At 48.7% G+C, this 144,179-nt stretch overlaps 1 protein-coding gene across 2 annotated transcripts; it reads right to left on the bottom strand.

The window, feature by feature from the left end:
* Positions 1–68,526: 68,526 nt before the first annotated feature.
* Positions 68,527–137,278, bottom strand: DHX58 (DExH-box helicase 58). 2 transcript variants are annotated; one of them, XM_075347626.1, is made up of 13 exons: positions 137,207–137,278; positions 111,839–112,006; positions 109,792–109,996; positions 107,305–107,495; positions 107,102–107,218; positions 106,227–106,353; positions 105,046–105,237; positions 94,353–94,609; positions 93,042–93,191; positions 92,781–92,942; positions 92,513–92,700; positions 86,810–86,903; positions 68,527–71,444 (listed from the first exon to the last, which is right to left on the bottom strand). In XM_075347626.1, exons 2-13 carry the CDS (start codon positions 112,004–112,006, stop codon positions 71,253–71,255), a joined length of 2,043 nt encoding a protein of 680 aa, XP_075203741.1. In that variant the 5' UTR covers positions 137,207–137,278; the 3' UTR covers positions 68,527–71,252. The 2 variants fall into 2 exon arrangements, with proteins under 2 accessions (XP_075203741.1, XP_075203742.1); XM_075347627.1 differs by having other exon boundaries at positions 137,180–137,272.
* Between the last annotated feature and the right edge of the window lie 6,901 nt (positions 137,279–144,179).

The following is a 144,179-nucleotide window of genomic DNA, read 5'->3' as shown; positions in this document are numbered from 1 at the left end:
TTAACTCTGAAGGCGTCTCCCTCATTAACCTGTAATCAATGAAGTAGTTAAAAGGTCTGGGGTTGATTACAGGTGTGTGGTTTTGCATTTGGAAGCTGTTGCTGTGACCAGACAACATGCGGTCTAAGGAACTCTCAATTGAGGTGAAGCAGAACATCCTGAGGCTGAAAAAAAGGAAAAAATCCATCAGAGAGATAGCAGACATGCTTGGAGTAGCAAAATCAACAGTCGGGTACATTCTGAGAAAAAAGGAATTGACTGGTGAGCTTGGGAACTCAAAAAGGCCTGGGCGTCCACGGATGACAACAGTCGTGGATGATCGCCGCATACTTTCTTTGGTGAAGAAGAACCTGTTCACAACATCAACTGAAGTCCAGAACACTCTCAGTGAAGTAGGTGTATCTGTCTCTAAGTCAACTGTAAAGAGAAGACTCTATGAAAGTAAATACAAAGGGTTCACATCTAGATGCAAACCATTCATCAATTCCAAAAAAAGACAGGCCAGAGTTAAATTTGCTGAAAAACACCTCATGAAGCCAGCTCAGTTCTGGAAAAGTATTCTATGGACAGATGAGACAAAGATCAACCTGTACCAGAATGATGGGAAGAAAAAAGTTTGGAGAAGAAAGGGAACGGCACATGATCCAAGGCACACCACATCCTCTGTAAAACATGGTGGAGGCAACGTGATGGCATGGGCATGCATGGCTTTTCAATGGCACTGGGTCACTTGTGTTTATTGATGACATAACAGCAGACAAGAGTAGCCGGATGAATTCTGAAGTGTACCGGGATATACTTTCAGCCCAGATTCAGCCAAATGCCGCAAAGTTGATCGGACGGCGCTTCATAGTACAGATGGACAATGACCCCAAGCATACAGCCAAAGCTACCCAGGAGTTCATGAGTGCTAAAAAGTGGAACATTCTGCAATGGGAGAGTCAATCACCAGATCTTAACCCAATTGAGCATGCATTTCACTTGCTCAAATCCAGACTTAAGACGGAAAGACCCACAAACAAGCAAGACCTGAAATCTGCGGCTGTAAAGGCCTGGCAAAGCATTAAGAAGGAGGAAACCCAGCGTTTGGTGATGTGCATGGGTTCCAGACTTAAGGCAGTGATTGCCTCCAAAGGATTCGCAACAAAATATTGAAAATAAAAATATTTTGTTTGGGTTTGGTTTATTTGTCCAATTACTTTTGACCTCCTAAAATGTGGAGTGTTTGTAAAGAAATGTGTACAATTCCTACAATTTCTATCAGATATTTTTGTTCAAACCTTCAAATTAAACGTTACAATCTGCACTTGAATTCTGTTGTAGAGGTTTCATTTCAAATCCAATGTGGTGGCATGCAGAGCCCAACTCGCGAAAATTGTGTCACTGTCCAAATATTTCTGGACCTAACTGTAAATGCTCTTATAGGTGTAATGTGTCACAAATGCCCCAATACCTTTGTCCACAGAGAGCATAAAGACAAATATTGTGAATCAAAGGAAGTCTGCAGAGCATTGGCCCAATATCCTGAGCAGACACCATCAGTGGTCTAATACTTCATCTTCTACACAGAGCTAACGTGGCTGTAAATGATAGATACTCTTCAGGAACACTTTAATTTGTTATTCATTCAGACTGGAGAGTCTTATTACAGCAGTGTGAATAGATTATGATTGCAAATCAAGGAGATGATCCAGTGTCTACAAGGAGTCAGTCTGTACCTTGTCTGGTGATAACTGTAAGGTACAAAGCGTAGTGCATCAAGAGAACTGTAGACAGATATTGTGACAGTAACATATACAGCACTGTGCAAAGGTTTCAGGCCAGTATGCAAAGAATTCTGTGAAGTAACGTTTTCAAGAATAGAAGTGTTAATAGTTTATTTCTATAACTTAACAAAATACCTAGTGAATGAACAAAAGAAAAATCTAAATCAAATCAATATTTAGTGTGACCATCTTTTGCCTTCAAAATCGCATTGATTTTTCTAGATACACTTGAACAAAGTTTGAAGGAACTTGGCAGGTTAGTTTTTCCAAACATCTTGGAGAACTAACTGGAGATCTTCTGTTAGTGCAGGCTTGTGTAAATCCTCCTGTCTCTTTATGTAATCTCAGGCTGACTTGGTAATGTTGAGAGAAGGGCTCTGTGGGGATTATATCAGCTCTTGCATGACTCCTTGTTCTTCTTTATGATAAAGATAGTTCTTAATGAAATTGATTGCATGTTTTGGATTGTTGTCCTACTGCAGAGTAAATTTGGAGCCAATCAGATACCTCCTTTATTGATTTACAAGTATCTGACTGTATTTCTCAGCACTGAGTATGAAGCGAGATGCAGGATGGTAGTTCTGGACGAGTTCTGCGTCCCAGCACACTATATGAAATTGAGTCATGGCGGGATGTGTGGACTTGTGTCATAGAGGTGATACGTCTTTGCAAGCCGCATGTGTCGCGGGTGGAGGGGACGCGCTCGCCACGCTCGGGTCCGGGGCTTCTGCTGCTGCTGCTCGGTGGCTCGAGCGGTGGACCGGACCCGGGGACTCGAGCAGCGCTCCTCACCCGTGAGTAAAATGGGGATGGTTTGTTTAGGGAGATAGTTCGTGACGCCACCCACGGGTCGTGGTGATTATTAGCACCACCGCTGCTGGTGACGGGGATCCCGGGAAGGATGGTAGGAAGCAGCTAGGATGTTGTCCTCTCCGTGGGTAGGGGTTGGTGATCCCGGGGCCCGGTGGTGTAACGGGGAGGCTAGATGGCTGGGGTGCAGGGTTGTAGGGGCAGCGCGGCGCGGTGCCGGATGGCACTGGTGTACTCACTCAGGTAGTCAATGACAGAGTCTCTGGTAAACCAAACGGCTGGATGGACGGGTCCCGCAGCCGGCCGCAGTGTCTTTCCCCTGACCCCGGGTTGGTATTGTGAGTCCTTTCCTGCACCTTCTTGTACGCTCCTCCTGTGCTCCGGTTTCCAGCTTGCTCCCCGGTTCGGTACCGGACGGGCCATCACCCTGTCCCGGCTACCTACGGTTCCACCAAGACTGTCTTCCCGGCTCCTGCAGACGGCCACTACCGTCTGACTGACTGGCTACATGAGGGCCCTAGGCTCCAACCTAGGCAGTCTGCGTCTGCCTCTCTGCACACCTCCTCTCTCTTCCTCTGCCTGGACTTGTCTGAACTTGTTTTCTGCCTCAGGCCAGCTAGACTCCTCGGTAGGTGTGCCCATCTCCCTGACTCCGCCCACCTGGTGTGTCTGTCTGAACCCGAGGGAAGAAATCAGGTCTCACTGGGGATGACTGCTGTGTACTGCTGGGGGTGGTGGTGTGTGTGTGTTGTTACCTGTGACCCCTGGCTAGTCCAGGGCGTCACACATGATGCCCTTGAGTTCGTGTGGCCAGGACCAGGTGTTAACCAGTTCATTGATAGAAACCACCAATTCTTAAAAAATGTTGTTTTACTCAATAGCAGTGTGATTACATTTATGTATATAAGATTGTGGGACATGTCTTGACATTGATGTCTTTCATTAATACAGAGCATCTCTACACACAGTTTCTTTACTTCTTCCATGTCTTCTATTTCAACCTCCACTTATCTCACTTGTTCTATCGCAACCGAGCACAGGACAGTCCATCCAACCTAGTACACAGTACAGTTCATAAAAGTCATATTCTCCTCCTGCGGTTCCATGTTTTCTCCCTCTTAAAAGGGAACCAATGACCAGGATTTTCGTATATAACCTAAAGCCAGTGCTATGGCTAGTTTCACACTTGCGTTGGACGGGATCCGTAGCATTGCGTTGTGTGACGGATGCAACGGATGCGTTGCATATAGTGGCACAACAGATGCTACGGATCGTACAAAATAACACAATCCGTTATAGGTTTTTTTTCCTTGACTTTATACATCTGGGCATGCACAGTTGTGTAAAGACGGATGCGTTAACGGAATCCGTCAAATGACGGATTCTAACGGAATCCGCCACCATAGGCGTCCATTATAAAAACAACGGACGCCGACGGAATCCTGCAGGTTGCGTTTTTTTGAAGTGCAGAAAAATGCTACATGCAGCGTTTCATCCGCCCGACGGTCACTGACGGTCAGCGTCAAAACAACTGATGCGCCGCGAGGCAGATGCAATGCAAGACCATCCGTTGCTATCCGTAGCTAATAGAAGTCTATGAGGCATATAACGGTTTCCTGCAATGGTTACCGTAATTCCTCAAGGCTGCGGATAGCAACGGAAGCCGTCCAACGCAAGTGTGAAAGTAGCCTATACTGGCACTATCAGCGAAAGGGGAGCCAGCACGATCTGAGAGTAGCATGCATCATGTAAAAAGTGCAAATTCACAGCTTTATTCCAACTGTACTTTAATACAAAATGAGATTTTTAGCAAATACTTGATCAATTCTTTGAGCCACCTCTGCCACTTCACGGCAAATCTCAATAGGGTGGTCCTACTCTATGTTATGTATTTCACATGCCATGCGGCCTCCTAGATAAATAAATTAAAAGCAGAAACATATTGAAGCACACATACCTGTAACCTATATATAACCGCTTCCATGTCGCAAAAAGAGGCAACTGCGGATAAAAGGCAGCCCAGGTCCCAGTGTACGCAGCAGACACCACACACGCCAGGACAATATCAGAACTGACCTTCACAGTGCCAGAGCAGCAACCATAAATCAAGGCGGATCAGATCCAAGTATAGTGCTTCATTAGCATTGTCTGTGGAAAAAGGGTGAGGTAACTGAATGTAAACAGTCAGCAACAGGAGGAATATATTGCAAACCAAGTCAGGCGTGCATGGCAGGGTGATGGTCAGGCACCAGACCAATGGGTCTGATCCGCCTTAATTTATGATTGCTGGTCTGGCACTGTGAAGGTCAGTTCTGATATTGTCCTGGCGTGTGTGGTGTCTGCTGTGCACATGGGGACCTGGACTGCCTTTTATGCACGGTTGCCTTTTTTTGCGACATGGAATCGGCTATATATAGGTTACAGGTATGTGTGCTTCAATATAGTTCTGCTTTTAATTTATTCATCTAGGAGGCCGCATGGCACATAAAATACATAATATAGAGTAGGACCACCCCATTGAGATTTGCTGAGAAATAGCAGGGGTTGCTCAAAGAATTGATCAATTATTTGCTAAAAATCTCATTTTGTATTATAGTACAGATGGAATAAATCCGTGAATTTGCACTTTTTATATGATGCATGCCACTCTCAGATTGTGGTGGTGTGGCGCCCTGGACAAGCCAGGACGTCACAGGTACAGCAACAACACACCCCATACCCCAGTTAGGAACACCAGAGTCACACACAAATCCTTGTTGCCTCCCTCCAGGGGCTGATGTCCACACCAGGTGGGGTGGAGCCAGGCAGTTGGCCCCACCCACCGAGGAGTTCACAGTCCTGGAGGCGGGAAAAGAGAAGGGTTGGAGTAGTCGTTGTTGGAGAGTGAGGAAGTGGTAGTGGAGCAGACTGGCCATGTCCGGGTACGTGGCCCGGGCACAGAAACAGCAAGGTTGGCAGACGGTGGTGACCGTCTGCAGGTGAGGCCGATTGACGCACAACCGTAAGGACCGGGGATGGGTGGTGGCCCGCCAGTACCGGACCGGGGAGCGAAGAGACGTCAGCACAATTCGGCAGGGCCTACGGACCCCGACCAGGCTTGGAGTCGCCGTTAAACCGGTCAAATCCGTCAGCGACGGGAACCTCCGGGGTTTCCAAGCAGCAAAGACCCGACTGAAGGCAACCGCTCAACCGTGAAGGGAAATACAGCTACCGCCACAGCTAGAGTTCCCAGGGCCAGAGCCTGCGGGCAAAAGGGGCTCCTCTGGCAAATACACCGCTGGGGAGCGGGTTACCGGTGGGAAGCCATCGGAGCCAAAAACACACCGCAGGTGCAGGGAGAGACAGTCACCGCCAACCTACCAGGAGTGACCATCGCAGCCGTCTGTGGGACCCGTCCATCCAGCCGTTTGTTTTACCAGAGACTCCGTATACGTTATTGGTGAGTACCACCGTGCCGTCTGGCACCGCGCTGCCCCACGACCCTGCACCTCCCCAACTCCTGCCATCCACCCCTCCAGTCGCTATCACCGGGCCCCGGGACCACCAAACCCCCTACCCACGGAGGGGAGAGAAACATCGCAGCTGCTCCCTGTCATCGCTCCCGGGATCCCTGTCCAGAGCAGCGGTGGTGTCCCATCATCACCACAAACCGTGGGTGGCGTCACGGACTACATCCGCAAACCAAACCACCCCCTTTCACTCACCGGCGAGGAGCGCCGCTCGAGTCCCCGGATCCGGCCCACCGCTCGAGACACCGAGCAGCAGCAGCGCCGGACCCGAGCATGGTGAGCGCAGCGCCCTCCCCGCCCACGACAACTTGGCGTCGCGAACAGGATCGTACCGCTCTGCCGTCTGGTAGAGGTGCGCCTTGTGTCCCGCCGGAGGTGTCTGGCCGAAAAATTTCAGAAGCCGCCATCTTGGGCGCGAAAAGTTCCCCGCTCGACCGTCTTCCCGAGCAGTGGAGGCGCGAAAGCCGAAGCTCCGCCCCTGAAGAGGAGGTGCCGGAAAGAAACCAAGGGGGGACAGAAACAAGATGTCTGCGCCCGACGGAGCCACTGGAGGAGCGGTGGATGTGGCCGCAAAAGTGCCGGTAGATGGAAATGGGCCCGGCCGTGCTCTGGCCGCAGCTGCGGAAGGGGCTGCGGCCCCCGCCCTTGCTCAGGTGATTCCGTTCTCCTTGCCCTATGTGCCCGGAGCTACCTGGCTGCCGCAGTACGACGGGAAACCTGACACTTTGCAGGTCTTCCGGAAGAAGCTTAGCCCGCTCCTAGAACTGTACCCCCTGACTGATAAGCAGCATGCAGCAGTAGTGCTGGGGCGGCTAACCGGCACGGCTGAGCAGGAGACGGAGACCTGGGCCGAGGGGGGACCGATCCTCCATGGCCACTATCTTCGAAAAGCTACAGATTGCCTTTGAGACTCGCACCGGAGCTGAGCTGCGAATGCAGTTTTACCAGTGCCGACAGCGGCCTACCGACAGTATTAGAGACTATGCCTTGCGTCTGCAAACTGCTCTCCGTACGCTGAAGTGGGTGGATACCATCAATGATGCTGACAGTAACAAAATGCTGGTGGAGCAGTTCGTGCAGGGGATGAGATCCCCAGAGGACCGCAAACAGCTTCGGCTGTGGGCCTTAGAGTACCCTGATGTGGACTTTGCCGTGTTGAAAGAACGAGCCATTAAAGCTCTGCAGCTCCTGGCGTCCGATGTCCCTGGAGCGGCCCCGTGGCCAGCTGAGATGGCTCCCATCGTGTTAGCCCCTTCTCCCCCAGCTCCTGCAGCGCCTGCAACTTCCGGCGGAATGATGGAGGAACTGGCTGCCCAAGTTCGTCGCATGGATGGAGACCTCGCCAAAATCCTCGCCGCACTTCAGCCTCCAACGAGACCCAGGCCCCTGGGGGTGTACAGCTTGCCGACTGCCCAGAGGACGTCCCCTGGATGCAGCGGAGGAGGGCTAATGATCCACGGTATGGACCTCCGATCTGTTACAGGTGTAGCAAGCCCGGCCACTACTCCCGACGGTGTTCGTTAAACGAGCAACCCCTGGGGCCAAGGGCCAATCCTCAGGAGTAGAACCCAGTGGCCCCCCCGACTGGGGGGACCGGTTCATCGGGGCCCGCCCCATCATCCCTCTGGCTGTGGACGGCGTCCCGCTGATGGCGCTCCTGGACACTGGATCTCAGGTAACCACGATGCCATATACACTGTATCACCGGTATTGGGGGGATGATGAACTTCCCCCTCCAGACGGCAGCATGACATTGATAGCCGCTGATGGCCTCCCCTTGACCCAAGTGGGGTAAAAAAGAGTGGCTATGACTGTGGGGCGGACCGAGCTGCAGCACCAAGGAATGATCGAGATAATGACCCCAGCGATCATAACCCGAAGGTAGTGCTAGGAACGAATGTAATGGAGCATTGCATGAGTGAGGTGCTGACCCTACTACATCAGATGGCCGCCACCGCAGCAGGAGGCCGACAGAGGGCTGTGCAGCGCGAGATTTGGGCCTTGATGTATCGGCAGCAAGTAAACTCTGCGGGAGGAGAGATTGGGGGAGTGAGAGTGATGGATGTGGCCCCTTTAATTGTGCCTCCCCGGAGCGAGATGATGATTTGGTGTAGGGCAGCGGTAGGTCCCCAGGGGCGTGATTACCCAGCCATGGTAGAGCCCATGCTCTCCGAACATTGGCCCACTGTAATGGCCGCCCGGGGAGTGGTAGACGTTAAGAAGGGGAGAGTGCCCGTGAGGGTGTTAAACTGTGGGGAGGAAGAGGTTAGGCTTCCCCGGTACGCTACCCTTGCCAAGCTGCTTACCCTGGACCCCCACGCCATCCAAGAGGCTGTGTCCCCGACCTCCCCGCCTGCCGCCAGTCACCACATGTCCCCTGAACGGTTAGATGAGTGGTGTCGAGAGTTACACGTAGGCACTGACGATACCCCCACACATCACAGAGATGGGGTATACCGGGTAGTGCAGGAATATGAGCAAGTTTTCAGAAAACACCCGCTGGATTTTGGGCGGGTTAGAGGGGTCCAACACTACATCCCCACCGGCAAACACCCCCCCATTAAGGAGAGGTATAGACCTATCCCACCCGCACACTATCAATGAGCCGAAGACATGTTGAAGAACATGAAAGAGGCAGGGGTTATTCGGGATAGCTGCAGTCCCTGAGCAGCTCCGCTGGTGCTGGTCAAGAAAAAGGATGGCACCATGAGAATGTGTGTGGATTACCGGAAGATTAACCAGATAACGCATAAAGATGCCTACCCTCTGCCCCGTATTGAAGAATCTCTAGCCGCGCTGAGAACCACTAACTACTTCTCTACCCTTGACCTCACCAGCGGGTATTGGCAGGTGGCCGTGGCACCCGAAGACCGTGAGAAGACCGCCTTCGCTACTCCCATGGGACTCTGCGAGTTCAACAGCATGCCGTTCGGGCTGTGCAACGCCCCTGGAACCTTCCAACGGCTAATGGAATGCTGTCTGGGACATCTGAATTTTGAGACCGTCTTGTTGTACCTGGACGATGTAATCGTGTACTCACAGACGTATGAAGCCCACCTGGAGCACCTAGCTGAGGTGTTCGCGTCCCTTGCCAAGTATGGGATGTAGTTGAAACCCTCCAAGTGTCACCTGTTGAAGCCCCGGGTGCAGTACCTCGGACATGTGGTGGGCGCGGAAGGTGTCGCCCCAGATCCAGAGAAGATCACTGCCATACAAGACTGGCCGAGACCGACCACGGTGAGGGAGGTGAGACAGTTCCTGGGTCTGGTGGGCTACTACCGCCGCTTCATCAAATGGTACACGAAAATGGCTGCCCCCATGCAAGACCTCCTCGTTGGACAAACCAAGGGTGGTGGTAGGCCGTCCTGGAGCCCCGTTGGCGTGGGGGAAAGAGCATGAAGAGTCCTTCCGCCAGCTGAAGACGGCTTTGACCGGCGAAGAAATCCTAGCGTACCCCGACTACAGCCTCCCATTCATCCTCTACACCGATGCCAGCAATGAAGGCTTGGGGGCGGTATTATCCCAGGTCCAAGACGGAAGGGAGAAAGTGATCGCTTATGCTAGCCGAAAACTCCGACCTACGGAAAGGAACCCTGAGAACTACAGCTCTTTCAAGCTCGAGCTCTTAGCACTGGTGTGGGCTATCACCGAGCGGTTCCGCCATTACCTAGCAGCTGCCAAGTTCACCGCTTACAGACAATAACCCATTGACCCATCTGGATACAGCTAAGCTGGGTGCATTGGAGCAGCGATGGGTGGCCAGGCTAGCCAATTACGACTTCACCATCAAATACCAGGCCGGCCGTACAAATGCTAATGCCGATGCACTCTCCCGGATGCCCCACCTGTCGGAAGAGGGGCCGGATGATGATGACCTCGAAGAGATCGAGTTGCCTGCGTTTCACCGGCCACTAGTTGAGAAGTTGCGTGTCCATCAGCAACAGGCGAACCTAGATCTGCTGCCCAGCCAAGGGTGGCAAGAAGCTCAGGACCAGGCACCTGCTGTCCGCTTGGTCAAAACCCTGGTGGAACGGGGCTCTACTGGGATAGACCCTGCCGCTCCTGCCGAGGCCCAACGCCTGTGGCGGGAACGAACCCGGCTGTACCTGCACCAAGGGAAGTTGTACCGGGAGTTAATCAACCCGAAGACCCACGAGAAGGTTCGCCAGCTGGTGATTCCCCAGGCTAACGTGCCCACTGTCTTGCAGGCATACCATGACGGGGCCGGGCACTTTGGATGGAAGAAGCTGGAAATGCTGTTGAGGGAGCGGTTCTATTGGAGTGGAATGCGGGAATCTGTGGAGGCCTGGTGCCGAGAGTGCGGTCCCTGCGCACTGAGAAGAAGGGACGAGGCCAGCCAGAAGGCCCCTCTACGCCCAATCATTACCCATCAACCGCTGGAACTGGTTGCCCTCGACCATGCGAAGCTCACGCCTAGCCGGAGTGGGTATACTTATGCCCTAACCATTGTGGACCACTATTCAAGATTCATGGTGGTTGTTCCAGTTAAGGACCTGACCGGCCGTACCGCCGCTAGAGCATTTCAGGCCCATTTCTGTCGGCCACACGGATACCCAGAGAAGGTGCTCACTGACCGGGGCCCGGCCTTTGAAGCGGAGGTGTTCCAAGAATTCTGCCAGTTATACGGTTGCAAGAAAATTCGGACCACGCCTTACCATGCCCAAACCAATAGCATGTGTGAAAAGATGAACCACTTGGTCCTGGGCCTCCTCAAGACGCTACCGTTGGAAGAGCGGAATCTGTGGCCGGAGAAGCTACCTGACCTGGTCGACATGTACAACAACATCCCTTCCAGCTCTACGAAATGCACACCGGCGTACCTGATGAGAGCTCGGCCCGGTCGACTGCCAGTGGACCTAGAAATGGGTTTGGAGGCCCCAGAAGCACTCCCTTCGACTGCAGGATGGGACGCTCGGCGAAGAGCGCAGTACCGACAGGTCCAGGACTATGTGGAAAAGAACTTGTGTCAGAGTCGGAGGCAGCAGGAGCAGTGCTTCAACAAGAAGGCGCCTGCAGGTCCCTTTCAGCCTGGGGATGTAGTCTTGAAGCGAAAGCGAAGGACCCATAAGCTGGACGATCAGTGGGAGAAGACCCCGTATGTAATACAACCCACCGATTGGGAGAATGGGAAAGCCTACCAGATCAGCCGTGATCAGGGGAAGACTTTGGCCACGGTTTCCCGAGACCACCTGAAGAGGTGCCCACCACCATTGAGGACGGCGACTGAAGCCCCGGCCACCGAACCGGCAGAGGAGAAGGAAAAAGGGGTAATCCACACCATGATGGGCGATTTCCCGGCCGATTGGCCTACACAGAGCGACGCAGTGATTCTTCCAGTATTACTGTTCCTACAACCCGTGGAGGAAAAAGAGATGGAAGTGGCCGTTAGTGACCCAGCGCCCAGGGATGTGCCTGTACCCAGCTCCCCTATGCCTCTGCCTGCCCCACATGATAGCCGGGGGGAGGAACCAGCTGTGTCCTCTGCCTCACTGCCTACCACCACTGACATTGGGCCACGTAGGTCCACACGCCCCAACCTAGGTCGACCCCCGCTTAGGTACAGGGAGACTACCATTTAGGGGTGTGATCTGTTGAATGTATGAATAAGTAACCGAATGATAAGAAAAATAATCAGCCGAACTGTTATCTGATTTGCAACCGTGATTGAAACGGCCGTTGCCGGCAACCAGTCCCCGTTGGGACTTTCTGCACCGTTTGCGTAAGAAACTGCTTACGGACAAGCCCGAGAACTTGCAGGGCAACCACAAACTAGTGGCATGTAAATAAAAATGTTGGCTTATACCGTTATCGCCTCCGGAGAGGCTGATTTGGAGGATGGGTCTGGAGGAAATGGATGGCCCAGGCCCGCCACTACCATAACCGGTGGCGATCCTCCGGGGGTCAGGGGTCCCCCATGGATGTGGGTCCCCTGAAAGAGACCGTACCCGCTCGGGCAATTTGGTTCTGGACTGGGGCAAGGGGTGCTGCCCACTTCTTAGGGGCAGCATCAGGGCCAGGTTGTTTGGGCGGGGGAAGAGCGGAAGCCGTTTGTTTAATAAAATTGACTACCGTTTAGTAACGTTAAAAGTACCGTGCCTCCCGTTATGGGAAGTTTATACAGTAATGCTTGTGTTTAATGTTTTTATATGTTTTTCTACTTCTTTACAGTTAACAAAAATAAAACCGGTGATGGACGGGCAGCCCGCGGACAGTCTGCGTTTTACCAAGGGGGAATGTGGCGCCCTGGACAAGCCAGGACGTCACAGGTACAGCAACAACACACCCCTCACCCCGGTTAGGAACACCAGAGTCACACACAAATCCTTGTTGCCTCCCTCCAGGGGCTGATGTCCACACCAGGTGGGGTGGAGCCAGGCGGTTGGCCCCACCCACCGAGGAGTTCACAGTCCTGGAGGCGGGAAAAGAGAAGGGTTGGAGTAGTCATTGTTGGAGAGTGAAGAAGTGGTAGTGGAGCAGACTGGCCGTGTCCGGGTACGTGGACCGGGCACAGAAACAGCAAGATTGGCAGACGGTGGTGACTGTCTGCAGGTGAGGCCGATTGACGCACAACCGTAAGGACCGGGGACGGGCGGTGGTCCGCCGGTACCGGACCAGGACCGGGCAGCGAAGAGACGCCAGCACCATTCGGCAGGGCCTACGGACCCCGACCAGGCTTGGAGTCGCCGTTAAACCGGTCAAATCCGTCAGCGACGGGAACCTCCGGGGTTTCCCAGCAGCAAAGACCCGACTGAAGGCAACTGCTCAACCGTGAAGGGAAATACAGCTACCGCCACAGCTAGAGTTCCCAGGGCCAGAGCCTGCGGGCAAAAGGGGCTCCTCTGGCAAATACACCGCTGGGGAGCGGGTTACCGGTGGGAAGCCATCGGAGCCAAAAACACACCGCAGGTGCAGGGAGAGACAGTCACCGCCAACCTACCGGGAGTGACCATCGCAGCCGTCTGTGGGACCCGTCCATCCAGCCGTTTGTTTTACCAGAGACTCCGTATACGTTATTGGTGAGTACCACCGTGCCGTCTGGCACCGCGCTGCCCCACGACCCTGCACCTCCCCAACTCCTGCCATCCACCCCTCCAGTCGCTATCACGGGTCCACCAAACCCCCTACCCACGGAGGGGAGAGAAACATCTCAGCTGCTCCCTGTCATCGCTCCCGGGATCCCCGTCCAGAGCAGCGGTGGTGTTCCATTATCACCACAAACCGTGGGTGGCGTCACGGACTACATCCCCAAACCAAACCACCCCCTTTCACTCACGGGCGAGGAGCGCCGCTCGAGTCCCAGGATCCGGCCCACCGCTCGAGTCACCGAGCAGCATACCTTTAGTGGTCAGTTCGGATGTTTAGGTTTAGAAACACAAGAAAGTAAAGTTTATCAATTCATCAGCTTCTTGAGTGACAGCAGCTGAAGATCAGATAATATCTGGGGGGAGGTATTCATAGTTATCCCCTCCCCGTGTTAAAATTAGCATAAGTAGTATACCATTGACTTAATTTTTGACTAGCAAGACTTTTGTGAGGTCATACCCATGTGACCAGAAGGGGCAGTGCCTCAGCCAACAAAGCTGATAACAGGAAGCAACATTTTCCTGTTGGCTGAGGCCCTGCCCCTTCTGGTCAGATGGGTATAACCTCACACAGGTCTTGCAAGTGAAAAAATGTATCTTTTGTATAATACTAATGCTAATTCTAACAGGGGGAGGGGATAACTATGAATACTTCCCCCTGCTATTATCTGATCCTTAGCTGTTGTCACTAAAGAAGCTGGAGATTTTATAAACTTTACTTTCTTGGATTTCAAAACCTAAACATCTGAGCTGACCACTAAAGGTATGTAGAGAATCAGACTGAGTTAGGTTATATACGAAAATCCTGGTGATTGGTTCCATGGGCATAACGACTGCAGTCGCAGGGGTCGCCACTGCGACCAGGCCCGGGGCTTCAAATGGCCCGTTCTGGACCTCAGCACTTGGTTCAGCTGGATGTGAAACCGAATACCACATCCAGCTGAAATGCATTGCAGCTCTGATCCCCGTCTGGACCCTATGCTGCAAACTGCGGCGGAACATGGTCACTGCAGCCGCTCTGGGGATAACACATGTCCCAGATATTTACAAAATGCATATGCACGTCTCTCTCCGCCCATAATCCCGCCCACCTCTTTCCAGTGAAGCCGGTGGAGAGGTGGGCGGGCTTATGGGCAGGGAGAGCAGTAATAGCAGCACAGTGATCACCTGCCCGCGGCTTTGTGTATCTGCTGGGCGATTGTCTGCTGCTATTAAAGAGAGCGATTTCACTACTCTCCTGCCTATGTGGACATCAGTGGATCGCCCACTGGGCCCCTGACAGTCTCTCCTCTAGCATGCTGCTATGTATGTTCCATGTAAGTTCCGCCCCTCACGTCCATCAGAAGAGGGGACAAAGCTGATCGTTGCCTCCTCCTCAGCAAAGCCAGCCCCGCCCACACAAGTAAGCCCCGCCCACCTGCACGGAGCTGCTATGGAGTCTCAGGCCTGTGCAGTGAATGCTGCAGAAATATGAGAGACTTCTGAGTAGATTGTAACCCTCCCTCCTGCATGTCATCGCTCTGTAGTCGGCACTAGCAGGAGGGGAGGCTTCAGAGGACACAATGCGACCTGAAGTGAGTACTGGAGCTCCCTGAATGATGTCTGTAGCCCCACTCCCCTCTTCTAGCCTCCTATTTGCCCCTCACAGCTGCACTTGCGCTGCCCCTGCAGCGGTCGAACCGCTCGGATCCGGGGGTTGCTGCTGTAGCTCGAGGGTCTCCAGACCCGGGGGCTCATGGCCACTTCAAATGAAAAGGGGGTATTTACAGGGGATAAGAGTTTGTGACGAAACCCGTGGTTCGCGGTAAGGCGAATACCGCCACTGCCGATGGGAGTACCCGGGGGAGATGGAGTGGGACAGCCAGATGACGTTCCCTCCACGGGTAGGGGAGGCCACGGGACTCTGAATGATGGAGGTGGTGGGGAGTGTGGTGCAGATTGGAAGCAGGGGAGGGCTGCGTACTCACTCACGTAGTGTTGGCAGTGCTGCGACCGCAAAGCAGACTCTGACACAAAGGTAAACCAAGTCTCTGGGTGCCGCTGCCCTCTTGAGGGAGGCCGTCCGGGTGTCCGTCTGTCTCCTTTGGTACTGCCGGATGGTCCGGAGCTAGCCTCCGTGCACTAATTTTAGAATGCTTTGGTGGCCCATTGGCTTAAAGCTGTCCGGGGTTCGCTCCCTACGTGTTGGTAGTGGAGCTGTGCTCTCAGGGGCTCACGCTTGGAATTTTTGCAGGCTGCATGGATTGGAAAGCCCTATCCCCCTCGTTGTGCTAGTACCCCCGATCTCTGAGCTTTTTGGGTACAGTACGTGAAGACACTATCCTCCACAGGCTAATTGCTGGGTTGCCTGAAGCTACTCCCCGACCTAGGGTCCTGTACCCACCGTGCTTTCGGTCCCAGACCAGTTATCAGGCGTGGGATGCTGTCCGTCCTCCAAGACAGGGTCTAAGGCACCCAGCCTCAATACCCTGCGATCGGGTCTCCGACTCCTCAGGGAAAAGACCACCGTCTGCGACCCAACCAACTACATACAGGGATCCACTACTCCCTCAGCCCCTCACTTCTCGAGGGCTAATACTCTTCTCACTTACTTCCCTCCCACCAGCCTACCTGACCCCTAGGTGGGCGGCCCTATTCCAGCAAAGCAGCCCACTGGTGTGTCTGACAGGGTGTGGTGTGAGGTGGGGTTGGGATTTGGAGGCGGATGGAGGCAGTACCATAGGTTGGGAACCCAGAACCAAGAGAGGTTGAGTCCTGCACCACAGAATAAAGAGGGTGCAGTACCCTGTGACACACTGACTAGTTCAGGGGCGCCACACACTCTCTTGCCCCCTCTCCCACAGATGCACTCTCTTGCTCCAATCCCCACTCCTCTCTTCTCCCTTCACCTATCCTCCTATTTGCCCCTCACAAATGCATTCTCTTGCCCCCTCCCCATTCCCCTCCTCTCTTCCACCTATCCTATTTGCCCTCACAGTTGAACTCTCCTGCCCTCTCCCCCACAGATTCACTCTCCTGCTCCCTCCCCCACAGCTGCACTCTCCTGCCCCTCCCCCACTGTCCTGTAGCTGATGATGCCTCATTGCTGTCCTGTGATGGTGGCCGGGTCTCCTCATCTTCATGGTTTGCTGCCAGACATCCAACTTCTCTTTGTGTATACAGTGTGTTTGAAAATGCAGACATATTCAGTATATAATATAAATATATAGCAAATATAGTGTGCATGTCTGCATTTGTGTGAATAAGTGACTGTGTGCATGCAACATTTTAGTGATAAAATTCAGACATTAAAAAGCATAAATAATACTAAAAGCACCCAAAAAAAACGCTTAAAAATGGCAAAACTCATGTACCATTAAAAAAACAAATGAATATGCAAAATGAATAAATCTATAATGTTATTTTTAGCACAAATATGTACAGAAAAAAAGGTGAATGGGGCAATATACTGTACAAGGATGGGAACATATACGAGGATGGGGGACAAAGATACAAGCATGGGATGGGAAAACCTGGATCCTGAAGGAATAAGGCTCTTTCCCTCGGGACTCAGCTTCTGCATGCTTTGCTATACATTTGTCCCTGAACTCCACTTTCCCATGATCTACTAAACATCTTTCCCTCAACACCCATCTTTCCCATGTTCTATAACACATCTTTCCCTCAGCATGAAGCTTTCCCATGCTCTGCTATACATTTTTCCTTCAGTACCCAGCTTTCCCATGCTCTGCTATCAAGGGCAAGCTGGGTGCTGAGGTAAAGATGTACAGCAGAACATCGGAAAGCTGGGTGCTGAGGGAAAGATGTATAGCAGAACATGGGAAAGCTGGGTGCTGAAGGAAAGAGGGATATCGGGGATTCGGGGGACCGCCGGCCCCAGTCTCTGATTCACATAGATGTGCGTAGGAGGCTGTGCATACAGCTAAAATACATTGCTGCACGGAAACACGTCGGGTCCCTGTACTTTGATATGCCGGCCGTCGATTAAGGTCATGAATATTGCTCCCCACGCACACGATCCTGGCCATGGGAAGCAGAGAATATGCTGATAGCTGACGCTGCTGTATGTGGCCGTGCATGTGTGGCGCCCCTCATGCTTCAGTTGCCACAGGGTACTGCACCTCACTTAAGGTGCAGTATTCATTCTGGGTGCGGAGGAGGTTATTCGCCGGTGCGTGTCACATTTCATACAACATACAGCTTAGTAGCCAACCACTGGGACTGGGGGTGGCCATCAGGGGAACGGCACTTTCCACTCACTGGTCAGCACCTGGGAGTGGAGCTACACTGGGGGGGAAGTAGGAGCAACCTTCACACATAGTCAGTCAAGTCAGGAGCTGGGTCCAGACAACACCACATCTAAGGAGAAGCAAGAGGAGCACGGGGCCCGAGGCTTGGAGCAGAAAGCTCAGCCCGGGCTTTCTACACCTAAAGGGGGTCCAGGGTCCGCGGAGCCGGCAGCAAGCACCCGAGACCCGTTCCACAGTCCAGGATTGGCATGGAGGGATTTCTGTTAGGAGGGACACAACACCGGCGGTGAGCTCTGAACTATCCGTGAATAACTGGAGCCCATCACGGCGGAAACCGGCACTCTAAGGGTGACAACATTCCAGTGAGTTAAAGAACCTTCACCGCAGCCTGTGTCATCCCCATCTTTGCCGGTGCCGTCGTCCCAGCGCTTTGGCGCCATAGACTACTACCACCATCATCCTTCCTGGGGCCAAGCTCTACCTGTGGAGAGCTGCAACATCTGAGCTGCATTACCATCCGCCCCAGAAATGAGAGAGACTTTCCGAAGCGGCGGCTTCCATCATAGCCACGCACCACAGGTGGCATCACTAAAGACAACTACCCCCATCATCTCCAACCCCTTCATCTTTATTGACACCGATGGGGTCACGAAACCGGGCCAGGCCACTTCGATATCCCAAACCAATTCCACCGGCCCAGTAATGAGTAAAATCCAGGCCCCGTTGGCGCGTCACATGACACTGACATCATGTGCTTCGCCGCTTACTTGCTGGTCAGTTCCCAGCATCGCAGGAGGACACTGGGGGAGCGCAGGGTAGGTGAGTACCATGGCCACCAGTCGCACAGGGCCCATTCCAGCAGACAGCAGATGGGGCGCCACAGAGAGCAGCAGTTCACTGTCATTTGCTGCTCCTGTGGTGCACAGGCTCCAGCACAGGGCGCCCTCCCCTCCTCTGTGTCCTGTCTGTTCTGTCCCCACTTAAAGGCGATTGAAGGCGCGTAGTTGTGAGATGTTGTGAGAATCTTACCTTCGTTTTTCCTATAGGTGAGGCAGACTTGACCAGAGCGCTCCAGAGTTAAACATGCACATGCTGAGATGAAACAATGGTGGTTTATTTTCTCCAAAGGTTAGGACATGCAGAGTACAGTAGTCCAAGTACCTGGCATTGTGGTTCTCTTGTGATGCTTGATTCTGAAGCCACTAAGGTCAGAAGACTTTGCTTCTAGCAGCTCCAATAAGGGATGTTTTTCTCACAAACTCTGGCTGGAACTGAATATGCCAGGAAATGATGTAAGAGGAGCAGCATACACTCCAATGGGCTGGACAAAAGAAACAGAGGAGCCGAAAGGTCTGACCAGTAGATGGCAGCAGAGACAAGCATGAAAAACATTAAATAACAGTTTTAACCAAAACAATTAGGAACAGCACACTCCCTGTCTGAAATTCACTTTGGGGATTTCACTATTGAGTCCATAATACAACCTGAAAGGAAAGGCACGTTAAATGCAAAAACAAGCTCAATTGAGTCCAAAAACAAGAAAGATGGCTCAAAGTTTAGGTCTGGTGGCGCTCATCCCGTAGGGACGCTCTCTATGGGCAACAGCAGAACAAGTTCGTGGATTGGCCTTGCAAAGGTCTTCGTCTCACCTTTCCTGATGACCTTTAGCTCCACCTTCCGAACACTGCCATCTTGACTAGGCAGTATCCTAATAATCAGTCCCATAGGCCAGTCAGTCCTTTCTGTGGTCTGGTCTTTCATGTATGCAACCGCTGCTATAGCTTCTGTGGAGGCGTCTGAGAAGATGTGGAGTTCCTTCTTTATGCTAGAGATGAGGGAGATTTTTATATAACATCTTGGGATGTGAATGTTGTTCAACCCAAACAACGACTGTTTCCAAGCTTCCCATTTTTGCTGTTTGTCAGAAGGGAGTGGGGTATCCCAGTCCTTGACGGTTTCAGAGAATCGTCTCAGCAAGGATTTGCCTTGTATAGTGATAGGCGCCACAAATCCCAGCGGGTCGAGTAAGCTGTTCACTATAGAGAGGACACCACGTTTTGTGAATGGCTTGTCTGAGCAACTTACTTGAAATCCGAAGGAGTCGGCTGCAAGATCCCATCTGATGCCCAGGCTCTTCTGCACGGGTGGACTGTCTAGCGCCAAGTCAATGTCCTTGAACCCAGGGGCGTGATCACCCGACTCGAAGGCTCTCATTACGGTCAGGCTATTTGAAGCAATTTTGTGTAACCTGAGTTTTGCCTGGGACAGCATGCCTTGAGTCCTTTTGAGCAAATCAATGGCTTCTTCCTTGGTGGGTAGTGATTTGATCCCATCATCTACATAAAAGTCTTTCTCAAAAAAGTCTCTGGCATCTGTTCCATACTCAGACTCTCCCTCTAATGCGGTTCTCTAGAGGCCATAGTTTGCAACTGCGGGTGAAGGGCTGTTTCCAAATACGTGGACCCTCATACGATATTCCACCATCTCTTTATTGGTGTCATTGTCCTTGTACCACAGAAATCTGAGGAACTTCCGGTGGTCCTCTCTGACTAGGAAACAGTGGAACATCTGTTCAATATCGGCAGTGATGGCGACAAGCTCTTTTCTGAACCTCAGCAATACTCCTACCAAGTTGTTTGTTAGGTTAGGTCCTGTGAGGAGAACATCGTTAAGGGATACGCCTTCATGTTTGGCGCTGGAGTCGAAGACAACCCTGATTTGATTCAGTTTTCGTGGGTGGTATACGCCGAATGAAGGCAGATACCAGCAATCTTCGTTCATCTTCAAGAATGGAGCAGGTTGTGCGTGGTTGTTGCGGAATATTTTGTCCATAAAGGCAACAATATGTTCTCTCATTTCAGGTTTGCTGTTCATAGAACGCTGAAGACAGTTAAATCTGGTCTGAGCTTGATCTCGGTTGTTTGGGAGTTTTACCCTGGTAGATCGGAATGGTAATGGAGAGACCCAGTGGTTGGTTTTGTCTTTAGAAAACTCACAGTCCATTATTCCGATGAATTCTCTGTCCTCTACTGACAAGGCTACTTTATCGTCGTCCTTGGTTGTGAGAAAGACTGATCTTCCCAAGTTGTCGATATGCAGAGAAGAAGCGATGTCAGGTAGCTGTATTGTGTCTGGAGACTTCTCTTTCACTCCATAGTGATGAGGACATGGCTTTAGGCAGGTTGTGCGCCCATCTCCATGCATGTAAGTCTTGAAGGAATCAATTTCTGAATAATCAGCGCACACATTTCCTATGACTACCCATCCCAAGTCCAGTCTCTGGGCGTATGGTGCATAGTCAGGCCCATTACACTGTTGTCGCACCTTGTGTACCCTTAGATTGTCTCTGCCGAGCAGGAATAAAATCTTTGCGTTATTGTCCAAAGGTGGGATAACACTAGCGAGGTGTCTTAGATGTGGTTGATGAAATGCAGCTTCTGGGATAGGAATTTCATTCCTGTGGCTGGGTATTTGGTCACATTCAACGAGCGTTGGTAGAAGTATTTCAGTCTTCCCATTGATAGGAGAAGCAATGAATCCCTGGGCTCTTCTGCCACTAGTCTCTATGCAACCCGAGCAGGTGTTCAAGGTGTAGGTTTCTGATGGTCCATTAATTCCGAAGGCTTCAAAGAATTTGGTTCCAGCTAGGGACCGGTTGCTTTGGTCATCTATGATGGCATACACCTTCATTGCCTTTTCTGGATGTCACTCGGGATAAACCTTGATGAGGCATATTCTGTCACAACATTTCTGCATTTGGCCCTCTCCACATACCTCTGAGCATGAGCAGGAGATGGCTGTGGTATGATTCTTGGACTCCCCGCCATGACTTGGAGTGGGAGCGGTGGTGACTGCAGCCGGTGTGTCTCTAGCTAGCTGGTTTGGGTGCATGGCTGAAACGTGATTTTCGCTATGACACTCCTCACACTTGACGATGGATTTACAGTCCTTGGCCATGTGCTCAAGTGATGCGCAGAATTTGAAACAGATCCCAAGCTCTGTGATGACTTTCTTGCGCTCCTGTAAGGTTTTGGATCTAAACCCTCTGCACTTGTCCAGTGAGTATGGTTTTTTATGGATGGGACATTCTCTATTGAAAGACTTATCTCGTAATGAGATGGTGTACTGTTTATCTGTGGGTGCTGCAGGTGATGGTAGCTCAGTCTTCCTGACACTCACAGTGTTCTTAATGTCTCTACGTTTGTGTATGGCACCTTCATACCTTGATGATGATGTTGTTGCAGCTGCCGAAGTGTTGAACTCTAGGAAGTCAAGGCTGGGGTCGTTCCTCATCTGGGCCTGCTCGTCGATGAACTTGCAGAAGTGAATAAATGGGGGAAAGGTGACGTCATGCACTCTTTTGTACCTTGAGACTGACATTGCCCATTTCTCCTGCAGACTGTATGGCAGCTTCACCACGATTGGGTTCACTCCATGGCCTGTATCCAGGTAGCACAGCCCAGACAGACGAGGATCTCTTTTGGCGAGCTCCAGCTCCATGAGCAGATCACTTAGGTCTTGAAGCTTGTGGACTTCTTTAAGGTTGATCTTTGGGATGTCCTGCAGTCTCTTGAATAGGGCTTTCTCTATTGCTTCTGCGCTGCCAAAGGTGCTGTTACGAACCGGCGGCGCCATAGCCGCAAGCAGCCTGCTGCGGTTCCTGTTGCGCCCAGGCGCCGGCTGCCGTTCTTGGCCGTGCCTCGGGTCGTCCAGTTGGCTGTTCCTTCCACCACGTCTAAGTGTGGAGAGGCGGCTAGTGCGCATGCGTGCGCTGATTTACCCCAGCCAGAGTTTAAGCCCGGTGTTTTGCCTAGTGAGCATGCTCAGCCTGATTGTGTTATGTCTGAGACTAAGTCCTCAGTTCAGGCTACTGAGCATGCCCCCACAATTAACCCTAACAGCCTCTTTGCACAGGTACTTGGACTTCGTGCTGTGTCTAAGTGCTGGGATGTGCCTACTGAGCATGCTCAAACTGATAGTCTGCTTTCTGAGCCTGTTGCTCAGGCTACTGGGCATGCTCAGGCACTTAGTGCACCAGAGGCTAGGTCCGGTAAGGACCTCACTGAGCATGTCCGTGAGGTAGCAGGCCCTGATAGGGCAGAGGGTGTCAGGTGTCCTGATGACGTGGCAACTCTGGACTGGCTCGCAGAGGCCCGCCCCTATGATCTGGCACCTCAGTATTGGTCGTCAGACGATGACTGGTGAAGTGTTTGGGGCGTGGCTGCCATGAGGTCATCAATGACGTGGCGGTTCCGGATAGGTCGCATGTGACGTCACTGATGACATGGCACTCTGCTATTGGACCTTGGTGGTTCCACCCTGGGTTTGGGGCGGACCCAGGTTATAAAAGGGGCTGGAGACAACATGGAGGTGCGCAGTCTTCACTTTTGCTCAGTCAGAGCACACCTCCATGTTAGAGCCTCATTGCGGCATAAGCCTATGTTGGGAAGCGGTAGGTAGGGTTAGGCGAACGGTGCCTGTCACGCCAAGATTCGTGGCTCGGCACATCAGGGTAAGGCGCCGTGCTTCCCTCCTGCCGTTACAGTCTTGCTATAGCAGCCCAGTGGCGTTAACTGGGCTGCGGCTGCTGTGCTTCCTGTCCGATTGTGCCCCCTACGCACACGGACAACGCACCTGCTGCGCTACCTGTTCGATTGTGCCTCCTACGCACACGGACAACGCACCTGCTGCGCCACCTGTCCGATTGTGCCCCCTACGCACACGGACAACGCACCTGCTGCGCCACCTGTCCGGTTGTGCCCCCTACGCGCACGGACAGCATACCCCAGGACCCCTGTGGAGTTAACAGGGTGTTCCTTATTCTCCTCGGCTTCCCGGTCAACGCTACTGGTGTACCCATCTGGCCTGACGTGTCCTACACACACGTGGCCAGTCGAGAGGTGGCCAGAAACTCTAATCAGAGGACCGCTCGGCCTGACGTGTCCTACACACGTGGTCGACAGGGCGCTTTCATGGCGGTCTTCCGGTAAACGCTACCTGGTTACCACCCGGCCTGACGTGTTTCCTGCACACGTGGTTGGTGTAGCGCTAGGTGCACCAAAACGCTAATCGGGTTGTCGTCCGGTCTGACGTGTCCCAACACACGTGACCGGTTCCCAGAGTTCCTGGGTTATCTCAGAGCCATCCAGCTCTATAGTCTCCGCCTAACCCTCAGGTACCAGCAGCTCCTTTGTCATCTGGAGCACGGTGGGCCCCGACTGGCGATTAGGATATATACCCCCTGGTCCTAATCTGCCGGTCCCCCCGTAACAGGTGCGTTCCAGTCTTTGCCATGTGTCACGGGGTGTACAGCAGAGCAAGGAGAGACAACAGGCCGAGGATGATCCAACAGGTTTACTAACAGGAATACAGGAACAGCACACGACAAGTCCAAATAAAACAGATTCGGGGCACCTCCTGATAATCCAAAGTGCCAGATCACGACGTAATAGTCCTTTTCAGAGTCCGAGAAATCCCACACAATCCACTGGACGGCGAGATCTGTCCGCAGAATCAGATCTCGCTCCCTTCCTCTTCAAAACTCAGCTCCCAACTGCACTTAGAAACAGGAGTGTATTGTCTGAGCTTGTGGGCCCGCCCCTCGAGGGTATGGGTCTATGCAATGGTTGGGCCCACTAGAAGATTCTAGAAGGTTGGCTCCGAGATGTCTACAGGTTTGTGTAGTTGGCGTTATCCACTGCTTACGAAACAATGGGAAGTTCCCCTGGCTGTGTGGACAAGAGATAATTGCATTATGGGCCCAGAGACACAGGAGATTGGGGGAAGGTATGGTTACTTACATCCCAAGACATTTCAAAGTGTTCAGTAAGTACAACCAAAGGAAAGTTACATCACATCCTGACATAGTATTACAGCAAATACAGTGAGAAGGTAAAATACATCACATGGCATCATATACAAAAAATATGGGATGGAGAAAAGCACATACATCATGACACCATGTAGCAGCGAGACCTGCTTCTGCTTGTCCCACATAGACGGTTCTGAGGCTCTTGATACGGTTTGTAGAGCCTGGGCCCAACCACTTGATCAGGAGGTCGAGCTCCTGTTCTGCAGTTAAGTTGAGATTGGCGATGGCTGCCTTGAAAGTTGCTTTCCAGGCCCTGTAGCTCTCTGCATGATCATCAAATTTCGTGAGACTAGTGTTGATTAGCTCTCTGCTCACCATGAACCTGGCAAATTCAGACATGTCTGATTTCTCACCACTTGTTGCCACGACGACTCGTGATGCCCCTGGGGCGTATGGGCTGCCTGGCGGGAATGGATGAGATGTTCCCAGGTAGAATGACGTTGCTGCAGGGTTGAGCTGTGGTTTAGCCTCTGTAGATTCTGATGACCGCTGCTTGAGCTGTGGAAGTGGGTCAGGAAACACTTGGTTGCCATCTTGCCGTGGTGACTGTGTTTGAGAGGGCACCTCTTGGTGACTGGTATTAATTTGCTCGGGAGCTTTAGGTGGTACTGGCACTGGTAGAGGTAAGTTGGAGGTTTCGGTGTTGTCGGCTTGGACGGTACTGCAAACCGGGGTTGCTACAGGTAACTGATTCAGTACATAGTCTCCTGTGCGATCAACTGGATTGTCTGCTTCCAGTGGTGGCGAGTGAGCTGGATCAGGACCTTGGATCAATGCTTGCTCAAGTAGTCTCACTTTAGCTAGCGCAACTTCCTCTTCCATCTGTGACCGAAGAATCATTATCCAAGCCTCCGCTTCTGCCCTTTTGGCTTCTGCTTTAGCGGCTTCTGATTTGCATGGGCTTCTGCTTTAGCGGCTTCTGCTCTTGCAAGAGCTTCTGCTTCTGCCTTTTTGGCTTCTGCTTTAGCAGCTTCTGCTTTTGCAAGGGCTTCTGCTTTAGCAGATTCTGCTTTTGCAAGGGCTTCTGCTTTAGCGGTTTCTGCTTTTGCAAAGGCTTCTGCTTCTGCCCTTTTGGCTTCTTCCTCTACTCTTTCTGTGAAGGAACGTCTCACCTTGGATTCCTTTGCTCTTATGCGGGCCTCTAGTATCCTGTCGCTCAGGGCTGAGCTTCTTGAGGATGATGACCCGGATGACCGAGAGGAACGTCTAGATGAGGTTGATCGGTGTGATCTAGTTTCTTCCTGGTGAGAGATATGGTGTTCGGCCTTGTCTATGGCATCTTGTACCTTGGCATCTCTTTCCTTGTCCACCTCTTCTGCCTTGCTCAGGTCTGAAAGAGCTTCATCAATTTTAGAGTCTTTTAGAAAGGTAATGTACCTTGTTGACAGTCTCTTCTATCTTTCATGAGCTGTGCTCAGCCGTTCCAGAGCGGCTTGTAAGCATGCGGCATCACCTGATGAGGATTCAAGTCTTGACATGTAATAGGTGACTCGTTCCCACTGTTCTTCCAGGTGTTCAAATAGCTCATCATTCATAGTGTGATAGTTTTCAGTGGCCTTTATTGTGGGTTTGGAAGAGCGCTTCGGTCGGACAACTTGGTCTGCTGGGAGCGCCTCCTGGGCTTCATAGTGGACAGTATCGGATTGTATTTGCTCTGTTTCAGCAGTGGGAAACTGTCCAAGGTCTTTTTCGGCCATTTTGATTTAAGGTGTACTGTCTCTTTAAGAAACTTGACTTTTGAATAGGGGTCCGAAAATCGTTGTGCAGCTCTGAAAGGGCTCCCTGATGAGATTCCCAATGTGTCTTTAGCAAAACTTGGGGTTCGCGATCTAGTAATATGCAGTAATGAGGTGTAATATACTGCAAGTCTATAGAAGGGGTATGGCAAGAGGGAAACAGCAGGTGCATAAACTGTCCCTTTACAATGCAGGCAGAGGTGATACAGGACATGGCAGATGGGAGAGCTTCCCCTTAGGCTTGTCCAGGCATGAACTGTTGCAGGCAGACTAGTGCACAAGGCTTGTTGCTAGGCAGATTACAAGGGAAGTTACAGGGTTCTTCGGGATCTATAGCCAGGGTATTGAGCTGTTAAGCAGTCTTCTGACTGATTGGGCTCTCAAGGAAGTTTTTTGACTTTGGGCTGTTAAGCAGTCTCCTGACTGTTCTGTCCCCACTTAAAGGCGATTGAAGGCGCGTAGTTGTGAGATGTTGTGAGAATCTTACCTTCATTTTCCTATAGGTGAGGCAGACATGACCAGAGCGCTCCAGAGTTAAACATGCACATGCTGAGATGAAACAATGGTGGTTTATTTTCTCCAAAGGTTAGGACATGCCGAGTACAGTAGTCCAAGTACCTCGCATTGTGGTTCTCTTGTGATGCTTGATTCTGAAGCCACTAAGGTCAGAAGACTTTGCTTCTAGCAGCTCCAATAAGGGATGTTTTTCTCACAAACTCTGGCTGGAACTGAATATGCTAGGAAATTATGTAGGAGGAGCAGCAGACACTCCCATGGGCTGGACAAAAGAAACAGAGGAGCCGAAAGGTCTGACCAGTAGATGGCAGCAGAGACAAGCATGAAAAACATTAAATAACAGTTTTAACCAAAACAATTAGGAACAGCACACTGTCTACTCCCAACTTCACCACGGAGTGAGGGGGGAGGGGCGCCTGCACTGCTGCAGCCGGAGAAGCTGCTTCTAAAGACCCTCTGAACTCCAGGAGGCCAAGAAGGAGGTGAGTATAATGTGAATCATGCATTATGTGCTGGCTGTATATGTTATGTATAAGATATGTTTGTCCTCTATAATGTGCAATATGTAGCTGTCTGTGTACACTGTGTATACTATGTGTCTGTCTGTGTATACTGTCTGTCTGTGTGTGTATACTGTCTGTCTGTCTATACTATGTCTGTCTATACTATCTGTCTGTCTGTGTATACGGTCTGTCTGTGTATACTATCTGTCTGTCTGTGTATACTGTCTGTCTGTGTATATTGTCTGTATGTCTATACTATCTGTCTGCCTATACTATCGGTCTGTCTGTGTATACTGTCTGTGTGTATATTATCTGTCTGTGTATACAGTATGTCTGTGTATACTATCTGTCTTTCTGTGTATACTGTCTGTCTGTCTATACTATCTGTCTGTCTGTGTATACTGCCTGTCTGTCTGTATATCCTATCTATCCATCCATCCTGTCTGTCTGTACATCTATGTATCTATACATCCATCCTATCGATCTATACAAAATTCCATATGCCTCATTATGAAAGTGAACACATAGTACAATTGTTTATTTTTTTTTACTGTGTGTGGCGCGGTGGGGGGCTGCATACCAGGATGACTGGGCTACATATCGTGATGGGGGCTATATACTAGGATGAGGGGCTACAGTCAGGGCCAGAAATATTTGGACAGTGACACAAGTTTTGTTATTTTAGCTGTTTACAAAAACATGTTCAGAAATACAATTATAATATAATATGGTCTGAAAGTGCACACTCCCAACTGCAATATGAGAGTTTTCACATCCAAATCGGAGAAAGGGTTTAGGAATCATAGCTCTGTAATGCATAGCCTCCTCTTTTTCAAGGGACCAAAAGTAATTGGACAAGGGACTCTAAGGGCTGCAATTAACTCTGAAGGCATCTCCATCGTTAACCTGTAATCAATGAAGTAGTTAAAAGGTCTGGGGTTGATTACAGGTGTGTGGTTTTGCATTTGGAAGCTGTTGCTGTGACCAGACAACATGCGGTCTAAGGAACTCTCAATTGAGGTGAAGCAGAACATCCTGAGGCTGAAAAAAAAAGAAAAAATCCATCAGAGAAATAGCAGACATGCTTGGAGTAGCAAAATCAACAGTCGGGTACATTCTGAGAAAAAAGGAATTGACTGGTGAGCTTGGGAACTCAAAAAGGCCTGGGCGTCCACGGATGACAACAGTGGTGGATGATCGCCGCATACTTTCTTTGGTGAAGAAGAACCCGTTCACAACATCAACTGAAGTCCAGAACACTCTCAGTGAAGTAGGTGTATCTGTCTCTAAGTCAACAGTAAAGAGAAGACTCCATGAAAGTAAATACAAAGGGTTCACATCTAGATGCAAACCATTCATCAATTCCAAAAATAGACAGGCCAGAGATAAATTTGCTGAAAAACACCTCATGAAGCCAGCTCAGTTCTGGAAAAGTATTCCATGGACAGATGAGACAAAGATCAACCTGTACCAGAATGATGGGAAGAAAAAAGTTTGGAGAAGAAAGGGAACGGCACATGATCCAAGGCACAACACATCCTCTGTAAAACATGGTGGAGGCAACGTGATGGCATGGGCATGCATGGCTTTCAATGGCACTGGGTCACTTGTGTTTATTGATGACATAACAGCAGACAAGAGTAGCCGGATGAATTCTGAAGTGTACCGGGATATACTTTCAGCCCAGATTCAGCCAAATGCCGTAAAGTTGATCGGACGGCGCTTCATAGTACAAATGGACAATGACCCCAAGCATACAGCCAAAGCTACCCAGGAGTTCATGAGTGCAAAAAAGTGGAACATTCTGCAATGGCCAAGTCAATCACCAGATCTTAACCCAATTGAGCATGCATTTCACTTGCTCAAATCCAGACTTAAGACGGAAAGACCCACAAACAAGCAAGACCTGAAGGCTGCGGCTGTAAAGGCCTGGCAAAGCATTAAGAAGGAGGAAACCCAGCGTTTGGTGATGTCCATGGGTTCCAGACTTAAGGCAGTGATTTCCTCCAAAGGATTCGCAACAAAATATTGAAAATAAAAATATTTTGTTTGGGTTTGGTTTATTTGTCCAATTACTTTTGACCTCCTAAAATGTGGAGTGTTTGTAAAGAAATGTGTACAATTCCTACAATTTCTATCAGATAGTTTTGTTCAAACCTTCAAATTAAACGTTACAATCTGCACTTGAATTCTGTTGTAGAGGTTTCATTTCAAATCCAATGTGGTGGCATGCAGAGCCCAACTCGCGAAAATTGTGTCACTGTCCAAATATTTCTGGACCTAACTGTATATACCAGGATGGGGAGCTATATACCAGGATGGAGGCTATATACCTGGATGAGGGGCTATATACCAGAATGGGGCCATATATACCAAGAGGGACCATATATACCAGAATGGGCAATGATGGGGACATACAGTACAGACCAAAAGCTTGGACACACCTTCTCATCTCTAGAACAACTGTTAAGAGGAGACTTTGTGCAGCAGGCCTTCATGATAAAATAGCTGCTAGGAAACCACTGCTAAGAACAGGCAACAAGCAGAAGAGACTTGTTTGAGCTAAAGAACACAAGGAATGGACATTAGACCAGTGGAAATCTGTGCTTTGGTCTGATGAGTCCAAATTTGAGATCTTTGGATCCAACCACCGTGTCTTTGTAGAAAAGGTGAACGGATGGACTCTACATGGCTGTCTCCCACCGTGAAGCATGGAGGAGGAGGTGTGATGGTGTGGGGGTGCTTTACTGGTGACACTGTTGGGGATTTATTCAAAATTGAAGGCATACTGAACCAGCATGCCTACCACAGCATCTTGCAGCGGCGTGCTATTCCATCCAGTTTGCGGTATTTCCATCCAGGTTAGTTGGACCATCATTTATTTTTCAACAGGACAATAACCCCAAACACACCTCTAGGCTGTGTAAGGGCTGTTTGACTAAGAAGGAGAGTGATGGGGTGCTACGCCAGATGACCTGGTTTCCACAGTCACCAGACCTGAACCCAATCGAGATGGTTTGGAGTGAGCTGGACCGCAGAGTGAAGGCAAAAGGGCCAACAAGTGCTAAGCATCTCTGGGAACTCCTTCAAGACTGTTGGAAAACCATTTCCGGTGACTACCTCTTGATGCTCATCAAGAGAATGCTAAGAGTGTGCAAAGTAGTACTGAAAGCAAAAGGTGGCTACTTTGAAGAACCTAGAATATAAGACATATTTTCAGTTGTTTCACACTTTTTTTTTTAAGTATTTCCGTTTTGTTGCCACTGCCTAAAAACATTGCATGCTGCGTCCTTTCCAGCAGCAGGACACATAAATTTTGCCGGCTCCGTGCACGACAGATGCAACGCAAGGGCATCAGGCACAATCCGGCGCTAATACAATTCAATGAGGAAAAGAACGGATCCAACTTTATCCATTTTTCGCCGGATTGTGCCTGATGGCAAAAAACTGATGTATGAAATCAGCCTTAGGCCTGAAACACACATCCGTGAAACACGTGCGTGTTTGGTCCGTTTCCGTGTATACTGGAGACACGGCCAAACGTGCACCAATGTTATTGTATGATTAAGCTCCACGTCCGTTTTTGATGCATGTCCGTTTGTCCGTGTCCGTGATCCGTACCTGTGTGCGTTTTGCACGGCAGCATGTCCGTTTTCTGCACGCAACACGCAGCACGGACCCAATGAAAGTCAATGGGTCTGTGCGCACGTCCGAGTGACACGGACGCATCTCTGTTTGCTCCCTGTACGTTTTGTGCTTTTTTCATGTGATGTCGGTCTTTTTTCTTTTTCTGTTTTGTTCTCTCCCTCAGTTCGTCGGTCGGTCTCTATGTCTGTCGGTCGGTCTCTCTGTCTTATCTGTCCCTCTAGCTGTCTGTCGGTCAGTCCCCCCCCCTCTCTCATACTTACCGTGGAGCTGACCGGAGCGGCGGTGAGTACCGCGATCAGCTGAGCTGTCACTGAGGTTAACCGCGGCCACCGCTGGATCCAGGTAACCTCAGTGACAGCTCAGCTGATCGCGCTATTGCCTTCATTAGCTGCGTGGAGGTGACAGGAGCGGCGGTGTATTCTGCAGCTCCTGTCACCTGCATGTAGCAGAGCTGGAGGTCCGTGGATTACGCCGGACATGGAGGGCTTTGTCGGGGTTAATAAATTGGTGATGAGGGACTTTGTTAGTGTTTTTTATTTCTAATAAAGGATTTTTCGGGTGTGTGTGTGTTTTTAAACTGTAATTCACAGATTAATCATGGAAGGTATCTCGGGGAGACGCCTGACATGATTAATCTAGGACTTATTGGCAGCTATGGGCTGCCAATAACTCCTTATTACCCCGATTTGCCAACGTACCAGGGCAAATCGGGAAGAGCCGGGTACTGTCCCAGAACTGTGGCATATAATGTATGCGGCAATTCTGGGCGGCTGCTGACTGATATTGTTAGGCTGGGGGGCTCCCCATAACGTGGAGCTCCCCATCCTGAGAATACCAGCCTTCAGCCGTATGGCTTTATCTGGCTGGTATTAAATTTGGGGGGAACCGCACGCCGTTTTTTTTTAATTATTTATTTATTTATTTCTATACTCTATAGTGACACGCCCACCGGCTGCTGTGATTGGGTGCAGTGAGACACCTGTCACTCAGCGTGGGGGCGTGTCTCACTGCAACCAATCATAGGCGCCGGTGGGCGGGGAAAGCAGGGAATACGAGATTGTTTAATGAGCGGCCGGCTTTTTCAAATTAGAAAAAGCCGCTGGAGCAGTGTGAATGCCGTGCAGCGCCGGTGATCGGGGATCGGTGAGTATGAGAGAGGGGGGGACACTTCAGTCACTCGGGGGATTAGCGGTCACCGGTGAATCCTTCACCGGTGACCGCTAATCAGTACACGGCACAGACAGAGCCGCAGCATGACAATGAAGTCGGGTGAAGTTCACCCGAGTTCATTCTCATCCCGCTACTCTGTCTGCCGACATGTAGTAAACGACATTTTGCATCACACACGGATATTCCACACGGACAACACAAACACATGTCAGTTAAGTTTCACACGCGCACACGGACATTTCACACGCACATACGGCTAGCATACGGGATACATACGCAGGCCACACATACCATAAAAACGGACCTAAAAAACGGAAAACGGACCCGAAAAACGGCCCGTTTTACACGGACGTGGTTTTCACGGATGTGTGTTTTAGGCCTTAGCCGGTGAAAAAAACAAATAATTGCGGGAAAAAAATAATGGGGTCATGAGATTGCTTTTTCCCCTCTTGCCTAGTCTCTGTGTGTCGTCCGTATCATCCATTTGGCATGCATTTTGCAGTCTACTTTCACATCAGCGTTTTTTTTTTGCCTGTAGACAAAAAACCGCAAACCGCATATGACCGGATCTTGTGGATTAAATGTGCAACGAATGAAATCGCAATTGTTATTTTACTGGATCCTTCTGCAGTGGGACACAGAAATCATCGGCCGGCACTGGAGTCAGCTGAACTCCTGATCTCACAGCCCACACACGCTGCGATGAATGCAGTGAATGCAGGTCTCCTCCTGCTTCTCTCAAAATGAAAATTATAACAATGAGAGAAGCAGGAGGAGATGTCATCAGCAGATGACCCCCAGTCAGCAAATCACTGGTGAGCGATCACATGACCTCTCATATTGGCAAATTAAATGCTAACAGTGTATATTACACATTTTGGGGGTTTGACCAGTCAACGTGCAGAATGTCAAACCCAGGGGAGATTCCGGTCAGTCTAGGGCAGCAGAGCAGGGAGAAGCCATTGGGCACCAGCCTCCCGGGCACCTCATCCTGACTGCATCATCCTCGGCCAGAGATAAAATGTGTTTTATCTGAAATGTGGAAGCATCAGAGTAAAATATACACGACTGCAATAATGGAGCCGGTGTCTGATTCCTTCCACTCGGGGGTAGTGCAGGAGGAATCCCCTGTCAGATTCCTTACCTGGTAGCAAAATAACAGTGGAGTCTCATATGTTACATGGCGTCACTGCTGTCTGCACATCATATGTAATGGTTCACACGGGGCATATTTTTTTTTTTACCACAAATATGCTGTGTTTTTGTCCCAAGAGTGCACCAAAAACGCACCGCGGCAAAAACGCATAAAAAAACGCAATGTGTTTTTGACACGTTTTTACCACGTTTTGCCCAATGCGTTTTTTAAGTCTAATCTATTGACTGGAAGGGTTCAAAAATGAAAACGCAAAAATAATTGACCTGCTGCATCTTCAAAAACGCAGCCAAGATGCAGCCAACAAAAGATGCCCAGTGTGGACAGCAAAAGAGAAATCCCATAGACTTTGCTGGGAGGAGGAAATGCATGCATTTGGTGCATCTTTGTGACCTCAAAAATGCAACAAAAGATGTCCTGTGTGAACTTAGCCTAAGGGGTACTTTGCACGCTGCGACATCGCAAGCCAATACTGCGATGCCGAGCGCGATAGTCCCCGCCCCCGTCGCAGATGCGATATCCTTGTGATAGCTGCCGTAGCGAACATTATCGCTACGGCAGCTTCACATGGACTCACCTGCCCTGGGACGTCGCTCTGGCCGGCGACCCGCCTCCTTATTAAGGGGGCGGGTCGTACGGCGTCACTGCCACGTCACACGGCAGGCGGCCAATAGGAGCGGAGGGGCGGATATGAGCGGGATGTAAACATCCCGCCCACCTCCTTCCTTCCGCATATCCTATGGGAGCCGCGGTCACGCCGGTAGGAGATGTTCCTCGCTCCTGCGGCTTCACACACAGCGATGTGTGCTGCCGCAGGAGCGAGGAACAACATTGGACCGTCGCGTCAGCGTAATTATGGATTACGCCGACGCTACACCGATGATACGATTACGACGCTTTTGCGCTCGTTAATCGTATCATCTAGGCTTTACACACTACGATGTCGCCTGCGATGCCGGATGTGCGTCACTTTCAATTTGACCCCACCGACATCGCACCTGTGATGTCGTAGTGTGCAAAGTACCCCTTAGTGTCGTTATGAAGGCCATTCTATTAATGTAATGCATTGTCAGCAGCTGAGGTGTATTATGAGGTTCTGCAGCAGCTGACGTGTATTACGCGGTTCTGCAGCAGCTGAGGTGTATTATGAGATTCTGCAGCTGCTGAGGTGTGTATGATGAGGTCCTGCAGCAGCTGAGGTGTGTATGATGAGGTTCTGTAGTAGCTGAGGTGTGTATTGTAGGGTTCTGCAGCAGCTGAGGTGAATTATGAGATTTTGCAGCAGCTGAGATGTGTATAATGAGGTTCTGTAGCATCTGAGGTGTGTATTTTGAGGTTCTACAGCAGCTGAGGTGTGCATTATGAAGTTCTGCAGAATATTACATTATTTGGCGTGGATTTATCTTACCAATTTTCCAACAAAATTATTTGCAGCATTGCCAAATGGGGTGAGCCCAGTCTGGTTAATAAAGGGATTACAGTATATATGTCATAGTTCTTCCATACACTGTGCCCCTCCCTCATGGTGTGTATGTGGTACTGCACCTCAGTCTGTTCAGGTCATTTTAGCTGAGAGGCAGTGACACATATAACCTGAGGACTCTTTATTATGTATAAAGCAGAGAATTTTTCTAATTTCTTACATTCCCTTTTAACATCTGTATTTTGGACTTTTTGGTCCGGCATACACACAGCATCGGCCGCCGACTTCATGGTGCCTTGTCTGGTATCATCTGGTACGTTTATTCTCAGGATCCCACCAATGGGACCACGACCTGCGCCGCTCTAAGTGTATGAGAACTTATATCATCTCTCCACGAAGAGCGGCAGCACCTCATTCTCCAGATACATGTGCGCCGCATTGGGGGGATCCATATGTACCATCCATAATGTAATATCCAGGCATACAGAATTTACGAAATGAGAAGACCCCAATAAGAATAATTTCAGATGTGGTGGAATTAATGTGGATTTGAGAAGCAGATTCTCCAGCACAAATCTGGAGGACTTTATTGAACATTTGAAGAAATCAATTTTCTTAGGATATAAAAAAAATGGCCTCTGGTCCTCATTTGTTTCCTGGAAACTGGGTTTTATGTAAGTCTCTTAGTTAATGTTTCTTATTCAGGCATCGTGCAACAGAGCAAATAAAGAATCTATTTTAAACCTGAAAAAAAAAATTAAAAAAAAAATCAGTAGAGGGGGGCACCAAAGGGCAGTTTTGCACAGGGCACCGTTCAGGCTAAGGCCGGCCCTGTCATCAACCCTGAACTACACAAAAAATCCAATACTACCGTACTGACTTTTTGGTTTCTGAAATGTTGCATCCATAAACTTCAATGTAAATCATGGACAAATTTTGACCCACATGAGATAAATGTTACTTATCAGGCAACCCCTTGAATCACATAAAGTTTCTACTGTAGATACTGTGTACAGTTTTCTACAATGTCACACTAAGGGTTAACAAATCTTTCCATGAATAAAATCTAAATGAGACTCACACCAATTGCATGGAGGGATTTATTCTGTTGGGGATAAACAGAGGCTAGGAGGATAGCCAGTCACTCATTAGGATACATCTGAGCTCTGCTTAATCATACAGTATATGCATTAGATAAAGCTATAGTGATCTGCTCTTATTTACTGTAGATAAATGCAAGCTGCATATACACTTTTCTGCATATTGGTTTGGTATATACAGTATACACGGCTCACAAAATTAAAGGGAACACTCAAATAACACATCCTAGATCAGAATTATTGAAATATTCTCATTGAATACTTTGTTCTGTACAAAGTTGAATGTGCTGACAATAAAATCATTCAAAAATTATCAATGGAAATGTTTTAACCAATGGAGGCCTGGATTTGAAGACACACACAAAATTAAAGTGGAAACAAGTCAAAATGAAAATCAAAACAAGATTAATCAAGTCAAAATGAGGCTCAGTATTATGTGTGGCCTCCACGTGCCTATGTATAACCTCCCTACAATGCCTGGGCATGCTCCTGATGAGGTGGTCTCCTGAGGGATCTCCTCCCAGACCTGAACTAAAGCATCCGCCAACTCCTCGACAGTCTGGGGTGCAACATGACGTTGGTGGATGGAGAGAGACATGATGTGCCAGATGTGCTCAATTGGATTCAGGTCTGGGGAACGGGCGGGCCAGTCCACAACTTCAATGCCTTCATCTTGCAGGAACTGCTGACACACTACAGCCACATGAGGTCTGGCATTGTCCTGCATTAGCAGGAACCCAGGGCCAACCGCACCAGCATAAGGTCTCACAAGGGGTCTGATGATCTCATCTCGGTACCTAATGGCAGTCAGGTTACCTCTGGCGAGCACATGTAGGGCTGTGCGGCTCTCCAAAGAAATGCCACCCCACACCATTACTGACCCACTGCCAAACTGGTCATGCTGAAAGATGTTGCAGGCAGCAGATCGCTTTCCACGGCGTCTCCAGACTCTGTCACGTCTTTCACATGTGCTCAGTTTGAACCAGCTTTCACCTGTGAAGTGCACAGGGCACCATCGGCGAATTTGCCAATCCTGTTGTTCTGTGCCTAATGCCAAGCGTCCTGCACAGTATTGGGTGTGACGCCCTGGCCTATGAGGTCGTCACAGGGTATTGTGCAATCTGCCCTTCCGTGCAATATCCACCTCCTCCTTGGTTACGGGTCCCTAACCATTGGTGTTGCCAAAACCGCTAATCAAAATCTAGGAACACTCTGCACCACACCCACCAGACACACCAGTGGACGGCCTGAGTGGAATAGGGTTGCCCACTTTGGGGGGTTTGTTAAGGGGAGGTCAGGAGTGTCAAGAGTAGGCCAGTGTAGTGTTGGAGGTGAAGGAGAGAGGAGGTCAGAAGCTGGGCTCCTTGGAAGTACTAGGTAGCAGACGTTGGTCTGGGCCTGGTAACAGCTGGACCCCCGGTCGCAGGGGATCGTGACAAGGGGAAAGGTATTGTCATGAAGGACAGCCGGCGAGCTTGTAACATCACCGGACTGGGACCAGGGCACGACGGGATACATGGACCCTAGGTCAGGGAGTAGCTTCAGGTGTGGCGCCCTGTAAAAGCCAGGGGCCACAGAGAACAACACCCACACACCCCACACTCCCGGTCAGGCACACCGAAGTCAGACACAAACCCTTGTTGCCTTCCTCCAGGGGCTGATGATCACACCAGGGGGGTGGGCCAGGCGGATGGTCCCGCCCACCGAGGAGTTCACAGCCCTGGAGGCGGGAAAACCAGGCAGATTAGGTTTTGAGTGGAAAGTGAGAGGAAGGAAAAAGTGGCAGTTAAGCAGCCTGAAGTTGGTCCGGGTGTGTGGCCCGGACGGATCAGCAAGGTTGGCAGACGGTGGTGACCGTCTGCAGGAGTGGCCTATCGGAGACTACCGTAAGGACCATGGACGGGCGGTGGCCCGGCGGTACTGGACCAGTACACAAAGAGAAGTCAGCACCATCTGGCAGGGGCTTACGGACCCCGGCAAGGCTAGGAGTCGCCGTGAATTTGCCGAATTCGTTAGTGAAGGGAACCTCCTGGGTTTCCCAACAGCCAAGTCCCGACAGAAGGCAACAGTCCAACCAAAAGAGGGAGACACCGCCACCGCCAAGGCAACCGTTTCCCAGGGCCAGAGCCTGCGGGCAAAAGGGGCTCCTCCTGCTCATACCCAGGCTGGGGAGCGGGTTACCGGTGGGAACCCATTGGAACCATCTACCGTACATAGGTGCAGGGAAAGGCAGTCATCACCAACCTGCCGGGAGAAACAACACCGCAGCCGTCTGTGGGACCCGTCCATCCAGCCGTGTGTTTTACCGAGAACTGTGTCCTCATCATTGGCTGAGTGAGTACCACCGTGCCGTGCGGCACAGCGCTGCCCCCGCGACCCTGCACTTCTCCAGGCCCCGTAACCCGCCTGCAATCCATCCGTACCCCCATCACCGGGCCCCGGGACAACCAACCCCCTACCCATGGAGGGGAGAACTAACAACAAAGCTGCTCCCTGTCACCGCTCCTGGGATCCCCGTCCAGAGCAGCGGTGGTGTCACCAATATCACCACAACCGTGGGTGGCGTCACGGACAATAACCAAATCCCCCACAATCAAAATCCCTTTTCACTCACGGGCGAGGAACGCCACTCGAGTCCCCGGGATCCGACCTACCGCTCGAGCCACCACCGAGCAGCCGCAGCTGCAGCAGCTGGACCTGAGCAGTGGGAGAGCACAGCGTCCCCTCCTCAGCCCACGACACAGGCAACCGGACAATTTACCCGACGAGAATGGAGCCTTCAAGATCCGCTCTCCACCCACTCTAAAATTGGGGTACTAGCGCAACGAGGGGGATAGGACTTTCCACTAAAATGGTCAAGGAAATCCCAAGTGTGAACCCTGAGAGCAAGCTCCCTCAGTTAGCCACACTGGGGCGCGGGACCCGATTAGTTTCAAGCTATAGGGGCCAACTAAGAAGAGAACAAGGTGCCAAGGGAAAGGTCACAGATCATCAGGCAACACCAGCAGAAACAGGACCCAAACGTGCTCCCCCTCAGCGGCAGTGGTGTCCAGAACTTTGGTTTACTAAGATGTCAGTGTCAGCGTTAATTAGACTGAGTGAGTACGCAAGTGACCCATATCTCCCCAACGGCACCTCCCTGTCACCATTACTGAGTCCCGGGCATCCCCCCTACCCGTGGAGGGGTTAAACACCTGGCTGACCAATCCATCACCACCGGGTACTCCCCAGCTGCAGCGGTGGTACTCCACCTTACCACACACCACGGGTGGCATCACGAACTGTAAGTACACTATCCCCTGTAGATACCCCCTTAATTCGAGTGGCCACAGGACCCCTGGGTCCGGACTCCCCTCGAGCCACCGCGGATCTGGATCCGAGCAGCCCGGCTGCTGACATGGGGGTGGCACATCTCGAAATTCCTGGCGTCGCAAACAGGATACAAGCAGGACCCACTTACCTGGGTGACGTGCACCTTGAAAACTGAAAGCCGCGAGTCAAGATCCCGTTCCCGCCATTTCCGCTATCTTTTCGCGCCAAAAACGCCATTTTCCCTGCGAAAGCGCGCAAAGCAGAAGCCCCGCCCTTCGTTCTGAGTGTGAGGACGAAACTGGAAGTTCCCAGAGGGCCACAGCATCGAGAGGAGTGCTGAGTGAAAACCGAGGTGGCGCGCGAGAATGTCGGCGCCAGATGATGGAAGTGTGGCAGCGCTGCCTCCACCCGACCAGGGTAACGCTGGTGCGGCGGACGCCGCTCCGGCAGCAGGAGCGGTGGCACCAGGACCCGCGGCGGTTGCGCCAATAATGCCGATAACCTTGCCCAACGTGCCGGGCGCCGCCTGGCTTCCACAGTATGATGGCCAACCAGATGCGCTGCAGGGATTCAGGAGGAAGATATGTAACGTTCTCGATATGTATGCCCTGACCGGAAGGCAGCGGGCGTCCGTGGTACTGGGGCAGCTGAGTGGCGCTGCCAAACTGGAAGTGGAGACATGGACTGAGGAGGATCGGGTCTCGGTACCCGCCATCTTTAAGAGATTGGGAGCTGCATTTGAGACCCGCGCTGAGGCTGAGCTGAGGATGAGGTTCTACAGCTGCAAACAACGGCCCCAAGACAGCATTAGGGATTACGCCTTAAAGGGAACCTGTCATCAGAAATTTCGCCCAAAAGCTAAAAGATTCCCCCTCTGCAGCTCCTGGGCTGCATTCTAGGAAGGTCCCTGTTATTATTGTGCCCCATGTGAGACCAAAATAAAGCCTTTATAAAGTTCTACCTTTTTGTATGCAGCTTCTGTAAATGTGTCACGGGGGCGGGCTTTCTGGCGTCCGTTATTCTGCCTCCTGGTCCTGTATGCCGCCCCCATCGCTCCTTTCCATATCTGATGCACCGCCCACTGCTCCAGCCATCCCCGCGCATGCCCAGTGCCAGTCTCACAGGACTGAGCAGTGTGACCGCTGGTGACATGTGCGCAGGCAAGTGATTATGGGCGGGACTGTGACTGTTATCAGCAAGTACCCGCCCATAATCTCGTGAGCGCGCAAACCTCTCCAGCATTCACACTGAGCTCAGTGTAGATGCTAGACTGTATGGGCTGCTTCCAGGGATGACGTCCCTTTGTCATGTGATAGGGGCGTGTTCAAAATACTATCACATGACAAAGGGACGTCATCCCTGGAAGCAGCCCATACAGTCTAGCATCTACACTGAGCTCAGTGTGAATGCTGGAGAGGTTTGCACGCTCACGAGATTATGGGCGGGTACTTGCTGATAACAATCACAGCCCCGCCCATAATCACTTGCCTGCGCACATGTCACCAGCGGTCACACTGCTCAGTCCTGTGAGACTGGCACTGGGCATGCGCGGGGATGGCTGGAGCAGTGGGCGGTGCATCAGATATGGAAAGGAGCGATGGGGGCGGCATACAGGACCAGGAGGCAGAATAACGGACGGCAGAAAGCCCGCCCCCGTGACACATTTACAGAAGCTGCATACAAAAAGGTAGAACTTTATAAAGGCTTTATTTTGGTCTCACATGGGGCACAATAATAACAGGGACCTTCCTAGAATGCAGCCCAGGAGCTGCAGAGGGGGAATCTTTTAGCTTTTGGGCGAAATTTCTGATGACAGGTTCCCTTTAAAGTTACAAGCGGCACTGCGAACCCTGAGACTGACCAACGATATTGGAGAGCCAGAGGGGAACAAGATGCTGGTGGAACAGTTCCTGCAAGGCTTAGGGTCAGTGGAGGACCGCAAGCAGCTCCGGCTGTGGGTCCTGGAACATCCGGCTTTGGACTTTGCTACCCTAAAGGAGCGGGCCATCAAAGCCCTGCAGCCCCCGGAGGGCTCCTGACTGTCCACTCTCGTCTTGGCAAGCTGGTACATCCCCGTTACAGGTGAAGCCCCCTGCCTTAGCACTACCAGAGCCGGCTCCTCTAATGACACCCAGGAGCGGAACAAGTGATTTGTCTGCCCAAGTACAGCAACTGAGTAACGACATCGCAAGGATTCTGGAGGCGATGCAGCTCAAGTCAAAGATCGCACCGTCGAGGGAAATCCAGCTGGCCGACTGCCCGGAAGACGTCCCCTGGATGAGGAAGAGGACCTCGGCGTATAAAGGACGGAACAGTGACCGGTATGGACCACCTGTTTGTTATAAGTGTAACAAGACTGGCCACTACGCACGGAGCTGTCCTTTAAACGGACAACCTCTGGGGCCAAGGGCCAATTTCCAGGATGGGGGACGACCCATCGTTTCCATCACCCTGGAAGGGATCCCGACCTCTACACTCCTTGATACCGGCTCCCAGGTAACAACTATTCCATATGTACTGTATAAAAAGTTTTGGCTTGACGATGAACTTACCCCGCCAGATGACAGCATTACCATCTACACCATCAACGGGCTACCAGTGACTCAAATCGGGTTCAAGGAGGTGACCATTAAAGTGGGCCGGGTAGAATTGATGAGGCAAGGCCTCATAGTGGTACAGAATGACCCTAGTGATAGGAATCCTAAGATTATTTTAGGCACGAATGTCATTGAAAATTGTATGGGGGAAGTATTGATTTTGCTTCAACAGCTGTCTCAGACTACAGGAGCAGGGCAGCAGAGAGTCCTGCAACGTGAGATAGGTGGTGTACGGGTGATGGATGTGGTCCCTCTTATAGTGGCCCCACAAAGTGAAATAATGATATGGTGCAGGGCAGCTGTAGGCTCCCGTGGACAAGATTACCAGGCAGTGGTAGAGCCCCTGCCCTCAGAGCATTGGCCCACCGTGTTTACAGCCAGGGGAGTAATCGACATCCGGAAGGGGAAAGTGCCCGTGCGAGTGTTGAATTGTGGGGAAGAGGAGGTCACACTACCCAGATATGCCACCATAGCCAAGCTGTTCGTAGTCCATGCAGATGAGATCCATTTAGCGGGTTCCTCAAACAAGCCTAGTCAGTGCCCCGGTGACAGCCTCCAGGGACCGGTAGAGAAGTGGTGTCAGGAATTACACATGGGCACCAATTCTACACCTGCACATCATAAACAAGGGGTCTACAGGGTTGTCCAGGAGTATGAGCAGGTCTTTAGTAAACACCCATTGGATTTTGGGCGGATAAAAGGGGTACAACAACACATACCCACTGGCACTCACCCACCTATCAAGGAGAGGTCTAGGCCCATACCACCTGCCCATTACCAATGTGCCAAAGATATGCTCAGAAGCATGAAGGAAGCAGGAGTAATCCGCGACAGTTGCAGCCCCTGGGCCGCCCCACTGGTACTTGTGAGGAAAAAGGATGGCACCATGAGAATGTGTGTAAACTACCGACAAATTAATAAGATCACACAGAAGGACGCCTACCCCTTGCCCCGTATTGAGGAAGCGTTAGCTGCCCTGAAGTCTGCTACTTACTTTTCTACTCTTGATCTCACCAGCGGGTATTGGCAGGTGGCTGTCGCCAAGGAAGACTGGGAGAAAACTGCATTCGCTACCCCGATGGGACTGTGTGAATTCAACAGTACGCCATTCGGGCTGTGCAACGCACCGGGGATGTTCCAGAGGCTGATGGAGTGCTGCTTGGGTCACTGCAACTTCAAAACGGTCTTGCTGTATCTGGATGATGTCATTGTCTACTCCAAGACGTATGAGGCACATCTGGAACACCTGGCAGAGGTGTTTGACGCCCTGTCCAAATACGGGATGAAGCTCAAGCCATCCAAGTGCCACCTGCTGAAGCCGAAGGTACAGTACTTGGGGCATGTGGTTAGTGCCGAAGGTGTGGCACCGGACCCCCAGAAAATCACAGCTATACAGAACTGGCCAAGGCTCACCACTGTCAGGGAAGTGCGGCAGTTCCTGGGCCTGAAGGGATACTACCGAAGGTTCGTCAAGGGGTATACACAGATGGCGGCTCCCTTGCAGGATCTTCTGGTGGGTCAACCTGTGCATGGCAAGTCCTCAGGACCTCCGTTCCGGTGGGGTAAGGAACAAGAAGATTCCTTTGAGCGGATGAAGTCTGTCCTAACGGGGGACGAACTCCTGGAATATCCCGACTACTGTCTCCCGTTTATACTGTATATGGATGCCAGTAACGTGGGGCTTGGAGCAGTCCTGTCCCAGGTGCAGAAGGGCAAGGAGAAGGTGATAGCCTACGCTAGTCGGAAGCTGAGGCCCACAGAGAGGAACCCGGAGAATTATAGCTCTTTCAAGCTAGAGTTCCTGGCACTCATATGAGCCGTGACAGAAAGGTTTAAGCACTACCTTGCTGCTGCCAAGTTTACTGTATACATGGACAATAATCCGTTGATTCATCTGGATACGGCAAAGCTGGGAGCCTTGGAACAGGGCTGGGTCACAAGGTTGGCAGATTACTATTTTGTTATAAAGTACAGGGCTGGTTGCAAGAACACCAACGCTGATGCACTGTCCAGGATGCCCCATCTGTTCGATCATGAGAGGGATGAAGATGACCTGGAAGAGATTGAATTGCCTGCGTTCCATCAACCCACTTCTGTGGAGCGGCCTCGACCATGTACCCATCAGCAAGAAATGACCTGTGACCTATTGCCTCAACATGGCTGGCAGGAAGCCCAGGATAGGGACCCGGCAATCAGATTAGTCAAGGCATTGCTGGCCAGAGCTGACGCACGTCTTAAACCAGGCGCCCCAGAGGAGGCCAGAAAACTGTGGCAAGACCAGAGTCGGCTTTATATTCACCAAGGCAAGATGTGCAAGAGCTTGACCAACCCCAAGACCCATGAGAGGATCTGCCAGATCGTGATACCCCGGGCGTATGTCCCGGTGGTGTTGGAGGTGTACCATGATGGAGCTGGACACTTTGGGTGGAAGAAGCTGGAGATGTTGCTGAGAAGTAGCTTCTACTGGATAGGAATGAGGGATACAATAGAAGCCTGGTGTAGGAATTGCGGCCCTTATGCCTTGAGAAGGCAGGATGGCACCAGTCAGCGAGCACCACTTCAGCCGATTGTCACCAAGCAGCCCCTGGAGATTGTGGAGCAGGGTTAGGTTATAAAAAATAACCCAAGCTCTGAAATCTCATGGAACACTGTCTAATGAATCATCTAAAAATGGAAGTATGGTACACCTGCAAACCTACCAAAATAAGGTCATTAACCTACACTGAGTATGAAAATTAATATAAAACAATAATGAGCAGAATTTAATTTGGCCTGTTGGCTCAGTCCCCCACAACATTCACAGTATGTCCCCTTGGGAGAATTAATTACCATCCCTTCACTAGGTGATTTCACATTGCAACTTACTAATAGCCTGATTAATTTAATAGTGCTATGGTATACTCAGTTTAGGCTGCATTCACAGATCTGTGTGTCCCAGACTCAGGTATCCTGTACTCAAGTTTGGGTAAAGAGGTCCATGGCTAGTCTGTGAATCACGTTTCACGACACACATGGATGTATAAATGCGGCCGTAAACTATGCATTATTGTGTGTTAGTAACAAACTGTGTCTAAGCCTAAAGCGGGCTTACATGCTGCGACATCTCTAGCGATGTCGCGACCAATAGCACCCGTCCACGTCGGTGGCGCATCACGGGGTGATCGCTCTCGTAGCGAACAATATCGCTACTGCAGCGTCACACGCAAATTACCTGTTCACCGACGTTGCTGTAGCCGCCGAACAATCTCTCCTTTAAGGGGGGTGTAATACTAGTGTATGAACTGAGGATTTCGATTGCGTTAGGGCAATGACAACCAGAGACAGGTTCTTGGTGCAAAGACGTTTATAATATGCAACCAACAATATGTACACAGAACAGAGCATAAACACAGTAGAACAAACACAGTAAATACCTGCCAGGTTCGGAGCAAAGGGGAATTCCCGGGGCCGCGCACCGGACTCCCCCAGGGAGACCACCAGGAGCGAACCCCTATACAGGGATTGTCTGGCGATCACCCCAGAAGGCCTAAATGCGCAGCAGCCGGGACACGAAAGGGCAACAGGTATAGTCCAAAAATGTCCGTACGTGATGTGAGTCCTAGGGTGGATATGAAACGGAAGGAACCGGGCAGAAGTGCCGACCAGAGATGGCAGACGGAGTCCGGGCACAGCTTGATGAGACCAGGTGAAGTCCAGAGCCGGTGTCGGGTGTTTCAACAGGATCCAAATAGCAATCAGGAACCAAGAGCAGCAGGGCAGGAGTAGACAGGAAGCAGTATACTCAGGCAACTAGACTAAGCTTAAGGGCGGGCTTTTAAACAGATGAACAGGAAGTAGGGCAACAGAACAGAAAACTCCATGTTAACAAAGGGCAAGATCCTTCAGAAGAAAACTGGAAATCCCAGAACTTTGACAGGGGGGGTTAGTTCGGCGACACAGCGGCGTCACTAAGCGGCCGCCCAATAGAAGCAGAGATGAAGGGGCGGAGATGAGCGGTCGGAACATCCCGCCCACCTCCTTCCTTCCTCATTGCTGGCGGCCACAGATATGATGTTGTTCCTTGTTCCTGCGGTGTCACACATAGCGATGTGTGCTGCCGCAGGCACGACAAACAACCTGCGTTCCAAACGAGGAATGATTTTTTAAAAATGAACGACGTTTACACGACGAATGATTTGACACCTTTTTGCGATCGGTACTGATCGCAAAAAGGTGTCACACACAACGACATTGCTAACGAGGCCGGATGTGCGTCACCAACACCGTGACCCCGACGATATCTGGTTAGCGATATCATTGTGTGTAAATGGGCCTTAAGGTTACGTTTACACAACCATATTTTTGGTCTGAGTGTTGTATGTGTAAAACACTGATCTCACACGGATATACTTGGACCAGTGTTATTCATTTGGGCTGTTCAGGTGACAAGTTTTTCATACGCGCATCAAAGCAAGCACTAATCCTCTGCATTTTAGACAAGATTCGCCCCTTCAAGTCTATAGGTCCAAAAAAAAAACAATCGGATCCCATACCAATCATTCGTATAGCATCCCATTTTTAGAGACACATTGCAATTATTGACAAGGGTAACTGAATTTGGTCTTGAAAATGTTATTAACTTGCTAAATTAAAAACTAATGACATATGATGCAAAACATAGACATATGGATTGCATACTGATGATAAAACAGGTAAAAAACATATTTTTTCCTGAATGAAATCTCAATGATTTATTTATACAATCATAGCCATAGCAGGTCAAAGGATCTTTGGTAAACCCTGTCTATCTTAGCCCATTGACATCATGCTGGAGCATTGTTGGGAAAGAGTGAGTCCGCTCCTTTTGTCTAACCACCTAGATGCCACAGTTATGTTTGTTTGCCACATCTACGGGGTTACAAATTAAATTGCAGAGCCCTGTGACCCCTGCTGTAGAGTTTTTAGATCCGCAGCACCACCCGGTGCCAGTGAATAGTTAAAGCAGTCATTGTAGATAATAGAGATGTTTAGAGATAACAGATGTATAGAAATGGCTGAATTCTATTTTAATTCAATTTTTTTAAAAATTAACAACTAACAAGTTATACAGAGCACTCTACATTGGCAAGCAAAAAAAGTTCAAAAGTATAACAGCAAGATCATATATATACAGAATATAGTAAGATAAGTAAAAGATTTTAGTGGCTTAAGACCTTAATCAAGTGAACGTAATGCACATGAATATATATTTGTGAAAGGGAACTTGTCACCAGGTTTTTCCCTTATGAACTGCTGCTCACCACCGCCGTCAGTGAGTCCTTATATACAGCATTCTAGTATACTGTATATAAGTGCCCAGGACGCTCTGTATAATTTAAAAAAACAACTTTATTATACTTATTTAGGGGATGGTCCGGTCCGATGGGTGCTGCTGTTCTCGGTCCAGCACCACCTCCATCTTGTGCGATCGCCGTCCTCCTGTCCAGCCTCATTTGCATGACGCGTCCTGTGTCATTTACACAGAGGTCTCCATGCGCTCCTGCACATGTGCATGTGGCGCCCTGGACTAGCCAGGTCATCACAGGTACTACAACACGACACCCCCCACCCCGAGATAGGCACATCAGTCAGACACAAAATCCTTGTTGCCTCCCTCCAGGGGCTGATGTCCACACCAAATGGGGTGGAGCCAGGCGGTTGGCCCCACCCACTGAGGAGTTCACGGTCCTGGAGGCGGGAGAAGGAAGGCAGTTGAGTTCAGAACAGTTAGGGAAGTGAAAGAGTGAGGAGTAAAGTAGTAGTAGAGGAGCAAACTGACTGTGTCCGGGTACGTGGCCCGGGCACTTAAAGCAAGGTTGGCAGACGGTGGTGGCCATATGCAGGAGAGGCAGATCAACGCGGAACCGTAGGACCGGGGACGGGCGGTGGCCCGCCGGTACCGAACCGGGGAGCGAAGTGAAGCCAGCACAAACCAGCAGGGCCTGCGGACCCCGACCAGGCTTGGAGTCGCTGTTAAATAGGTCAAATCCGTCAGTGACCGGAACCCCAGGGGTTTCCTAACAGCCAAGACCTGATTGAAGGCAACCGTCCAACCAGCAAAAGGAAATACAGCTACCGCCACAGCTAGAGTTCCAAGGGCCAGAGCCTGCGGGCAAAAGGGCTCCTCCGGCACATTTACACGCTGGGGAGCAGGTTACCGGTGGGAAGCCATTGGGACCGAACATACACAAAGGTGCAGGGAAAGGCAGCCACCACCAACCGTCCAGGAGAAACTACTGCAGCCGGCTGCGGGACCCGTCCATCCAGCCGTTTGGTTTACCAGAGACTTTGCATCCATTTGTGGCTGAGTGAGTACTACCGTGCCATCTGGCACTGCACTGCACAGTCCAAGCGACCCTGCACCTTGCCAACCCTGCCTCCCCGTCACCTCACCGGGCCCCGGGACCACCAACCCCCTACCCACGGAGGGGAGAGAAACATCCCAGCTGCTCCCTGCCATCGCTCCCGGGATCCCCGTCAATAGCAGCGGTGGTGCCCAACCTCACCACAACCCGTGGGTGGCATCACGGACCAAATCCCTAAACCAAACTACCCCCTTTCACTCACGGGCGAGGAGCGCCGCTCAAGTCCCCGGATCCGGCCCACCACTCAAACCACCGAGCAGCAGCAGCGCCGGACCCGAGCGTGGTGAGCGCAGCGTCCCGCCGCCCGTGAAAACTTGGCGTCATGAACAGGATCTTACCGTTCTACCGGCTGGTAGAAGTGCGCCTTGTGTCCCGCCGGCGGTGTCCGGCTAAAAAATTTCAGAATCCGCCATCTTGGGCGCGAAGATTTTCCCGCTCGAGCGTCTCCTCGAGCAGTGGAGGCGCGAAAGCCGAAGCCCCGCCCCTGAAGAGGAGGTGCGGAGAAAGGACCAAGGGGGGGGCGGTAACAAGATGTCTGCGCCTGACGGAGAGATGTCCGTGTCTGGCGGAGGAGCGCTGGCTGCAGGAGCGGCAGTGCTTAGCGGTTGCATGTAATTAGCGCCGCAGAAGTGCAGGGATGCCAGGACTCTGCCGGAACACGTTCCTGGACCCAGCAGCAAGACGTGCCAGGAGCTCCAGGCCACGGTCCACTCCATGATGGCGGAGTGGACGTCGGAGAAGAAGGACCTGGCTGCAACTGTGTGGGCATGCGAAGTGGAGGTGGTTTCCGAGGAGCCGGTAAGCGACCCACGCCCCTATGTCCCTGAGGGAACGGCCGCTGCGTCTGAGGGGCCCGGCCTGCTGCCATTCACTATGCCACCTCCCTCACTGCCCATGCCCGCGGCCACCGCCCTGACCGACCCGTTACCACTGTTACCGGTAGCGGAGCCCGTAGCGTCTGTTGGAGAGGGCCCAGACCTGCGGCCCCCGGGCCTTACCTTTACCACCGCCCTGGCACCCGTCCCGGCTTCCATCCTGGCCGTGACGGAGATGACGACAGATCCGGCAGTCCGCCCAGCCGCAACAGAGGTGATACTCGACCTGACGCCAGCACCGCAAGCCACGCTGACCGCTTCCAGACACCCGGCCTCAGATGAGGCACCGCGGGGACGTAGCTGCCAAGCGGCAGAGCAGGCCACATCACAGTGGGGCCCCTCACTACTGGAGGTGCCGGTCGTAGCCGGCACGGAGGGACTCCGGCTGGGCCCGTCCCCCACACCTGCTGATCAGGAGCGGCGGCCATGGCAGCTGTGCCCTAAGACTGCTGCTTGGAGAAAAAGGATGCGACAGCGGTCCTTCCGTTGCACCGTTGTCCCCGTTGGGACCACCAGTGCCGTTGCCCTGTTGGGGGAGTGGATGATAAGACTAATCAAACCGAGAGAATGACCTGATTGACACCGTGATTGATCTGGCCGTTGCCGGCAAGTAGTCCCCGTAGGGACCCTTTGCTACCGTTGCATGAGGAACTCTTCATGGACATGCCTGAGAACTTGCAGGGCACCCACAAACTGGTGGAAATGTAAATATGTTAGGCATGTTTCCGTTGCCGCCTCCGGAGAGGCTGATTTGGAGGATGGGCCTGGACGAAAGAGATGGCCCAGGCCCGCCACTACCGCAACCTTTGGTGATCCTCCGGGGTCAGGGGTCCCCCATGGACGTGGGGTCCCCTGAAGTGACAGTCGTGTGCGAGACACCGTACCCGTTCCCGCTCGGGCAGCCTGGATCTGGACTGGGGTCAAGGGGTGCTGCCCACTTCTTAGGGGCAGCATCAGGGCGAGGTTGATTGGGTGGGAGAGCGGAAGCCGACCGTTATTAATAAAAATGTGTTTGTAACGTTAAAGTACCGTGCCTCCCGTTAAGGGAAGATTTATAAATATGCTTTTGTTGAATGTTTTCTACCTTTTGCAGTTGAAAAATAAAACCGGTGATGGACGGGCAGCCCGCGGACGGTCTGCATTTAACCAAGCGGGAATGTGGCGCCCTGGACTAGCCAGGTCGTCACAGGTACTACAACACGACACCCCCCACCCCGAGATAGGCACATCAGTCAGACACAAAATCCTTGTTGCCTCCCTCCAGGGGCTGATGTCCACACCAGGTGGGGTGGAGCCAGGCGGTTGACCCCACCCACTGAGGAGTTCACGGTCCTGGAGGCGGGAGAAGGAAGGCAGTTGAGTTCAGAACAGTTAGGGAAGTGGAAGAGTGAGGAGTAAAGTAGTAGTAGAGGAGCAAACTGACTGTGTCCGGGTACGTGGCCCGGGCACTTAGAGCAAGGTTGGCAGACGGTGGTGGCCGTCTGCAGGAGAGGCAGATCAACGCGGAACCGTAGGACCGGGGACGGGCGGTGGCCTGCGGACCCCGACCAGGCTTGGAGTCGCTGTTAAATAAGTCAAATCCCTTCAGTGACCGGAACCCCAGGGGTTTCCTAACAGCCAAGACCCGATTGAAGGCAACCGTCCAACCAGCAAAAGGAAATACAGCTACCGCCACAGCTAGAGTTCCAAGGGCCAGAGCCTGCGGGCAAAAGGGCTCCTCTGGCACATATACACGCTGGGGAGCGGGTTACCGGTGGGAAGCCATCAGGACCGAACATACACAAAGGTGCAGGGAAAGGCAGCCACCACCAACCATCCGGGAGAAACTACAGCAGCTGCGGGACCCGTCCATCCAGCCGTTTGGTTTACCAGAGACTTTGCATCCATTTGTGGCTGAGTGAGTACTACCGTGCCATCCGGCACCGCGCTGTGCAGTCCAAGCGACCCTGCACCTTGCCAACCCTGCCTCCCCGTCACCTCACCGGGCCCCGGGACCACCAACCCCCTACCCACGGAGGGGAGAGAAACATTCCAGCTGCTCCCTGCCATCGCTCCCAGGATCCCCATTAATAGCAGCGGTGGTGCCAAACCTCACCACAACCCGTGGGTGGCATCACGGACCAAATCCCCAAACCAAACTTCCCCCTTTCACTCACGGGCAAGGAGCGCCGCTCGAGTCCCCGGATCCGGCCCACCGCTCGAGCCACCGAGCAGCAGCAGCAGCAGCGCCGGACCCGAGCGTGGTGAGCGCAGCACCCCGCCGCCCGCGACACGCACTTTGATCTGCCCGGCTCAGGGTAGAGCAAAGTACTGTAATGCGCAGATGCAAGGAAAGATCAAAGACCGCTCGCTCATGTGCACTACAGTATTCTGATCTGCCCTCAGCCGGGCGGATCTGAGTGCGCATGCGCAGTAGCGCAATAGTGACTTCTGTGTGAATGACGCAGGACACGTCATGCACACGGGGCTGGGCAGGATAACAGCGATCGCACAAGATGGAGGATGCGCCGGACTTAGAGCAGCGACACCAATCGGACCGGATTGCCTCCTAGGTGAGTATAATAGAGGTGTTTTATTTACATTATACAGAGTGACCTGTGCACTTATACTCCTATACAGTATTCTGGAATGCTGTATTTAAGGGCTCCCTGGTGGTGTTTGTGTAGCGCCCCTGAAGCCATCATGGAGCTACAAGGTACTGCATCCCCACCAGGATGTAGGGCCTTCCCCATAGGGACCCAGAAGACCAGTGCCAGTAACACACAAACACACAAAAATGTCTGGTTTTCCCCAACATACCCCATAGAATGGTACCAGGCTAGGGTTGGACCAATGGATGGCCGCCTAGAGGTGGAGGCAATCCAGTCCACTAGTTGACCAGGTGGGAGGGGCAGACAGTGAACGATGGAGAGTCAGACGGAGATAGTAGTCGAGCAGTGACAGTGTAAGTGAGCAGACGCTCTGACAGGAGTGAACAGTGACCTGGGGGCCCAGGCGTTTAGTTGCCAGTGGAGTACAGTGGAGTACTCCCGGAACTAAGCACCAACGGTGTACAGGACCCTATGTCAGACAGAAGCTCCAGGCAGGCCTGATAACACCTGGATAGTGCGGGGACCATCAAGGACCTCACTGACCTTGAAGTTCGGGACTCAGTAGCAACGGGAGAACCAGGGACAGGACCAGAGACTCCAACCCCACAGGGTTCATGCTACCGTCATATGGACTGCAGTGGAAAACCACCAGGAGGGGACCCTAGCTGCTCTACGCCACAGGGACCCACCAACCAAACGACAGGTGCAGGGGAAGAAGGCACCAGGTTACTAAACTGGCACTGGGACTAAAGGGACCTGAAGGTGAAACCAGCTGGCCTCGGGTGACCAGTTACCACCAGAAAGTGAGTAAAGAACCAGTTGCACTGAAACTCTCTTGTGTGACCTACCTTCTTTTGACACCCGTCACATCACCTACCCTCTGGGGCCTGGCCCTGCTTGCGGAGGGCCTAACATCCAGGCTGCCATTAACACCAGCCTCAGTAGTGAACATTGTGCAGCGGCGGCTCCATTTACATAGCCGCAACACCGCAAGTGGCGTCACATGTGAACATTATTCAAATCCCCTGTAAATACAGTACAGACCAAAAGTTTGGACACACCTTCTCATTCGAAGAGTTTTCTTTATTTTCTTGACTCTGAAAATTGTAGCTTCCCATTGAAGGTATCAAAACTATGAATTAACACATGTAGAATTAAATACTTAACAAAAAAGTGTGAAACAACTGAAAATATGTCTTATATTCTAGGTTCTTCAAAGTAGCCACCTTTTGCTTTCACTACTACTTTGCACACTCTTAGCATTCTCTTGATGAGCATCAAGAGGTAGTCACCGGAAATGGTTTTCCAACAGTCTTGAAAGAGTTCCAAGAGAGGCTTAGCACTTGTTGGCCCTTTTGCCTTCACTCTGCGGTCCAGCTCACCCCAAACCATCTCGATTGGGTTTAGATCTGGTGACTGTGGAGGCCAGGTCATCTGGCATAACACCCCATCACTTTCCTTCTTAGTCAAATAGCCCTTACACAGCCTGGAGGTGTGTTTGGGGTCATTGTCCTGTTGAAAAATAAATGATGGTCCAACAAAAACGCAAACTGGATGGAATAGCATGCCGCTGCAAGATGCTGTGGTAGCCATGTTGGTTGCCTTCAATTTTGAATAAATCCCCAACAGTGTCACCAGCAAAGCACCCCCACACCATCACACCTCCTCCTCCATGCTTCACGGTGGGAACCAGGCATGTAGAGTCCATCCAACAACCAAGACACGGTGGTTGGGTCCAAAGTTCTCAAATTTGGACTCATTAGACCAAAGCACAGATTTCCACTGGTCTAATGTCCATTCCTTTTGTTTTTTAGCCCAAACAAGTCTCTTCTGTTTGTTGTCTGTCCTTAGCAGTGGTTTCCTAGCAGCTATTTTACCATGAAGGCCTGCTGCACAAAGTCTCCTCTTAATAGTTGTTCTAGAGATGTCTGCTGCTAGAACTTTGTGTGGCATTGACCTGGTCTCTAATCTGAGCTGCTGTTAACCTGCGATTTCTGAGGCTGGTGACTCAGATAAACTTATCCTCCACAGCAGAGGTGACTCTTCATCTTCCTTTCCTGGGGCGGTCCTCATGTGAGCCAGTTTCATTGTAGCATTTGATGCTTTTTGGCACTGCACTTGGAGACACTTTCAAGGTTTTCCCAATTTTTCGGACTGACAGACCTTAATTTCTTAAAGTAATGATGGCCACTCGTTTTTCTTTGCTTACCGTAGCTGCTTTTTTCTTACCATAATACAAATTCTAACTGTCTATTTAGTAGGACTATCAGCTGTGTTTCCACCAGACTTTTGCACAACACAACTGATGGTCCCAACCCCATTAATAAGGCACTTATTCAACCTGGCAGGGCACACCTGTGAAGTGCAAACCATTTCTGGTGACTACCTCCTGAAGCTCATCAAGAGAATGCCAAGAGTGTGCAAAGCAGTAATTAAAGCAAAAGGTGGCTACTTTGAAGAACCTAGAATATAAGACACATTTTCAGTTGTTTCCCACTTTTTTGTTAAGTATTTAATTCCACATGTGTTAATTCATAGTTTTGATGCCTTCAATGTGAATCTACAATTTTCAGAGTCATGAAAATAAAGAAAACTCTTTGAATGAGAAGGTGTGTCCAAACTTTTGGTCTGTACTGTATTCCCTCTTTTCAAAAAGCACCCAGGGCACGGAACCGGGCAACGTCCACCAAAGTGATATTCCCCAGTTACACACCGCCCGAGCCCGAGTACCCCATAACCCTGGGCGACACATTTGCAGCTCATAAGATAAAAACCTGGTGACAAGTTCCTTTAAACTGTAGACCAGGTAAGGACAAAATCCTGGACACATTGCTAATAAATGCATATAAGCATATACTGTAAGCTAAACAGCCAGCATATAAATAGAATATGGTAGAAGACACATGGAGGGGTGTTGAGGAGAACTGTAAAGGGTGCTTAACACGCTGCGACATCGCTAGCGATAGCTAGCGATGTCGTGCGCGATAGCACCTGCCCCCGTCGTTCCTGCGACATTTGGTGATCGCTGCCGTAGCGAACATTATCGCTATGGCAGCATCACACGCACATACCTTTTCAGCGACGTCGCTGTGACCGCCGAACAATCCCTCCTTCAAGGGGAAGGTGCGTTCGGGTCATAGCGACGTCACTGCGGCGTCACTAATTGGCCGCTCAATAGCAGAGGAGGGGTGGGGATGAGTGACCGGAACATGCTGCCCACCTCCTTCCTTCCTCATTGCCGGTGGACGCAGGTAAGGAGATGTTCGTCGTTCCTTCGGCGTGACACATAGCGATGTGTGAAGCCTCAGGAACGACGAACAACCAGCGGCATGCACCACCAATGATAATATGAAAAGGGGCGACGTGTCAACGATCAACGATTTTTTACGTTTTTGCGATCGTTGATTGTCGCCCCTTGGTGACACACGCTGCGATGTCGCTAACGGCGCCGGATGTGCGTCACTAAAGACGTGACCCCGACGATATATCGTTAGCGATGTCGCAGCGTGTAAAGCACCCTTTAGAGGCATGAATCCCTGACCACAATGAGGCTTAAAATCTGAAGCTGAAGCCTTAGCTTAGAATATAAATATAAAGAATTCTGAGAAAAATCCAAACCAGTAAATTCCAAAAAACTTGCAAATCAGGATTCTTGTGAAATCAATGAGTAGATAAAAGAAATGACCTACCAGTGTAGACAACAACGTTGACTTATTATGAAATTCCAGGCCTTGAATATTTAATCCATCCAAATCAAAAGACAACAAATGGAGGATCACAGGGTATGTGCCATTCCAGCTAATGGATGATGTGTAAAGAAGGGTACCTTACACAGATGAGAAGGCAGACTGAAGAGAAGCACAATGGGTTGTCTGACTAAGACTATAGGGTACTTTACACGCTGCGATATCGGTACCGATATCGCTAGCGAGCGTACCTGCCCCTGTCGGTTGTGCGACACGGGCACATTGCTGCCTATGGCGCACAACATCGCTAGGACCTGTTACACGAACTTACCTTCCCTGCGACGTCGCTGTGGCCGGCGAACCGCCTCCTTTCTAAGGGGGAGGTGCGTTTGGCGTCACAGCGACGTCACACGGCAGCCGTCCAATAGAAGCGGAGGAGCAGAGATGAGAGGGCGGAACATGCCGCCCACCTCCTTCCTTCCTCATTGCCGGTGGTGCCGGCAGGTAAGGAGATGATCATTGCTCCTGCGGTGTCACACATATCGATGTGTGCTGCCGCAGGAACGACGAACAACATCGTACCTGCAGCAGCAACGATATTAAGGAAATGAACGACGTGTCAACGAGCAACAATTTTTCACGTTTTTGCGCTCGTTGATCGTCGCTCATTGGTGTCACACGCTGTGATGTCGCTAACGGCACCGGATGTGCGTCACTAACGACGTGACCCCGACGATATATTGTTAGCGATGTCGCAGCATGTAAAGCACTCACTAAAGCAGCATGTTAGCACTCACCATGGGCCTGATGAAGGAATATTTATGGTATGAGGAAGTCCCACCAAAGCCTACAGAAATAGGGCATCTCAGTAAGGATCTGGAGCCCTTGGGTAAGTCCTTGGGTTGGTCCATGTAAAATCTGACGGTAGAACAGGACCAGCAGTAGGGTGAAATATAGCTTGATTTTGTTAACAATGAGCAACTAAAATCTGTTTTAAAGTCATGGTTGGTACATGGTTGGTTGCTGATACACTGACTAGGATCATATTAAGGCAGCAAACATAAGATTTTGTGGAAAAAAGTTCTAGTTTTATTGCTATAAAATGGCATTCTAGCAAATCTTTTATTTAGGAAAAATCATTTTTTATAACAATTTTACATTTAATCTGCATAAAAGATTTACTATGCAAATATTGTCTTGATTTATCTAGCATTGAATTAAAATTAAGTAATATTTTCTTCTCCAATCATCATAAAAGCTACATAGTTAGGGCTAAGCTGTTCAGTGGAATGAATGGCTTTATCCGACATCTACTACACCTATGAGTCTCCACACTTCCAACTCTACATAAGAATTAAGTTTATTATGTTTATATCATTGAGCTTCTCACAGTAACCAATTTATCTTCTCTCAAGTTGTTAAAAGGTCATCAGAAAATGTGCAGTTTTTTTGTAAAATGTAGTTAAATTATTATTTTGTTTTATTATTTTACATATTACTAGTGATGAGCGAGTATAATCGTTACTATTCGCTACTTGCACAAATAGTATGGTATTCGAGGTATTTGTTATATTGCGAGTTTTTGTGTACTTGCCTCGCAATATTTGTATGTCCTGCCAAGCCTTTTGGCGCCTGATTTGCAGCCACTAAGCATGCTGGGCTTCTTAACCAACCAATCACAGTAATGCCGCAGCATCTTGGTTGTGGGATTAATGTGATTAACTGGTCGTGCAGCGTCATAGGGTCTATAAAAGCCCTTCCACTGCCATTTTGCGCACATTGCATCCGGAGCCAGCATTGTATGAGTATAGGGATAGAGCGAGCAGCTGCTAGGGAGAGTGTAGGCCTGTTAAGAACACAAAAAGCCCATTTCAGGGCTACCTACAGTGTATAGGTCATTGTAACGTACGGAGGCACAGATTTTTGAGGAGGGACAGAGTTTAAAGCAGTGTGTCACTACCTCCATCATACCATCCAGAATACAATAGCTCTTTTAAGACCTGAAACCACTGAACAAGGTCACAGCAGGGAGGCAGAAATTGTGGCTTAGTCATTAGTTCATCAAACCTGAGGTTAGTAATTGAGAGGAGTCTGTGAGACCCCTTCCTCATTACTAACCCTGTAAGTCAAAAGAAAAAAATGAAAAACACAGAGACAAATCCTTTATTTTATTTTTTTTTAAAAAAACTCCTCTTTCTCCAATTTATTAACCCTCAAAACTCCCTTGCAGGTCCAACAATTCACAGACACGATGTCTCATGATGATCCTGGCTCTGCTGCATCTGAGGTCGCAGTGCGCGTTCACATTAGAAAACGTGACCGAGCACTGCAGCATCAGGGACACACTGATGGAGCTGCAGCTGTGAGTGGTTATGCCACTGAGTTCACCTGACATAACAGCTGGCAGTTCCCATGGCACCCCAGCTATGGCCTCATGTAAAGTCATTGAACTCAATCCACAGAAATATCTGCAACCAATTACTGAACATGTGCACATAGCCTAATCTGGTAATCCAGCCTGAAGTTCAATGACTTCACCTGAGGTGAGGTCACTGAGTTAATGAGTTTACTTCAGGTCAGTTCACCCAGGTCACAGCTGGGGTACTATGGAAACCCAGCTATGACCTGAGGTAAAGTCATAGAACTCAATTATGTATTACCAAATTAGGCGATGTGAGCACATTGATTATTTGGTTAGACATTTCTGCACCAAATCTGCAGCTCCTGGTAAAGAAAAATGCACCGAAACCACAGTAAAATGCATGTAATATTAGTGTAATTTTTTTGCCAGGGGATGCAGATTTGGTGCAGAAATTTCTGCAATCAAATACTGAACGTGTGCACATAGCCTAATTTGGTAATCCAGCATTGTGTTCAATGACTTTACCTAAGGTCACAGCTTGGTTTCCATGGTACCCCAGCTGTGACCTCGGTGAATTGACCTTAGGTGAATTCATTGAACTCAGTGACCTCACCTCAGGTGAAGTCGTTGAACTCCATGCTGGATTACCAGATTAGGCTATGTGCACACGTTCAGTATTCGGTTGCAGACATGTCTGTGGACATCTGGGGGCTGGTATTCTCAGGCTGGGGAGGCCCGTGCTTAAAAAAACAAAACAAATAATGGGCTCATAGACCCCTCCCCATTACTAACCTCGGGCTTGGTTACAGCTGCTATTTTTTGACAATTTACAGCTGTCATTAACTCTTTATCTTACCCCAATTGCTACTGGACTGTGGGAATTAAGATGAGATGGGTAAAGTGCTGGAATTGGCGCCTCTAATGGATGCAACAATTGGAGGACGGCTGTGGGATGCTATTTTTATGCTGGGGGTGCCCAATAACCATGGGCCTCCCCAGCTCGAGAATACCAGCCCCCAGTTGTAAGCTTTATCTTGGCCCTGCAACATTTTTTCCAATAATTTATTTTTACACTCTAATTCTGGGACCCAGACAACTTGTGTGGAGGTAACTAATCATAGACGAGGGCACAAAGGGCGGACGAGAACAGCAGGACTTCAGTCAATCACAAACACTGTGACAGAGGGTGCACAGGTGAAGCAGTGCATATTCATGAACTTTAATGATCAGAACAGGAAGCAGTGTGACAGTCGTGGGGAATCTCAGTAAGTATAATTCTCCTGCTTTAATCCCCATAATACTCTGACATTTTTCCCAGTAACCAGCTGTGAGTCAGAAATGCATCCAGACATCATCTTCATGCTGTTTCTATTCAGTTTCATCACTTTTCCATCCATTGCAGCATTTTTACAGCCCTCTCAGACCTACTTCCAAGCTCCACCAGAAAATTATTTGAGTTTCCTATTGACTTGCATTAGCTTTGTTATTAGGTAAGAATACACGAATAATAGAAATTATTCAGCACAAAGAATCCGAGCCTGAATATTTGACTATTTGCACATCCCTAAAAATTAGCTCTTCCTGCAGGGCGTAGAATATGTGCACAACGCTGAAAAGAATGGATACGGTATATCAATTTCTATTTAAAAAAATGACTTGCTGTTCATATGTTCAGTCTTTGAGTTAGGGGTACTTTACACATTGCGACATCGCTACCGATATATCGTCGGGGTCACGGTTGTTGTGACGCACATGTGGTGCCGGTAGCGACGTCGCAATGTGTAAATCCTAGGAGCGACGATAAACGAGCGGAAAACAGTCAAAAATCGCTATTCTGTGTCACGTTGTTCATTTTCATAATATCGCTCCAGCTGTAGATACGATGTTGTTTGTTGTTCCTGCAGCACCACACATCGCTGTGTGTGAAGCCACAGCAACGACAAACATCTCTTACCTCTCTCCACCGTCAATGCGGAAGGAAGAAGATAGGCGGGATGTTATGTCCCGCTCATCTCCGCCCCTCCGCTTCTATTGGCCGGCTGCTTAGTGACGTCGCGGTGACATCGCGGTGACGCCGAACGCACCTCCCCTTTGAAGGAGGGATTGTTCGGCGGTCACCGCGACATCGCCGACAAGCTTTGTGCGTGTGAAGCTGCCGTAGCGATAATGTTCATTACGGCAGCGATCACCAGATATCGCATGTGCGAAGGGGACGGGTGCTATCACGCTCGACATCGCTAGCCAATGCTAGCGATGTCGCAACGTGGAAAGTGGAAAGTACCCCTTAGTTTTAACAGCTTCAGATTCTTAATATGCCAAAGGAATAAAGGAAATTAACAGCCATTTTTTCAGGCATCTTCCAATCTATACTTTATTATATGTCAGTGGAAAGGCTCAAAAGATACCGTACACGAAAGTTGTCAATATATGAGAGCTTTGCTAACTTTTTGCTTGGAAAAAAAATAGCGGTTACTTCATGGTTGAGAGGAGCGAAATATAACGTCTGAAAAACGCCAGTAAAAAATGACGAAAAATACTTGAAAAATGGTCAAAAATATTAATAGATTGCCCAGGCAATCATCATAAAAACATTAAAAAAGACTCTTTGGGGGAAAAAATGCTGCTGTTTCTTAAAGTGTCATTCTCTTGCAAAACTTTCACTGGTTCGCTGCGCCTGTAAAAAAACATTGTGTACATATACTTTTATGGTATGTTCATACTGAAACTTTTGCTGAGTTTTTGGAGTTTTGAATTTTTGAGGATGATTTTGGAGAGATTCTGCTCCAAAAACTGGGCAAAAATATTCAATGTAAACATACTAAAAGGAAACTTTGGCGTCTTTTGTGTCATTTCTTCAGTTATTTCCTGAGTGTTTCTCTAATGGCTGCCAGCAGTTTATTGGGGGGTTTTCCTATGACATTGTTATCTTCACTCCATTGAATAATGAAGAAACCACGTGAGGTTTTGTTCAAAGCAAAAACGATGTAAAACATTCCAAAAGACTTTTGAGATTTCCCATTGACTTTTTACTAATGGAAAATACCAGAATAATGGAGATGTCACTTCTTTTAGATTTTTTGAAACCAGAAGAAGTTAAAAGACATTCTAAAGCCTCAACATATGTACAGAAAGGCACTTTTACATAGAAATGCATATCTTCATTCTTTTGAGTGTTTTCTGAGAGTTTTCCGGTTTCTGCCTGAAAAAGACATATACACATAGGTTTTCCACACTGAACACAGTTAGTGAGTATTCCCTGCCTTATTGCATATTGATGAAAATTTGACAAGCAAAATGGTGTTGTTATCCAGAATTTAAGAAAAAGAATGAGAAGAGACAAAAAGGACAGATATTAATAATTCTATCTGTGTGAAGCTGTGCATAAGACCATTTTATATACTCAATGGTACAGATGAATTTGATGCAGTCACTTTTTTCTTGACCCTCTTCAGAAATTATGTATATATTGGTGACATAGTGGTTGGTAGTAACTTTGATATAGACCTCTGCAGATTGTGATTTCAGAATGCATTGATAGTTGTAATTAACCTGTGAAATGTCCTATTGGATCAGCTTTGTATACAGGTTGTTGCTCTCGCTCCTCAAACCTCATCTGCTTGCATCAGACTGTATATCAGCGCACGTTTCCGAGAGTAAGTCCCAAATCGTAAAGGTGACCCGGGATTAGCCGTCAGCTCAATTTTGCTGTTCTTGGCAGAGGCGCCTCATAAGCATCTGAAAATAGACTGTGGTAATCTGAAATCGAATGGCACAAAAATCAGCGGTAAAGCTGTGAATTTTTGCCTGGGCCGGAGACAGCTTCTTGATTGCCTTCTCAGCTAAGCTGTCAGCGGGGAAGCCTGGGGGGAGTAGATTTTGTTAGGAGAAGGAGAAGAGAATAACCCTCTCGCTATGAAATGCTGCTTACTGCAAGCTGCCTATATTTCCAACAAACTCCTGCATTAAGTGATCCAAAAACAGAATGACATGGAGCATATCCCAAAGGGACAGACGGCAGCGGTCAAACTCAAAATGGAGTTCACATTGATGATAATATACTTGATATTGCCCTTGCGTTACATTGAAGGGTGGCATGTTCCCAGGAGTTTTGTTAGGTCAGGGCTTACGCTTCCCCAGAAATACTATGTCTACACCCACTAGAGAGTAATTCAGCTTCTTTCCCCCAATAAGCAGTGCTGCTTCTGTTCATTGACTGCAGCAGGAATAGCAGTTTAGCCCTATTAACATGAATGAGCTGTCATAACAGACACAGCTAAAAAACACGAGTCGTGCTGCTTTTGGGGAAAAAACAAAAATCCCTTTATACTTTCACTAGAGGGTGAAATGCTGGAACAAATTGAAAAGGCAGCTAATAATAATAATCGGGTTCTTATTATGGGGGATTTCAACTATCCAGACATACAGTGGGACATAGAATCTTCTGGTTGTGTTAAAAGCTGTAAATTCTTATCTACCATTCAAGACCATTTCCTCTCTCAGATGGTAGATGAACCGACGAGGGGAGATAATTTGCTAGATTTGGTCCTTTCAAATGGACGGATACAATTTCAGATCTACAGGTCCGGGAGCACTTGGTCAGCAGCGATCATAATATGGTAAGCTTCAACGTAATATTCAATAGAACATTTCAAAGGGGAAATGCTAAAACCTGGAATTTTAGGAAAGCTGATTTCAACAAATTAAGGGAAGAGCTTAAATGTGTAGATTGGGACAAAGTCATGGTAACTGGGGATACTGAACATAAATGGGGAAAGTTTAAGGATATATTGCTAGAGTCCTGTAAAAAACGTATACCCTCTGGTAATAAAACGTCCCGGAATAAAAAGAAACCACTATGGATAAATAAGACTGTACAAAGTATAATAAAACAAAAACAAAGGGCGTTTAAAATATTGAAGGCTGAGAATACAGAAATAGCATTGCAGGAGTATAAAGATATCAATAGGCAATGCAAAAAAGAAATCAAACAAGCAAAACTAGCTACTGAAACAAAAATCGCCAATGACATTAAAATAAATCCCAAAATCTTTTATAAATACATTAATGCCAAAAGGAAAACAGAGGATAGTATTGGCCCCTTAAAATATAATAAGTTAGTTATAGAGGACAAACAAAAGACTGAGATATTAAATAGGCATTTCTCATCTGTGTTCACAAAGGAACTGACTGTACCAGGCATCATTCAACAAGTGAAAAATCAAAGTCCCCCACCAGATATAATCAATTTAACGCAAGAAGAAGTACGCCTACGTCTGAGTAAATTAAACATTGACAAATCCCCAGGGCCAGATGGCATTCATCCACGAATATTGAGGGAATTGAGCTCCGTAATTGACAGACCGCTGTATCTCATCTTTTTAGACTCGCTTGTAACAGGGTTGGTGCCTCAGGATTGGAGGATTGCTGATGTGGTACCGATATTTAAGAAAGGTAAGAGGGTAGATCCAGGCAACTACCGTCCAGTAAGCCTGACATCAGTAGTATGCAAAGTTTTTGAGGGCATTTTAAGGGATGACATGCAAAAATATCTTGCAGAAAATAATATAATAACTGACAGACAGCATGGATTCATGAAAGATAAGTCGTGTCTAACCAACCTGTTGGGGTTCTATGAGGGGGTAAGTGCAAACCTGGATATTGGTAATGCAGCTGATATGATTTATTTGGACTTTGCAAAGGCATTTGATACTGTACCACATAATAGGCTTATACTAAAGCTCCAGAAGCAAGGACTGGGGGAAACTATATGCAACTGGGTAAGGAATTGGCTAAAAGATAGGAAACAAAGAGTAGTCATAAATGGAACATTCTCTAAATGGGCCATAGTCAGCAGTGGGGTGCCGTAGGGATCTGTGCTAGGACCAATTCTTTTTAATCTCTTTATTAATGACCTTGTGGATGGGATTGATAGTAAAGTGTCAGTCTTTGCTGATGACACCAAACTATGTAGGATATTAAAAACTGACCTTGATAGTATAATACTACAAAAAGATCTGGATAAGATGTCAGAATGGGCAGATACTTGGCAAATGAGATTTAATGTTGATAAATGTAAAGTAATGCACCTAGGACGGAGTAATCCTATAACTGCGTATACATTAAATGAAAGTAAACTCGGGACTACAGAACAGGAGAAGGACTTGGGTATACTCATTACAAATAAGCTGAGCAGCAGCACTCAATGTCAAGCAGCAGCTGCAAAAGCAAACAAGATTCTAGGGTGTATAAAAAGAGAGATTAGATCCCGTGATCCCAACGTATTGTTACCCCTCTATAAATCACTTGTAAGGCCACATCTGGAATATGGGATTCAGTTTTGGGCTCCACATTTTAAAAAGGACATTCAGAAGTTAGAGTCAGTTCAAAGGCAGGCAACTAGACTACTACAAGGAATGGAAGGCCTCCCATATGATGACAGGTTGAAAAAGTTAGATATGTTTAGCTTAGAAAAAAGACGTCTCAGAGGAGATCTCATTTATATGTATAAATATATGTGTGGTCAATATAAAGAACTGGCACATGAATTATTTCTTCCGAAGACAATACTAAGGACCAGGGGGCACTCACTGCGAGTGGAAGAAAAGCGATTCCGACAGCTAAATAGGAAAGGGTTCTTTACAGTTAGAGCAGTCAGACTGTGGAATACCCTACCACAAGAGGTAGTAATGGCAGATACTATAACAGCTTTCAAAAAAGGGCTGGATGATTTCCTCAGTACACACAACATTGTTGGTTATAAATGACTTTGTGACCAAATGTAGAACTGGTGGAGGAAGGTTGAACTAGATGGACCCAGGTCTTTTTTCAACCTTAGTAACTATGTAACTATGTAACTGGATATGCATTATTTAAAGAAGTTTTCCACTACTAATGTGTTACCCTTTCTTTTGTCCTAACTCTTCCGAACTAACACTTTCCTAATATATTTCTGCTCTCTACTCTGCTCATGTAAGTTAGCCTCTAAGAGGGTTGTAAATACCTTTATTGTTGTTGTAGCTTTGATCCTTCTGGCTGCAGACTGGAATCGGACCAACTGAGCAAGACATGTCACTCGTGGGGCAGAGAAGAGAGTGAACTATGATCTGGGCATTCCCACACTAGTAAAGATGCAGTCCCACCCCCTCCAGTGATGTGCCCTGCTCAGTTGGTCAAATTCCGGTCTGCAGCCAGAAGGATCAAAGCTATAATAACAATAAAGGTATTTAAGAGATCTGATGTTAAGCTGATCTTAGAGATCAGCTCACAGCAACACAGTAGATAGCAGAAGCATATTAGGAAAGTGTAAGTTAGGAAGAGTTGGGACAAAATAAATGGGGTCACATTAGTAGAGAAAACCCTCTTCAATGTCCTCCTTCCCTCTCTTCTGCCGCTATGTGGTAGGCAGTGGTAGGATGACTTTAGCTGTAAATAAAACATAACCTTAAGGCTATGTGCGCACGTTGCGTAAATACATGCAGTTACGCTGCGCTTTGTAGTGCAGCGTAACTGCATGCGTCCTGCGTCCCCTGCACAGACTATGGAGATTGTGCAGGGGCCGTGCGCACGTGACGTCTTGGAGCGCAGCGCTTTGGCTGCTGCCCGAAGCGCTGCGTTCTAAGAAGTGACATGTCAATTCTTCCGTGCGCTTTGCCGGCAGCCCCCGCTCTGTCTATGGCAGGAGCTGCAGGCAGAGCGCATGGAATCGGCTTTTTTTTTTTTTCTCTACGGACATTTTCTGCAGCGATTTGAAGCGCACGTGTGCTCTTCAGATCGCTGCAGAAATTTCTGCAGAGACAGTACGCAACGTGCGCACATAGCCTAAGAGTACTCTCAAACTGGCATATAAAAAAATCGGTCCCATTCTCATCCAGAAAAAAGGGACGAGTGAAGTCATGCGAGTGTGCAATTTTTTTCTTACCTAGCATCTGTATAGCATCCGTATGACATGCGTTTTTTTTTCTCACCAACTGTTATTCTACAGTCATTTACAAGACCATATATAGTGTTCTATGCTACAGAATGGTAAACTATCCGTAAAAAACGGACGTAAGATGGATGCCACACGGACATGCATGTGGCGCCCGATTTTTTTTTTTTTTTTCTTGCACCCATTGACTTGGATTGGATTGATATGTCATGTCCAATAGATGAGTGCAGTCGCAGCATGCTGCAATTTTTTATCAGTCTGATTTGAACTGAGGAAAAACTGTAGATCTGCTCTGCCCCATTGACTAACATTGGTCCGAGTGTGACTTTTTCTCACATTGCACTTGTCTGTTTTATAGGTCAATGTGAGAGTACCCTTGCAGTTGAGCAAAAAGATTTGTGGGAATCTGCTTCTACAGCCATGTTGCTAGTCCGTGGCCGCCAGACCAGAGCCTTGTGTACCTCCTCCTACCTCCCGGCTCCTGTTGTCTCTAGTACACTCAGAACAATGCCATCATTGCAGCGCGACTTACATGTCAGACTATTAAGATAGGGGGTTCACAGGGCTCAGTCCAGCAGCCACGGACCACAGATGTGGCTACTGGACCAATGTAAATGGCACAAGCTGAACTTAATAATTGGCTGCACTACTATAAACATGATGTCAACGCTGCAGCCAAAAAGCAGAGGCTAAGGCACCGCTAGAGACTTGCCGGTCTTCTGAATGATAATTAAAGTGAGGTTTGTTTGGGGGGGGAGGGCTACAACAAAATGAGCTGTCAGGTGAAAGTTTTCTAAAAGGGGAAAACCCCTTACATATATTATATAAGGTCAATACATATTGTGCCTTTACTAACACTGGCGCATCATTATCAGGTATATTCACTTGTGGCTAATGTTACAGAAATGTATATGACTGTCGCATTTATCTGAATGTGTGTAACACGTGTATACACGTAGCAAGAACAACCCTATTAAGATGTATGGCATTGATTTTCAGTTGCAGAATCTTGTGCACATTGGAATCTGTCTACATCAAACAATCTCAGTGACAACATTTTGTATTTTATTACTTTATCGTCACCACATTTACACTTTAGATATACAAGTTTTTATTATCCTTTGCTGCCCCCTAGTGACATATTTTTTTGTATTGCAGTAATTTTCCTAATACTGCACATACATTTGCAGATTTTGAATCAACAGCCTCCTTATGAGATATATGGGGCATTTTGATTTTTAGCCCCTGCAAGACATGAAAAAATGAAACTAATATTTTTAGCCTCTATTGAAAATATGAAATAAAAGATCCTTATTTTAATATTTGAAAGAGGATCTTTCACCAGTTTGAGCTTGTCAGACAGGCCACATCATGGAATAGTGGCTGCAGAGATGAGTAAACATATTTTTTCATATTCCATTTTTCCTCTCCATTGCAGAGATATTAACTTGTAAAGTTTAGATTATAATTTATGATAAACCCAAATGGGCATTAGTAGAGATTCTCTATTATGGGTGTGTACTTTGTCCCCTGCATGAGGTTTACAAATTATAAACATCAGCCATCATTTAGAGAAAAAAAAGAATATGCTCCCAGAAGTAGAGCTGAGCGAACCTGAGGTTCAGTTTTCGAACCGAACACCAACTTATAAAATCAAGGCTCGGGTTCGGATGCTTTACGTGCGAGCTCTACTTGTGCGAGTAACGCTGTGCCCAGGTACGCTTAGGCTATGTGCCCACGCTGCGGAAAATGCGCGGATTTTGCCGCGTATTTCTTGCGGAAAAGCCGCGGATTTTCCAGAAATCTGCAGCACAGCTACTACCCAGCCATTTCTATGGCATTTGGGAAATGCTGTGCCCACGCTGCGGATTTTTCCACAGCGGAAATTGTGCGGATTTCCGTGCGGAAAAATCTGCAGCATGTCAATTATTGTTGCGGATTTCTCCGCAGGGTCCCATATACTTACCTGCCTCACCAGAGTCACTTTCTCCGTCCGGTGTACAGGAGCGCGGTGAATCCAGGTACAGGAAGGAAGAGGTGGGCGGAGCCTGCACAAGCTCTGGTCATGTGACAGCCGGAGCTAGTTCAGGCCCGCCCACCTTCTCCTGAAGACGCTGAGAGAGTGACCCGGCTGCCGGAAAGCGAGGTGCTGCATGATGGAGGTAAGTATGAACTCCCCCGATCACTGCAGCACTTGTTCTGCATTGAGGATGCAGTGCCGAAGCCATGATATATCCGCAGGACACTGTCCCCGTGGGCACATAGCCTTAGTGTTCAACCCTGTGCGAGCCGCTTACAGTGTTTGAATGGCGCACACTGGGGGTAACATCAGCACAATTACATGTGTGCAACCCAAAAATCTTTGGGAAAAAGCCCACCCACTCTTCCCCGGAAGTGATCTGCTTATCGCCGGCTGTATGTGGGTGGAGAGTCAAACTGCCAATCAGTGACTTGCTCTGGTGTTTTAGTCAAGCTCGAACCAGGGGAGACTGCTCATTTGCTGCCGGCGAACCGAACCTCCACGGAACTTCTCATCTCTACCCAGAAAGTCAGAAGAACATGCCTTCTTTTATAAGATATGATAGACAGCCCTGAGTTCTGCAGGTAAGGAGTAGTATAGAGCAGATATGAGTGTGATTACAAACACTTCCTAATCTCCTCTTATGACAGTGTTAACGTGGGGGCAGGGCAGAGCTGTGAAAGGAAAGCTACGATTGCAGATGTGTTTGTAATCACATATAGCTCAGCTCTGCTGTTCTGTCCTTCCTTCCTACAATAACTGCAGTGAGAGGGGACCTGGAGAGGTCAAGGCTGTTTGTCATTACATTTCACAGGAGAAGGTCTGTTCTTCTGACATTCTGGGACATGTTCTTTTTTTCCCCTACCCCTAAATGGCACCTCCTACTTATTTTGGGTCAGTATTATGTAGGGGATAAACTACACATCCCCAGAGAAAAAATTCTGGTATCACTCAGTTGGGTGTATCATAAATTATAACCTAAACTCTACAAACTAATATCTCTGCAATAGAGAGAATAAATACAAAAAAATAATATGTTTTACTCAGATCTGCAGCCATTATTTTATGCTGTGGCCAGTTTAATATGCTCAAACTGATGAAAGATCCCCTCTAAAAGGCATCCTAGACTTTCACAAGTATACAGAGACTGAAAACAGACCAGCACAAAAAGGACAAAGAATCAGTTTGAAATGTAAATCTTTAATTAACGCACAATATATACAATAAGAAATACAAAAAATTGTGACTTGTTCTGCAAGTTAACGTAACTAGAGAACCTCATGGAGGGTAGTACTGAGCTCATAATTGAATGGTACACATTAAAAGCCTTTTATACAGCCATTTAAAGGGCTTGTCCAAGCTATACCTCACTTGTATTGAGCGAGGACAAACATATCTGGTCGGAATGTGGAAGTGTGTAAACCTTATATTTGCAATCTCTATGGATTCAGAAATTTGCAGTCACAGAGTGCAGACTTTCATCTCTTTCCTGCACACTCCCTTTAAGGGGAATGTCTCATCATATGTAACCACTTTCATAGAGAAGACCATTGATTATGCTGGGAAACACCGCCATTAAACTTTAATATTGCAGTAGAAATCTAGTATTACATGGCGCTAGATTAAAAAATGGCTTCCCTAATTAAAATTAAACCCCAGTTTATCAATATGCAGCTTCTTTTATGTGCTGCAGAAGTAAAAAGTGCAATCATTATAGGACAGGTATTACAAAATAATTCACTTATAAGATATAAGGTGCTTGGAATTTTTCAGTTGTAACATTTATGAGTAAAGCCTGCTTTACACGTATCAATTTATCGTGCGTTCGTGTGTGCGATCGCACCCGCCCCCATCGTTTGTGCGATACGGGCAATTTGTTGCCTGTGTCGCACAAACTTGGTAACCCCCATCACACGTATTTACCTCCCGAACGATGTCGCTGTGGGCGGCGAACATCCTCTTCCTGAAGGGGGAGGGACGTTCGGCGTCACAGCGACGTCACACAGCGGCCGGCCAATAGAAGCAGAGGGGCGGAGATGAGCATGACGTAAACATACCGCCCACCTCCTTGCTTCCGCATTGCCGGCGGGACGCAGGTAAGCTGGTTCATCGTTCCCGGGGTGTCACACGGAGCGACGTGTGCTGCCTCGGGAATGATGAACAACCGGAGCACAGAAGGACGTTCAATCTTTTGAAAATGAGCGACGTGTCAACGAGCAACGAGTATTTTTGCTCATTCACAGTCGCTCATTTGTGTTACACGCTACGATATGTCAAATGAGGCCGGATGTGCGTCACTAACGGCGTGACCCCGACGACATATCGTTAGATATATATCGTAGCGTGCAAAGCGGCCTTAAGTTGGCAAAGTTTACAACTTAGGCCTCATGAGGACGTCTAGAATTTTTTTTCTTCAAGCAAAAAAATAAATAAAGTAAAGATAAGTCTAATTTGCAGATCAAACTCAACCAGTCAAGTCTATAGTTCAAAGTAAAAAGGATGCACACTGATGGCACCCTAGTTTTGTCCATTTTTCAATGGCAACTGGCTAGGAGAAGCTTGAGAGACTTCCATCAGTTATAATTGTGTATGAGAAAAACTGATAAAACTCTCCTGGTAAAGACTGATTCACTGACCAAGTACTGATGAAAATCGATGGAAATAGTTCTGTTTTTTCATATGCAGGAAAATGAATCTGAATGAAGCCTAACAGTAGATTTTGTAGAATTGCACCACTGCAGACAATTCCATATAGTGCCGAAAAATATTGCGCCATCAAGGGCAGTGCTTATCATGCTTACCATGGGGTAATGCCTGTCAGTGCTAAAGCGCTATGTCACTAATAGCATACAATGTGCAAAAGGTAGAATGATATGAGGTTCTGTAGAAGGGAAGGCTTTGCAAAACCGCTTAAAGTCTTTTTGTTTTTTTCTAGCAACCTCTACAAGATGCCAATATGGCAGCACTAAATGAAATCTGGGAGGGGCACAAAAATGCAATATGGCATTATCCAGACAACATCAATAAAAAGAGATATGGTAGGGCTCAACTGGTGTTTTTGTCAGAAGGAGTAACACTTTATAAGCATAAGATGTAAATCCAGCTGCTGGTTGAGGAGATAGCCAAGGAGTCCAGGGTGTAATGAATGATAGTAGTTTTATTTCAACGCGTTTCGAAGTATCTATAACTCCTTCATCAAACAACAGAAAGTACTGTAGATATCTCGAAGAGCATTGAGAATAAAACCACACATTCATTATACTCTTTGGATATTTTTTTATTCCATACCTACCATCAACGCAGCACGCCCGCATCTCCTACACCTAAGTATGCCAGCAATGGCTCTTTCAACTTTTTACATTTTGACAAAGGAGATAAAATAAAAATAGAACAAATACAGGTGAAGACAAACCTCCATCTATGTAGTAAAAGCATTAGTTAGGCCCAGCTGCCAAGAAATAAAGAATTCTTAATTGATAAACCTTTGAAAATAAATGTTTCACCTAGGAATAGGTCTTTTTTTAGGATTAACAGAACAATAAACACTTAATGAGCAAGAGGCCTTCTTCATTCCAGTCATCATTCGCCTGAAGAAGTACGGTAATCGCTTTAATTTTTTTTTAGTTATCAATAACGAGAATCTTCAAGTAGACGTTCTTCTGCTTTTATAAGACCCCTCATGTATAGTAAGACAACTCAGTCTATAGACATATGTAATATACTGTATGGCCATTTTTATCCAGAGTAAAGCATCATCGGCATACAGTCTTATGGGAAGTAAGATATTTGAAGGACCAAGAGCCAAATTTACTGTGTACCTTCAGAGTTTTGAGTTTATAGACAGATTTAGCATTTTAATTTAAAGTTGTTGAATCCTAGGGGAAAAAAAATACGGTCATCTCCAGTGTCAGGATCTTCTGAGCAGCAAATTGTCCATTTCATCACTCATCTTCTGAATCAGACAGGTTATCTTCATAGTAGGCACCATAATTAAACTGCTCCAATGGGAACGGAACATCTTTCCATTGTTTGTAAGTTTTGCGGCTCTCAGGAGTTTGTAGGACAAAACTCTTGATATTTAAAATGGGAAGAGTCGTAAGTGATCGGTAGATCATTATCATGCCCCAATGTGCCTGCAGGAAGAAATTATTGGACAATGACAAGTCATATTCTTCTGCCATATAATAAAAACACCCTATGCAAGAATCAGCGTTTGTAAGTAGCCATCATAAAAAGAGTGATCTAAAGCACTGCTACCACCTTTATTCAGCACAAGCATTGAGATCGTGTGTCAGACATGCCAGAGACCACTACTGTCAGACTGAGGAAAGTATGCGTCAATCTGGCAGACAGTTATTGCACTGACTCTCACCATACATATGGGAGCCTAATTCAACTGAGAATTTGTGTTTTTAAATAGGAGAAGGACATAAGCGTCTGCAAGACACTCTCGGTGGCACATTATATCCAGGGAGGACAAGTGATCAATTGTTAAAATTCAACATGTCCATCCTTCCTTCTTCCACCTTCTTCCAACATCATCTATCAGAGAAGAATCGTGTGAATCCAAAAAATATTAGATGGTCAGCCACTCTCACCAAAAGCAGCAGGGTTGGTAGCATTATCCTATGTCTGGGGGCCTTTTCTAAGTTAATTTGGAAATAAATGAATTTGTGGCTTACCAGCAGAGACAGGTGCATTGATTCATGGGACTCTGGTTCATCAGCCAGGTAAGTAGTCTATGTCCACATAAGAGGCTCGTGAAGCTCTTACGTGATGTCATTGCAGCGTGACACACAGATAACACCACATCAGCCTAGCTAATAAAAAGCTGCTCCGGAGATCCCGGAAGATAAGAGATTTGTGAGCCTTCCATCCAACGGCTAGATTACTGATCTGGGCAATGCATTGGAGTCTCTTGAATGGATCCGTCCAGCTCTACTTACCAGTTATACACTGTGTGCACAATTATTAAGCAAGAGAGTACTTTGACCACATCATTATTTTAATGTATATTTTACAACTAGTGATGAGCATGCTCGGCACTGCTCGTTACTTGATACAGCATCAGGGTGCTCGGGTACTCGTGGAGCTTAACAGAGTATCGCGGGTGCTCAGAATATTTGTCCGTGAAACAATGACCACAATGCACAGGCTTGCTTCACTGCATGATGGGCAACCCTGGGAGAGCCAATCGCAGTCTCTGAATGGCTCTCCTGGGGGATAAAACAACGTTTTTGAATGCAGTGTGACCAAACAAAAACCCCACCCTTCCTCTTACTGGAAATGTTTTATTTATGGCTGGCTGTATGTGGGCAGACACCTGAGCAGGCCAATCATTAATTTTCCTTAATGGTCATTACTCGTATCTAAGTCGTCCAAGAGTCTGAGCAGCTCGAATGAAGTATCTGTGGCGCCCCTGACCTGGTCAGGCACCACTGAGTACTGCACCCATGCTGGGTCAGTACAAAACAGGTAATCCCAGAGGCTGACTAGGTGACACAGACACTTAGAACCAGGAACACACACAGCTTAGAGGGGACCCCTGGGCAGTCCCAGGGAGGGGGCGTGGCCCTCGCATCCCAGCTAGTGGTGGGTGTGGGACTGGAGACAGGGAGTTGTGCAGAGGCAGCCGAAGGAGCTTGAGGTGTAGAGCAGCATCTGGAGGGCAGAGCAGAGGAGCAGGGCCCTGCTAGACACTGCACCAGTCAGTGGCTGCTGGCGGGGGAGAAAGGGTACTGTAAAGTGCTGCCTGAAATCCACCTAATGCAGAGGTGGCTGAGTAAGGGGACTGTCAGTAGACCCAGCCCGCACTGGGAAACAGGTCCCCACAGCAGGGGTCCATTCAGTTGGCCTGCCAAACCTGCTGGTGAGGGCCCTTTATGTGCCTCACCAACCTACACAGAGTCTGCAGCTACAGCATAAGGAGGACAGAGCCTGGAGCCATCTTAACCTTGGTCCACGCTGCCCGCAAACGGGCCAGAAAGGGGAGAAAGGCAGAAGCGACTTCCCTGGGTGATTTCAGCAATACTACATGTAGGAGTCACCTCAAAACAAGAAGGGCTAAGAAGGCGAGTCAGCAGTCACCCCTACATCAGCAAAAAGGGATACCTAGTTCCTCCTGGTTCATCATAGCATCACCCGGGTTAACTCACCCCTGCCATCTGAAAGTGAGTAAAAACCCTGAAAGACATTGCTGCTTGGGTGTGAGTTCTTTTGCGACCTGTGGTACTACACCCTTACACTGAGCCCTGGGGCCAGCCTCACTCTCGGGAGGCTACAACATCTGACTGCATTTACCATCAGCCCCAGGCGCTCCCTAAACTGCAGTGGCAGTCACCCCTTGACCGCAAATACCGAGAGTGGCGTCACGATCCCCATAGAAGTTAACCTGACCTACCAGAGGCCAGAAGATTCCCTGCACTGTGGTGTCCCCGAACAAGAACAGTGCTCCTGGGGCGGCACATATCAAGCATTCTAGCATTTTAGTCCTCGACCATCACTAATTACAACACCAAGCTGTGTTACGGTTGCTGCGAGCACTGGAGACTATGTCCAGATTTCTTGCTACTGCACATGTGCGAGCGCTGGAGACTAAGTCCAGATTTCTTGCTACTGCACATGTGCGAGCGCTGGAGACTAAGTCCAGATTTCGTGCTACTGCACATGTGCGAGCGCTGGAGACTAAGTCCAGATTTCGTGCTACTGCACATGTGCGAGCGCTGGAGACTAAGTCCAGATTTCTTGCTACTGCACATGTGCGAGCGCCGGAGACTAAGTCCAATCTTGGAGCCATTGCACATGTGTGGGTGACATCATCGCTGACACGAGGTCACATGTCTCTGACACCTTCTATGCCGATTGGTCGCTGGTCATGTGCTTGTGACGTCTTGCTCGGTGATAGGCCAGCATGACGTCACTCCTGTCGTTCTGGCAGCGGATTGGCTCTGGTGTCCTCCATCTTGGATGAGGCACAGAGTCTATATAAGACCCTGACACACGCCGCATGGTGCTCAGTCCTCTTGGTTCATGCATATGAGTAGACGCTCTGTGCGCGTTCCTCTAGGCATTCCTCTGTCTATGCTAGGTGAGCGCTACCGGCAGGGTAGCGTTCTTATACCTTACAGCTTCGGCTGCTGTCCGTATCCTTACCTCTTAGGGGAGCGGACATAGGCAGGTGCCTGAGGCACATGGTCTGGCTGGGCCTTGTGATTCTACTCGTAGGTGGACGTTGCCGCTAGGGTAACGTTCCTTATACTGCGTCTGGCAGTTGTTCGTATCCTCGCACACTAGGGGAGCGAACAGAGGTAGGAGCTTTGTGCGGCTTACGCTGCTGTTTGTCTCTTTTGCACCACTAGAAGAGCGGACCTAGGCAGGTGCCATATCTAGTGGTTCGTGTCCTCGCACACTAGTGGAGCGAACGCAGGTAGGAGCTTTGTGCGGCTTACGCTGCTGTTCGTCTCTTTTGCACCACTAGAAGAGCGGACCTAGGTAGGTGCCATTTCGCACACATTGCCTTTGTCTCTGTGATTGTTAACAGAGATCATTCCACACACCCTCCAAGTAAGGGAGGAATTGCTTTACTTACTTATTATATCCTTCTGTGAGTTAACAGAGGTATTGCACTCTGCCATAGTCTGCAGCAAAGTCTTTGCACGGTGGACCCTGACTGTCTGATACTCCTTTCGGTTCTTATCAGACAGCCCCCCGTAACATTAGGACTGAGCCAAGGGTCTGGCAGTTATGGCAGAATATCAGCAGTTACACCGTTACATACAAGTACTTGAGTCACGGCTCAAGAGTATAGAGGTCAACTCTTCTCGCCTCTCTACGGAGAGGTCCAGAGTAGGCTTTATCATCTCATTACTTCAGGACAAAGCCTTAGAATGGGCGACTCCCCTATGGGAGCGCTCTGATGTGGTTACTCTGAGACATCAAGACTTTCTTGATGCTCTTAAGGCGGTATTCATGGGTCCGCAGGTTACCCATGATGCGGCCCTGAGACTGTTAGATCTATCTCAGGGTTCGTTATCCACTAGTTCTTATGCCATTGCTTTTAGAACTCTGGTGGCAGAACTAGATTGGCCAGAGAAGGTGTTGATTCCTATCTTCTGGAGAGGGTTGGCAGGCTATGTCAAGGATGCCCTTGCTACTCGTGAGGTCCCTGCTTCTCTGGAGGACTTGATCACAGTTGCAACGAGGATCGATGTACGCCATAAGGAACGTAGACTCGAGGTCTCTTCCTCACGCCCTAAGCATCGGGCTATTCCAGTTGTTGAGGGTCCACTACAATCTTCCTCAGCATCTGAAACATCTCCCACTCCTATGGAGTTAGGTCATACGTTCTCCAGACTACGCAAGTCTGGTCCTCCTATATGTTACGTATGTCGTCAGGCTGGGCACTATGCCAACAAGTGTCCTAGTCGTCAGGGAAACTCCCTGGCCTAGTAACCATTAGAGGGGGGTTACTAGAGACGTCTTCTGCACCCTCTAAGTGTTGTATCCCAGGTCAGCTCTCGTTATCTGAGAATACATGGCCTATTATGGCTTTTGTGGATTCCGGAGCTGACGGGATTTTTGTGTCCTCAGGATTTGTAAAGGGACACAATATTCCCTCTATCATGTTAGAGGCGCCTATTCCTGTCCGTGTTGTTAATGGAACTATGTTGTCTGACTCCATTACATTGAGGACAGTTCCCTTGCGCCTTTCCCTGTCTCAGGGTCACATAGAGGAGATTTCTTTTCTTGTTTTGCCTGAGGGTATAGACGACGTCCTTCTGGGTCTTCCATGGCTTCGGACTCATGCTCCTCACATTGACTGGGAGTCTGACAGCATTATTAGTTGGGGTTCGAAATGTCAGTCCCGATGTCTTCCCTTACCACCTAAGGTCGTTGCGGTTGCATCAACTGATCTCTCTCCCATACCTACACCCTATTTGGATTTCGCTGACGTGTTCTCCAAACAGGGTGCTGAGGTTCTTCCACCCCATAGGCCGTATGACTGTGCCATAGACCTTATCCCAGGTTCGGTTCCACCTAAAGGCAGGGTTTACCCCCTGTCGATACCTGAGTCGGAGGCCATGTCGACCTATATAAGAGAGAGTTTAGAGAAGGGGTTCATTCGTAAGTCTGTCTCTCCCGCGGGAGCTGGGTTTTTCTTTGTTCGGAAGAAAGAGGGTGATTTGCGTCCCTGCATAGATTACAGGGGTCTCAACGCAATCACAATAAAGAACAAATACCCATTACCTTTAATTTCGGAGCTCTTTGACAGACTGAGAGGAGCTCAAGTTTTTACGAAGTTGGATCTGCGGGGTGCGTATAACTTGGTACGAATTCGAAAGGGTGACGAATGGAAGACCGCTTTTAACACCCGAGACGGTCACTATGAATACCTCGTCATGCCTTTTGGGTTATGTAATGCACCCGCAGTATTTCAGGACTTCGTAAACGATGTGTTCAGGGATTTACTGTTATCCTCAGTAGTGGTGTATCTGGACGACATCCTGATTTTTTCTCCTGATCTGGAGACTCATCGTCAGGATGTCGTTCGTGTCCTTTCCCGTTTAAGGGAGCACTCATTGTTTGCTAAACTCGAGAAATGTGTATTCGAGCAGTCCTCATTGCCTTTTTTGGGTTACATTATCTCACAAGAGGGTCTGGCTATGGATCCTGCGAAGCTCTCTGCTGTCCTGCAATGGTCCGAACCTCATTCCTTGAAGGCGGTGCAACGCTTCTTAGGATTCATAAATTATTACAGGCAGTTCATACCCCATTTTTCTACTTTGGTGGCCCCTTTGGTGGCCTTGACTAAGAAAGGTGCTAATCCCAAAGCCTGGTCTACTGAGACATCTCAGGCTTTTGAGGCAGTAAAAAGACACTTTTCAACTGCTCCCGTTCTTCAAAGACCCGATGAGAATAAGCCCTTCCTCTTAGAGGTTGATGCCTCTTCAGTGGGTGCTGGTGCGGTCTTGTATCAAAAGAACGGTGCAGGTAGAAAAAGGCCGTGTTTCTTCTTTGCTAAAACCTTTTCACCGGCAGAGAGAAACTATACCATTGGGGATAGGGAACTGCTCGCCTTGAGATTAGCCTTGGAGGAGTGGCGTCACTTGCTGGAAGGAGCGAAACATCCTTTCCAGGTCTATACAGACCATAAGAATCTGACGTACTTACAAACCGCTCAGCGTCTGAATCCTCGCCAAGCCCGCTGGTCCTTGTTTTTCTCCCGCTTTCACTTCTCCATCAACTATCTGTCTGGGAGTAAGAATAACAAGGCAGACGCCCTGTCTCGCTCTATGCTTTCTACCCAGGAAGAGATTGACGAACCTCGTCTTATCCTTCCCTCCAGGGTTTTTCATACGCTCTCCCCTGTGACGTTAGACCAAATCCCACCGGGCAAGACCTTTGTTCCGCCTGATCGACAGAATGATATACTGTCATGGGCCCACACCTCAAAGGTGGGTGGGCATTTTGGTATTAGGCGGACACGAGAGTTACTGGAGAGGTGGTATTGGTGGCCACACTTAGCCAGCCACGTCAAGAGATATGTCGGTTCCTGCTACTCGTGTGCTCGCAACCGTCCATTACGGCAGAGACCGGCTGGGCTCTTGCATCCTTTACCAGTGCCAGATAGACCATGGGAGGTGGTAGGCATGGACTTTGTGGGTGATCTTCCATGTTCACAGGGACATAGATTTGTGTGGGTCATTACGGACCATTTCTCCCGGATGGTTCATCTCGTACCGTTATCGAGAATCCCATCTTCCAGGGTACTAGCCAAACTATTCCTCAAGCATGTCTTTAGGCTTCACGGGATGCCAGATCGTATCATTTGTGATAGAGGCCCGCAATTTACTTCCCGTTTCTGGCGAGATCTTTGTAGCCTTCTGCAAATTGAGTTGAATCTCTCTTCGGCATACCATCCGGAGACTAATGGTTTGGTTGAACGTACCAATCAATCTATGATTATATACCTTCGACACTTTGTTGCTGAGAACCACGATAACTGGTCCTCCCTCCTACCCTGGGCAGAATTTGCCCTTAACAATTCGCTGGCTGAGGCCACTGGGCAGACACCGTTCGTACTCAATAATGGGCAACACCCTAGGGTACCGGTACCGTTTCCCGCTGCTGCACCTCCTCCTCTTGTGGCCGACTGGGCAACTAATGCCAGAGAGGTTTGGGATCGGACTCAAGAGTCGATCCAAGCAGCTAAGGACCGTATGAAGACGGTGTCCGATAGGTTTCGTCGCCCGGCTCCTGTCTTTTCTCCAGGGGACTTTGTGTGGCTCTCTGCAAAACACGTGAGACTTAGAGTGAGCTCTGTCAAATTTGCTCCTCGCTTCCTGGGTCCTTATGAGGTTCTTCGACAGGTAAATCCTGTAGTCTATCAATTGAAGTTACCTGTCCATCTTAGGATTCATGACAAATTCCATGTCTCACTGCTAAAGCCGGCTATTTTACCTCACGCTCGTGAAGTGCACTCTCCTGCCTCTGATTCCTCTCGCTCTAGCTATGAGGTACGAGCCATAGTTGGTTCTAAGATGGTTAGAGGGCGCAGGTTCTTCTTGATAGATTGGGAGGGCTATGGCCCGGAACATCGCTCTTGAGAGCCTGAGGAGGCTGTCCATGCTCCCGACTTAGTTGCCGATTACCTGCGTCGCCGGGTGGGGGGCCCTTGAGGGGGAGGTACTGTTACGGTTGCTGCGAGCACTGGAGACTATGTCCAGATTTCTTGCTACTGCACATGTGCGAGCGCTGGAGACTAAGTCCAGATTTCTTGCTACTGCACATGTGCGAGCGCTGGAGACTAAGTCCAGATTTCGTGCTACTGCACATGTGCGAGCGCTGGAGACTAAGTCCAGATTTCGTGCTACTGCACATGTGCGAGCGCTGGAGACTAAGTCCAGATTTCTTGCTACTGCACATGTGCGAGCGCCGGAGACTAAGTCCAATCTTGGAGCCATTGCACATGTGTGGGTGACATCATCGCTGACACGAGGTCACATGTCTCTGACACCTTCTATGCCGATTGGTCGCTGGTCATGTGCTTGTGACGTCTTGCTCGGTGATAGGCCAGCATGACGTCACTCCTGTCGTTCTGGCAGCGGATTGGCTCTGGTGTCCTCCATCTTGGATGAGGCACAGAGTCTATATAAGACCCTGACACACGCCGCATGGTGCTCAGTCCTCTTGGTTCATGCATATGAGTAGACGCTCTGTGCGCGTTCCTCTAGGCATTCCTCTGTCTATGCTAGGTGAGCGCTACCGGCAGGGTAGCGTTCTTATACCTTACAGCTTCGGCTGCTGTCCGTATCCTTACCTCTTAGGGGAGCGGACATAGGCAGGTGCCTGAGGCACATGGTCTGGCTGGGCCTTGTGATTCTACTCGTAGGTGGACGTTGCCGCTAGGGTAACGTTCCTTATACTGCGTCTGGCAGTTGTTCGTATCCTCGCACACTAGGGGAGCGAACAGAGGTAGGAGCTTTGTGCGGCTTACGCTGCTGTTTGTCTCTTTTGCACCACTAGAAGAGCGGACCTAGGCAGGTGCCATATCTAGTGGTTCGTGTCCTCGCACACTAGTGGAGCGAACGCAGGTAGGAGCTTTGTGCGGCTTACGCTGCTGTTCGTCTCTTTTGCACCACTAGAAGAGCGGACCTAGGTAGGTGCCATTTCGCACACATTGCCTTTGTCTCTGTGATTGTTAACAGAGATCATTCCACACACCCTCCAAGTAAGGGAGGAATTGCTTTACTTACTTATTATATCCTTCTGTGAGTTAACAGAGGTATTGCACTCTGCCATAGTCTGCAGCAAAGTCTTTGCACGGTGGACCCTGACTGTCTGATACTCCTTTCGGTTCTTATCAGACAGCCCCCCGTAACAAGCTGTATAATCTTGAATGCTTGTTGGATGAAGCATATCAGGTGATGTGTATTTGTGTAGTGAGGGTGAGTGTGTGTAAGGGGGTGCAGGGCTCAGCCCACTCCAGACCTGCAAACCGGTTATATACCGTATGCTATTCATGTATATTGTGTGTGTTATTGGTAAACGGCCACTAGGTGGCCACGGTGTGCTCAGCCACTTCCCTGGTGCTTGCTAGGCAGGTAAGGGTTAGTGAAAAGGAGCAATGTGCACAAAAAAGGGAACACAGAGTAAGGCCAGTTTCAGACGTTCGTGTTTAATCAGGTATCAGTCACATGCATGGTTATGGTCATACGTGTGTCACACGTGTGACATCTGTGTTTGCATACGTGTGACAGGTACCAGAGAAAATATGGGACTGTGAAATAAAAACATTTTCCATATTTACCTGCTGTCTCTGGCTCTGCTGCCTTCCACTCACGACCACCGCTCATTATAATCATCGATTATTCACCGCACTCAGGACCTGGAAGCCGGAGCAGCGCAGGGGACAGCGCATGGGTACAGCACCGCCGAGGACAGCATCGCAGAGACAGGTGAGTATTCTGCAAGCACAGTGACATCCAGGAGGTCATTGGAGTTCCCAATGAACTCTGATGACATCCCGATGACCCCCGTGACACCCGCGCTACAGCTTCACGGGTTCATCAGAGTTCATATGGAACTGTGATGACTCCCTGATGCTGTCCGCGCGATACTCCAGCTTCCAGGTTCTCACTACAGACACAGACACACACACACACTGTGTTGTATACTCACCCGGCGATGCGGTCCCCGGCACTGAAATCCCCCGCACTGCTTCGGCTTCCAGCTCCACAGGGCACTGAATATTCAGGGAAATACACAATACCAAAAGAGACGGCCGATCCCGTGCCATATTTCCAATATGGATACAGCCATATACAGAATATTTAGTAAACAAAGAAAGAACAAATCTGTACAACGACTTAATGCAAAAGACTTGAATTTTATTAATACAAAAGCATGATGACAAATAGACAATCTATAAAAAGTAGAGACAGGTGGTATATGCCAGCAGGTGGCGCCCTCACCACATACAAGGCAGATAGGAGCACATAATAAATGAATTCATGAGTACACAGCCAGGGCCTACTCAAAAAGTAGGCAGCCCAAGGCTGGACTGATTACAAGCAAACCAAAAGTGCTCCTATGCAGTTAATCCAGAATGTAATGAACACAATGTACAGGATAAATAGATGCATAGCCCTGAATCAACTGCAGTAATTAGAACATACCTATGGGTGTAGTGAGAGCCCAAAACCCAGACCTATAGGTTTCGGTGTCAATCCTTCTTCCGGGGGTGGTCTCTGATTAAAACAACTGCCCCTTTCATGCTTTTGTATTAATAAAATTCAAGTCTTTTGCATTAAGTTGTTGAATATTCAGGGAGTATAATGAGCAGGGGTCAGGAGCTGGAGGCAGCATGGCCGGAGACAGCACCGCTGGATAGAAGTAAATATAGAAACACTTTATTACAAAGACCCGTATTTTCTCCAGTATGTGTCACACCGATGGCACATGGATCGGATCACATCAGTGTGCGATCCGTGTGACACCCGTGCTGCTGGCGAGAAAATGGACATGCCTGCATGTGTGCGTGCGGTGTCATCAGAGGTCACATGATCCATGTGAAAACACGGACGTGTGAGTAACAGCAAATAATAACATGGGTATGTGTGGCATCTATGTTAAAAACGAATGTCACACGTACCTGAAACAGCAAAGGAAAAAATCCAGCATCATGGAGATTTTGTAGAAATAAAACTTGATTTTATTGTAGCAGAATAAAAACATGCAGACTGTGCAGCGGGCACAGAGGCACAGGTGAAAAGTGTGGGTTATCCAACGCGTTTCGACCAGAGAGTTTTATTCATGGCATGTCATGAATAAGACTCTCTGGTCTACAAAATCTCCATGATGATGGATTTTTTCCTTTGCTGATATCCATTGCCGCCCAGGCCAGGGCGTTTCCTTGCATCAGTGCAGAATCCAGGAGTGAAGAGGGGTGAGCTGACAACCTTTTTTATTCTAACGTACCTGAAACACGGACGTCTGAAACCAGCCTAAGAGACAGGAGAGTCCCTATCGTAGTGGAGTGCCTACACCTGAAGTAGGTATGTGGAATAAAAACTACGAAGACTTGTATCAATTTGGACCCTCTGGGTCAGATCCTGGGGCCCTGGTGAGAGTTGGGCTAACCGAACTACGTCCTAAAAGAGTGAAGTCGGGACGGCCTGCATGGTGGCCACCCCTGGCGTATACCCAAAGAAGCCCCTCACCAGGCTGAAGGTCAGTGGGCTCCGCAGAAGGAGTAGGTCCTGACAGAAGAGTGCCATCCCCAGGCACCCCCATCACGGTGGATAGCTAATCTATGTGGGTGGGAGACGGACCCCTGAAGTACAATATGAATCTGCTCGACAGAATGAAAATGAGTGAGGGGATGAGGGGCTCGAAGGCGTGAGTACCAGGGAAGTGGCTAGCCGGCAAATTAAGTGCAACTCCAGTTGCTATTGGCAACTCCGACGGGGACCCGGAGCAGATGGCTGAATCATTATGGCAAAGTACTATTGTGACCCCTGTAGCTGTCAAAAACTGTGCCCGCCGCTGGCGTGATGTAAAGTGTGCTGGAACTTCATGTAGTAAGGAAACATTCCTGTTTAAGACAGCATGTGTCCGTGAGTGGTGTTTGGGGGCAATGGGGCCTGCTGTAGCTGGCAGCTGGGAAGTGGCCCAGAAGAAGCAAGAACTAGTCCTGGCCTCCGGCATTAAAGTAAGTGTCCTGCACCACAAGTCCCAGCAACCCTTCCCCTGTATTAGAGAGGCGGCTGTGGTACAGAGCGCTGACCCAAGGTTGCGCTGCGGTCAAACAACAGCACCCCGCAGTCCATCTAACATGTGGCCCAAGTATGCAACATCAATTACAGAGGTGTACATAATTATTATGCAGCTTGTTTGGCCAAAAAAAAAGAAATTTAATTGACTCTGAAAAGTCAAATATTGTTATAAGTTTTACAGAGGGATGCAGCAATAAAATTGCTAATATATTGTGCTGTGATCACAGAACCATAAAAGATTTTGTTATAAATAGTCAACAGTATGGTAAAACAACGTGTTGACACAAAAAGAACTAAAAAAACATTTGAGAAAAATTTAACGTGAAGCGATTAAGAACTTCTTCAATGCTGTCATCTTCCAGAACTGAAACCTCTTTGGAGTATCCAGAAGTACAAGGAGCTCAGAGCTCAGAGACGTGGCTGAGGTAAGGAAGGCTGAAACCTGACTTCCACCGAACCAAGCACATGAGTTCAAACGTCAAAATCTGAAGACAGATTTTTCAAAGGTTTTATGGACTGTTGATATGAGCGTGATTATTGATAGATGTCTCCCATGGCTGGATCAGTAATTGGCCCAGCATTCCACTTCAACCAAGACACCAGCCTGGTGGACGTGGGGCACTGCAATGGACTTTAATATTAAAGTTGAGCTACTTGTACTTTTTCTGGTTGTAGATGGACTAAAATTAACTTCCAAACCTACTGTGCTAGTTTTTAGACACTTTCTTTCAGCAGCGGTACAGGACAAATTCTGCATCTCTTTATGAAAACCATGATTTTTATGCAGGACAATGCTCCATCACATGCATCGAAGTGTGCACTGCTTGGCTAGCCAATAAATGACCTAAAGATGATAGAATAATGACATAGCTCTTTCATTACATGACCTAAGCACTTTTCAGAAATTGTGAGCCCTAATTAAATGGGAGATTTACAGTGAAGGGAAACAGTCACCTCTCTGAGCAGTGTCTGGGGGGCTGTGGTTGGTGCTGTCTAACTGAAACTGACAGACCCCGTGGATGGCGCTTATGACTGTTGAAAAGGAAGGCGGTTATATTGCTCACTAATAATTTTTTATAATGTTAGAAAAGTGTTTTGTACATCTTGAGTTGTCTGGTTCTTTAACAGATGAAAAGAAACAACTGAGATTGGAAAAATTACGCTTTTTACCTAGATACATACAAATTCTGCACACTAAAACTGCCTAATAATTCTGCACAGATATTCTCCTAAGACAAAACCTCACATTTAAATAGTCAGGTTTCAGGTTTATTAACCTGTCGGACTGACCGACAGCACCGTAGTTGTTCAATAATAAAATGAATGATCAAAAACACAAAAAGCCTAATACTTTTGTACACAGTGTTGTTTGAAGTGCAGTTAAAACTGGATATCTAATATATAAAGCTGAATGTATGTATGTATCTATGTGTACCGCCCCGCGCTTGGCTGTTGCCGCTGAGCCGCTCGGGTGTGTGTCAATGGCTCGAGCGTCCCTGGACCCGGGGGTCACGTCGCTCTGGAAAGGGGGTTTGTTTTGGTGATCGGGTGGGTGCATGGCCGGGGCCGCTATGGAGATTGTTCGTGACGCCACCCACGGGTCGTGGTGATTGTTGGCACCACTGCTGCTGGTGATGGCGGGGGCTCCCGGGTGGCGGTGTTGTGGCGCAGCTAGGTGTTGACCCCTCCGTGGATAGGGGTTGTGGGTTCCGGGGCCCGCTGGGGTGATGATGGAGCTGCCGGAGGGATGCAGGGCAGGGCGGCGTAGCGCGGCGCTGGGCCTGAGGGCACTGGTGTACTCACTCCGAGAAAACACACTTGAGTCACTGGTAAACCAAAAATGGGATGGTGGTCGGTGCCCGCAGCCGGCTGCGTGGTTCCCCCTACTCGGGTTGGTGGTGACGTCTTTTCTCTGCACCTCCTAGACTGTATGACTACATTTGTCTGAACAACGGTAGTCCGCTCCCCGACTTGTAGGTGCCGGTGGAGCCCTCTTGCCCGCAGGCGCTGGCCTGTGGGATCTTGGTGCCTGGCCGGTGGCTTCCTATCCCCTTCGGTGGGCTGTTGCCGTCTATCGGGACTTTGAGTGGGAATGGACCTAAAGTCCAAGCCGCAATCAGTTGATTCGACTCGGTCCAGTTGCTTCTGGGCCTTGTACGGGGTCTGAGTACCCTTCTCTGGTGCTCCGGTTTTGGTTTGACTCCCCGATTCGGTACCAGCGGGCCACGACCCAGCCCCGGTGCCTTGACGGTTCCGCCAGTTCTACTCCCGGCCTCCTGCAGACGGCCACCACCGTCTGTCTCCTGGCCACAGGCTCCCTAGGCTCCCATCTAGGCCCTGACAGATTTACTCCATAGCTCACACTGCTACCTCCTCTCCTTTCCTCTCCCTAACAGAATCTCTTTGTTTTTCCCCGCCCATCAATCCTCCTCGGTGGGCGTGGCCAACCGCCTGACCCCGCCCCTGGGTGTGGAGATCTGGAACAGATAGGGGTGACTCAGGGTTTTTAGTGACTGGTGTAACTTTTTTGGAGGGCAGGTGTTGTGCGTCGCATAAGTATGTATGTATGTATGTATGTATGTATGTATGTATGTATGTATGTGTGTGTGTGTGTGTGTGTGTGTGTGTGTGTGTGTGTGTATATGTGTGTGTGTGTGTCCGCTAAAGAAATCCGCACTGTCGCATTTACAATCACAATATTTTGCACAGACATCCCATGTGACTCAGGGAACGTCATAGACTATGTTTTGACAAGAAAATGTAACCCCGCGCTTTACAGTTACTCTCCAAAAAACATGCCTCCATTAAAGTGAATGGAGCTGCAAGCTACAGGCTATTAATAGGAGCTATGATTGGTTGTATAGGAACAAAGGACATTCATAGCATAAGAAGCTTATGTGTGAGGTACTATGATGTCGGTGGAGAGACGAATAGAGAGAGAGACAGACTGAGAGACAGACAGGCTCAGACAGAGAAAGAGGCACACAAGGAAAGAGACAGAGACAAACAGACAGATAGGAAAAAAAAAAGCCAGACAGACAGACAGAAAGAGACAGACAGACAGACACATGGCGAAAGAGACAAACAGAGGCAGACAGGTGAAAGAGACAGAGAGAGACAGACAAGGAAAGAGACAGATGGGGAAAGAGACAGAGAGACAGACAAAGACAGATGGGGAAAGAGACAGACGGGGAAGGAGACAGACGGGGAAAGAAACAGACCGGGAAAGGGACAGACGGGGAAAGGGACAGACGGGGAAAGGGACAGACGGTGAAAGGGACAGACGGGGAAAGGGACAGACAGACACAGAGATATAGAGAGACAGACACAGAGACACAAAGAAGAGAGACACAGAGAGACTGATACAGAGACAGATAGGGAAAGAGACAGACAGGGAAAGAGACAGACAGGGAGACAGAAAGAGACAGAGACTGTGAGAGAGACAGTTACTATCCCGGGCAATGCCCGGGTACTACAGTTAGTTTTCTATAAAAGTGAATTCTAGGGCTTTAGAATCATTTATACAGCAGGGGAAAGGTACCACATTCCAACAATGACCGGGGCCATTGGCTACAAATTCAAGATGCAGTAAGTGCAGGAACTAACTACCCCATATGTGGAGAATACACTCCTAAACCTGCACATCATTTTGTACACTTATTACATAGACTTTAGGTTATGCTTTTTACTAGTAGCAAATTTCTTTCATGCTGATTTCTTACATTGCAAAAGCGGCATCTTATTGAACTTCCGGGAGCCCAGTTCTCCATCTTCTTTCTCAAATTAACAGGTCCTGTATATTCTTCGTAGTAGACCCTGTCATGTAATTCTACAATTAACATCAAGTTAAATACGTACAGTATAGGAACCATAGAGCCATGGGATGAGGAATTATATGGTAACACATTGCTGGCTGTAATGCTCACTGTCAGAGATAGTGAAGCAGTGAGCTGAAGTTGACCCATTGGACCACAGGGAGACCCCAGGCCTACGTTTTTGTGAGGTAAAGTCCATGACTGTGGCAGCTGAACCCCAGGGGAGGGGCGGACGCATGAGCAGACAGGACATAGTCTCAAGCGTAGACAGGGATCAGTAGGATAGCTGAGGTGGATGGCACAGGCAGGACGGACAGGCAGAGTCTCAAGCACTAACAGAGCAGAACGGACAGGCAGTCACTAGCAAGGCAGATGGCACAGCCAGAACGGACAGGTAGAGTCTCTAGCACCAACAGGCAGGATGGACAGGCAGAGTCACTAGAAAGGTAGATGGTACGGCCAGGACGGACAGGTAGAGTCTCTAGCACCAACAGGCAGGATGGACAGGCAGAGTCACTAGCAAGGCAGATGGTAAGGCCAGGACGGACACAGTCATAAGTACCGACAAGGCATAATGGACTGGTAGCAGGTACAGGCAGGACGTGACTGGAACCAGGTGCCAACAGGCAGGACGGGCTGGGGCCAGGTACAGACAGGGCCAGAACTGGAACCAGGGCTAAGACCAGGTACAGGCAGGGACAGGGCTGTAACCATGTGCCAACAGGCAGGACTGGCTGGGACCAGGTAAAGGTAGGGACAGGCGTGGAACCAGGTGCCAACAGGCAGGATGGGCTGGGACCAAGTACAGGCAGGGATAGGATGGGCAGGTGACCTGACAACTAGCTAGACAGAGTAAAACTGACTAAGAGAACTGAGGGTGTTGAACAAGTCCCTCTCCTAGTGGGAGCGTGCCTTAAGTACTCAGTACCTCTCAGCGATAAGCTGAGAGGCACTTCCTAGGAGTGGAGCATTGGCCTTTTAAGAAAAGGGCAGCGACACGTGCACAAGCCCTAGGAGCATTCCTGGAGGCCCTGTGCAGTGCGCACAGGCTCCTGGAGATGGGAGGAGAAGACACCCGTGTGGAGGAGAGCAAGGACGCCGGGCAGCATGGAAGGAGTCAGCCGCGGCAGTGAGTGACAGCACATCTCTACAGGAGAGGAGAGCAGTGTTACACTGGGAAACAGGTTCCATGAGTCAAAATACTATATGAAAGTTATAAGGGTAGAGGACTCCATAATGAAAACTGGGGCGTAACCCAAAAATCAGGCATCTAAAACTGTGCCTACCATATCAGAACAATTATAAAAAAATGTAATCACACTTCTGCATTGCCCACTTCTATTACTGGTGTTCTTACAGTTAGGTCCAGAAATATTTGGACAGTGACACAAGTTTTGTTATTTTAGCTGTTTACAAAAACATGTTCAGAAATACAATTATATATATAATATGGGCTGAAAGTGCACACTCCCAGCTGCAATATGAGAGTTTTCACATCCAAATCGGAGAAAGGGTTTAGGAATCATAGCTCTGTAATGCATAGCCTCCTCTTTTTCAAGGGACCAAAAGTAATTGGACAAGGGACTCTAAGGGCTGCAATTAACTCTGAAGGTGTCTCCCTCGTTAACCTGTAATCAATGAAGTAGTTAAAAGGTCTGGGGTTGATTACAGGTGTGTAGTTTTGCATTTGGAAGCTGTTGCTGTGACCAGACAACATGCGGTCTAAGGAACTCTCAATTGAGGTGAAGCAGAACATCCTGAGGCTGAAAAAAAAGAAAAAATCCATCAGAGAGATAGCAGACATGCTTGGAGTAGCAAAATCAACAGTCAGGTACATTCTGAGAAAAAAGGAATTGACTGGTGAGCTTGGGAACTCAAAAAGGCCTGGGCGTCCACGGATGACAACAGTGGTGGATGATCGCCGCATACTTTCTTTGGTGAAGAAGAACCCGTTCACAACATCAACTGAAGTCCAGAACACTCTCAGTGAAGTAGGTGTATCTGTCTCTAAGTCAACAGTAAAGAGAAGACTCCATGAAAGTAAATACAAAGGGTTCACATCTAGATGCAAACCATTCATCAATTCCAAAAATAGACAGATCAGAGTTAAATTTGCTGAAAAACACCTCATGAAGCCAGCTCAGTTCTGGAAAAGTATTCTATGGACAGATGAGACCAAGATCAACCTGTACCAGAATGATGGGAAGAAAAAAGTTTGGAGAAGAAAGGGAACGGCACATGATCCAAGGCACACCACATCCTCTGTAAAACATGGTGGAGGCAACGTGATGGCATGGGCATGCATGGCTTTCAATGGCACTGGGTCACTTGTGTTTATTGATGACATAACAGCAGACAAGAGTACCCGGATGAATTCTGAAGTGTACCGGGATATACTTTCAGCCCAGATTCAGCCAAATGCCGCAAAGTTGATCGGACGGCGCTTCATAGTACAGATGGACAATGACCCCAAGCATACAGCCAAAGCTACCCAGGAGTTGATGAGTGCAAAAAAGTGGAACATTCTGCAATGGCCAAGTCAATCACCAGATCTTAACCCAATTGAGCATGCATTTCCCTTGCTCAAATCCAGACTTAAGACGGAAAGACCCACAAACAAGCAAGACCTGAAGGCTGCGGCTGTAAAGGCCTGGCAAAGCATTAAGAAGGAGGAAACCCAGCGTTTGGTGATGTCCATGGGTTCCAGACTTAATGCAGTGATTGCCTCCAAAGGATTCGCAACAAAATATTGAAAATAAAAATATTTTGTTTGGGTTTGGTTTATTTGTCCAATTACTTTTGACCTCCTAAAATGTGGAGTGTTTGTAAAGAAATGTGTACAATTCCTACAATTTCTATCAGATATTTTTGTTCAAACCTTCAAATTAAACGTTAAAATCTGCACTTGAATTCTGTTGTAGAGGTTTCATTTCAAATCCAATGTGGTGGCATGCAGAGCCCAACTCGCGAAAATTGTGTCACTGTCCAAATATTTCTGGACCTAACTGTATATGTGTAATGCGGGCGTCACATGGTACGATCTATCGTGCGATCGCACGAGCGATCGTACCTGCCCCCGTCGTTTGTGCTTCCCGGGCAAATCGCTGCCCGTGTCGCACAAAGTCGTTAAACCGCCATCACACGTACTTACCTGCTGAGCGACCTCGCTGTGGGCGGTGAACATCCTCTTTTTGAAGGGGGAGGGACGTTCGGCGTCACAGCGACGTCACACAGCGGCCGGCCAATAGAAGCGGAGGGGCGGAGATGAGCGAGACGTAAACATCCCGCCCACCTCCTTCCTTCCGCATAGCCGGCGGGTGCCGCGGAACGCAGGTAAGCTGTGTTCATCGTTCCCGGGGTGTCACACGGAGCGATGTGTGCTACCCCGGGTACGATGAACAACCAGCTGAAACAAAAATAAACGATTTTTTAAAAATGAGCGACGTGTGACAGATTAACGATTTGCACACGATTTGCAAACGTTTTTCGTCGCTCGTAGGTGTCACACGGGACGACGTCGCAAACGATACCGGATGTGCATCACAAAAACCGTGACCTCGATGATGCATCGCACTATAGATCGTCTCGTGTGATGCCCGCATTAGAGGAGTTTTTCAGCTCCCTATATCATCAGGGTCTGGGTGAAAGGTCTACAGCTAAGCCACTATGGCTATTAATCTGTGGGACAAGTCGTACTTTTGAATGACACGATCCATTTTACCATTTAACATACAGGAAAACAAATAATTCCAAAGAATGATGACAAAAATATGCAATGTGTGGAAGAGTCCTCTGGAAAAAAGCTTGTGTTTCCCATTGGCTTCCATTATACTCTTTACTAGAGTCGAGCTCATCTGAGTGTCCAACCTGCCCGTTTTTTGAATACCGAGCACTCGAGCATTTAAGTGCTTGCTCATCAGTAGTGAAAATATGAGTCTCCTATGAACGCCAACCTCAGGATGGTCTTCAAAGTAGAAACATGATGACAAGCATATGGGGCTTTAGCAACTCACAGCTGTCATAGCCGCCCATTGGCAACCCATGATAGCCTTGCAGGGAGTGGAGGGTCAATGGACTTTAGTAATAGCGCGCCATATTCCCACAGGAGCATTCCTAGCACCGATTTAGCAAACTCCATAAGTAAAAACTTTACTCCTCAACTCTGTTTCTCTATGGGAATTTTGATGACAAGGAATGGATAATGGTTTTGTCTACATTCCCCCATATACTCCTTGTATGTTTAAATCAAATTATGTTCATTTTTGACCAGAGAGTCTTATACTAATATCTGGGGATTTCAATTGCAATTAAATTAAAGAGCTTGATAGACATGAGACTATAAGTAGAAATAAAAAAGTTAAATAAATTTATGTTAGAAATAAGGTGGGATGATGTATGGAAGGCTAGAAATGCTAAAAAAAAAAAAAAAAGATTGTACTCTTACTATAAAAGTTCTCTCAAACAGTGTCCAGAACTAATCTGGTGATAGGATCGAAACGTTCTCTTCCTTGGCTGGAAGAGGTGAGGTATGAGAACAGAAGCATCTCAGACCATACTCCGTTACTATTTAAAATCACGGATAAAGTGGACAACAAATTTAACACGTCCATTGATTCATTTGAAGAAATGAATAGGCTCCTTAAAGAGAACCTGTCACTTGCTCAAAAAAATGAGTTAAATACCTTGTAAAATTTCCCAAGCTCCCATTGACTACAAAAAATCATGGACATATGACTAACTCCATAGACCAAGGGATCCTACTCCATCATTGTATTCACTGTTATCTGCATCCTATGTATGCAGATAGCAGGAATATCGAGGAGTGGGTGGCAGTAGAGTGACTGCAGGGGAGGGCATGATGTGGCCCACAGTCCACTGGACTGGAACACCCAGAAGGCCTGCCATAGACTATCATAGGGATGAGTGAAAAACACAGATAACAATCATGTGGGAAAAACTGATGTGTGAATGAGCCTTTATCAGCAGGAGATTTTAAACATGCCATATAGTCTTCCATATTCATGAGCTCTGTAAAAGCCCTCCCCACCACTGATTGTGCATGACAAAAATCTGCCAATCAGTAGTGTGGGCGGAGTTATAAAGAGGTTAGCATTCAGAGAACTGATAAATCTGTAGCAGATACAACAGTGATTTTATCAAACTGACAACAAGCAGCTCAGTAAATGACATATCGCTGGAATGAGAGTCTCAGCCCCTACATGAGGCTACTCTGATTCCCTTTAAAATTTACTGGTGATGGTCTGGGGAGAAAGAAAAACCTTGATAGCGGAGATAACGGACAATTTTTTTCTCGCTCTCTGAGAGGGCAGGGGTGAGGATCAAGAGGCAAGGAAAGGTAGAGGAAGAGAGGGTTGTTGGAAAAGATAGAGAAAATCTTTGTAAGACAGTTCCATTTTTATGATAAGCCTTATCAGAATAAAGAAATGCCCATGTATACTGCTACATTAGTGGTCATAGACAATCAGGAGATCTGACAGGTGACCTTTAAAGAAATCATGGCATCTGTTGGTACCAGAGATGAAGCCACTGCTCACTCATACATCCCAGGTTAATGGGACCATACAATATGGTTCCATAATACAAACTTACTTAAAAGTTGGGTTAATGTTCACATGATGAATGTCTTCTACCACGCGCAAGTCATCTCCATAGGCAACGGCTGCAGCGCAGTTTCGACAATCCACCCGGACATCAGAGGCTGAGAACTTCTTGTTCATCTCTATTCTAGCTTGTTTCACCAAACGCTCAGTGAGAGAATCCCTCTGCAGCTCTTTAATCTGCATCACATCAGAAACCCAGAACATTAATAGCTAGACCATATAATATAGTAACGTAGCAGGATGAAAGAGTTACCTACCTTTTCTTCATATTCTCTTTCTGGCATATCCTGCACATATTTTATGGCTCGATTCATCAGAACCTCCAAAGACTCATTGGTTCTTTCTCTTTGACTCTCTTTTCCTCCATATTTGGCCAAAAAAGAGTAACAGCTATCCTCAGCCCTGGCTCTACCTCTTGCCTAAGAAGGTTTCCCCATAAGAAATGTTAGTGCTAATGTACATGAAAACAATTAGCCAACAGTACAGATAGGCAAACAGACCGATAACGAACATCTTACCTGCATCATGGATATCTCATTAGTCATCAGGCCATACCGAACAACAATATTGCATTCTGGTATATCCAAGCCCTCCTCAGCTACACTGGTTGAGATAAGCAGATTCAGCAAACCTTTACGAAACTTCTGAATTACTTCTTTCTGCTCGTTCTGGAGATGTAAGAAGGAAATGACCGAATTTGAAGCACAATTATAAGATGAAATTATACAATAAGTGTTCTTCAAAATTATTGTAAATTGTGCTGTGACTTGCCAAGGTAATCCAGTCTTCGAAGACATTAATGAATTGAATCAACTCGTCTAATTGTACAATTATATTAAAGCTATGAAATGGTTATTTAGTAAAGTGAATATAGTTGTGGCTGGCTCAGACCATCACACTTTTTTTTTTTTATAAAACTTAGCTATCATACATGATTAATAAAGCAGTATGGGTTGTCACCTCTGCCTTGTCATATTCTCTCCATAAATGTAATAAAATGTCCAGTGTCATGTAATTCAAACTGAAAACTGAAAACTCAAACTGAAACTAAAGAACTTTATGGCAAGCACACATACTGGAGCTTATGAAGAAGAGCTGTGACAGGAGAATAAATAAATCTTTTCCTTGGCTGTTGGAGCATGGGGAACTGGAGCTGGAGCTTTAAATCTTTTGTGCTTAGTCAGCAGAGGAGATTTATTCATTCTCCTGTCACATCCATTCTCCATGGTTCTTGGAGGTATGTGTGCTAACGATACTGCTCCTCTGTCACTTGACACTCGTCTCTGGAGCTCAAACTGCAGCCTATCCTGACACGTGACTATGATGAGCTGCCATTTTAATTACGTGATAGGGGCCATTTAATTATACACTTTAACGGTATGGTTACAAAGGACATTGCCATTGCTACAAAAATTGGGCAAAATTGTGGTACTTTCACTACAGATTTTGCTGCAAAACTGCTGCAGCTTTATAATTACACTGGAAACAGTGAAATCCATGCAGAAAGTCTGCAGCGTCAATTGACATGCTGTGGATTCCAAAACCGCAATGCTAGTCAATTTATACTGAAAATTTATATTAGATATGATAAAATCTTTACACAGTGCTGCTACTGTAACACGAAAATTTAGACACACAATATGTTATATACATACCCTAACTTTGGGGTCTGACAGTAGGACTTTTTTTTATCTCATGATGAAAAATATCAGTAGTCACTTGTGGGCTACTGTGGGAGAAGGTGCCCTAGTTGTCCAGTGTCCGGTGTTTATTATATGGTAGACATATTGGATACTCTACAAAAACGTCAATAATCACCAGGTTCTCACCTGTGTCATGTGTTTGCTTTGATTGCTGAGCCCCGCTCCTGTCAAAGCTGTAGCCTTAATGTTGAGGCCTTGAAGAGAATCATTACTGTTGATCCACTCTAACAGAGAGTGAGTACTTTGTCGTGTACGGGTAAAGATGATCCCTTGGGCAGTGGAGGAATCCTGGAAATGTTCGCTCAAGATCTCTTCCAGTTTCTTCAACTTCGGGTTTTCATACTTGATGTTTCTAGACAATTCTAAAAGTTCACCAGTGTTATCTATATAGGTAAAAGACATGGATGAGGAGCAATTATTATGTAGAACATAAAGCTTGAAGTTCTGTAGGGCAGAGTACAAGTAGGCGAAAGCAAATACTGTAGTGTAGTTGTACTATTAGGGTCCTGCTCAAATCAAGTAATAATCTTGATGGCTTTCAACAGATATTTCTACTCTTTATAATAAAAAATTAATTGTTTTTGGGTGAAGATTCTTCACAACTGACCAAAAGTAGACTTTAACCACAAAAAGAGGAAAAAGATTTCCTCAAAAAATTCAGAAAAATTCAGAAAGAAAGGGCAACAATGTTTACCTGCCCTGGCCACAGAAACAAATGCAACCATAGAATGCAGCAAAACCCCTTACTAAAGATGGAGGCAACAGGTGAAAAACACTGATGGAGCAATCACACACTGCCACTCCATGGAGGGGGTGATTGCTTAGTATTAAGATTGCACACAAATGGATTGTATAGGGCGCCATTCACACATGTAGGTGCATAGTGTCTGGCTTACAGCCTATTGATGATAGCCATACTATTAGTCTTGGTGGGCTACCCAGCACTATATAAGTGCACCACACAGGAACAGTGGCCCTAGTTTACAAGGCCTACATTAATGGCTTGGCCAAAATTATATATATATATGTATATCATATATTTTTTTGCACTTCTCATATTTTTATACGGGATGCTGCCAGGCCCATTAATGTAGACCTTGTAAACTAGGGTCTCCATTCTTGTGTGGTGCACTTATTTAATGCCGAGCAGCCCACCTAATCTAATAGTATGGGTGTCATCAATAGACTGTAAGCCAGACACTGTGCACTTACATGTGTGAACGGAGCTCTATACAAGCCATTTGTGTGCAATTTTAATACTAAGCAATTGTGACGCCCCAGGGCTGTGGGGTACTCGGTCCCAGGCGTGTGTGACATTCAGGGGAGTCATGGTCGCGGCCGATGCCTGGTTCCGTGACCCCGGGAGTCGGTCCGAAATAAAAAGGGGATTAAATAAAAGAAAATAAATTAGTATAGTTTTTGTCGACTACGCCACTTTCGGTGTGCGGCCAGGTTATTTGAAGCCACCACTGCAGGGTTCTGCAGGGGCTGATGGAGTTGTGCAGCATAGGTCTTTTGGGCCCTCCGCAAACAGAGCTAGGCCCCAGTAGTGGATGATAGGGATTGTAGTGGGTAAACAGTCTATGTGAGTGCGCGCTGTCAAGGAAACAGTCCACACCAGTGTTATAGTTTAACTTGCCTTGTTTACTTTGCTGTGGTGGTACCTGAACCTGCGGGTGCTGGTCCCAGGTGTATCCGCTCTCCTTGTTCTCCGTGCCAGCTGTGACCTGGGTTGGCTGTTCTCCATGCACACTTGTTGTTGATGTGCTCCCGTGGCCTAGAGCTACTTAGGAACCCCTCTGTTTCTGTCTTGGTCCTATTGCAGGCAGCCTGGACTATTTAAGGGGTTCAGTCCCCTTAAGCTTGTACTTCAGACTTTAAGGGTTGGTGATGGACCCTGGAGATCTTCTCGCCCTGCAGAGTTGACAGCTGACCATAAAGTGTCCCACTGTCCTAGGGTCTGCACCCCGCCTTGTGCTGAGTCCCGTGAGCCTTGGTTCCAGACTTCCACAGTCCTCCCGTGGTTCCTGGAGTCTGACACTTCCACAGGTAACCCACGGTGTCTGGAGTCCTGGTTCCGTACTCGACAGTCCCTCACTCTTTTTACAGCACTCCGGTGGTTCTTCAGGTCAGTTTCAGTACTTTCCACTTTCTACCACTACTCCTCTCCTCCTCCTCTCCTTTACTTCCTTCTCTCTCCCTCTCCTCTGACTGACTTTGTACAGACTGCTTCCTTCAACTCTCCCTAAAGCTATGTGCGCACGTAGCGTTCTGTCCCTGCAGAAATTTCTGCAGCGATTTGGACAGCACACATGCGCTTCAAATCGCCGCAGAAAGAAAAAAAAAAAAGCCGATTCCATGTGCTCTGAGTGCAGCCCCTCCCATAGACAGAGCGGGGGCTGCATGCAGAGCGCACGGAATGCTCTAATACGCCACGTGCGTATGTCTCCTGCATAATCTTCATAGATTATGCTGGGGACACAGGACGCATGCAGTTACACTGCGGTGCAGATCGCAGCGTAACTGCATGCAAATACGTAACGTGCGCACATAGCCTTACAGACTGCACACCACTTCCTCCCGCCTTTTCCAACTGACCCCTGGCCCCTTCCCCTCGCTGGGTCTCTCCCTCAGGTTGGGTGGCTACTTTCCAATCAGTGCCCTCCCCTTTTACCTGTTACTAGGCAGTCTCCCAGTTTGGTATTGGGGTTGTGTGTGTGGCCTGAAGGTGCTGGTGTGTTTACTGGCACGGATATTCCGGGGTTTGGGTTTCCACGGGTTACATTTGTGGCACCTGGTACCTCAGGAGTGCTACATAATCATCCCCTCCATGGAGTGGCAGTGTGTGAGTGATTGATCCATCAGTGTTTTGCACCTGTTGCCTCCATATTTATTAAGGGGTTTTGCTGCATCCTGTGAGTACATTTGTTTCTGTGGCCGGGGCAGGTAAACACAGAAGTAGACTTTACATACTATAGCTTCTTCCCATTCATTTTTTATACACAGGGTAGTTTTATCATACATTTGTAGCCTCTATTGCAGATTTGGCATCCAGAATACATCGCTCAGCACATTGCATTATTTTTTTCCAGCAAAATGATGGAAATTTTAAAGGAAACCTGACGGAGTTTATCTGGCACCAATGAGATTCATTAAAGGGAACCGGTCAGGTGCAATGTGCACCCAGAACCACAAGCAGTTCTGGGTGTATATTGCTAATCCCTGCCTAACTGTCCCTGTATCTAGTAGCATAGATAAAGAGATCTTTAGAAGAAGTATTTCTAAAGATCCCAAATTATATGATAATGATTTCAGCGACTTGTCACAAGTGCGTTAATTCCCTTGGCTAATCATCCCCCTTAACATGTAAGCATGACCCTCTGGGCGTGCTAACATGCTAATGAATGTGCAGCGTCAGAGGATAATCCCACTCACCTCTCCGCTGCCATCGCGTCCAACTCATGGATTTCGGCTCAATGCACATGATCCCGGACTTTCCGTCATGAAGCCGGGTGTACGCGTCCTGGCTTCAAACTCATGTAGTGCGCATGACTGAAAGTCCGGGATCATGCCCACTGAGTCCAGCATCGGACGAGATGGAAAGAAGAGAAGTGAGCACAACCATCCTCTGACGCTGCATATTCATTAGCATGTTAACACGCCCACAGAGGCGTGCTTACATGCTAAGGTGGCCAACTAGCCAAGGGGACTAATGTACTTGTGACTAGTCACTGTCCTCATTAGTGTGGCGCCCCTGACCTGGTCAGGCACCACTGAGTACTGCACCCATGCTGGGGACAGTACAATACAGGTAATCCAGAAGGCTGACCGGGGTGTGGAACACAGGCGCATAGTGATCAGGTCTCACACATGTACCCATGAGAGGACCCCTGGGGATCCCAGGAGGGGGAAAAGCCTTCACCTTCACTGGAATAGTGGAGGGGGCCAAAAGCCTCCATCTCCTCTCAAGGGGTGTGGTAAGAGAGTCTGGTTGCTAGGTGGCGTAGGCAGGCACAAAAGGGAAAGGAGGAGTAAACAGTCTAGAGTCTGCAGCAGAGTGTGGAGGAGTGAGGAGCAGGAAAGTGAAGCTCAGACAGGAGCAGCAGTGAAGGTCCCAGATGTGAGCCGGTGCAGTGCAGAGTCCAGGGAGCTCGAGTGAGGAGCAGATCCCGTGGGCTGCTGTAGTCTGACAGCGTCCGCGCAGTGGCTACCGACGGGGGAGAACGGTCAACTAGGAGTGCTACCCGAAATCCATCTTCAGCTAGAGAGAGAGCAACGGAGTGGGAAGTAAGGAGACTGCTAGAGAGTACCAGGCCCAAACGGGCGGCAGTTCCCGAAGCGGAGATAGATCCAGCTTTCTTTTGCTAAACCTGCCGGTGTGGGGCTCTCAAAGCCCACGCCACAACACCACAAAAGCCGCAGCCACGTAGCCACAGTTAGGGCCCATAGGTCACAGGAGGCAAGCAGCTGGAGTGGCCTGGTCCAGGCGACAAGCAAACGGCAAACGAAGGGGAGAGAGGCTGCAGCATCTTCCCTGGGTGACCCCCATAGGGACTCAAAGTCGGGGTTACCCCAAACCACCAAGGGCTAAGGAAGGCGAGTTGGTAGTCACCCTCACAAGTCAGCCTGAAGGACATCTGGTTCCCACTTGGTTCATCCCAGCTACGCCCGGGTCACTCACCCTGCCATCAACTGTGAGTAAAAACCCTGAAAGACATCCTGCTTGTGTGGAGTCATTCTGCGCCTTGTAGTTCTACACCCCTACACAGGGCCCTGGGGCTTGCCTCACTCTCAGGAGGCTATTCCAACTAACTGCACTCACCATCAGCCCCAGGCGTCCCTCAACCTGCAGTGGCGGTCCCCACTGACCGCAATACTGAGAGTGGCGTCACGACAAGAAGAAGATCTCCTACCTGTGACAAGATCCAGCCGAGTGGAGTCCCTGAAGGTAATGCACCGACACAACACCTGTGGGGCTTCACATCTGGCGTCACGAACAGGATAAGGACTAGACCTGTTCAGACAGGTGACCATGTGCCTAGGCGGTCCGCTTGAAAAATTGGAAGCGCCGCCATATTGCCACCATGAAAAGCGCGCTGAAAAACAACAGCAGCCCGCGCTGGGAGAAGTTACCGCCCACGAAGAGGTGTGGCTACCCAGAGATCCTCTGCAGAGTTCTGACCTCGCTTGTGAAGAGAGCGGAAGCGTCCAGAGACGGCGTGAAGGAAAGAGAGCCACAAGCCTGCTGCTGCAGAGAGAAGAGATGGAGTCCGGACGTGGATACCCAGAACCAGGCTCTGCTGCCTGGTGGTGCCGGGAGCTTGCTATCTTCTGCGATCAGCTGGAGGCCAGGATTATGCGACAGCTCAGAGAGGAACGCATGGAGCTTCTGGAGATGGCTGCGGCGGTTCGGACCTACGAGGAGGGAGCCGCGCGACGCCTGCCAGATCGAGCGGCAACGACTCAGATCCCGATGGTGCCACTGATGGGTGAGTCCAGAGTTGCCCCGGCCAGCGCAAGTGCTCCAACCCCTGCTGCTACGACCGCGGTCCCAGAAGAGGCGCCCGGCGCGGCGACGCTGAGCCAGGCCGCAGCCATGCCAGGTGCGGCCCGCCAAGCCCCGGCCGCCGCAGCGATGCCCTGCTCGGCCCGCCAAGCCCCGGCCGCCGCAGCGATGCCCTGCTCGGCCCGCCAAGCCCCGGCCGCCGCAGCGATGCCCTGCTCGGCCCGCCAAGCCCCGGCCGCCGCAGCGATGCCCTGCTCGGCCCACCAAGACCCGGTCCCTGCAGCGACGCCCAGCCCAGCCTGCACAGATCCCATCGCAGCTGCGACGCCGATCCAGGCCGCCGCCATACAGGGCGCGGCCCGCCAAGACCAGGCCGCCGCCATACAGGGCGCGGCCCACCAAGACCAGGCCGCCGCCATACAGGGCGCGGCCCGCCAAGAGATTGCATCACCATTTTCCCCGGCCTGCAAGGCCAGAGCAGACACCGCTCCCCAGTCCAAAGAGGTCCCTGCTGGAAAGCCCACGCTGGGGGAGGACCCCGCATACTGGCAGCTGAAGGCTGACCTGGAGGCTAAGTTCCCACAGGAGATGGTGGACCGATACATGCTCCCTCCGAACACCCCTAAGGCAACCCCTGCAGCAACCACGCTGAAGAGTCCCCCGCCTGGGCCTGCTGAAGGAAGCCCATCCCCAGCACTGCCACCAAAGGAGTGCCAAGAAGAACTAAGGGGGAGAGGAGGGCAAGAAGCTGAGGAGTTGCCCCCGGAGCCAGCAGCAGTGCTAGTCCCAGAGCCGGAGATGCTGCCATATTCCCGCTGGGACGAGGAAGACCTGACACCTCCTGCGGAGGAAGACCAGCCCAACCGCCCCACCTGGGAGCTTGTAAGCTGCACTTCGCAGAATCCAGCCCGCAAGACGCAGCGCCGCAGCAGAACTCAGTTTTCCCCTGCACCGCCATCCCCAGAGCAGAGAGATGACATCACGGCCAGAGACCTACAGGAGAAAAGGTTCCTGAGAAGAGCCAAAGCCCAGGCCAGAGGACCCCTTTGTAGAGGAGTAGTGGAGGACTTCAGCCTCAAGTCAGGATACGGGTTCATCGTAGCACCTGGTATAAAAGAAGGTATTTTTGTTAATAGGAGAGACGTCAGAGCTAATCTGCCCAGAGGACATCCTGGAAGGAACCTGCGTACAGGAGACTCCGTACAGTTTACTATGCATCGAGGCGAAAGAGGCTGGTATGCGCTAGATGTAGTGCCATGTCCCAAAGAAGAAGAAAGAAAAGACCAAAGACCTAATGACGAGACAACTACAGATGAGGAAAAAGGTCAAGAAAGCAACAGGTGCCGCAGCCCTACAGGCCCAAGCCCTGGTGAAGAGGAGTCTGCATAAGTTCAAGTGAAGTACAGCAAGTTTTGACCAGTTTGGAAAGTTTGTTTTGCAACGTTTTAAAGTTCAAGAATGTGCCCACATAAACTGATGTGAGAAATAAACCTTAAGGCTATGAACTGGCTATAGCCACAAACTCTCGCAGTGTAAATAGTTACACCAGAGGGCACCACCACCACCAGAGTCAGCCTGTTTAGGGGCTTGGCTCGTCTGCAACCAGGAGGAGCCCGTCCGTATATAGGGCCTTGGCTCGCCTGCGACCAGAGAGCATGCCTGTTTATGGGGCCTGGCTCTCCACCACAAAGAGGGTACCTGGTCAGCACCAACTGTGGAGGCCGCCTCTACATCCTGCCAGAAGAGGCTGAAGGCGCGGATCCACCAAGCCAGGTATACCCTGAAACCACCAGCCCATGAAAGCCGCCTCTACATCCTGCCAGAAGTGGCTGAAGCCGCGGCCAACGGGAGAGGCAGATTGGAGGAAAGGTCTGGGGAAGTAGATGGCCCAGATCTGGTTACCAAAAGGACCGGTGACCTGCCTCCTGAAAGGGTTTGGGTGGGTTAACGGACTTGTGGGTGGAGGGTGGTGATGTATGGTACCTGATGCTTTTAAAATGTTTTACATGTTTTAATGTTTTATGCATTTTTAAAATGTTGTCTTGCAGCCCGAGGACGTGCTGGTGATAACTAAGGGGGAATGTGGCGCCCCTGACCTGGTCAGGCACCACTGAGTACTGCACCCATGCTGGGGACAGTACAATACAGGTAATCCAGAAGGCTGACCGGGGTGTGGAACACAGGCGCATAGTGATCAGGTCTCACACATGTACCCATGAGAGGACCCCTGGGGATCCCAGGAGGGGGAAAAGCCTTCACCTTCACTGGAATAGTGGAGGGGGCCAAAAGCCTCCATCTCCTCTCAAGGGGTGTGGTAAGAGAGTCTGGTTGCTAGGTGGCGTAGGCAGGCACAAAAGGGAAAGGAGGAGTAAACAGTCTAGAGTCTGCAGCAGAGTGTGGAGGAGTGAGGAGCAGGAAAGTGAAGCTCAGACAGGAGCAGCAGTGAAGGTCCCAGATGTGAGCCGGTGCAGTGCAGAGTCCAGGGAGCTCGAGTGAGGAGCAGATCCCGTGGGCTGCTGTAGTCTGACAGCGTCCGCGCAGTGGCTACCGACGGGGGAGAACGGTCAACTAGGAGTGCTACCCGAAATCCATCTTCAGCTAGAGAGAGAGCAACGGAGTGGGAAGTAAGGAGACTGCTAGAGAGTACCAGGCCCAAACGGGCGGCAGTTCCCGAAGCGGAGATAGATCCAGCTTTCTTTTGCTAAACCTGCCGGTGTGGGGCTCTCAAAGCCCACGCCACAACACCACAAAAGCCGCAGCCACGTAGCCACAGTTAGGGCCCATAGGTCACAGGAGGCAAGCAGCTGGAGTGGCCTGGTCCAGGCGACAAGCAAACGGCAAACGAAGGGGAGAGAGGCTGCAGCATCTTCCCTGGGTGACCCCCATAGGGACTCAAAGTCGGGGTTACCCCAAACCACCAAGGGCTAAGGAAGGCGAGTTGGTAGTCACCCTCACAAGTCAGCCTGAAGGACATCTGGTTCCCACTTGGTTCATCCCAGCTACGCCCGGGTCACTCACCCTGCCATCAACTGTGAGTAAAAACCCTGAAAGACATCCTGCTTGTGTGGAGTCATTCTGCGCCTTGTAGTTCTACACCCCTACACAGGGCCCTGGGGCTTGCCTCACTCTCAGGAGGCTATTCCAACTAACTGCACTCACCATCAGCCCCAGGCGTCCCTCAACCTGCAGTGGCGGTCCCCACTGACCGCAATACTGAGAGTGGCGTCACGACAAGAAGAAGATCTCCTACCTGTGACAAGATCCAGCCGAGTGGAGTCCCTGAAGGTAATGCACCGACACAACACCTGTGGGGCTTCACATTAGCATATCATATGGGATCTTTAGAAATACTTTTTCTTAAGATCCATTTATCTATGCTAGTGTATACAGGGACGGTTAAGCAGGGATTAGCAATATGCACCCAGAACTGCTCATGGCTCTAGGTGTATATTGCACCTGACAGGTTCACTTTAAGTAATAGATCTCTCCCTGCCAATTTTTCTGTTATTTTGTTCTATAATGGGTACAGCTAAATGGAAATCAGAACCCAGCCTCGGTATCACTTGCCAATAGAGGTGATGAGATGGATCAGAGTGTGAACTCTACTTTTTCATTTTTCCTTTTCCCCTATTTTCTCAGTATACACCAACTTAACCAGTGGTATCTTTTGGTCACAGGATTCATAAATCTCTTAAACCTCAAGGTGAAATCAATGTTTGGATCAATATTTGGTTCTAAAAAAACTTGGAGGCTTCTAATACAATATCTATAAGAAAATAGAGGAAAAAAATACATGGCTTACATATCCATGTTAAACATATTGATCTATTGCTGTTAAGCAAAATTCTAAAAAATGAACATGAGGCTCTAAGCAAAGCTGTAGGAGGCCACTTGCAAAACAGCAACTTAAAGGGAACCTGTCAGCAGAAATTTTGCACTAAACCTAAAAGATTCCCCTTCTTCAGCTCCTGGGCTGCATTCTAGCAAGGTTCCTGTTGTTATTGTGCCCCCTTTTAGACCAAAATAAATACTTTATAAAGCGTTACCTTTTTGTATGCAAATCTTGTTATTTGTACACGGGGGCAGGCTGTCTGGTGTCCGTTATTCTGCCTCCTGCCGCTTTACGCCGTCCCCATCGCTCAATTTCATACCTGAGGACGCCGCCCAGTGCTCACGAGGTCTCGCGCATGCGCCGTGCCACTCTCGTGGGACTGAGCACTGTGCACAGTGTGACCGCTGGTGACGTGTTGCGCAGGCGTGAGATTATGGGCGGCGCTGTGATTGTCATCAGCAAGTACCCGCCCACCAAGATGGGTAAGAGGTGACGTGGGTTCATCTGGCCAGCGCTTGCGCAGAACGGTGGAGGCAGAGGGGAAAGCGCGGGCACGAAATTATGGGCGGATACTTGCTGATGACAATCACAGCGCCGCTCATAATCTCACGCCTGCGCAACACGTCACCTGCGGTCACACTGTGCACAGTGCTCAGTCCCGCGAGAGTGGCACGGCGCATTCGCGAGACCTCGGGAGCACTGGGCGGTGTCCTCAGGTATGAAATTGAGCGATGGGGGATGGCGTAAAGCGGCAGGAGGCAGAATAACGGACACCAGACAGCCTGCCCCCGTGTACAAATAACAAGATTTGCATACAAAAAGGTAACACTTTATAAAGTATTTATTTTTGTCTAAAAGGGGGCACAATAACAATAGGAACCTTTCCAGAATGCAGCCCAGGAGCTGAAGAAGGGGAATCTTTTAGGTTTAGTGCAAAATTTCTGCTGACAGGTTCCCTTTAAGTGAGTGGTGACCCGAAATAAGTACATGCAGAGGGACCCAGCAGCCCAATAGCTTGCTTGGTAAAAGACTAATGTGGGCATCACACGAGACGATCTATCGTGCGATATGTCGTCGGGGTCACGGTTTTCGTGACGCACATCCGGCATCATTTGCGACGTCGTTTCGTGTGACACCTACGAGCGTCTCAGAACGATCGCAAATCGGTTACAAATCGTGTATCGTTTATACGTTTATTTTTAAAAAAAGTTTATTTTTCTTTGTGCCGGTTGTTCATCTTTGGCCTTGAACAACACCACAGGCACAATACCACAGTAAGAATATCCGTCATACAGTACCACACCTTATGAACAGGTCACAGTCACAGAAGCTCTACTTTTTATGTAACCTCGCACAGAAAAATGATAACAAGTAGGTATAAGATGAGGATATGCCTTTGCTCCTACATATTTGGTGAATTCTAATATTTAAGTGCCTTACAATTGAAAGGGTGTGATCATTTTTAGACTGCACGCCCATACCATTGAATAACGTGTAGAGGTAGACGTCGGTTTCGTCTTTAGAATTTTTTATGAATCTCTCTGTTATATAGAATTCTTCCAGCAAGTCATAGGCATCCTTCATTCGTACTGTGTCATGGAGGAAGAGGGCATCATTGTATTTGCGGAGGTGCACTGCACAAGTTCGTGCCCTCCTGTTGGCATTCTCAGCCGCTGAAATAGACCAACATAACATAAGGATTAAGAACAATGGAAGTAACATGAAATCTTAAAAGCAGCACCAAACTCACGTTTTATGGCACTGCACAATTTCCAGTTGAACTTTCCCTTGTATGGTTTCTCTAGACCACAGACTAATTTCACAAGTTTAGGCTACAAAGCTAGTCATGCCCATAATAGTGTGAGAGAGTCACAATTGGCTACAGCCCATTGAATAATTATAATTCTTTTTATTCAAGTGAGACCTCTATTAGGGCACACATTATTCATTAGGCCATCAAATAAACCTGAGGTCTGTCTGGTGACAGATGTCCACTAATATTTTGAAATGTAAAATGGCACCACCTAGGGTGAAGACATCAGTCTCAATGCTTAGGTAAGCCCTACTGTTCAACCATTCAGTCCCAGGTATGACCCTTCCCATGTCATTTATCCCCCTCCACTACCCTGACCTGTTGACACTGGTAGGAAGGGGTCATGGACTTATGCTGCACCCATCAGCATAAAGTGTTCTGATTATGGCTGGCAGCATGTGGGTGGAGACACAAACTGCCCAATTACTGACTTCCATTGAGGTTCGGGCCAAGTCTGGGTCCCAACCGGTCTTTATCTTAAGTTTGACTGTACCCTCCGAACCGAACTTCCAAAGGTTCGGTCATCTTTAGTTACCTCCACAAAATACTCATGACACCATTGCACAAGAAAACCCCACAAAGTTGGCAGATTTTGAAATACTGGCCCTGGTTAGTCTTGCTTTGATGACCATGCATTGTTCAAAGTTGCTCTTAGCTCTCAATTTTCCCATTCCAATGTGGAGTTTCACTTAAAATGGACAACAGAAAAGTTGCTCATTTGATTTTATGAGGGTCAAGTATCTACTGTAATTTCCATACCGAAAAACTACAATAATTAAATAGAATATGTCTATAAGAAAGTGTCCAGGATTTATATGATAATAATGGGCCGAGTACAATAAATCTCACCTGCTTTTTCCATCAGCACTATGTTCTGTTCATACATCTGGGTGCCAAAATCTGTTGCATATTCCAAGTCATCAAGATACCGGTGTATGGCAAGCATGAGCTCCTTCAGTTTGTCTCCAAAAGGATCCTGGAGCGATGGAAAAGAATGATTACTTAGTATTAGTATAGTAAACACATAGCTCGGGCGGCACGGTGGCTCAGTGCTGGGGTCCTGGGTTCAAATCCCACCAAGGACAACATCTGCAAGGAGTTTGTATGTTCTCCCCATGTTTGCGTGGGTTTCCTCCCACACTCCAAAGACATACAGTTAGGGACTCTAGATTGTGAGCCCCAATGGGGACAGTGCTGCCAATGTATGTAAAGTGTTGTGGAATTAATAGCGCTATATAAGTGAACAAATATTATTATAATTATTATTATAACTCAGAGCACTGGACAGTACGTAGGAGGTCTCCATTTAGATGCTAGCATACAATGGAATCTGGAAACTGCTTCAATAATAAAGAAAACATGATCAACCAACTCAAAAAGACCCAATAAGTGAGGACGAAGACCTAGCTATGCTCTCATGAACGCTATATTCACCTTCACATCCAATTTTTACTTGTTACTCCAAGTATCAAATTTAAGATAAAAAGATAGTAACTTTGCATAGTCTCAGTTTTAAAACATCCCACCGATATACAGTATGTCTTGAGCCACCATGCAGACACTTTCTTAGATAGTCATAGCCGGCCATAGTAGAATAAACCCTCGTACAATAAAACCCAGAAATGTTATGTTTATTGAAAATATGCTGACCCTTTTTTTGAGGTAGGGGTGTCATACGGGGGTGGAATAAGTTATATAGCATAACATTAATATTCATTTAATACCTCAACTCTTTGTGGGACCAGGTCATATTGTTTTTTGGGCTGCTTAGAATTTGCTTCAAGGTTCTTGATGGAAGTCTTTGCTGACATTATCTTCCACGTGTCAAGATTTGCACAGATCTGGAAAACAGAGATGTCTTTTAGATCTACAATCGTGTTGTAAGGCTATACGTCAGCACAGAGAAGTACGGTATATCTAGCCTCACCGTTAAAATGTGGTCTACAGCATTGTCAAATGTGCTTGCCCTATCTGTCCCTGGAGAAGCCGTCAGTCCCAGAATTTGTGGAAGCTTTCTCTCTCCTTTGAGCTTCTTCTCAAGGTATACTGCCATCAGCTTGTTATAAACTGAATCTTTCTGGGTATGATGACACTCATCTATGATTAGGAGAGTAAAATCTGTTGGAGAAGATGACAAAATACGGTTGTAAATGTTACAAAACCATCGAATAGATTGGAACTGATCTATCTGCATAAAAAGAGGACTTCACATTATTATCCTGTAAGGCACCCTTGATAAAGACTATAAAAATTAGCTCTAAATAAAAAAGTCCATATCTCTGCAATATTCTGGCAAATTAAAAAGAAAATGGAATGGTCATGTGAGGAGGGGGAATAAAATAAGTTGAAAATGGACATTTTTGACCTGGTGACAGGTCTTCTAGTAAAATATTTTCATCTTTCTGTATATTTTTTTTTTATCTTAAAAGGAAATTGTTTTATGGACTCCGTAAGTGCCAGACTTCTTCCTTTCTTGTGGTTCACCTGAGCTATTGATGTTGGGCCATGGGGAGACTATAAGGCTATGTGCGCACGCTGCGTTCTAGCTTGACAAATAAAATGCAGCGTTTTGACAACAGTAAACACTGCGTGTGCCTAAAAAAATGCATCCAAAACGCATGCATTTTGGATGCATTATGAATGCATTTTTGACAGTGCGATCCCACTCGGCTCTGCTACATCCCTAAATCCCCATAGAGCATGGCTGGCTGCGAGACAGAACCGCGCGATGAGCATGAACTCGGATGAACTTCACTGGACTTCATTGTCATCACGCTGATCTGTCTCTGTCGCGGCCTGAGTGACTGAAGTGAGCCGCGCGATCAGCGGTGCCATCACTCAGGTTACCAGCGGCCAGATGGAGTCCTCCACCCGAGACCGCAAATCACCTGAGTGAGGGCACAGCTGACCGCGCGGCTCACTTCAGTCACTCGGGCAACTTGCTGTCACAGTTGGAGGATCCAGCTGTGGCCGCCTGTGGGTAACCTGAGTGACGTCATAGTACGACTCTCTTCAGTTGCTGCGTGGAGCTCACAGCTAGCAGTCATGCTCTATGGCCGCTAGCTGTCAGCTTCCGATGTAGCAGAGCTGAAAGCGTCGTGGGACCCCGTGTGGATTACATCGGACCTGGAGGGGTGTTTGGGGATTAATAAAGTGGTGAAAGAGGGTGTTTTGTTTTGTCCTTTATCCCAAATAAAGGATTTTTTGGGTGTATGTGTTTATTTTCTTTCAATTACAGTTTAATCATGGAAGGTGTCTCATAGACGGCTGCCATGATTAACCTAGGACTTAGTGGCAGCTGTGGGCTGCCATTAACTCCTTATTACCCTGATTGCCAGCGCACCAGGGCAATTCGGGAAGAGCCGGGTAAGGTCCCGGGGACTGTCGCATCTAATGGATGCGGCAATTCCGGGCGGCTGCTGGCTGATATTTTTAGGCTGGGGGGGCAGCCTAAAAACAATACTGAGAGAGAGACCGACCGACCGACAGAGAGACCGACAGAGAGACCGAGACTGACCGACAGAGAGACTGACCGACAGATAGAGAGACCGACAGAGAGAGAGACTGACCGAGAGAGAGAGAGAGACCTACACCGACAGAGAGAGAGACCGACCGACAGACAGAGAGAGAGTGGGTGGAAAATGCAACCAAAACTCACAAAAGAAGTGACATGCTGCTTTTTTAAATGCATCGATTTTGTCAAATATTTGGCATCCAAAACGCTGCATTTAAAAAAGCAACGTGCGCATGGAATTTGCTGACTTCTCATAAACTTTGCTGGGGAAGTACAACGCATGCATTTTGACTGACACACTGCAGTTTAAACGCAGCCAAAACGCAGGAAAAAAATCACACGTGCGGATACAGACTTAGGGCTCATGCGCACGTAACTGCTGAATATTCTGCAACGATTTGACAGCACATGTGCGCTTCAAATCACTGCAGAAACACTGCATAATGGATGCAGTTTTTTTGTTAAAAATAGCCGATTTCATGCGCTATCGCTGCTGCCCCCACCATAGACAGAGTGGAAGCTGCATCCAGAACGCACAATTAATTGACATGCTGCTTTTATGAATGCACGAATTTTGGTCAAAATTTTAGCACCAAAATCGCTGCTTTCAAAAAAGCAACGTGCGCATGTATCATGCACAACCTACATAGATTATGCAGTGAACGCAGGACGCATGCATTTACACTGCAGTGCAATACGCAGCGTAAATCCATGTAAGTACACAACGAGCGCATGAGCCCTTACACATTGCTATCCATACAGAGTCCAACAAAGGTCATGGTTTGACACTTATGCATAGGATTAATCACCTTAGCATGTTGTGTCCCCGATCTAATGTTGGCTTAATAATATGGCTACACAGTAGATATTTAACATTGGTTCTTCTCTAGATGTCCTCACCTGTCAGCTCCACGTGCTTTTCTTCACTGTCACTCCTGATCGCGTTGTGCAGGATTTGCGCAGTGCAAATAACTATGTCAGATTTCTTCACAAAATTAGCAAAAAAGCTCTTTTCGTCTGTGTCTCCACTTATGGCAATGACCTTAAATTTGTCTTTGATATGTGGTTGAAACTCCTTGCTGTAGTGTTGATCGACAAGATGGACCTGACAGATGGAAGAAACCGTACACATTTGGTACCATCTATCTCTGGCTAAAGACATGTTAGTAGTAATGAGCGAGCACTATTATGCTCGAGTGCTCAGTACTCGTAATGAGCAGTCGGACGCTATGACAGGCTCAACTTGTGTACCGAGTATAATGGAAGACAATGGGGAACTCAAATATTTTTCCAGAGGATCTTCCAGAAAAATTCTAGCGTTCTCCATTGTCTTCCATTATACTCGGTACTCGAGTTGCGCCTGTCCAAGCGTCTGACTGTTTGTTACAAGTACCGCCAAACCACAAGCAGCATGAATCGCAAACCACATTCATCATGAATTGTAGCCTGGCTGCACAAGGGAAACCAGGTATCATATTCCCTGAAACATTCCGGGCTTTCCAAGAATTAATACTTTGAAGATCTGGCCAAGGACCATTTCCAGAGGCCAGACTAGTCCAGCTGGCACTGTTCATAGCCAGATCTTCCTGGAACTGCTGTACGTGATTGACAGGTGTATCTCCATGTACACACAAGAGAAAAAGACCTGTCAATCACCTAGGGTGGCACTGGAAAGAGCCAGACGAGTGTAACAGTGTGCAAAGTTATGTGTGTATTGACATGTCTCCTCTTACTGTCTGTAACTCTATGTGTGTGAAGAGGACTGTGAGAGCACTAGGACCCAGAGGCTTCCTCCCTGCAAGTGGTGGGAGCCAGGAAGTGAGAGAGGACAGTAGTTGGGGTGTGAGCAGAGAAGCCCAGGAAAAGAGAGAGAAGGATTTCAGGAAGGCCTGTGAGGAGCTTAGAGCTTTATGAAGGTTGGTGGTTTAAGCTGCAGAAATCAGACGCTGACTGGGCCAAGCAGCCAGGACCCTGAAGAATCAAGTGGATTGCTGCTTGGGAAGAAGGAGCTTGGAACAGACCATTTGTGAGAGGATACCCTGTGCAAGTGCTTTTGAATCCTGCAGAACTGTGAGTGTACTTTAATTGGGAATCTGTAGGACCCTGCTGCAGGCAGGAGCACAGACTCTTTTTGTGTGAATATTGTTTTTCTTCGTGCTTCTTGGCGCCGAAGATCACCAGGAGTGGCTGTAGCCAGAACTTTCCACAGACCTGTGGCGGACTCTGTCTGAAAGACGGTACTGTTAGCTTAAGATACCCGGGTATCCAATCAGTTTATGCACTTGTATGTTGTGTTTGCATTTGTGATGTGTAAGATTGTTAAGTTATTAGCGAGCATGTTATCCCAGAGATCCTCACTAGATTGCACCCACTGGATATACAACTATCTGCTGCTGTGTTAGTGTACTGCTGTTTGTGAGATTAGGTAAATTTGTTCCTGTAGTGTGTAATACACATTGGAAGGGTCTCTGGAGCTAACACACTGACACCAGAGTATAGCCTGTGTGTGTATAATTGGCATAGTAGTTACTGGGGAGATATTGAATACTGCATTTTATTGTGAGCTCATTCGCCATCACTTTCAGTAAACATAGTGTTGTGATATTTCTGCTTGTGCCTCGGTTTTGTGACTCGCTGGATCTCATTCGGACCTCTGGTCATTACACGAGGGAGGTGCCAGACTTCTCTAATCTCTGGCAATGGTACCTGGGGGGATCTTCAAAGTATTATTTTCTTGAAATACTTTAGTATTTCAGAGAATAATACACCTGGCTGTAATTGTGCAGCCCGGCTTTGATTTGGGCTGCCTGACGTTTGGACAACTTGAATTGCCTGACAGGTTTCTTTTAAGAAAGATCTAAAAATGTATTAATTACTTGCAAAATTAAACAATAATATTCCAAAAGTAGAGACAGCCAAGGTATACAGACAGCAAGATGGCACCTACCTTGTTCACAATCATGGCAACCTTCGCGTTAGCCTTAATCTCTAGGTGCCGTATTGCCACATACAAAGCTGCCTTGGTTTTACCAGACCCAGTTGGAAGCCAGATAATGATGTTTTTGCCTTCCAGTGCTGGGCCAATGACTTCCCACTGGTAATCCCGCAGCTCCATCTGTAAGATATGAGGCAAACTTGAGGACCATGGGATTATTGCTTATGATATCCTGGGTTTTACACACTAAACTAGGCAAATATAGTAATACTGGCCAGTCACACCACCTCCCCCCATAAACATGCACACTCAGCTGAGCATTCATGTGTTCCCTATAGGAAGAGAGGAGTAAGCCCCTTCCAAATTCCTCTGATTGACTGCGGTGGTCCTGTGACACTCACCCCGGATGTTATTGGAGCAGCACTGATAAAGATTTTTAGTTTCATTTTTTGAGGGGGTTGAAAGCGGTGTGGAACGCCTATGAATTACTAAGATGTTGCAGTCAATAGCTATTGACTATGGCAATCTAACCGGTTAAACTGCCACTGCCAGTGTTAGCCACGTCCGCATTAGTGCAGCTTTCCGCATAGACTGACCAGCACTTAGCTCTCTCCATACAATGTCTGCCGGTGGAGGAGCAGTGATCAGACCGCTCCATCAGCTCCTCCAATAGAGAAGCAGCTTTCCCCTGTGAGGAGTTTACTATTGGTGGAGCTCCAATCCCAGCAACTTGGTACATATACAGTTAGGTCCAGAAATATTTGGGCAGTGACCGAATCTTCGTGATTTGGCCGCTATTTTTGGTTTAAAATGACAAAACTGAGATGCAATTGAAGTGTAAACTTTCAGGTTTAATTAACGGGGTTCAACAAAAATATAATGTGAAACGCTTATGAATTGCATCTATTTTTCTACAAAGCCTCATCAATTCAGGGGTTCAAAAGTAATTGTAGAAATTTACTTTACCATAAATAAAATGTTTACTTTTAATTCTTCATAGAGAATCCTTTGCGGGCAATGACTGCCTTAAGTCTGGAAGCCATGGACGTCACCAAACGCTGGGTTTCCTCCTTTGTGATGCTATGCCGGCCTTTACAGCAGCTGACTTCAGTTGTTGCTTGTTTATGGATTTTTCTGCCTTAAGATTTGTGTTAAGTATGTGAAATACATGCTCAATAGGGTGACCGGATCTCATAGGGGGGAGGGGGGGGGGAATGTCGGACCCCACAAAACGATTCCCCTTTCCAGATATTGAGATAGCCAAAATTTGAGCTCGATCAAACGACGTTAACCCGTGCCGCTCGTTGCTCAAAGTTTGAAAAAATCTAAATTTTTGGCCAAAAAGCTGACATATGGAGCCATAACTCCAGAACGGTAAATAATAAAAACACGCTTAATATCTCAAAAGAAAGCTAATATTGTTCTTCAAAATCTATATGTTACACACAGGGTGCATGTGTGACGCCCCTAGACTAGTCCAGGGTGTCACAGGGAACTGCACTATTCTCTATCCTTGGTGCAGGGCCCACCCTCCTTGGTTCCGGGGTCCGCAACAGTGATTCTGTACTAACAGCACAAATCCTAGTCACCCAAACACTACACTTGTCAGGCACACCAGGGGCGTGGTTCCAGCTGGGAAAGGAACCGCCCACCTATGAGTCAGACAGGCTGGTGGGAGGAGTCAGTTAGACAGTTGGTAGTAACTGAAAAAGAGAGAGGACCTGGGGATTAAGAGCTCCCTGAGGAGAGCCTGGCTGGGTCGCACACAGTGGCCTGTACTTGACGGCTCAGAGATTAGCGGCGTCAGCACAGCGGAGGGATAGGACTTCCCACACAGAGCAGTCACAGAAAATCCCACGTGCCAGCTGCTAAGAGCAGGTCCCAATTAAAAAGAGGGACGGGACCCGAAGGTTTCAAGCCAACGGGGCCAGGGACACACACAGTATACAGTGTATGGAGGAAGGCTCCAGTCCTCCACAGAATCACTGAAAGGGACCACCGCACGTGCAGTCACCGAGTGCAGCAGTACCAAGAGACTTTGTTTACCTCAGAGTCTGTGTCCACTGAATGCGTCATCACACCTGAGTGAGTACTCTGGCTCCCCAGCGCCCTGCCGGCCCTATATCAATATAGGCTGTTCCTACCTATTCCCTACCCTGAGTCCCGGGGCCCCTACCTGCGGAGGGAATCACCACCAGGCTGCCCCAACACCATCAGCCCCGGCACTCCCATACAGCAGCGGCGGTATTCCTTATTACCGCACACCGCAGGTGGCGTCACAAATATTCTCCCCCGTAAAAAACCTTTTTGTTTTTCATCAAAGTGTCTGCCGAGCAGTCTGACTGCTGCTAGGGCGTCACACATTGATTTTTGGCGTCACGAACAGGATTGGACTGGACCCACTAACCTGGGTGACGTGCGCCTTCTCCAAAACTGTTGAGCCCAAAGTGAATAAAAAAAAAAAAAAAATTCAGTTGCCGCCATCTTGCTGCTGAAAACCAAGGGGGCATAGAAAGATGTCGGCGCCGGGTGAAGCGAGCGCATCGGCAGTTCCCCCTCAAGATCAAGGTGACATGGACGCACGAGCGACCGCGCAGATAATGCCAATGACTTTACCGTATGTGCCAGGCGCTACCTGGCTACCACAATATGATGGTTCCCCTGACACTCTGCAAGGATTCAAAAGAAAAATCCGCACACTCCTGGATATGTTTGGGATGAATGACCGGCAGCAAGCGTCTGTACTACTCGGCCAGTTATCAGGCGCCGCAGAGCTGGAGGCGGAGACCTGGACAGATCAGGACCGGGCCTCAGTAACTGCCATTTTTGAACGTCTGCGACTTTCCTTTGAAAACCGCACTGAGGCAGAACTCCGGATAAAGTTTTACAACTGCAAGCAGCGCCCACAAGAAAGCATTAGAGACTATGCTCTGAGGCTGCAATCAGCGCTACGGACTCTCAAACTAACCATTCCCATCAGTGAAGCTGAAGGAAACAAGGTGCTTGTTGAACAGTTTCTGCAAGGCCTGGGGTCAGTGGAGGACCGCAAGCAGCTACGGCTGTGGACTCTGGAATATCCTGCAATGGACTTTGCTGTTTTAAAAGACCGAGCCATCAAGGCTTTGCAAACCCCAGAGCCAACTGATTCTCCTGCTACGTCCTGGCAAGCCGGCACTTCTCCTCTACATGTGCCACCTCCTGTTAGAGCACTGCCAGAGCCAAAGACCCCAGCAGCGCCTGCAGGCGATACCAGTGATTTGTCTTTACAGGTGCAGCAGCTGAGCAGTGATGTTGCAAGGATCCTAGAGGCAATGCAGCTCAAGCCCAAGACCAAGCCGGCGGAGAAGATCCAGCTTGCTAACTGCCCAGATGACGTCCCTTGGATGAGAGGGAGGACCTCGACATACAGAGGAAGGAACCGTGACCGGTATGAAAACCTTGTTTGTTATAGGTGCAACAAGACTGGTCACTACGCCCGTTATTGTCCTTTAAACGGGCCACCCCTGGGGCCAAGGGCCACTCCCCAGGACTAAATCGACAAGGCCCAGCAGACTGGCGGGAGCGGTATGTTGGAGGAAGGACCATCGTTTCCATCACCTTGGATGGGATTCCGACTTCAGCACTTCTTGATACCGGCTCCCAGGTAACAACTATACCCCAAGTACTGTATACCAAATTCTGGTCAACTGAGGAACTCGCCCCACCGGACAATGACCTCACCATTTATGCTGTAAATGGTTTACCAGTAACACAACTCGGGTTCAAGGAGGTAACCATCAAGGTGGGCAGGGTGGAGTTAGCACGCCAAGGACTCATAGTAGTGCAGAATGACCCTAGTGACCGGAACCCTAAGATGATTTTGGGGACTAATGTTATTGAGAATTGTATGGGGGAAGTATTGTTTCTTCTCCAACAGCTCTCTGAAACTGCAGGAACGGGACGCCAGAGGGTCCTGCAAAGAGAGATTCGAGACCTCCAGCAGAGGCAACAGGTAAATTTGTCTGGTGGGGAAATTGGCGGTGTACGGGTAATGGATGCAGCTCCTGTGGTAGTGCCCCCACGGAGTGAGATGATGATATGGTGCAGGGCAGCTGTAGGCTCCCGTGGACAGAATTACCAGGCAGTGGTAGAGGCCCTGCCTTCAGAGCACTGGTCTACAGTACTGACAGCCAGAGGGGTAGTCGATGTCCGTAAGGGGAGAGTGCCCGTGCGAGTGTTGAATTGCGGGGAGGAAGAGGTTAGACTGCCCAGGTATGCTACCATAGCCAAATTGTACACTGTGAGTGAGAATTTCATCCAGACAGTAAAGTCCTCAGCCACACCAGATCAGTCAGCCACAGACAGTTCCCAGATTCAGCAAGAACAGTGGTGTCAAGAGTTACATGTAGGTACTGACTCCACTCCACTACATCAAAAACAAGGGGTCTACAGGGTGGTTCAGGAGTATGAGCAAGTGTTTAGTAAACACCCATTAGACTTTGGGAGGGTGAAAGGGGTTCAGCATCATATACCCACAGGCATTCATCCACCTATAAAGGAAAGGTATAGGCCCATACCACCTGCTCACTACCAGTGTGCCAAAGACATGCTGAGAAGTATGAAGGAGGCTGGGGTCATCCGTGATAGTTGCAGCCCCTGGGCAGCCCCGCTAGTCCTAGTGAAGAAGAAAGACGGCACTATGAGGATGTGCGTGGACTATAGGAGAATTAACAACATCACACATAAGGATGCCTATCCACTGCCCAGAATTGAAGAGTCCTTGACTGCATTAAGATCTGCAAATTACTTCTCTACCCTTGACCTCACTAGTGGTTATTGGCAAGTGTCCGTTGCTGAGGAGGATCGCGAGAAGACCGCCTTTGCCACCCCGATGGGATTATGTGAATTTAACAGCATGCCATTCGGGCTGTGCAATGCACCTGGTACGTTTCAACGACTCATGGAGAGCTGTTTAGGCCATTGCAACTTCGAGACTGTCCTGCTGTACCTGGACGACGTAATTGTATATTCCAAGACCTATGAGGAGCATCTGGGACATCTGGCAGAAGTATTTGAAGCCCTTTCCAGGTACGGGATGAAACTAAAACCCTCCAAATGTCACCTGCTGAAGCCCAAAGTCCAATACCTGGGGCATGTGGTAAGTGCCGAAGGTGTGGCTCCGGACCCTGAGAAAATCACAGCTATCCAGAACTGGCCCAGGCCTCAGAACATCAAAGAGGTGCGCCAATTCCTGGGATTGATGGGGTACTACCGGAGGTTCGTGAAAGGCTATACCAAGATGGCATCCCCCTTACAAGATCTCCTAGTCGGACAAAGAAAGCACGGCAAGACGTCTGGCTCTCCATTCACATGGGGTGAGGAGCAGGAGAAGTCCTTCAAGTGGATGAAGTCAGCTTTGACAGGAGATGAGATTCTGGCATATCCTGACTATAACCTCCCATTTGTGCTGTACACTGATGCCAGCAACGTGGGGCTGGGAGCTGTTCTATCCCAGGTACAGGATGGCAAGGAAAAGGTGATTGCATACGCCAGCAGGAAACTCCGTCCAACAGAAAGAAATCCTGAGAACTATAGTTCTTTCAAGCTGGAGTTCTTAGCACTTGTTTGGGCAGTGACAGAGAAGTTTAAGCATTACCTGGCTTCTGCAAAATTCACCGTATATACAGACAATAACCCGTTGACACACCTGGACACGGCAAAGCTTGGAGCTTTGGAGCAGCGGTGGGTAGCACGACTGGCAAATTACGATTTCACTATAAAGTACAGGGCTGGTTGCAAGAACGCTAACGCTGATGCGTTGTCCAGGATGCCCCAGTTGTGTGATGATGGGAGGCATGAAGATGACCTGGAGGAGATTGAGATACCTGCTTTCCATCGCCCTACTGATAGAGTGAAACCCCGATATTATAGTGATCAGCAAGAGGCGACCTTCAACCCATTGCCCCACCATGGTTGGCAAGAAGCCCAAGATAATGACCCTGCAATCAGATTGATAAAGGCATTGATATCCGAGGCTGATTCACACCTTGAACCAGATGCTCCAGAAGAAGCTAAGAAATTGTGGAAAGAAAGAAGTCGTCTGTGTTTCCATGGAGGCAAGTTGTGCAGAAGTCTCATTAATCCAAAAACGCATGAGAGAATATGCCAGATAGTAATACCCACAGCATATGCACCAGTGGTGTTGGAGGCCTATCATGATAGAGCTGGGCACTTTGGTTGGAAGAAGTTGGAAATGTTGCTGAGAAGTCGCTTTTATTGGACTGGGATGAGAGATACCATAGAAGCTTGGTGCAGGAACTGTGGTCCATGTACATTAAGGAGAAAAGATAGCACCAGTCAGCGAGCGCCATTGCAACCAATAGTAACTACCCAGCCTCTAGAACTCGTTGCCTTAGACCACGTCAAGCTCACACCAAGCAGGAATGGGTACACCTATGCACTCACCATAGTAGATCACTATTCAAGATTCCTGGTGGTGGTACCTGTCAAAGATCTAACTGCCAGCACTGCGGCGAAGGCTTTCCAGGCACATTTCTGCAGACCCCACGGTTACCCAGATCACGTCCTAACAGATCAAGGTCCCGCTTTTGAAGCAGAAATCTTCCAGGAATTTTGTAAATTGTATGGGTGTAAGAAGATACGCACTGCCCCCTACCACGCACAAACAAATGGGATGTGTGAGAAGATGAACTATGTAGTCATCAACCTGCTGAAAACTCTACCCCTTGAGGAGCGGAACGAGTGGCCTGAAAAATTGCCAGATCTTGTGGACATGTACAATAGTATTCCTGTGAGTTCCACTAAATGCACACCTGCTTATCTCATGAGGGCTAGACCTGGGAGACTGCCAGTGGATCTGGAGATGGAAGTTGAGATGCCTGAAGTTTATTCCCCAAATGCAGATTGGGATACCAAGCGTAGAGCTCAATACAGGCAAATTCAAGAGTATGTCGAGGAGAATCTGGACCAAAGTAGGGAAAAGCAAGAAAGAAGCTTTAACAAGCAAGCCCAAGCCCCTCCATTTTCACCAGGAGAAGTGGTCTTAAAAAGAAAAAGAAAGATGCATAAACTGGACGACCAGTGGGAAAGAGAGCCATATGTGGTCCAGCCTTCCAATTTCAACAACCAGAAGACCTGTCTTGTCAGCAAGGACCAAGGAAGAACCACAGCTGTAATTTCCCGTGACCACTTGAAAAAGTGCCCTGAACCCCTGAACATCCAGAAGGAAGAACAGCCCCAACCTCAAGTGACTGAGAAAAAGAAGAGAGTGATCCACACCATCCTAGGTGACTTCCCGGAAGATTGGCCTATGTACAATGGAGCAGTGATTGTGCCTGTACTCACATTCCCGCAACCCGCGGAAGAACCAGAACCAAGGAGGCCTGAAATTATTGCACCTAGAGAAGTACCCATACCAGCACCACGAACACGTAGATTACCACCTACAACACCTAGCACCAGTAGTGGGGAACAGGTAGTAGCAAACACCACAGTACAAGGGTTAGAGGGAAGCCAGGAGCTGAGAAGGTCCACCCGTGTGAACTTTGGTCAGCCCCCACATAGGTTCAGAGATGAGGAATGGTAGCGGAACCCGGCTACTCTACCCTAATGTAAATAGTCTAAATATAGAGTAAATTTAAAAATGTTTAGTATTTTCCATGCTTTTAATTCTACTATTTTCCATGCTAAAGATAGTCATGTAAGACATGTTGATATAGAGTGTTGATAAGAAGAATGTTGATTTTATTTTAATTACCTGGATTCATGACCTGATTGACGACCAATGATAAGTTTTATTGAAAATGGACCTTTGGCTACAGGACTGGTGGTAGCCAGCACGAACTGGTGCTATTGTAAATGGTTATTTCCCATTCATAGCCACGGACTGCATCCCCACCTACAGGAGAAGACACAGGTGGAGGAGAGACCTGGGAGACATATGGCCCAGGTCTGGCCACCAACAGGAGCGGTGGCTTGCCTCCTTTTGGAACTTTGGGGGTGGGATGAAGGATTGGGAAAGCGAAACGTTGGGTTCAAGTGCCTCCCCTGCGTGGGATGGATAGATATGTTTTTCTTATTAAAATGTTCACTTTTTGCAGATAAAAATAAACACTCTGGGTGCACTGTAGCTCGGGGACGAGCTACGTTTAACCAAGGGGGAATGTGACGCCCCTGGACTAGTCCAGGGTGTCACAGGGAACTGCACTATTCTCTATCCTTGGTGCAGGGCCCACCCTCCTTGGTTCCGGGGTCCGCAACAGTGATTCTGTACTAACAGCACAAATCCTAGTCACCCAAACACTACACTTGTCAGGCACACCAGGGGCGTGGTTCCAGCTGGGAAAGGAACCGCCCACCTATGAGTCAGACAGGCTGGTGGGAGGAGTCAGTTAGACAGTTGGTAGTAACTGAAAAAGAGAGAGGACCTGGGGATTAAGAGCTCCCTGAGGAGAGCCTGGCTGGGTCGCACACAGTGGCCTGTACTTGACGGCTCAGAGATTAGCGGCGTCAGCACAGCGGAGGGATAGGACTTCCCACACAGAGCAGTCACAGAAAATCCCACGTGCCAGCTGCTAAGAGCAGGTCCCAATTAAAAAGAGGGACGGGACCCGAAGGTTTCAAGCCAACGGGGCCAGGGACACACACAGTATACAGTGTATGGAGGAAGGCTCCAGTCCACCACAGAATCACTGAAAGGGACCACCGCACGTGCAGTCACCGAGTGCAGCAGTACCAAGAGACTTTGTTTACCTCAGAGTCTGTGTCCACTGAATGCGTCATCACACCTGAGTGAGTACCCTGGCTCCCCAGCGCCCTGCCGGCCCTATATCAATATAGGCTGTTCCTACCTATTCCCTACCCTGAGTCCCGGGGCCCCTACCTGCGGAGGGAATCACCACCAGGCTGCCCCAACACCATCAGCCCCGGCACTCCCATACAGCAGCGGCGGTATTCCTTATTACCGCACACCGCAGGTGGCGTCACAAATATTCTCCCCCGTAAAAAACCTTTTTGTTTTTCATCAAAGTGTCTGCCGAGCAGTCTGACTGCTGCTAGGGCGTCACACATGTAATTTCTATTCGACACAAAAATAGGATCAACCACTGGACCTCATCCAGACATTTTCAAAAGATTCCTCACTGCGTGGCCCAAGATAGACAAAGTAAAATACGACACAGGTATCAGTGACAATCTAATACAAAAGCAGCTAACTCCAGAAGTAATTGCAAATGTTACTGCTGAATTCGAGACCAAATTAACTGAGAGCCACCCCAGAGATGACTACAAGGAGCTGTTGCAGTTGGTTCTCGTATTTGTTGGATCACTAGACGGCAATGTTGTGGGTTTTAGAACTCCAGGAGCCATTCATCACGCTAGGTGGATGGCAAAGGCTATTTACTGCTTAAAAATGTTAATTTTTCGTCGTCAATTTAAGATGTCTAAAGAAGAAGAAGAAGGGAATTTTGTTTACTTACCGTAAATTCCTTTCCTTCTAGCTCCTATTGGGAGACCCAGACAATTGGGTGTATAGCTTCTGCCTCCGGAGGCCACACAAAGTATTACACTTTAAAAAGTGTAACCCCTCCCCTCTGCCTATACACCCTCCCGTGGATCACGGGCTCCTCAGTTTTGGTGCAAAAGCAGGAAGGAGAAAACTTATAAATTGGTCTAGGGTAAATGCAATCCGAAGGATGTTCGGAGAACTGCAAACCATGAACCAAAAGAACAATTCAACATGAACAACATGTGTACACAAAATAACAACCAGCCCAAAGGGTACAGGGGCGGGTGCTGGGTCTCCCAATAGGAGCTAGAAGAAAAGGAATTTACGGTAAGTAAACAAAATTCCCTTCTTCTTTGTCGCTCCATTGGGAGACCCAGACAATTGGGACGTCCAAAAGCAGTCCCTGGGTGGGTAAAAGAATACCTCAAGAAAAAGAGCCGAAAAAACGGCCGCCTCTTACAGGTGGGCAACCGCCGCCTGAAGGACTCGCCTACCTAGACTGGCGTCTGCCGAAGCATAGGTATGCACTTGATAGTGTTTCGTGAAAGTGTGCAGACTAGACCACGTAGCTGCCTGACACACCTGCTGAGCCGTAGCCCGGTGCCGCAATGCCCAGGACGCACCCACGGCTCTGGTAGAATGGGCTTTCAGCCCTGAAGGAAGCGGAAGCCCAGAAGAACGGTAGGCTTCGAGAATCGGTTCCTTGATCCACCGAGCCAAGGTTGACTTGGAAGCCTGCGAGCCCTTACGCTGGCCAGCGACAAGGACAAAGAGCGCATCTGAACGATGCAGGGGCGCCGTGCGAGACACGTAGAGCCGGAGTGCTCTCACAAGATCCAAAGAGTGCAAATCCTTTTCACACTGGTGAATTGGATTAGGGCAAAATGAAGGCAAGGAGATATCCTGATTGAGATGAAAAGGGGATACCACCTTAGGGAGAAATTCCGGGACCGGATGCAGAACCACCTTATCCTGGTGAAACACCAGGAAGGGGGCTTTGCATGACAGTGCTGCTAGCTCAGACACTCTCCGAAGTGATGTGACTGCCACTAGGAAGGCCACCTTCTGCGAAAGACGTGATAGAGAGACATCCCGCAGCGGCTCGAAAGGTGGTTTCTGAAGAGCCGTTAGCACCCTGTTAAGATCCCAGGGTTCCAGCGGACGCTTGTAAGGTGGGACTATGTGGCAAACTCCCTGCAGGAACGTGCGGACCTGCGGAAGCCTGGCTAGGCGCTTTTGAAAAAACACGGAGAGCGCCGATACTTGGCCCTTGAGTGAGCCAAGTGACAAACCCTTGTCCATTCCGGATTGAAGGAATGAAAGAAAAGTGGGTAAGGCAAACGGCCATGGAGTAAAACCGTTATTAGCGCACCAGGATAGGAAGATTTGCCAAGACCTATAATAGATCTTGGCGGACGTAGGCTTCCTGGCCTGTCTCATGGTGGCAATGACATCCTGAGATAACCCTGAAGACGCTAGGAGCCAGGACTCAATGGCCACACAGTCAGGTTGAGGGCCACAGAATTCAGATGGAAAAACGGGCCTTGTGACAGCAAGTCTGGGCGGTCTGGAAGCGCCCATGGTTGACCCACCGTGAGATGCCACAGATCCGGGTACCACGACCGCCTCGGCCAGTCTGGAGCGACGAGAATGGCGCGACGGCAGTCGGACCTGATCTTGCGTAACACTCTGGGCAGCATCGCCAGAGGAGGAAACACATAAGGCAGTCGAAACTGCGACCAATCCTGAACTAACGCGTCCGCCGCCAGAGCTCTGTGATCCTGAGACCGTGCCATGAATGCCGGGACTTTGTTGTTGTGCCGTGACGCCATGAGATCGACGTCCGGCGTTCCCCAGCGGCGACAGATCTCACGAAACACGTCTCGGTGCAGAGACCATTCCCCCGCGTCCATGCCCTGACGACTGAGAAAATCTGCTTCCCAGTTTTCTACGCCCGGGATGTGAACTGCGGAGATGGTGGAAGCTGTGGCTTCCACCCACTGCAGAATCCGTCGGACTTCCTGGAAGGCTTGACGACTGCGAGTGCCGCCTTGGTGGTTGATGTATGCGACGGCAGTGGCGTTGTCCGACTGGATACGGATCTGCCTGCCCTCCAGCCACCGATGAAAAGCCAATAGGGCTAGATACACTGCCCTTATCTCTAGAATATTGATCTGAAGGGATGACTCTATCGGAGTCCAGATTCCCTGAGCCCTGTGGTGGAGAAAAACCACTCCCCACCCTTACAGGCTCGCGTCCATGGTGACCACAGCCCAGGTTGGGGGTAGGAAGGATTTTCCCTGCGACAGAGAGTTGGGAAGGAGCCACCACTGAAGTGACGTCTTGGTTGCAAGGGAAAGAGAGACGTTCCTGTCGAGGGAAGCCGAACTCCTGTCCCATTTGCGGAGAATGTCCCATTGGAGAAGCCGAAGATGGAATTGCGCGAACGGGACTGCCTCTATAGCTGCCACCATCTTCCCCAGGAAGTGCATGAGGCGCCTTAAGGGGTGTGACTGACTCCGAAGAAGGGATTGCACCCCTGCCTGCAGAGAAAGCTGTTTGTCGCTCGGAAGCTTGACTAACGCTTGCTGGGTATGAAACTCCATCCCAAGGTACGTCAGTGATTGGGTCGGTGTCAACTTGGATTTCGGGAAGTTGATGATCCACCCGAACCGCTGGAGAGTCGCCAGAGCGACAGATAGACTTTGTTGACACGCCACCCGAGACGGGGCCCTGACTAGGAGATCGTCCAAGTAGGGAATCACCGAGTGGCCCTGAGAATGCAGGACCGCCACAACGGATGCCATGACTTTGGTGAAAACACGTGGTGCTGTCGCCAAGCCGAAAGGCAATGCCACGAACTGGAGGTGTTCGTCCCCGATGGCGAAACGCAGGAAACGTTGATGCTCGGGTGCGATCGGTACATGGAGATAAGCATCCTTGATGTCGATCGATGCTAGGAAGTCTCCTTGTGACATTGAGGCGATGACCGAGCGGAGAGATTCCATCCGGAACCGTCTGGTTCTCACATGTCTGTTGAGTAGCTTGAGGTCCAGAACGGGACGGAATGACCCGTCCTTTTTTGGCACCACGAACAAGTTGGAGTAAAATCCGCGACCATGTTCCTGAAAGGGAACGGGGATCACAACTCCTTCCATCTTTAGAGCGGCTACTGCCTGAAAAAGTGCGTCGGCCTGAGCGGGGGGCGGAGAGGTTCTGAAGAAGCGAGCCGCAGGACGAGAGCTGAACTCTATCCTGTAACCATGAGACAGAATGTCTCTCTCCCATCGGTCTTGAACATGTGGCCACCAGGCGTCGCCAAAGCGGGAGAGCCTGCCACCGACCGAGGATGCGGTCAGGGGAGGCCGAGAGTCATGAGGAAGCCGTCTTGGAGGCAGTGCCTCCTGCGGCCTTTTATGGGCGAGACTTGGATTGCCACGCATAGGAGTTCCTCTGGCCTTTCTCCGGCCTGTTGGACGAAGAGGATTGGGACTTGGCGGAGGGACGAAAGGACCGAAATCTCGATTGAACCTTTCTCTGTTGAGGTCTCTTAGGTTTGGCCTGGGGTAAGGAGGAATCCTTTCCTTTTGGATTCCTTAATAATCTCATCCAATCGTTCGCCAAACAAACGGTCGCCAGAAAACGGCAAACCGGTTAAGAACCTCTTGGAAGCCGAATCTGCCTTCCATTCGCGCAGCCACATGGCCCTGCGGACTGCCACAGAGTTAGCGGATGCTACAGCTGTACGGCTAGCAGAGTCCAGGACGGCGTTCATGGCGTAGGATGAAAAGGCTGACGCCTGAGAGGTCAAAGACGCAACTTGCGGAGCAGAATTACGTGTGACAGCATTAATCTCAGTCAGACAAGCCGAGATAGCTTGGAGTGCCCACACGGCTGCAAAGGCCGGGGCAAAAGACGCGCCCGTGGCCTCATAGATGGACTTCACCAGGAGCTCAATCTGTCTGTCAGTGGCATCCTTTAGCGATGAGCCATCTGCAACCGACACCACGGATCTAGCCGCCAATCTTGAGACTGGAGGATCCACCTTGGGGCAGTGAGCCCAACCCTTAACGACTTCAGATGGGAAGGGGTAACGCGTGTCAGTGAGGCGCTTAGTAAAGCGCTTGTCCGGGACCGCTCTGGGCTTCTGGACAGCGTCCCTGAAGTTAGAGTGATCAAAAAACGTATTGCGTGTACGTTTGGGGAACCGAAACTGGTGTTTCTCCTGCTGAGACGCCGACTCCTCCTTAGCCGGTCTAGGACTACGGTCCGGGCAGGAGTCTTCCGCCTGAGACCGAGGGGCCAACCTATGAGCGCGCTGTGGCGCGGACCGAGAGGGGCCTGGAGGCGACGAGCCAACAGGGGCCGGGGCCTGTGAAAGGTCCGGTCTGGACTGCAAAGCCTCTAGCAGCTTAAAAGACCATTTGTCCATAGACTGTGCAATGGATTGAGAAAGTGACTCAGAGAGTTTCTCAGCAAAAGAGGCGAACTCTGTCCCTGCAGCCTGGTCAGGGGGAGCAGGGGGGTCTACATGAGCCGAGGGGCCCACCAGTGTCCGAGGCTCCGGCTGAGCAAGCGAAACAGGGGTCGAGCATTGCTCACAGTGAGGGTAGGTGGAACCCGCAGGTAACATAGCCCCACAAGAGGTACAGGCCGCAAAAGAACCCTGTGCCTTAGCAGCTTTGCTCCTTGTGGACGACATGCTGTTGTCTCCTAGGAGAGTGATCACTGAGGGTATATGGGAAAGGGGTATACAGCCCACCGAACAGATAGATATAGATATATACGTATCTAATCCGGCACCCTAGGGGGACCAGCACCGGGTGACCGGTGTGGCTTACCGACCGCTAACGAGCAGAGTGTGTCCTCCAGATTCCCTGCCTTGGATCCCCCGGAGCTGCAGAGCTGTTCACTGAGAATCCTCCACCGGCAGAATGCAAAAAAATGGCTGCCGGAGCTCTCAGGGGAGGAGTGGAGCCGTGGGCGGCGCCAGCAAAGTGCGGGAATCTGGGGTCCCCACAGTGATCAGTGAGGGGGGAGGAAACATGCAGGATGCTCCAGCCCTCACATCCGACGTCAGGTCGGTAATCCCGCCCTTACCCCTGACAGGCAGGCCCGGGGGCGGGATTTTTGCGACTAGGCCGCGATGAAGCCGGGGACTAAATTTGAGACCGCGCCCGACAAGCAGGCACGGTCGGCGCGGAAGTCCACCGGCCTCCTGAATTCAGCAGCCGCCGCGGCTTCCGGGAAGAAGGTGCGCTCCCTGCACAGTCCCCTATGGGGACACAGAGTACCTTTGAGTTGCAGGGCCCGGTCCCTGAGGTTGAAGAGGCTCCGGTCCGGCAGGTTCCCACAGGGGCTGCGGATGGAGCACGGTCCCAGTAAATGGATGACCGCTTAGGATCCCACTTCTCCCAGAGCCGCTTAAGGGATGGTGAAGGAGACGGTATGTGGCTCCAGCCTCTGTACCCGCAATGGGTACTTCAACCTTAACAACACCGCCGACGTAGTGGGGTGAGAAGGGAACATGCCGGGGGCCCCGTGGGGGCCCTCTTTTCTTCCAACCGACATAGCTAAGTTGAGAATGCATGAGTGGATGTGTGCCTCCTTCCACACAAAGCATAAAACTGAGGAGCCCGTGATCCACGGGAGGGTGTATAGGCAGAGGGGAGGGGTTACACTTTTTAAAGTGTAATACTTTGTGTGGCCTCCGGAGGCAGAAGCTATACACCCAATTGTCTGGGTCTCCCAATGGAGCGACAAAGAATGTTCTGTGCGTGCCATTTCAGTTTTCCTAGTTAAAATTTATTGTAAAGCTTGGTTCAATGCTCCAAAAGCTCATCTTGCGCTAAAGCAAGATTTAGGTATTTTGCATAGTCTGTTAGACTATAAAGAATGTGACAACGACATTGCAGAAATAGCCCTGACCAAATTTTCAAACCATTTGTGGTATTTGAACGCAGAGTTGGTGGGATTATCGTTTTTTGATCCCACCATTACAGATGATGAAAAGTTGTTAATGGCTAATAAATTGCTCAGTAGCACAGATGAACCATCAGAGCACGCTAGGGTTGTAAATCCAAAAGTTAGGAAAGAAAAATTAAAAGAGGTAGTTGATGGAGGATTGGTAAATTTACTTACCAAAGAAACATTTACATTCTTTGACCGATTTAATATAAAAACAGATTTCCTAAGACAAAATCCAAACACCTGGCCTCAAAATAATGACTTCCAAGAAGAATTGAAAATTGTCAAAACATTAAAAGTAGTTAATGATATGGCTGAGCGTGGTGTTAAATTAATAACCGACTTTAACGACCTTCTGACAAAAGATGAAGAACAAAAGCAATATGTCCTGCAAGTTGTAAGCAAATGCCGAGCATTATATTCTGACCTTTCAAAAACTACTTTAACAAAAGCTCTAGAATAGATTAGATAACTATGTAAAATTATCAACTCATGTAGGTACTACGTCTGTATCTTTTCTGTGTCTGTTTTGTTTGTATTATATACCTCATTTTTATATTTTAAAATAAAAAATGTCATTAGACTTATCAGTATTACTTGTTTTTTTGTTAAATTTCTACTTTAAACTCAAAAATATACCAAAAAACCCCAAAATTTATCACTTAATAACAAAATATACGAAGTATGCTCCTAGTGGTACCAGGTCACGTTCTTGGGGCTAAAGGCTGTTGTAACTCAGTTTGACTTAAAATAACAACAATTATGTATAAAATATAAATTTTGAAGAACAACATTAGCTTTCTTTTGAGATATTAAGCGTGTTTTTATTATTTACCGTTCTGGAGTTATGGCTCCATATGTCAGCTTTTTGGCCAAAAATTTGGATTTTTTCAAACTTTGAGCGACGAGCAGCACGGGATAACGTCGTTTCATCGAGCTAAAATTTTGGCTATCTCAATATCTGGAAAGGGGAATCGTTTTGTGGGGTCCAGATGGACAAAATTCCGACATCGATTTTTTTGCGGTCACCCTAATGTTCAATGGGGTTGAGATCTGGTGATTGACTCGGCCATTGAATAATATTCCACTTCTGTGCCTTAAACATCTCCTGGATTGCTTTTGCAGCATATTTTAGGTGTTTGTCCGTCTGTATTGTGAAGCGCCATCCAATCAACCTTGCTGCATTTGGTTGAATCTGAGCAGAGAGTATAGCCCTGTACACTTCAGAATTCATCCGGCTGCTTCTATCTTCAGTCACATCATCATCATCATCATCATCATCATCATCATCATCAATAAACACTAGTGATCCAGGGCCATTGGAAGCCACACATGCCCAGCCATCACACTGACTCCACCTCCGGTCCTCCCAAGATCTCCTTCTATCCTCCTCTCTCATTCGCTCCTCATGCAACCGACTCCAAGACTTCTCCCGAGCATCCCCAGTCTCCTGGAACTCACTGCCTCAACACGTCAGACTATCTACTACACTCGCAAGCTTCAAACGGAACCTAAAGACTCATCTGTTCAGAAATGCCTATAACCTTCAATGACCTCACTGCTTCACCACCGTGCGGAGCTGCCGCCCCACCACCGTGCGGAGCTGCCGCCCCACCACCGTGCGGAGCTGCCGCCCCACCACCGTGCGGAGCTGCCGCCCCACCACCGTGCGGAGCTGCCGCCCCACCACCGTGCGGAGCTGCCGCCCCACCACCGTGCGGAGCTGCCGCCCCACCACCGTGCGGAGCTGCCGCCCCACCACCGTGCGGAGCTGCCGCCCCACCACCGTGCGGAGCTGCCGCCCCACCACCGTGCGGAGCTGCCGCCCCACCTACACCCCACCTACTGTCTCCTCCCCAAAATCCTTTAGGATGTAAGCCCGCAAGGGCAGGGCCCTCTTCCCCCTGTGCTAGTCTGTCTATTGTAACGTGTACATGTATTCTGTATGTAACCCCCTCATGTACAGCACCATGGAATCAATGGTGCTCTATAAATAAACAATAATAATAATAATAATAATGTGGTGTGCTCATGAACTGTTCCAAGCCTTCTCCATACTTTCTTCTTCCCGTCATTCTGGTACAGGTTGATCTTGGTTTCATCTGTCCATACGATGCTTTTCCAGAACTGTGCTGCTACTTTAGATGCTTTTTGACAAAGTATTCTAAAGTGCCTGCAGGCAAATGGCAGCGCTTAACCCTGAAAAAAACCTGCTATATTCTTGCAGCTTGGTTCTATTGGCAAAGACACCCCTTTACTTAGCCAGGTTTTAATAAATTATATAAGGGATTTTATACAAAAAATCCACAAAGAACCAGCGCTAGATGGGTTTTTTTATATATAATTTTATTAAAGAAAATATTGCTATCCTTGTTCCAAGGCAGGGTATTTAATAGTACACAATACACTAAAAAATTTTCTTAGAACCACATATACCAGAAAAAACACAATATAAATAAGTCAGAATTGAAAATACAAATAAAAATAAAGATAGAAATAAAAATATTAATAATAATAAAAATATGAAAGATAAATCAAAAACCACACAAAGGGTTTTGGTATAAACCCGTTTCCTCAGAGGTGATCCGATATTCACAATAATTAATTTCTAACTCAGCTATCGTAATGCCCCGGCCGGTGGCATATACTTGATTTAGTAAAATATTGTGACTGATAGCATATAGGTGTACCACACCACCTCTGACTAATTTGCAAGCCTATTTTGCACACATCAAGCTTTGCACAAAATGTTGTAGAAATCAGAAACCCTCAATCCCCAATGTGATGTCAGTGGGATTTGCCAGCAGATTTTGATTTGTAGTAATATAGACCTGATTCCTCCGTTAGATAAACTGAAGTTGTTGTCAATGCAGGATTAACTTGTTAAATTTTCCAAGCACCTACTTGGAAGCATGTGGTCGTGAACAATACAGGTTGTGGAGGAGATGTCAGGTTACCACAAACCCCTTAGTTAGAGTCTCTAGACCACTTTACGGTGCCACAACTAAGCGGTCCCGTATTGTCCCAGTTCCCCAGCAGCTAGGTACAGTCGCTGGAAGCACCGATTATTTGCTGCAAATATAATGTGTGATCAGCAGTTTTACTCAACCTCTCCAGCGGGCAGTCCGATCTGTGTCCAGTGTGAGCTGAATGTGTCCACACACCGAGGGAGTTTACTTGGCAAGCTGTCACTACACAGGTAAAGCAGACAGTGCAAGATTCCAATCCAGTCCACTTCCAATGTGAACAATGAGTAGCCGTAGAGGGCACCACTGGAGGATGGTTGCAAGCAAGAATAACAGCGGTAACTTCTCAACCTTTTCAGCAGACAGTCCGGACCGTGTCCTTTAGAGGCTGACTAGTGCTGCACAAGGGAGAGGTTGTTTGACAGAGTATCACCACACAGGTGGAGTAGGCAAAGCAGAGTCTTAATCCGACGCGCGTTTCGGGGGCGTGCACCGGCCCCCTTCCTCAAGGATCATTGGAGAGGTTGAGTAAAACTGCTGATCACACATTATATTTGCAGCAAATAATCGGTGCTTCCAGCGACTGTACCTAGCTGCTGGGGAACTGGGACAATACGGGACCGCTTAGTTGTGGCACCGTAAAGTGGTCTAGAGACTCTAACTAAGGGGTTTGTGGTAACCTGACATCTCCTCCACAACCTGTATTGTTCACGACCACATGCTTCCAAGTAGGTGCTTGGAAAATTTAACAAGTTAATCCTGCATTGACAACAACTTCAGTTTATCTAACGGAGGAATCAGGTCTATATTACTACAAATCAAAATCTGCTGGCAAATCCCACTGACATCACATTGGGGATTGAGGGTTTCTGATTTCTACAACATTTTGTGCAAAGCTTGATGTGTGCAAAATAGGCTTGCAAATTAGTCAGAGGTGGTGTGGTACACCTATATGCTATCAGTCACAATATTTTACTAAATCAAGTATATGCCACCGGCCGGGGCATTACGATAGCTGAGTTAGAAATTAATTATTGTGAATATCGGATCACCTCTGAGGAAACGGGTTTATACCAAAACCCTTTGTGTGGTTTTTGATTTATCTTTCATATTTTTATTATTATTAATATTTTTATTTCTATCTTTATTTTTATTTGTATTTTCAATTCTGACTTATTTATATTGTGTTTTTTCTGGTATATGTGGTTCTAAGAAAATTTTTTAGTGTATTGTGTACTATTAAATACCCTGCCTTGGAACAAGGATAGCAATATTTTCTTTAATAAAATTATATATAAAAAAACCCATCTAGCGCTGGTTCTTTGTGGATTTTTTGTATAAAATCCCTTATATAATTTTTTGACAAAGTATAATGTGGTCTTTCTATTTTTAAGGCTGATTAAAGGAGTTGTTCGACATAAACTTCAAAAAATGTTTTAAGCTAATCTGTGCTGTATTGTCATATAAAACATCCCTGCACTATTTTTTTTTTGTTTTCTAACTTTTGTTCCTCTTGATTTTTCACTTTTTTCTCTGCAGCTCTTTGTTTACATGCAGCTCCAGCAAACTGACCTCTTCCTGTGCCAAACCTCCCAGTCAGAGCTGGCACCGCCCGGCCTCACTGTCCAGCCCCGCCCCCTGCCCGGCCTCAGTGTCCAGCCCCGCCCCCTGCCCGCCCTCACTGTCCAGCCCCGCCCCCTGCCCACCCTCTGCACACACATTCCCTGTCAGATAAAGGAATACTATGTAATAAAGACTATATATGGCCCCTAATGTGAGTCTATAGGAGATTATATATATATATATATATATATATATATATATATACACACACATATACTCACACATACAGACACCCACACATACACACACCTAGAGTTATATAATATATATAATCCCCCCAGGTGACATCCTGGGTCTCTGCTCCTGACTGTATTCAGAAGCCAGGAGCACGGGAGACTGCATTCATCAAAGAGACAGCGCACAGGGGAGGGGTGGTCACAGTTACCCGAACATCATACAATATAATGAGCTGAGGACACCGTCGGGTAAACAGCGCTGATGGTGTCCCAGACAGAGAGGGCAACCCTGTTAGTCCAGGACCCCAACACATGCAGGGCACAGATAGCAGGGCAGAGATAGGAGCACACAGGGAGCGGGGGAGGGGGGGATGGGGACTCCTGCGCATTGTACCTGCCGAGCGGGCAGCTATATGACGTCGGCTGTGATGCCCGTCTACAAGGCGAGCATAAGCTCCTGCCCTGTCGTCGTGACATCAAAGTAAGCAGGAAAGTCAAGGCAGGAGCGGTCACATGAACGCTCTGAGCCATGAGAGAGGGGCTGACAGCAGGGCAGGTAGGTAAATGCTATCTACTTACCTGCCCCAATGTAGCCCAATAGTGAAATAAGCCTCTGCCACACTTACATGACAAAACGTAATGTTTTTGTCACATACGTGTTAAAGGGGTGGTTTTGTCCCCGTGTGCTGTTTATGACACATATGTGTTCTCCGTGTGTTATACGTAATAACACACGGAGAACGGAAAGCCCCGCCTTACCTGCATCATCCGGCGCTGTCTGTGGTGCTGAATGACAGCGTCCGGCCAAAGCCACGCCCCGCTGACGCTGTGTCTGGTCCCCAGTGAAGAAGAAGCGTTGTTCAAATTCACTGGGGGACGGATGCAGGGGACAGCCGCGGCAGAGACTACAGGTATGGTGGAGGTGAGTATGTGTTTTTATTATTTTTACACTGACACGTGTCTTTCTCCGGCACGGGTCACACGGACATGTCAGCGCTTTTAAAAAACGGACACATGTAAGTACGGAATGGACACACGTTCCGTTCCTGAATACTTACGTGTGTCCAAAACAATAACAGTACATAGGACCACATGGGCCCGTGTCTCCGGTACGTGAAAAAAAAGGCACACACGTACCGGAGGCACGTGAGTGTGGCAGAGGCCTTATGGTAGATACTGAAACACCTACTTTCTTGACAGTGTTTTTCACTTGGGTGGATGTTGTGAAGGGGTTTTCCTTCAGTAAGGAAAGGATTCTGTGATCCTCAACCACTATTGTCTTCCTTGGACATCCATGCCTCTTTGATTTCCCATCCTCTCCAGTGTGCTCATTTATTTTATCAGAATATACAAAACTGTTGATTTGGCCTCTCCTAAGATTTCTGCTATCTCTCTGGTGAATTTCTTTTTTTTTTCAGTCCAATGATGTATTGTTTCTCCCCCATTGAGAACTATTTTGATTGCAATAACAATAACAGCTTCCAAATCCAAATGTCACACCTGGAATCAGCTCCAGACCCTTTAACTGCTTAATTGATGGAATAACGAGGGAATAGCCCAAACAGCCCATTAAAGAGATTTGAGATAATTGTCCGATTACTTTTGGTCCCTTTAAAAAACAGCAGCTATATGTTCAAGAGCTGTAATTCCTAGATCCTTACTCCAATTAGGATGTAAATACCCTCAAATTAAAGCTGAGAATATGTATTTAAAAACATATTGATCACATAACTGTATATTGAAATTGTTTTGGTAAACAGGCAAAATTTGTGTCACTGTCCAAATATTTCTTGACTTAACTGTATTTGGGGATTAAAACAAAGTCATTATTAAAATTGGGTTCCATTACAAATTTTGCACTATTTGGCTATCACAGGTTTTTTGTTTCTCTGCACACAGCTTTGATGTGGCCTCTTACCATAAATCAAAGAATTGCAAACTTTCCTATTAGAATGTCAAAACATGCTCACTGACAGATTCTCAGTTAACTCAGCAACATTGAGTATTTGGTGAGTTTTTTACCTCAGTATATATAAGCTAAAATCAGAGTGGACAGTCAGAGGAAAAGTATAATAGAAACACAGGCACCATGTTTGTATTTTTCACCCACTCTTGGGTTTTGGCTTACAAATACTGAGGTAAAATACTGACCAAATACTCAACGTGTGCATGTTAGCCTAAGGGTACGTTCACACTGACTACGATTCTCGCATGCGGGCACATCGGATGCATTATGTAAATGACACTCGGCTGAAACTCTACTCCGAGCATGAGCCGAGTGTCATTTACTGTGATTAGAGTCTCTCACAATGAGAATCAAAGCACAGCTGAGAAGATGGGGAACGTAATGTCGTCATCTTCTCCATTGCCTGTGGTTACATCCGAGTGCAGCCCGATGATTTCTATGCACCCAAAGACTTGTATGGGGGGCAATGATCCGAATATTGGAGCCACTCACAGCACTCTGCGATTGTTTTCTCATGAGAAGAATATCACAGATCTGACATGGTCCGATAAAACATCGTGTAGCACTCGGCCATATTATACAGTAGTGTGAGCCCCAACAGTGAGGTTATAGAACACAAACCTTGCAAAACCCAATTGTAACAATGAGTTTTAGCCCCAAATACATGTATTTAAACCGGTTGGGGGCAACCAATGTAAAGGCTTATACAGTACTAGAAGGTGGCCCGATTCTACGCATCGGGTATTCTAGAATTTACGTATTGTGTAGTTCATGTATGATTTTTGTTATATATATATATATATATATATATAGATATAGATATATATATATATATATATATATATAGATGTTGTTGTGTGTAGTTACCAAGTGTTTGTGTAGAGCGCTGTACATGTTCTGGGTGTTGTCTGGGTGTGATGGGGGGTGAGAGCGGTGTTGTTTGTGTGTTGCGTTGTTTGTGGAGCGCTGTGTGTCTGTAGCGTTGTGTGTGTGTTGCACGGTTTGTGTGTGTGTGGTGCGTTTTGGGGGAGGTATGTTTTGTGCAATGTGTGTGTTGTGCGGTATGTGCGTATATTTGTGTGTGCAGCGTTGTCTGTGTGTGGGTGTCTGTGTAGGGCAGTTGTTTGTGGTTCCCAGTGTGTGTGTGTGGTGTGTTGTGCAGTGCGCGCGTGTGTGTGTGTGTTGGGGGGAGGTGTGCACTTCCCATCGTGCTCCATCCCCCATGCAGCGCACTCCCCATCGTGCTCCATCCCCTATGCTGCGCACCCCCCATCGTGCTCCATCTCCCATCCTGCGCACTCCCAAACGTGCTCCATCCGCCATGCAGCGCACTCCCCATCGTGCTCCATCCCCTATGCTGCGCACCCCCCATCGTGCTCCATCTCCCATGCTGCGCACTCCCAAACGTGGTCCATCCGCCATGCTGCACCAGCATCAGCCTCTCTACCCGCAGCATCAGCCTCTCTGCCCGCAGCATCAGCCTCTCTGTCCCCAGCATCAGCCTCTCTGTCCCCAGCATCAGCCTCTCTGTCCCCAGCATCAGCCTCTCTGTCCCCAGCATCAGCCTCTCTGTCCCAAGCATCAGCCTCTCTGTCCCCAGCATCAGCCTCTCTGTCCCCAGCATCAGCCTCTCTGTCCCCAGCATCAGCCTCTCTGTCCCCAGCATCAGCCCCTCTGTCCCCAGCATCAGCCTCTCTCCCCGCAGAATCAGCCTCTCTGTCCCCAGCATCAGCCTCTCTGTCCCCAGCATCAGCCTCTCTGTCCCCAGCATCAGCCTCTCTGTCCCCAGCATCAGCCTCTCTGTCCTCAGCATCAGCCTCTCTGTCCCCAGCATCAGCCTCTGTCCCCAGCATCAGCCTCTGTCCCCAGCATCAGCCTCTCTCATCCCAGCATCAGCCTCTCTGTCCCCAGCATCAGCCTCCCCATCCCAGCCTTCCCCAGGATCAGCCTCTCTCCTCCCAGCCTCCTCCAGCACGCCATGCTCCTCTGCCGACACTCACAGATCCGATCGCATACACTCACACACACCGACACACACCCGATCGCATACACTCACACACACCCGATCGCATACACTCACACACAGCCGATCGCATACACTCACGTACACACACATTGACGATATTGCACATATGCTTTCATACTCGCAACATCCGGAGATACCACATGCTTCTGGCCATGTGATCCTCCGGCAGGTCCTGGAAGGTCACAACAGCACAGTATCGAGGCCGAGAAGCAAGCGATATCGCCGGATGCTGTGAGTGTGTGGATGCGATGTGTGTGTGAGGTGTGTGTGAGGTGTTTGTGAGAGTGAGTGTGATCTGATGTGTGTGTATGTGTGTGTGTGTGTGTGCTGTTATGTGTGTGTGTGTGGATCTTCCGCCGCTGCAGGACCTTGATGTGCTGGTAACTATGCTAGCATGGTTACCAACGTATCCCGTCCCCCACTCGCACGGGAGCCCACACCAGCATACGGCGGCAAGGCCAGCAATGCGAGGGTAAGTGTCGGCTGGGTTGGCGGCGTACGCTGATGTGGGCTCCCGTTGGGGGGGGGGGGGGGGAGTACAGTACTCACCGTGTCAGTTCGGGGAATGCGCGGGGGGGCGGGGCCAGAGCTAGCGTGCATTGCGTGAGGGGGGCGGGGCGTGGCGTGGCCGAGTAGCCAATGCCTGCAGGGTGCCGGGGCGAGAGGCCAATCTGTGGGGGGGGCGGAGCCTGGGCGAGCGGCTGGCCAATCCGTGTGGGGGCGCAGCCTGGGCGAGCAGCCAATCCGTGTGGGGGGGCGGGGCCATGGCGAGCCCAGCGGCCAATCAGCTTTGTGTCACCGTAAGGACACAATTTTGGAGCATGACAGACAGACAGACAGACAGAATAAGGCAATTATATATATAGATGTTGGTAAAGGCTCTGATTTTCATGTTAGCACTTACGGTTATGTCTCCGCTGTCAGCCATCATATAGTTCCGTTTGCCAATGCATCGGATTCTTTGTAAGCTGACTGCGGGGCGCTGCCGGTCGGTACCACGATATATCAGGATTGACATCTGTCACCTATAGTCTCTTTACATGGTAAAATAGCGCAGTCTGCCCCGATCACTTCATTGCCCCCCTCTGCACATACCCACCTGCTGAGTATGTTAGTGCACCAACCTTTGCCTCGTCCAGATGCGTTCTTACCGTCTGTGCTTTGTCCTAGCTCCTCTCTGCACTGATCTCCTGTTGTGGGCTCTTCCTATATACCAGGGTTCGGTTTAGTTTCCATTCCACTAAACACAGAAAGCCAAGCAGAGGGAGGCGTCAGGGAATTTGTGAGGTACGATACATGGCGGCTATAAAATACATATTAGCCTGAGCGTCAATGCTGAAAATCGAGAGCACGGAAATCCACCCAGAGTCCCAGCCTTGGTGTCACAGGCGAAAAGCGAAACCGAAACAATCGGTTTCCTTCACTTATATTCTGTTATTGATAATGACGTAAAGAGAAGGCAAAAAAAAACTATACCGAAACACTGCAGCTGGAGTCCAGGGGAGAAAGCAGCGCCGGACTGGGACCAAAAAGCATCTGTACCAGGCTATCAAAAAGTTTGTTAAAAATCTGTGTTTTCTTTTATTATTTTTCTTAGTTTGTTATTTTCTTGAAAAATGATAAGTGATGTTTATATGCAAAATGATGATTACCAGGTTTTAATCAACTGAGTACTTTACCTGATTAAGAGAATTTATATGATCTATGCACCTGGTGCATGGACTCCGTTTTCCTTTCCCCATATATTTTAGTAGTAAAAATGGACCATGGCTGGGGGACTGGTTGCAGCCAGCACGGACTTGTGCTATTGTAAATAAGTTGCCCTCCTGTGCCTACCAGAGTCGTCCTTTTTAAATCCGGGACTTTAACCCTGTCACGTACGCCCCCAAGTAAGAATGCAGCGGGTCAGGTTTGCTTGGGTGGCGGGTTAATGGGATCTGGGACGTTGGAACTGGACTGTCGCTAGAAGAGGCTGCAACGGAGCAGGATGAGCCCCCGCTATCAATACAACCGGTAGCGTTCCATAGGTTTTATAAAAGATGAACTCTAAAGGGTACTTTACACTCTGTGATATCGGTACCGATATCGCCAGCGTGCGTACCCGCCCCCATCGGTTGTGCGACACGGGCAAATCTCTGCCCGTGTCGCACAACATCGCCCGGACCCGTCACACTACTTACCTACCCTGTGATGTCGCTGTGAGCGGCAAACCGCCTCCTTTCTAAGGGGGTGGTTCGTTCAGCGTCACAGCGATGTCACAGCTGCGTCACTGAACCGCCGCCCAATAGAAGCGGAGGGGCGGTGATGAGGGGGACGAACATCCCACCCACCTCCTTCCTTCCGCATTGTGGCCGGGAGGCAGGTAAGGAGAGGTTCCTCGTTCCTGCGTTGTCACACGGAGCGATGTGTGCTGCTGCAGGAACGAGGAACAACTTCGTTACTGCTGCAGTAACGATATTTGAGAATGGACCCCCATGTCACCGATGAGCGATTTTGCACGTTTTTGCGACGATGCAAAATCGCTCATAGGTGTCACACACAACGGCATCGCTAAAGCGACCGGATGTGCGTCACAAATTCCGTGACCCCAACGAGATCACTTGAGCAATGTCGTAGCGTGTAAAGCCCACATAAGACTTTGATGAAAAGTTTAAGTAAATGTGCCTCCCCTATGGGGGATGAAAACCAAAAATGTCAATAAAAATGTTATTTGTTTTTACTTTTGCAGTTACAAAATAAACCTCTGGATGTCCTGTAGCTCGGGGACGAGCTACGTTTAACCAAGGGGGAATGTGATGCCCTGGACTATTCGGGTCGTCACAGGGTTCTGCACAATCTGCCCTTCCCGTGCAGGACTCAAACCCCCATGGTTCTGGATCTCCTTCCTGCAGTACTGCCTCCACCAGCATTCCCAAATCCTAGATACACTTTGCACCACACCTGTCAGGCACACCAGTGGGCTGCTTAAGCAGGAATAGGGCTGCCCACCTAGGGGTCAGACAGGGAGGTGGGAGGTGTCAAGTTGAGTTGAGTGGTAGCCCTTCGAGCTGTGAGGAGCTCTGAGGAAGCTGGGAGTTGGAGCTCCCAGGGGAGAAGTAAACTAGGTCGCAGACGGTGGTCTGGACCTAGAGGAGTTGGACCCCTGGTCGCAGGGGATTGAGGCTAGGTGCCTGGAACCCGTCAAGGACGACGGTCAGCAGCCTGGTCCTATCACCGGTCCGGGACCGAAGGCACATCGGGGTACATGGATCCTAGGTCAGAGAGAAGCTTCAGGCAACCCGGCAATTAACCTGCGGAGGACAGGGCTTTATGGACTGTTCCCACCAGCTCAGAGATCGGGGGCACTAGCACAATGAGGGGGATATGGCTTTCCTAGCAAGCGGCCCACTGAAATCCCAAGCGTGAGGTCCTGAGAGCAGGCTCCTTCACTTAGCCATAGTGGGGAGCGGGGCCCGGAAAGCTCCAAGCTACCGGGCCACAACGGACAATCTAAACTTTTGTGCCAGGAGGCAGGTTACGGACTACCAGGCAGTGCTGCAGGGGATGCGACACGGACGAGCTCCCCTCGAGAGGCAACAGCAGTCAGAGACTTGGTTTACCCTGTTGTCAGTGTCTGCTTCATTGCTGAGTGAGTACCCGACTGACCCCTGCACTGCGTCCCCGCATCACCATCCTGAGTGCTGGGGCCTATCCCTGCCCGTGGAGGGTAACGTCATCTTGCTGCCCCACTCCATCACCCTGGGTAGTCCCAACGGCAGGGCGGGACTCCGCTATTTTCCCTACAGAGCTGGGTCTCGCAGAAAATGAAGAGGATGCTGCTCTCCATATAAGGCTGTGGTCAAATAGCTGATGAGCAGGGATACTAAATCAGATCTCCCTGAACTAATATTGATGACCTATTCTACAGATAAGTGATCAGGGAAGCTGTTGTTGTCACTGGTGATATTTTTGGACACATACCACTTAGAGAATGTGCAATGACATTTTTGGGGGGCAGATCCCACCATGGAAACCACTATAAAAAAATACTCAAATGACCATATGCATCTACTCGCTGTGCATCTTATCACGTTGCTGCACATTGAGGGCGGGACCCAGACCCGGCATTACACTGTTCAAATGTATTTACGTGTGAAAGACGCAAATACATTTGAATAGGAAGGAGCAAACTGCGGTCACCTCCACTGCCACCGCTGCACTCCTAAGCAATGTGTGCATGCCGGGCACACTGTCCCACAACAGGGCCGGCACAGCGCAGCGCGCTGCCTCCTGGTCCTGCTGCAGCTAGTGTGCGCATGTGAAGATGTACTTTACCCTATCACTGTATATGCTGTGATACTATGTCATGATATGTATATTTCCCTGGTTGTATTAGTTGTAATTCATGTATTTTCTTGGGGGAGCTACTGGTCTCAATGTGTCTCTCTCATACAATTGCAGTCTTGGCATCTAATGTGATTATGTAAATAGCCTGTCGTCTTCTATCCAGAGTTGTGTATCTAGTCTGTAATTGCATTGTCCAGTGAAGGAATAGTCATTGTGCTGCACAGCAGGGGATCCCTTCATCTACTGTGGCTGGCAGACATATTGGAGCCCTGTGATGGACCAAACCATTGATGATAGGATGTGTGACCCCTACCCCCTGAACATGGTGGGCTGGTCAAGGAGCACAGACAATGCATTTCCCTTTTTGTAACTTCAGAGTGAGCTGAAACTAAAGGGAAGAAGGAGCTCCCAGCCTGGGTGGCTGTGGACACGGACGGAGCTAGGCCTGTGTGGCGGCCCGTGGGATTGTGTGGAACTCTTTGGACTACTGTAAGGACGATTGCTTTGTTATCCGGTCCGAGGATTGTCGGGAAGGGCCCCCGAATCTGTTTTACGTGGACTTATCGTGTGCTGTTCCAGTGTTCTTGTGAATAAACCTGTTGGATCGTCCCTCGGCCTCGTCCATCCTTTGCTCTGTTGTACACTCCCGTCACAGCGCATTTCAAATAATGCTGTCCGGCTTGCACACTGCTGAGCAGAGCTGCGGTGACTGCAGATACAGCGGCCCACTACAGGCACCGGCCCACTACAAACCCCGGCCCAGCTGGCATTTGCCAGAATTGCCCTATGGTCAGTCTGGGCCTGCAGCACCAGCCCACATACTATAACACCCCTCGGCCCCGATCAGTGAATCTTGCATTTGTATTGCCCATTCCCAATCTATTTGAAGAACCACATGTGAATGGCGCAGCAGTGTGTATGATCAACCACAGCTCCATTTACCTGGTGCTCTTCAGAGCTACCTTTCTTTGGATTGTGGGGATTTCAGAGGTCAGATCCGCAGTGAATGGAAAGTCATCCTATATATACTCTGGAGATCAAAATTAGAGAGCAATGTATGATCAGAAATAATGTAATCTACATTGATCAACATTTGAAGGTTTTTTGTAAGCGGTACACCATGCCACGAGAACAGTGTTTCACAAGAGATCAAAGTTTATGAACATAAAATCTTTATTTTGCCTAAAACGTGATGATCATAATTAGAGAACAGCAATGACTGTAGCACAGAGAAAGAGTATAACTAAATTTTGTGAAGATAACAACAGTCACCAATCAGTAGGAAGTGTACAGGGCTTTGCTTTGAATGACTTCAGCACATCTGCGGCCACAGGACATCACTACTCTCTCACACTGCTCTGGTGTGAGTTTGGTCCACTCTACTTCCAGTCTCTTCCACAGTTGTTTGACTGTTGTGGGTTTCTTGGCTATAACTTTGTCACCAAGTATTTTCCAGAGGTTTTCTATTGGGTTTAGATCAGGACTCTGGGCTGGCCATTTCATTGTTTCAATGTTTTCTGTTTCAAGGAACTGCTTTACCCGTTTTGCGGTGTGACAGGGTGCATTGTCTTGCATGAACATTGGTGGCTGAGTGATGAACGCAAGTAAGGAACCACGTGTTGTTGAAGAAGGTTCTGATACACACTTGCATTTGACATGCCCGCACTGGGGCCTAAGCGCTACTCGTTACTGGACCGCGATTCTGTTCTGGGATACTATATGGCCGTGCCCGGTTCTGTGACCCCGGCGGTGTCGTTGAATAAAGATGGCGATTGTGGGGTAATATTTACACGGGAGATGTCGTGACGTCACCTGTGGTATGCAGCAAGGTAGGTGCCGCCGCTCCTGTTCAGTTTCCCCTGGGGTCGGTGGTGACGCAGCAAAGTTGTAATAGCTCTCCACAGGTAGAGCTGGGCCCCAGGGCTGTTGGGGGTAGTAGTCTATAATGGCGGGGCACAGAGCCGGAGGAACAGGAATAACTGTACGACACAGGGATGCAGTCACAAGGTTTTTACTCACAGTCAGAGTTCCAAGTTAGCAGTCCAGACAAATGCTGCCTTTGGAGTGCCGGGTTCTGCTGTGATGGGCTCCAACCGATCCTGGATAGTTTGCAGGCACAACCCGGTAGATCCTTCTGTGTTCCTTTCCTGGTCTTCCTGCGCTGACCTCTCCAGCCTGTCCTGCGCCTGCACACACAAAGCCCCGATCCGGTGTCCGTGGGCCCTCTAGGCTGGCTTGAAGCTCTACCCCTTCCGCCCTGTGTGGTCACCTTTTCACTGGATGTGTGTGGATTTGGCTTCGGCACTTGAAGTAACCTAAGCCTTTGGTTAGCTAGCTGAGTCTTGAAGTTCTCCACTAGTTGAGGGGCCGGTCCCCTACTTCGGCTAAGTCCCTCCACTCTGGTATGTCATATGTGGAACAAGGCCACGGGAGTATGGTTGCTTCCCGTGGGCTCTAGGACCCTTTCTGTCGTGTGCCTGGGCCGAGCTGCTGCAGCTCCAGACCACAGGTTTTGAGTCCTTCACTGCTCCTACTCGACTGGCTAGCTTTCTACAGTCTGCTCCCTCTAACTAGACTTCACCCCCTAGCCTGGCCTCAGACTGACACTAGGCCCTTACCATGGTCTGATGAGGCATTGCTGAGCGAGAGTGTTTGTGTATACCGGTTTGTGATCCCCTCCTTACCCGGGAATGGGATACTACACCTCTGGCTTAGATGCAGTACCACTGTGGCGACTGAAGCATCAGGGGCGCCACACATTTACTCTGCCACATAGATGTATGGGAGGTCCAACTCCTGCTGCAGAAAACATTCCCTAAACCATGACACTCAGGGGTGGACACAGACTGCAGAGGGCTCCTGTGCAAGAAATCTTTTTGCCCCCCCTTCATATCACAACAAAATGATGTAAACATATAGATTGTACTGTTTATTTCTAGTTTAGGACACAACCACCAAATCTAAACAATAAATAATATCCATACTTACCAACTGAATATAACACAGCACAGTCCTGCCTTCCTTCTATCTGCTGCAACTTCAGCTCTGTCTCCAATGCTTCTAGTTACATTGGCTAGAGATGGCACAACTTGGACTCCCTGTGTGTCTTTTGCAGTTTGTCAGTGGTATATGGCTCAAGAGTCTGAAACCAGTGATTGTCTGCAGCGGTCACATGGGGCACTTGGGCTGTGATATCTACAGCAATTGTAAACAGAAGGATCAGGCAATGCAACACTTTAGGTGTCAGGTGCAAGAATGATGAGGATTTATAGTTTATTAAACGGATTGTGCAGACAAAAAGTCATTACCTAGAGGCCAGATTCTGTAAAAATAACAAAATAAATTGTATTCACCTGCTGCCACCCTCCTGGATCCAGCGCCGGCCGTCCTGTGCTCTGTGCCAGTATTCATTTTGTCACCGTTCTATGGGAGACAGGACCGCTGCACCTTGTCATGCATGCAGTTCAAGTCAACTGAGCGCTGCAGCCGATCACAAGCTGCAGTAGTCGTGTGTCTGGAAGAACAGTGACATAATTAATGCTGCACAGACCACGGGATGGCAGTGCTGGATCCAGGAGGGAGACAGCAGGTGGGAATAATTTATTGCGTTAGTTTTACAAAATGTAACTCCCATTTGATTCTTTTGCCAGACAATTTCCTTACAGTGCATGTATTATTTCACGCAACTACTTTATATGGATCCTGACAGCTGATACCCATGAGCCATGGGCAGCCTGTTCCAGGCAGTGGCTGTACGATCTTAGCCGGGTATGTGTGAACCTGACAGCTGATACCCAT

This window comes from Anomaloglossus baeobatrachus, chromosome 5 (genome assembly GCF_048569485.1).
Source record: "Anomaloglossus baeobatrachus isolate aAnoBae1 chromosome 5, aAnoBae1.hap1, whole genome shotgun sequence".
NCBI lineage: Eukaryota > Metazoa > Chordata > Amphibia > Anura > Aromobatidae > Anomaloglossus > Anomaloglossus baeobatrachus.
This window is presented reverse-complemented; position numbering and strand designations above follow the sequence as displayed.

Excerpts from the sequence above, each read along its gene's own strand:
- DHX58 (XM_075347626.1), bottom strand. The coding sequence starts at position 112,006 with ATGGAGCTGCGGGATTACCAGTGGGAAGTCATTGGCCCAGCACTGGAA. Across the intron at positions 106,354-107,101 it reads TGGTCCCACAAAGAGTTGAG|GATCCTTTTGGAGACAAACT; the intron begins GTATTAAATGAA and ends CCATCGCTCCAG. Across the intron at positions 92,943-93,041 it reads ATGAGATATCCATGATGCAG|GCAAGAGGTAGAGCCAGGGC; the intron begins GTAAGATGTTCG and ends AAACCTTCTTAG.